Here is a 144,179-nt window from a genome sequence, read left to right on the forward strand (position 1 = left end):
TAAGCCCCGGCAGCCCTGTATGGCACAGCACTCCTTGTGAGCACCAGCACTGCATGTGGGCCAGCTCACCACATGAGTCAGGAAGCCCTGGGTTTCAACCCTGGACCTCCCATGTGGTAGGCTGATGCTCTATCCATTGAGCCAAATCTGTTTCCCTTATGTATTTACCTTATTTAATTTTCACAGGCACTTCTGAGAGAGATTTTTAGTCATATTTTACAGATGAAGAAAGTGAAACCCAGAGAGGTCTAAAAATGCCTGTATCACACAGTCATAGAGCTAGTATTATTATTTGCTCTGATTTCAAAGAGTGGCTTTTTCTACCCCAGCAAGAATGGGGTAAAGTGGAGAGTGAAAAATAACTGGGAGACTTGATTGGGGCCAGGGTGCTGGACTCCACTGGCAGGCCAGACCAGTGAGGCAGAGTGATGCCTAAGATCAGCCAGACAGGAGGACACAGCAAGCATCACTGTGTCTCTGCTTGTACAGTGAAAGAAGTGTCATCCAGTAAGAGTCAGACTATTTGTTTCAAAATAAAATTCAAATTTATTTATTTATTTATTTATTTATTTTTTAAATATTTATTTTTATTTATTTAATTCCCCTCCCCTCCCCCGGTTGTCTGTTTTCTGTGTCTTTTTGCTGCGTCTTGTTTCTTTGTCCGCTTCTGTTGTCGTCAGCGGCGTGGGAAGTGTGGGCAGCGCCATTCCTGGGCAGGCTGCTCCCTCCTTCGCGCTGGGCGTCTCTCCTTGCACGTGGGGCTCCCCTACGCGGGGGACACCCCTAGTGGCAGGGCACTCCTTGCGCGCATCAGCACTGCGCATGGCCAGCTCCACATGGGCCAAGGAGGCCCGGGGCTTGAACCGCGGACCTCCCATGTGGTAGACGGACGCCCTAACCATTGGGCCAAAGTCCATTTCCCTCAAATTTATTTTTATTTTTTTATTTTTTAATGTTTATTTTATTTATTTCTCTTCCCTTCCCCCCGTTGTCTGTTCTCTCTGTTCACTGTGTGTTCTTCTGTGTCCGCTTGCATTATCAGGCAGAACTGGGAATCTGCATCTCTTTTTTTGTTGCATCATCGTGCTGTGTCAGCTCTGTGTGTGCTGTGCCACTCCTGGGTGCACTGCACTTTTTTCACATGGGGTGGCTCTCTTTGTAGGGCACACACCTTGCATGTGGGGCACCCCTACGTGGGGGCGCCCCTGTGTGGCATGGTACTCCTTGTGCGCAGCGGGTGGGCCAGCTTACCACACGAGTCAGGAGGCCCTGGGGATTGAACCCAGGACCCTCCATATGGTAGACAGTCGCTCTATCAGTTGAGCCACATCTGCTTCCCCAAATTTATTTTAAATTCTAAAATAAGAGAGATTACAAAAGTTCTATTATCCTGTGTTATGGCAGGTGTAGAGACATGCTTATCTACTGTTGAGGTGCAAATTGGGGGTGCCATTTTTAAAAGATAGTTTTGATGATTTCTTTTACAACTTAAGTATTCATAATTTTTGACCCTATTGAAACATTTCAACATATTTACAAACATGTAAGAGAATGTTTATCACCATATTACTTCATTCCGTAAATACTTATTCAGAATCTCTTATGGGTCTGGCACCCTTCTGGGAACTGGGAACACAGCAATGAAACAAAGTTTTTGCTTTCATCAAACTTGAGGCTATGGTGGAGACAGACAATACATAAGTAAATAAATTGCAATCAATGTTAAGTAGTGATAAATGCTATGGGAAAAAAAAGCAGATTAAAGGATCAGGAAGTGGTAGAGGGTTGGAGGGAAGTGTGTTTTAAATAGTGTGATTAAAGAAGGCTTTTCAGGAAGCGGACTTGGCCCAGTGGTTAGGGTGTCCGTCTACCACATGGGAGGTCCGCGGTTCAAACCCCGGGCGTGCTTGACCCGTGTGGAGCTGGTCCATGTGCAGTGCTGATGCGTGCAAGGAGTGTCCTGCCACGCAGGGGTGTCCCCCGCATAGGGCAGCCCCACGCACAAGGAGTGTGCCCCATGAGGAGAGCTGCCCAGCGCGAAAGAAAATGCAGCCTGCTCAGGAATGGCGCCACACATGCGGAGAGCTGACACAACAAGATGGCGCAATGAAAAGAAACATAGATTCCCGTGCCGCTGACAACAACTGAGGCAGACACAGCAAAGAGACATAGAGAACAGACAACGGGGTAGGGAGAAGGGGAGAGAAATAAATAAATCATAAAAAAAAAAAAAGGGAAGGCTTTTCTCAGGAGGTGACCTTTGAACAGGAATCTGAGTGAAGAGGGAATCAGCCAATGGAGATCTGGGGGAAATCTCTTCTATTTTTGTTTAGGAGACCCAAAATTGGAAACCACACAAATGTCCATCAAATACTAAGTAACTACAGTTTGCAAAACAGTGGGCTAGAGCTATATGTACAGAATGAAACTGTACATGAAAAAATTAATGAAAACAAGTTGAAAAACTATAATTCCATTTTTAAAAAAAAGAAAACCTAAAGCAAACACATTCACCACAGGGAAAATATGTAGAGAACACCCAAAATTGTCAAAAACCAATTTCTTTTTTTTTTTTAAAGATTTATTTATTTAGTTCCCCCCCCTCCCCTGGTTGTCTGTTCTTGGTGTCTATTTGCTGCGTCTTGTTTCTTTGTCCGCTTCTGCTGTCGTCAGCGGCACAGAAGTGTGGGCGGCGCCATTCCTGGGCAGGCTGCACTTTCTTTTCACGCTGGGTGGCTTTCCTCATGGGCGCACTCCTTGCGCGTGGGGCTTCCCCACGCGGGGGACACCCTTGCGTGGCACGGCACTCCTTGCGCACATCAGCACTGCGCATGGCCAGCTCCACACGGGTCAAGGAGGCCCGGGGTTTGAACCGTGGACCTCCCATATGGTAGACGAACGCCCTAACCACTGGGCCAAAGTCCGTTTCCCTCAAAAACCAATTTCTGAGGGTGATTGTATGGACTGAATGAGAGAATAACTTGAATTTGTACCTACTAAAGAGAAAGCCGGGGAAAGTCCTTGTCACTGTCTCTAAAACAGGATGGAGCAGACAAAATTGTGACAGGAGTCCTAAAGATTCATAGCCTTGCTTTTCCGACTTACTTGCAGTTCTTTATTTTTAGGTCACTTATGCCTGAACCTTTATTCCCTCTCCTGGCTTCCTCTCATCTCTACTCCTTTAGCCTTTTTTTTTTTTTTAAGATTATTTATTTATTTCCCCCTCCTTACCTCCTCTCCCTCCCTCTACCTCTCTGCCCCCCTCCCCCTGCCCCACTGTTTTTGCTGTCTGTATCCATTCACTGTGTGATCTTCTGTATCTATTTCTTTTTTTGGTCTCATTTTTTCTCCTCTAGGATTCACTGGGATTCGAATCTGAAGACCTCTGATGTGGAGAGAGGTTCCCTTTCAGCTGTGCCACTGCAGTTCCTGGTTTCTGCTGCGTTCACCTTGACTCTCCCCTTCATCTCTCTTTTATTGTGTCATCTTGCTGCGTGACTCACTGGTGGGAGCATTGGCTCACCGTGCAAACACTCTCACCGTGCGAGCACTCTTACAGCGTGGGCATTTAGCTTGCCACATGGGCACTGGCTCATTGTGTAAACATGCTTTCTTTTCTTCTTTTTCACTGGGAGGCCCCAGGGATGGAACCTGGGTCCTCCCATATGGTAGGGGGAAGCCCTATCCCTTGAGCCACATCCGCTTCCCTTTTAGCTTTGCTCTTGGGAAAGGGGTCAGTGCTTATGTTTTCTTAGCCTGTTTGTTTCTTCACTGAGACTAGCCTTCCCTCCAGTCTCAGATAAGCAGCAGACCTAAAGCTCTTTGCTTCTGGCTGCAGTCTATGCAGAGGTGCCAGGAGCTCAGTTTTGGGGTAGGATTTCTCACTTGCACTCCCACCAACATTGATCACATCCTACCTGCTGTCCCATCAAGGCTTCTGAAGCAGCCAAGACCTTAAATGTTTTACACCCAGCCACTACTCCCAAGCTCTGCTGACTTTTGGGACCCTACGTAGACCAGATGTTTGTCAACCAATTGTTAGAAACACTGCAAGAGCACAGAAAAATGGCCAGTATACAATTAATACATGTAAAATAAATATTCAAACAATATTGTTTGCCCTTTGTAGTGTTTCTAACAAGTATTCATTTGATTATTTTGCATTTCTAGATAGACAATCATATATAGAATTGATAATAATTTTCTCCTCTTTCCTACTATTTGTAACTCTTAATTTGTTTTGTTATCAGTTTGCATTAACTAGAACTTCCAGAACAACATAAGTAATAGGAGTGGTGGCATCCTTGTCTTGTCCTTACTTTACTAGGGGCTATTACAAATAATACTGATCGATGATATATGTGTGCATGTTTACATGCACAGGGTTTAAATCAGTATTAAGTTTTCCTTTCCTTTTATCACTCAATATTTATCAGGAATGAATATTAAAGTACATAAATTTTTAGCATTTCTCTTGATTTTCTGCTTTTTCCTCATTTTGCTTATATAAATATATGGTAAATTAGATTAACGGATTTAATGTGTTTATACCACATTTTTCTTCTTGAATTAAACTGTACTTGGTCAAGTTGTTTCCAAAATATACTGCAAAATTATGTTCATATATTTCGTTTAGGTATTTTGCACCTAATTAATGAATGAGTGTGGTCTATAGATTTTCTGTTGTGGAATCTTTATATAATATTTTGGCTTCATGAAAGATTGGGATGTTTTCTTTTTTCTCTATGCTTTGGAATAGCTTTAATAGTATGAGAATGATTTGATTCCCTGGAAGTCTGAAAGAACTTGTTCGTTAAAATATATTTCGGTCCAGTAAGTATTTTTTTGTTTTGTTTTGTTTTTGAGGAATAGCTTTTGAGAGCTTTCTTCCATGATCATTTGTCTGTTTAGGTTTTCTACTTCTTTTTGAGCCCCTATTGATAATTTATATTTCCTTGACTATTACCCTTTTCATTCAGATTTTCAATTATATTAACATAGGATTGGGCAAAGTATTCCCTTGTAAGTCTCAAAATTTCTCTTGTGCTGATCTTTATAACCTAGGGGTTCTTAACCAGGGATCCATGGACACCCATGATCCAGAGGTCTGTGGAAAGATTTCAGGGAGTCAGTGAGCTTGAATTGAAAATTCAGAAAAACATTCTTATGGGGACGTGTTGCTGTGGGTGTGATATATTTATATTTATTAAATAATACACAGTATAGTGTGGACTTAGTATGATTTTTATTTTGATGTAGTGTGTTCTGGGTGCAGTGGATAATTGCCTGCAAAAAGGTTGGTATGGATGGTGGAGATGATTTTATGATGCCATGGGAAAACTTGAATGTCTAAATGTTTGCCTGAAAATGACTGTTTGAACATATGTTGAATTGTGTTAGGTTATCAAGTTTTGAAATTAAGGGAAAGTTGTAAAATGTAATTTTGAATAATCCTAAAATTTAATTTAAATACCCATGGATGTTGTATGTCATAAAACTATCTGCCACTACATTCTGAGAAGGGGTCCATGTTTTTCACCTGACTGGCAAAGGGGTCTGTGGAACAAAAAGGTTAAGAACCCCTGTTATATACCCTTTTTCCTTCCCAATTTTGCATGTTTATGTTTTTTTCTTTTACAAATTATATTGTCTAGTGACTTATCTGTTTATTGTTTGCTTCCCCCAACCCCAAAGAACTAGATCTTAGATTTATCACCAATTATAGTTTTTCTGATTTTTATATAATTCACTTTGCTTTTGTATTAATTTCTTCCTTTTGCTTTCTTTAGATTTTGTTTTGCTGGGACTCTTTTTTCCCTTCTAATTTCCTGCTTTATTAATAAAGTTTACTTTTTTCTTAATCATTAAGAAAAGTGTGTAATACCATGCATGTTCTTCTGAAGACAGCTTTTTTTTTTCTTCTTTTTTTTAGGATTTTTCATCTTTATTCTTTGGAGAAATTGGACTGTCATTTAAAATTTTTATTTTTATTTTTTTATTATTATCTTTTTTTAATGACAAATAGATCATACAAAATGTTACATTAAAAAATACAAGATGGGAAGCGGACTTGGTCCAATGGATAGGGCATCTACCTACCACATGGGAGGTCTGTGGTTCAAACCCTGGGCCTCCTTGACGGATGTGGAGCTGGCCCATGTGCAGTGCTGATGCGTGCAAGGAGTGCTATGCCATGCACGGGGTGTCCCCCATCGTAAGGGAGCCCCACGCGCAAGGAGTGTGCCCCATAAGGACAGCCGCCCAGTGCGAAAGAAAGTGCAGTCTGCCCAGGAATGGCGCTGCACACACGGAGAGCTGACTTAGGAAGATGACACAACAAAAAGAAACACAGATTCCCGGTGCTGCTGATAAGTATAGAAGCGGTCACAGAAGAACACACAGCGAATGGACACAGAGAGCAGACAATGGGGGGGGGGGGTTGGGGAGGGAAGGGGAGAGAAATAAATAAAAAAACATATCTTTGAAAAAAAATATATAAAAGGTTCCCATATACTCCCACTTCCCAAGCTTTATTAAATAGTCCATAATTCAGATTTTAAACATTTTATTGCAGTGTAATATACATTCAGAAAAACAAACATAAAAAAAGCATACAGTTTGGTGAATAATCACAAATTCAACATCCACATTAAGAACAGAACAGTGCCAATCCCCAGAACCAGCTACGTAATTTGCAGGGCCCAGTGTAAAAGAAAATGTACAGTCCCTTGTTCAAATTTTATTGAGAATTTTAGGATAGTGAGAGCAGAACATTAAACAAGCCCAGAGTTTTTCTAAGTGCAGGACTTTGTGTGACTGCAAGAAGCTGGTCCCTCCAACTCCCAAGAAGCCCCCTTTGCACTCTTCCAGTTCCACCCTCACACCCTTCCACCAAGGGTAACCACTATCCCAATTTCAAATAGCAGAGAAAAAGTTTATCCCTACTTTTATGTGTGTTGAAGATCACACATTCTCATTACTATAAAAAATAGTCTGTAACTCAGTTTTGGTTTTGTCACTGATTGAAGAATTGTTTAGGAGAACTTTAAAAAATTTCCCTGTGGTTGAGTACAGTAGACTGACTAAGGACTAATTTCTTTTTTATTTTTCATGTTTTAAAAAAAAATTATTTATTTTTGTCTTTATTCATTTTTTTAATATTACATTAAAAAAATATGAGGTCCCCATATACCCCCCACCCCCCTCATCCCACTACTCCCCCCATAGCAACATTCTCCTCCATCATCATGAGACATTCATTGCATTTGGTGAATACATCTCTGAACATCGCTGCACCTCTTGGTCAATGGTCCCCATCATAGCCCACACTCTCCCACATTCCATCCAGTGGGCCATGGGAGGACCTACAATGTCTGATAATTGTCCCTACAGCACCACCCAGGACAACTCCAAGTCCCGAAAACACCTCCACATCTCATCTCTTCCATTCCCCCACCCAGCAGCCACCATGGCACTTTTTCCACACCAATGCCACATTTTCTTCGATTACTAATCACAATAGTTCATGAATAGAGTATCAGTAAATCCACTCTAATCCATATTCTATTCCTCCATCCTTTGGACCTTGGATTGGTTGTGTCCATTCCACATCTATGTCAAGAGGGGGCTTAGATTCCACATGGATGCTGGATGCAATCCTCCTGCTTTCAGTTGTAGGCACTCTTGCCTCCATGGTGTGGTGGTTGACATTCTTCAGCTCCATGTTAGCCGAGTGAAGGACTAATTTCTTAATTCCAGAGGTATTGCAAGAAGCAGGCTCTTTTTCCTCTGAATGAATGGGGTCTTTACTCAGGGAGCATATAGTATGAGTAAGAAACAAGCTTCATTATTTCCTGTTGTTCTTCTGATATCTGATGAGAAGGAGAAAGGAAGAAAGCTAGCCAAAGAGTGTAGTTGAAGGTAATGGGTTTTTTTGTTTTTTATTTTTTGTTTTTACCTCTCCAGGCAAGAAGTAGTAGCATACACTAACTGTAGTCAAAGAAGCTGAAATAGTTTTGTCAGCCTGTGAGTTCCCAAGGAAACTGGGAAGAAATTGGGTGCTTCTTTGTCATGACAAGGGAGGCAGAGTCCATCCATCAGTGGACCTTAACAGAGGCAAGTGTTTGTGCTTGTCCATTACCTCAGGTTGTCCTGAGGAGTGGTCAGCCAGTGGTTTCTAAGTCTGGGGGCCTTTGGGTGCTGTCTTGACAGTGAAAACAACCGGGCAGCCAGAATAAGTAGCCTCCCAATCCTTCAAGAAAATATAGCTAAAAACCGATTAGACTTTTATTTTTCAAACCTAACGTTCAAACTACTTTATTATAATCACTTTGCACCAACTAGCTTTATACTTAAGATCTATAGCTTAATAACTTTGGAGGAAGTTTAAAAGTCTTTTTATAATGTGCTATTTGTTTGAGGTAAAAGGTCTGTCAATGAGATTCTGTAAACAATTTTATTTATTTTAAAATAGATAATAAAAACTCACAATACAAAATTCAACTGGCACAAAAAGTTATATAGTAAAAAGTAGGTCTCCATTTCATCTAGCTTCCAGTATAGTCACCAAAGTTACTCATTCCTTGTATATCCTTTCAGAAATAGTCTATGCAAATATATGTAATCTTTTAATTATTTTCATAAGAAATCATAGCTAACCGTGCATACTGTTCTGCACCTTGCTTTTTCGCTTAATATTTCTTGGAGATTGTTTCATATTAACGCATAGAGAACTGCCTCATTGTTTTAAAAGGCTGCTTAATAGCCCATTGGCTGCATGAACCCTAGTGTTTAGATGTTTCTTTTCCTTTTTTTCCTCTCTGAGATGGCTCCCTTATCTATTTGCTCATTGTTTGTGCTCATTGTCTGCTTGTTTTTTGTTTATTGTCTGCTCATTGTCTGTTTTTCTTTTAGGAGGCACAGGGAACCAAACCTGGGGCCTTCCATGCTTGAGCCACATCCACTCCCTGCATGTGTTGTTTTGCTTGTTGTCAACTTGTTGTTTGATCATGTCTTGCTCACTGTTGTTGTTTTTTGCTCGTTGTCTGCTCATTGTTTTTTCTCTTCTTGTTTTTTTGCTCATTGTCTGCTTGTTTTTGCTCAATGTCTGCTCATTGTTTGCTCCTTGTCTTGCTCTTTTTTTGCTTGTCTGCTTGTTGTTTTTTGCTTATTGTCTGATTTTTGTTTTTTCTCATCTGCTCGTTGTTTTTGATCATTGTCTGCTTGTTGATTTTGGTCAGTGTCTGCTTGTTGTTCATGTCTTTAGGAGGCACTGGGAATGAAACCTGTGAACCTCCCATGCGGAGGCAGGCACTCAACTGCTTGAGCCACATCTGCTCTTCTTTTTTTAAACAGCTTTATTGAAGTAAATTTATGAACCATAAAATTCTCCTATTGTGAGTAAATAGCTCGAAGATTTTCAGTGAGTTTATAGATCTATGCCAGCATCACCACATTTGGTTTTAAAATATTTCCATCCCCCCAAAATTTTCCTTATGCTGATGATTTATTCTTAAATTACTTATTAAACTTTGTTTTTCCTTTTCAATAATTTGTTTTCCCATTTACTAGGGTTGTGATCCTTTGTTTTACAGGATTGGATAGGATTTGGAATGGTGGAGAGGTTTCAGGGAGCATTTCAAACCTTATATAGTGTTTATATATATAAGACCTACTGTGAAGTTGGAGAGTGAGTTGCAGGACATCCTGAACATTTTGCCAGTGAGCTGCTTTCTTTCCCTCCTTCTTTCTTTCTTCATATTATAGTGACCATAATAAGTAAAGTATTAAAAAGTAGGTGGGTTGGAGAAGATGGGTAAACATTTGCTCCCTCCCTCCATAAGTCAGAAGGTCACGATAAACAGTAGCTCAGCTAAGATGCTACAGACTGGCCTGGAAGAAGCATACAGGAGGTCCTAACTTACTATCTTGGGTCACGTACTACCTTCATTTAGCAGTTCTAATCAGAGGCTGTTCAGAAAGTATGTGTGTGTCTCATCCTACCCATTGCAGATAACAAGCATACATACCTACAGTGGAATAAACGGCAGCTGCATCACATGGTCCAGAATGTGAAACTATTATAGGAGATCTATTGCTGTGGTTTTGCATTTTTCTGAATCTTCTCTCAGTTCTATCCACTACTCTTTTGCCTCAGAAAATAATGGGAAATACCACACTGAAATATACTGTGTAAATAAAAATTATTTTCTCTGATTCTTCCGAAAGTTAGATACTATTATTTTGTTTTTCTCATGCCTTTTTCCTCCTTGGTTTTATTTTTTTGTTAGTTTTATATAGTTCCTGCTTGGTCTTAAATTATGAGTTATATACCTATCTGTAACTGTTATTTTATTATTATTATTTTTTAAAGATTTATTTATTTATTTAATTTCCCCCCCTCCTCTGGTTGTCTGTTCTTGGTGTCTGTTCGCTGCGTCTTGTTTCTTTGTCCGCTTCTGTTGTCGTCAGCGGCACGGGAAGTGTGGGCGGCGCCATTCCTGGGCAGGCTGCTCTTTCTTTTCACGCTGGGCGGCTTTCCTCACGGGCGCACTCCTTGCACATGGGGCTCCCCCACGCGGGGGACACCCTTGCGTGGCACGGCACTCCTTGCGCGCATCAGCACTGCGCATGGCCAGCTCCACACGGGTCAAGGAGGCCTGGGGTTTGAACCGCGGACCTCCCATATGGTAGACGGACGCCCTAACCACTGGGCCAAAGTCCGTTTCCCTCTGTAACTGTTATTATACAGCCTCACATGTATCTTTTTTTGGAAAAAAAAATTTTTTAAAGAAGCGTTAGGTTACTTAAATATTACATTAAAAATTAGGGAAAATTTTAAAAATTAAAAAATAAAAATAGAGGGTATTCCCATTCACTCTACCCTATATTTTTATTTTCAATATCAATATATTTTCCAATCAAAAGATCGGTAGGTGGATTCTTTTCTCTTCCATTTCCAATAGCGAAGAGAGGAGAGCAGATACATAGAATGGTCAAAATAGGCTCAGAAGATGTAGAGCCCTAGAGAGGAGAGAAGACTTTTATGCCTTCCCCACTGTGCTGGTTCCTAGTGGTTGTGTCATATACTCTCCAGTTATCAAGGGCAAAAGTACATTAACAGGAAAAAGTTACCACCTGGTCATCCTCAGAGTGCTCCCAAAGAGGGTGCTCTCCTTCCTGGGAAGGTCCTTGCAGAGAGAGGATGACCCGCCAGCCAGCACATCCCCATACTCGAGAAATTTGAACTGAGTCAGAAAGATGAGGAGCCTGCCTTCTTTGAAAAAGTAGAAATGCCAATGGGCCACTTGCTACAGATCCCCTGGTGAGAGTTTTGGGAAAGGAGGTTAAACTCCAGTGCCAGTGAATGGATGGGGGTGTGGAGACAAGGACGGGCTGGATTTCTCCTTCAGAGGGCACTTCCTTCAGAAGCCCTCCCTGGTCCATGGACCAGACTGGGCTAGATCTGTAGCTCTGAGCTCTCAAGGGTGAGAGGCCCTGTGCATTCTTTTCCTATTGCTGCTGTAACAAATTAACACTAATTTAATAGTTTAAAACAACACAGGATTATTCTCTTACAGTGTTGGAGGTCAGAAATTGGTAATCAGTTTCACTGGGCTGAAGTCAAGGTATCAGCAGGGCTAATTCTTTCTGGATTCTCTGAGGACAATCCATTTCCCTGCCTTTTACCTCTTCTAGTGGCTGCCCACATTCCTTGGCTTATGTTCCTTCCTCCATCTTCAAGGTGCATCATCCCACTTCTGCTTCTGTCATCATGATTCTGATTTCTACATCTGTCCTCTTAAGAAAGACCATTGTGATTGTATCACATACACCTGCATAATCCAGGGTACTCTTCCTACCTCAAGATTCTTAATCACTTCTGCAAGGTCCCTTTTGCGGTATAAGGTAATATTCACAGCTTCTAGTGATTAGGACGTGGACATATTTGGGAAGCCATTATTCAACCTACTGTTGGGTCCTCCATTGGGCTACATGTGTGGATATCTTTAGAATACATTATTGGAAGTATAATTGCTCCATCAGAGGATATGTGCACTTTCAACACATTTCTGTACACAAATGGTTCTTTACCTTTTTTGTTCCATGGACCCCTTTGCCAGTCGGATGAAAACCACAGATCCCTTACTTACAGACCCACACTATACTGTGTATTATTTAATATTTTATATATTACATTCACACCAACATGTCCCCACAAGAATAATGTTATTTTGAATTTCAATTCAAGCCCCTGTTAAGAACTGCAGCCCTACACCCTTGCCAACATTATAAACATTTTTTAGTCAGATTGTCACTTTATTAAGAGAGCAGTATTAAACACAGATATCAGTGAACAACTGCATTGCAAAAACCCCTGCTAGCAACAGACATTTATGTGTGGTCAGTGATGCAGGGATATCTTTTTTTATAAATGATTTTATATAACAGTTCTTAGAAGCAGTGTGCAAAATTACCACAAAATGACACAAGAATTAATACATATTTACATTCTTAAAAATAGTTACTCTTGAGGTTGACAGAACTGTCACTTTCCTCAATACTTAGTACACAACAAAGTACACCCTTGCCAACCTTATCAAATTTTTTGATATTTATCATTTGATAGGTGAAAAATAGATTCTCAGTATATGTTTTCTTTTTAAAAAAATTCTTTTAAAGATTTATTTATTCCCCGCCCCCCTCCCCTCCCACCCTGCCATTTTTGCTGTCTGTGTTGTCTTCTCATTTTCTCCCCTCCAGGCTCAACCGGGATTCAATCCTGGAGACTTCTGATTGGGAGAGAGGTTCCCTGTCAATTGCACCACCTGGTTTCTGCTATACTTCACCTTGACTCTCCCCTTGTCTCTCTTTTGATGTGTCATAATCTTGCTGTGTGACTCATTTACACGGGCACTGGCTCACCATGCGGACACTTTCACGAGCACTGGTTCACCACGTGGGCACTCTTATGGGCACTGGCTCGCCATGTGGGCATGCTTTCTCTTCTTTTACACCAGGAGGGCCCAGAGATCAAACCTGGGTCCTCTCATATGGTAGACAGAAGCTCTATTACTTGAGCCACATCTGCTTCTCTAAAATATTTTAAAATAACTTTTGCATGGTTTTAATATTTGTTTCACTTATTATAAATGATGTTGTGCATCTTTTCCTACAAAATTTAAAGAGACATTTCCTCTGATTTGTTGGTCTCTTATGCAAAACACTATCTGAAGGCATAGATAACAGTGGCAATCAGGCAAAAAAGAGGTGTCAAAGGATTAAAAAGGAAAAAAGTACCCACTGGAGAGTGATGATTGGGATGAACAATCCAGGCCAGAAGCAAAGAAAGAGGTGGATCTATGGGAATAAGACCTCTGCTAACAGGCTATGTGTCAAGAGCAAGAAAAGTGCCTTGGAATTCTGCCAGGGTAATCAGAGCCACAGTGTAGCAAATCTGGGGTCCAGAAGAAGTGACCAAGGCAGATTACATCCTCAGAAGGAAGGCCAGAGCCCACTTACTAAACTTGGGTCCAAGGGCAGGTAAGCAAAGGGGCCTTTATCTCAATAATTCACGTCCAAGAACATGGAACTCTGATGCCTCTGGCCATGGTTGACACTGGGACTCTGGCCTGGGCTTTGTCTGTAGCTAAGCAAGTTACTCTCACTGCTGAGGTGGTGGAAGTGGTCCTACAGAGCTTCCCCCGAGACAGGAGAGTGCCAGGAAGAATGTCAAGTACTGTCAGTATCCTGCCCATCTATTAGGACTGGCCTTTGGATTCTGTAGACCTGACAGATTTGCCCTGTACATGCTTGTGTGAGGATGATATTTAGTCCTCGGCATCTTGTAATCAAAAGGATTGCAACTGGCATCTTAGACTGAATCTAAGACACCCTTGGAAGTAATTTGTTTGGTTAACACTGGTTATCAAGCCAAAAGTGGCAGCCAGATTGGCAACTAGTCTCCCAGTCCTGGCGTGGGCATCTCCTTGTCAGTGCCATCCCAGCGACCTGAGGAGTCACCCTGTTTTGTTTTCTCATCACATGAAATGGCATCCTGCAAGGTTAGAGGAAAGACTGGCCTGGTCTTGGCACAACTGGTTGATTTGTCCCAGGAGTGGGTGTTGAAGCAAGCCATGCGGCTGTGACTTGCTCCCTGAACCTCCATAGTGCCTCCTGCTGGTTACTGGTCCAAAGGCCCACCATAGTGCTTTTCATTCATTAACCATTTCCCCCTCTTTTTTTTTTTTTGGCTTTGAAATATTTACAAGGCTTTACCAATTTCACAATAGTGAAGTCATTTTGTCAAAAAAAAATAGTCCTCAAGTCCTGCTTTCCTGTTAGCCTGTGGTAGCTGAGGTGATAAAGATCTCTGGTGTGTCAGGAGAGTTCCTCGTGCTTTTTGTGCTGGTTTCCTGGTTTTGAGGATGTGTTTGTATCCTGTGTGAACGGTGGCTGCAGGTCAGAATTAAATGAAGGCCTTATCAGATTTACCTGCAATCCCAGGTTTATGAATATATATCTTAGAACCGGCTGTCTTGTAACTGGAGGCCTACTGGATTTCTTTGAGTTCCTTTATTTATAACTTCTTGTGGCATCAAGACTGAAGAACTCCCATAGGTTATTTTCATTGAAAATTCAGTCACTTTTGAACCTGTGACTTTAGATATCATAGGACACATCCAAATATCATGCTATGTTCAAAGAAATTTTCATTTACCTGTGTGAAAAAAAATGAAAGGAAATAATAGCCATGCATCTAAACAGCCACTAAGCAAACAAAACAAAACAAAACAAAAAAAACCTCAATGGTCATCTCAAATGGCAAACAGTAAAATGGGGATCTATCCAGGGGTGTCATTTTGGAATATTTACTTCCCTTTTGGACCACATATATTTTTATCCCTTCCTCTTAAATTCTGGAATGATGTTATAAATTCTGGACAGTGAGGCAAGTTTACAAACCCTGATACTGTGGCAGCCTGAGGATTGTAGTGCCTCTAAGAAATTAGACTAATACCTGTGGACAATATATTTTACTGCTTAAAAATGTTCTTTTTAAATGAATAACTAGATTTGTTGCCCACATTTATGAATTCTGTGTGGAAAAAATAAGTGTCTTCAACTCTGTAATGAAGACATTTAAAAATATGGTTTTATATGTCTTAAAACACACAAAACATGAAGCAATTTCAGGATGTTAAAAAAGTCCTAACTGAGGCAATGGGGAGTTGCTTGCCTGCTCAGTTTTATCTGACTAAAAGATCCGGTCCAAGTGGGACCTACTGCCTTCCCAGAAAACCCGTATCAGTATAGAAGCTCTGTCACTGGCTGGGAGCAAATGTTTCCTTTCATAGGTTTTGATAAAAAGTATAATGGCCTGTATCCATCATTGTAATATCATGTAGAACAATTCCAATGCTCTAAAAATGCCCTGTGTTCCACCTAGTCATCCCTCTCCCTCCCCTTAGAACCTCTGGTAATCACTATCTTCACATAGACTGCAATTAGTAGCAATGCTTCAATATTTGTTCATCAGTTGTAGCACATGTACCATACTAATGTAAGATGTTATGAACAGGGGGGAATGTGAGGGGTGAGAGGGGGTGGTATATGGGAATCAATCCCCTATTATTTTTTATGTAATTTTTCTGTAATCTAAAACTTCTTTAAAAATAATGTTGAAAAAGTTTCCCTTTTAAAAAAGTAAAGCAACCCCCCGAAGGCAGCAGAGATTTTACCTCATTGTTTTTCCCACAAAATCTGCAGAATTTGTCTGGAGGGCACTGAGAATTGGACCGCAACCTAGATGAGAGTTGTTTCCCACATCCCTTTCCCAGGCTGGCGCCCTTGGGGTAGGATTGGTGGAGAAGCTGGGAGTGTGGACGATTTGGATGCTGTGTCCTGTGTGTCATAGGGAAACCCTGCAAAGGTGAGGCAAACTAGGGGACTTTTAGGGTTGATATTAGAGAAGCACTCCCATTTTCTTTTACCTGAGCGCAGAAAAGTAAGCAGATAAAGCTTGTGCCAGACAATTTTCATTTTAACCATCAGTGCATTTATCCTGAATTTTGAGTGTTCTTCATACTTGGCTTTCTGTTTTTCCATTTTTAGCTGTGCCCTGGAAGCAAAATGAAACTCCTGCATTGAGAATTGAGACATCTCTCTGTACATCTCAAGCCAGGTGAGTTTAGAGCTGGAACAAACAGCTAGAGGAGACCTGCATGGCTGATCTATGTGGCCTCCAGGAATTACAGGAAGTTTGAATTCTGTAGTCTTAAGTGTATAAAAGGAGAAACAGATAATATATTTCCAAAACACAAATCATAGCTCTACAGAGAAAAGAGAAGGCCTAATAGAAGAGCTTCCTCAACAGGAGCTATGTAATCTGTGGGGCTCAGTGCAAAATGAAAATGCAGACACCCTTGAAAAAGTACCATTAAGGGCACACATAAGCGTTACCCCCTCCCTGAGTTGGCTCCCTCATCTGTCAAAGGTTGTGTCCACTTGTTGTCTGCTCATCTTCTTTAGGAAAGACTGGGAAGCAAACTTGGGACCTCCTGTGTGGGAGGCAGGTGCCCAACCACTCGAGCCACACCTGCTTCCTGCTCGTTACGTCAACTTATTCAATCTGCTTGTTGCATCAGCTCATTGCCTCTGCTTATCTTCTTTAGGAGGCATTGGAAACCGAACCCAGGACCTCCCATGTGGGAGGCGGGCCCCTAACTGCTTGAGCCACATCTGCTCCCACACATAAGCTTTTTTCCAGTCTCTCTCATTTTTTCATGGTGTTTTTATTTTGCTATTCAATATCATTCTAAGAAAATAAAAATAAAAAATTTCTAATTATTAGCATGAATTTTACCATTCATTTTTAACTTACACAATGCCAATTTTATTATTTTTTTATTTTTTTCCAAATTATACTCAATTTATTCATTTTTTAAAAAATATTACATTCAAAAAATATGAGGTCCCCATTCACCCCCACCGCCCCGACTCCACCACTCCCCCCACAGTAACACTGTCCCCCATCATCATGACACATCCATTGCATCTGGTGAGTACATCTCTGGGCATCGCTGTACCCCATGGCCTGTGGTCCACACCATAGCCCACACTCTCCCACGTTCCATCCAGTGCACAATGCCGATTTTAAATGCAAATGTCAAAGTATTTAACTCATGTCATCACCAAAATTACACAATTAGAATGTTGTGGCTCATCCTGTGAACTGGCCAGAAGAGGCAAACACAAGTCAGACACAGAGCAGACACAGTGAATGCAAACACTGGCGGTGGGGGTGGGGGTGAGGGAGTAATAAATAAAATAAATCTTGGGGGAAAAAAAATAAAAGCAAGAGTTAAATTTTATCAAAATATGCATAGGCAAATGTTAGAATGTACAACTACCTATGAAAAGCATTTGACAAATTTTTGTAAGATGCCAAGCTCTCTATTCAGACTGCAATAGATTCTCTAAAAGCTAAAACTTCTTTAATAATAAAAATGATAAAACCAGTACCTAAAACAAATCTCAGTGCTGGGGACATGCTCAGCACAGGGATGGCCAAAAGGTTCACCCATGCCAGGATACAACTAAGGCCAGCTGTCCACCAGACACTGTGGTGCTGCCAGCCAGGGATAGGGCAGGCTGCCACCATGCCCTGCCCCAAGATGCCCTAGGGTGCATGGATCTGAAACTGACCCTCCCTGCTCTGGCACCCAGGCTCCTGGCAAAGGCAGAGAGAAGCAGCATTCAACAGTGAGGGTAAGAAGGTGGGAAGCCAGGTGGGCTGGGACTCCATGGAGCAGAGGAGTGGCAGCAAGAACCCATCCCAGGGAAGCAGCAGGTGGCGGAACTGTGCTTGAGCTGAGGCCCCAAGCCCCCACTGCATGCTCCATTTTCCCATTGGACTAATTTATACAATACAAATTCAAAGATAAAATTATTAATACCCTCCAGACTACAGCCACAGTGCCCTAGCCCCAAGCCCAGGGCCCTTCTGAGTATTCCTCAAGCAAAAGAAAGAAAGGTATCTGGCTAGAGTATGCTTTGAAAGATGTCCCCAAATAACACTTAGTATAGAAAGTACTTACAAGTACCAGCTGATGACATAACTAGAAAATGACCTTGAATAAAAGGTTCAACTCGGACCAGCAGAATATCCCTGTCTACGTATAATAACAGGAGCTAAAAATGCTTTTTGACCTAAATTAAGGGGGAAATGGAAAGGACAAATGAGTTTATATGGCTATGAGTCTCTAAAAAAGAGTCTGGAGGTTGTCAGAAGGATTGCCCTTATGCACACCTGAGCAGAGTCTCAGAGACAGATAAAGTAGATACAACCCCAGGTATTGGTTCTTCTGAGGGCTAAAGAGACCCAGAGGTTTTATGGTCATGGCAGATGGAGTTCACTGCCATGTCAGTTGGCCCTTCTTTGGAGTTGGTGTTTCTGTGTGATGGAGCTGGACTCAGATGTGATCTCTTTCCACAAGCCTTTCCTGTTACTTTACCGGAATTGTAGTTGGTGCTGGGGTTTAAGATATATCTAGGGGATCTGAACCTCTGGACTGCCAATGATAGCCAGGTCCTGAGCCTTAACAGACTTCAGCTCTTACACTCTGGTTTATTGGACTTACCCCACTCTGCTAACATGGAGTTGAAGAATGTCATCCACCACACCATGGAGCCAAGAGTGCCTACAACTGAAAGCAGGAGGACTGCAGCCAGTATCCATGTGGAATCTAAGCCCCCTCTTGATATAGATGTGGAATGGACACAATCAATCCAAGGTCCACAGGAAGGAGGAATACAGTAAGGATTAGAGTGGACTTACTGATATTCTATTCATGAACTCCTGTAATCGAGAAAATATGGCATTGGTGTGGAAAAAGTGGCCATGGTGTCTGCTGGGTGTGGGGAATGGGAGGAAGAGATGAGATGGCGAGGCATTTTTGGGACTTGGAGTTGTCCGGGGTGGTGCTGCAGGGACAGTTACCGGGCATTGTATATCCTCCCATGGCCCACTGGATGGAACATGGGAGAGTGTGGGCTATGATGGGGACCATGAGGTGCAGCGATGCCCAGAGATGTACTCACCAAATGCAATGGATGTGTCATGATGATGGGGGAGAGTGTTGCTGTGGGGGGAGTGATGGAGTGGGGGCAGTGGGGGTGAATGGGGACCTCATATTTTTTGAATGTAATATTTTTTAAAAATGAATTTAAAAAAATTAATAAAAAAAAAGAAAGTACTTACAGTGGAGGAGACTGAGGTAGCCTTTCTCACTTCCCATCTGCTTCCTTCTCCTTGGCAACAAAACTTCAGCTGTGCCCGTTTCCCTTTCACCTTCCCTCTCAATTCACTCTTGGGATTTGCCCATAGTAGACCAATCTGCAATCTTATCTGAGCCAAGAAATATTGGACTCTATGTTCCTTGGGATGGTAAGTGGAGTCCAGTCTGTCTCCATGCTCAGTGCATAGTTTCCCTTTACCTGTCAAGCCCCAGGGATGCCTTATGGGAAGGCAGCATGTGAACCTGTCCAAAGTTTGCCCATGATGACCTGGGGTGTGTGGGGGGTTCGGCCCTCTGGGCAGCTGCGCCCTGTAGAGGATTAAGGAAGCCAAGTCCTTCTGTTTCCCAAGTTCTTGTAAGGAGCACAGATTGTAGGCAATCTATTTTTTTTTTTTTTTTTTCAATTCTTTTAGCATGGCCTCAAGTTGTGCCTGGGTTCCTGGGATAGAGTGGGGGTGTTTTCCTTAGACTGAAAGGTTTGTTTGAGCATTGGAACATATTGCAGAGGATAATGCAGCTGGCTCCATTTGCTAAAGTGTACTTTTGTTTCAAGTGTATTTTTGGGACTTGCCCTCATTGGAGGGCTTCTTTCCATCCTGCACTATGGAGGAATTCCTAAACATTGTCAGCACATCAGGTGGGGTTTTCTTTTTGGGGAAGTATGCCACCTAGGCTCCTGTGGCCCCGTTCCCAGGAAAACAGGTAGAGAACAACCTGCAACACCCCTGTGCTCTCTTCTCTGGGTGCCAGTAGGAAGGCATTTTCTCCTGAGCTGAGGGATTAGGCCCACCAGAACAGTTCAGCTCAGCCCAGCTCAACCCGGCCTGCAAAGGGGGTCGGGGTTAGGGATAAATACTCTGGAATCGGAGAAAACACAGATAGATGTAAGGGGCGACAGGAGGCTGATAGCTTGGGTTTTGGTCTTGGCGAGCAGAGTAAGCCTGTTTCAGCCCAGGGGAGGCGCTCCATCAGCAGCCAGCACAAGGCTAGGTCAGATTCTGTTCTTCCTCTTTTCTACCTTGCCAGCCCCTTTCTGACCACCAGCAAGCCTTAAATGAGAGTTCTGTGTGTAAATTGCTATCAAGAATGAAAACTAGGAAAGCAGATGTGGCTGAAGTAGTTGGGCACCTGCCTACCACACGGGAGGTCCTGGATTCGGTTCCCAGTGCCTCCTAAAGAAGACAAGAGAGTGAGCTGACATGACAGGCTGGTATGGTAAGCTGACACAACAAGATGATGCCACCAGATGAGACGAGGAAACTCAATGAGAGACACAACAAGCAAGGAGCAGAGGCATGGCTCAAGCAATTAGGTGCCTCCCTCCCACATGGGAGGTCCCAGGTTGGGTTCCTGGTGCCTCCCAAAAAGCAGATGAGCAGACACAGAGAGTACACAATGAACAGACAGCAAGTGCAAACAACAAGGGGGGGGGGGGTGAAAATTAAATAAATTAATTAAAAAAAAGAAAACTAGATCTGTAGGTGACTAAGACCTTTTATGATGTTAGTTATCTCTGAAGGGCTTTTAAGGGAAAGCAACCGATTCCCTGCTCAAATCCTGAAAGTTTTCACATTTCAAATTACTATGTCATGCCCCATTTTAGAAAGACTTCAAAGCACCTGAACAAAGATAACATTTATGTTAAATAAAACCACACAAGATTTTTTCCTTTTTACTATACATCTTGAAATGAAAAACAGGCTTATTTCAGTAGTTTAGGTAAACAAAGCATGGTGAACAACAGCACAGAGAGGGGCTACTGAAGGAGAGCACCTCATTCCCACCCCTTTTTTTTTAGCTTGGTGGACCCTATGCTGAACTGATAATCTCTGTTACAATTATCATTTGAGGAGGCATCTGTGATGCAGTGAAAAAACACACTGGACGTGGAGTCAGAGAGTTTGGGTTCTCAAGTCTTTGCCTGCATTTTCGTAGCTGTTAAGGCCCAGGTAAGACACTAACCTCTTTAGACCCTCAGTTTCCCCATGTACAAAATGGGGATAGTAAATCCTTTATAGCTTATAAAATTGTTGTGAGGATTACATAAAAATGTATGTAAAAGGCCTATTCTGTGCCTAATATACACTATATGCTCAATATGTGTATGTTGGGTTATAATCTATTACATTTGTATTTTCTGCAACCCTCCTCCCAACGCCAATTTAATAAAACAAATATAAAGGTAACATTTTAAAAATTGCTGTATTCAAAATTAATAAACTTTTGGGTAAATAATCTTTAAAACAAAAGTACATAAGCAAAAATAAATAATTTATACCAACCCACTAACTTAATTTAAGAGTAAAGCCATTTCCCATTATAGCACTGTTATGCTGGGCACCAGCCTGTGGTCAAATTTGGATAGTTCATTATTTTTAAAAACAGTAACAAAAAAAGTTGAACACCAAGTAAAATCTTTAACAAAACCAAAGCACTGGATTTAACTTTTTAATTTTAAGTAACCAAACCTTTCAATTTTATACATAATCTGTTGTAATGCTAATATAATTAGCATTTCAGCTTTAAGAGTTGGTCTTTAAAAGGGATGGGAAACTATAAATGAATAGTTTCCAAACCATAAGCTACAAATAAAAATGGACAAGTACACAGTAGAATAAAAACTGTAGACACTCTACTAACTAAGGGAAATGTTTGAAGGCTTTATATCTTCTATCCATGATGGCTTTTGGAATTATGATTGTTTGGCGTTTAGAACCTTTGACATTTTAGACACCACCTTTCTATTTTTTTTTCTTCACAGTTAAGTTAAAAATCCATCATAACACTCCATAAGACTTTACTGGTTTTGCATGTAGACTCCAGGAGTTTGTGATCTGATAAAAGAGTAAAATAAAAATTTACTCTATTGCCCTAATTTCATACTTCCTGTACACAATGAATCAGAGTTTGGGAATCTATTCCAAGGATTATATACACAAAAGTGTCAGGAATAAAATGTTCTCCACTCTTGCATAAAAATGTGTACAGTGTATCAGGGAATGGAAAACTTAATTTTCCTAGGCTGGGCTTCATGGATTCTGCTGCCAGAAAATGAAAGGCTCCTTCTGTTTTATTGCTGTATTGTTCTAAGGATTAATCATCCAATCCTGGTGTTTCTCCTTGTTGGATCCTGGATGCTATTCTGATGGCTTCTTCCAGAGATGGCTGTTCTCCAAGCTGAAACAGGAACACACATTAAACACAATTCAAAAGCCACAGTCAAGATAGTGCCAAGGAAATATTATATGCTGTATGCAGAAGTAAAATTTCTCTCCTGTAATTCTGACACAGGTTAAGATACTTCTGCTGATCGAATCATTAAGGGCATAAAACCAAATCCCTGCAAGGGAGAACAATGCAGTTTCTTTATTTAAGATTTTGATGAACACTTGGCAGGCAGGGGACATTACTCATTTTGACCTATGGAGATAGATATTTGGAGAGTTTTCTGAGCCTTTTATCTTCTATACCCATAAATAAAACCAATAGCTGGCATTTTCCTGACTATATTCTAACCTTTATTCAAATAAACACATGAAAAAAACAACTCTCCCTAAGGAGAGGTAATCTTGAATAGGTTATCTTCTGCACCTAGCATCTAGGATTCTAGATTCTCTGCTTGAATCCAGTGACCCTTCCCAAAGACTGGCTCCTTGTAGGGGCCTGACATACCTCAACGTAAAATGGGGCTATGAAATGATTCTCAGAGGACTAATCTAGAGTCTATATTTACATTAGGTTTATCTCCAAGGAGATAGCTCTAAAGTGCTTTGTAGAATTCTGCCATCATTAGACTTTTATTTTAAGACTTTAAGATTGCTGATTGGGTGCACACAAGGATACTGCCTGAAGTTGTTTTCTTTTTTTCTTTTTTGCTACACATTCCCCTAGAATAGGTAAAGATACCAGAATGCAAAGTGTTGGTCTCTTTGAGTCCACCCTCAAATACACAATTTCCTCAAAGCAGGCTAAAGGATATAGATCATTACGTGCCCTGCCTCCTATAAAGATTGTGTATAAAAGCATGGTATACAATGTTGAGAGATATGAGCGGCACTGCTGTTGACTAAGGACAGCTTGCCCCTGCACTCACCTGTACTGCAATCTGGGTGCCATTGGATGTTGCCACTAAGGTCAGAGGTCGGGTTTCTGTGGTTACTAAGTGATGGCTATGCTGCTGATGCCCCATTTCTGATGAAGCAGTATGGAATGCTGCCAAGTCCTGAGCCACAATTGCAACCTTAAGCAAAATAAAATGCAAAAACACATGCAGAATTAAGCCTACAATTTAAATACATTAAAGCCATTTAATGCAAGGGACTGTCTTCAAATTGAAAGGGAAAAATTATTTTTGACCATAGACTTGCAAAAGCCCAAAGCTGGAAGAAACCTTACATTGTATCTGTTCTCGAATTCTCTTTTTTATTTGAGGAAATTGAGGCTCAGAGAGGAGAGACTAATCTAAGGTGATAAAGTGAGCCAATGGAAAAACAGGGTAGAGGACACAGAAATAGATCTGCTACACCATGCTCCATTATCCAGGGGAGACATGGCTGTACCTAGGTTCTATTACTCCTAAGGGGCTGCTTGGGCAGTTACATAAGTGGATTAAATCATATATATTTCAAATGTCTATTTATTCCCAAGTCTGACTTAGTGGTAGATAATATACTATTTTATCCTGTGTAAACTTGTAGCAGTTAAGATTACATTTCTATTTAACTAGGAAAGCTGAAAGAATCAGTAATGTTATTGACAAACAGCAACATCTCTTATAAAACTGAAATCTCCCATTTTTAGATTCCATGGAATCTTTCCATATTCTCCCTGATGCATCTAGACAAAGTGGTAAAAGGCACTTTTGTGGCTCTTAAACTACAAAACTTGCTTTTTCTACGCAAATAACATAAAAAAAGTAACACCAATTACTTCTGTTTTATGATATCCTAAGATTTTATGACAACTCAGAGAAAGGGTTGGTTAAAAACTAAAGTTGTTGTTTTTTTTCTTCTAAAGTTGTTTTACTTGGACATTAATCTAAAAACACTGGATTTTTAGGCCAATAGATATTTAATTTGGATCAATCCCAGTTATGTTTCATAATCTACTAAAAAAAAAAATCCAACAGATTTCAGTTCAGCAATGGCAGAGTAGCTTATTTTGGACTAACTTTCCTGCAGATAGCAATTATAAACTCTGGACAAAAATATGAAAAGCAATTCTTGGAGCACTGGAGAGGCACCAACAGCAGGCAGAATGTGGAGGGCATTCTTTTTTTTTTTTTTTTTTTTAAAGATTTTTATTTCTCTCTCCTTCCTGGTCCCAGGTCCCAGCCCCCCAAACCCCCCACTTGTCTGCTTGGAGGGCATTCTTGAAAGAAGGAAAGTACACTGGGTTACATCTATGTTTAAATAGTTTTTCCACTGAGGGTACTCCTCATTCTGAGCAGCACAGGGCACTTAAGATGACAGATAATGGAACTGAGAAATGGTAGAATGACTGTAAATTGAAAGGGATATCCCAGAAAGGAGAGAACCAGAGAGGCGGAAATAAGTTTGTATCTATCCTCAAATCCTTAAGACCCCTGAACTTCAAATGGGAGAGGGGTGAAGGTGGCAGAAAGCAAGAGTTTTCACATGGAACTGCAGGGGTCCCCAGATAGCCAAAATCATCTTGAAAAAGAAAAATAACGTTGGAGGACTCACAATCCCCGATTTCAAAAGTTATTACAAGGGGAGTGGATGTGGCCCAAGTGGTTGAGCGACTGCTTCCCATACAGGAGGTCCCAGGTTTGGTTCCCAGTGCCTCCTAAAAAAAAAAAAGCAACAAGGAGACAAACTAAAAAACCAACTCAGGGGAGCTCATGTGGCTCAGTGGTTGAGCACAGCTTTCCCACGTACAAGGTCTTGGGTTCAATCCCCAGGCCTGGTACCTTGAAAAAATAAAAAATAAAATAAAATAAATTTATTACAAAGCCACAGTAATCAAAACAGTGTGGTACTGGCACAGCTATATAGACCAATGGCATAGAATTGACAGTTCAGAAAACACATCCACGGCCAGTTAACTTTATTATTATTTTTTTAAGGCTTTGCCCACATTACCACCCTCTCATAGTAATAGAATTTTTAAAAAAAATTGTAATAAATTTTATTGAAACATATTCATAAGCCCTACAATCCATTCAAATTGTACAATTGATGGGATATGGTATAATCACAGAGTTGTGCATTCATCATTGCGCTGATAATAGAGCATTTTCATTACTTCAAGAAGAAAATCCCTCTACTCCTCAGCAGTCACCTTTCAATCCCTCTATCCTTCACCTGCCATGCATAACTGCTACTCTATTTCTGTCTCTATAAATTTATTTGTATTTACATTTTGTATTGATGGGGTCAAACAAAAGATAGTATACTTTGTATATGGCTTCTTTCACTTAGCATATTTCCATTTTTTTTAAACCACTTATGGAAGAATATTAGTATAACTTAATCCATAGTTTGCTTTGGTTGTAGTTTTTCTCAAATATCACCCTTTTTTTTTTTTTTTTAGGAGGTACCAGGGATTGAACCTAGGACCTCATACCTGGCAAGCAGGCACTCAACTACTGAGCTACATCTGCTCACCAATGACAGTTGATTTTTTGTTTGTTTTAGGAGGTACCAGGGATTGAACCTGGGAACCTTGTACATAGGAAGCAGGCGCTCAACCACTTAAGCTACATCTGCTCCCCTCACCCTATTAACATCTTGTACCATGAATTTGTTCTGTTTAATTTTTTATCTTTCCTTCTAGTGATATACACAACCTTAGACTTAATTGATATCATATCCATGTATTAGTGCTGTCAATTACAAACACTATAATATGCATTCAGCATTTCTATCCATTTCCAAACAACCTTTACCAATTCTGCTTTCCAATCTCTATCCTCATTCTATCTTCTGGTGACCTCTAGGTCTAGCTATTAACTCCATGAGTTTGCTCATTATATTTAGTACAAATAGTGAAATCATGTAGTATTTGTCCTTTTGTGTATGGCTTGCTTCCCTCAACTTAACATACTCAAGGTTCATCCATGTTGTCATATGCTTCATGACTACATTTCTTCTTGGAGCTGAATAATATTCCATTGTATGTATACACTACAATTTGTTTATCCATTCATTGGCTGATGGCCATCTTGGTTATTTCCATCTTTTGGCAATTGTGAATAATGCAACTATGAATACTGGTGTGCAGATGTCTGTTTGCATACCAGGAATAAAAATCACTGATAGAATTTTTTAATATGCTGTTGGATTCAATTTACAAGTATTTTGTTGAGAATTTTTGCATCTATATTCATTAGAAAGATTGGTCTGTAATTTTCTAGTCTGGTATATCTTTATCAGGCTTTGGTATTAGGGTAATGTTGGCTTCATAAAAAGAGTTAGGTAATTTTTCCTCTTCAATTTTTTGAAGAGTTTCAGCAGGATCGGTATTAATTCTTTTTGAAATGTTTGGTAGAATAGATGTGTGAATCCATCTGGACGTGCAGTTTACCGGAAGATTTTTGATGAGTGATTCAATCGTCTTACTTCTGATTGGTTTGTTGAGGTCTTGTATTCTATAGCCAGTGTAGGTTGTTTGAGAGATTCTAGTAATTTATCCATTTCATCTAGGTTGTCTAACTTTTGGGCATACAGTTTCATAAAATCTGTCCTGCTTCGTCTTTTGTGGACCCCAGAAAATTATGTCCTTAAGCTAACCCATTCCTGTTTCTGTAATTGCAGTGTAGAATCTTTTTTATTAGATTCAGTTAAGGGACCTTTAATTATATGGTTTTTGATTAGATTATTTTTAGGTCATGTCTCCACCCTCTTGCTGGGTCTTACATAAACTAAAACACAGAGAAGGACAGCTGCCATTTTGACCTTGTCGTGTGAGAGAAAGGACTTCAGGAACAGCAGAGATTGGCTGCCATCTTGCCTTGACACATGACAAGATTTCGGGATCTGCTAGCAGATGATCTTTGGCTTTATAAAAGCCAGTACATTTCTGGTATATTGCATTGGCAGCCTTTGGCAAACTGAGACAATATCCTCTATGATCCTTTTTATTTCTTGCCAACTGATACTTGATAAGACTGCTCAATGGGGATAACTAGTCTTTTTAAAAAATGGAACTGGGAATACTGTATAGCCACATGAAAAAGAATAAAAGTGGACTCCTACCTCATACCATATACAAAAATTAACTCAAAATGGATCAAAGACCTAAATATAAGAGCTAAAACCATGAAATTAAAAAAAAAACATAGGGAAATATCTTTAGGACCTTGTATTGGGCAATGAATTCTTAGACTTTACACCAAAAGATGAAAAACAAAAGAAAAAGATAAATGGGATGTCATCAAGGTTAAAAAAAATTTGTTCATCAGAGCAAGGAAGTAAAAAAGACAATTAACAGAATGGAAGAAAATATTTGGAAACTATATATCTGATAAGTGTTTAATATTCAGAATATAAAAAGAAATCCTATAACTCAACAACAAAAAGGCAAACAACCCGATTAAAAATTGGGCCAACAACTTGGACAGATATTTCTCCAAAGAAGATATACAAATATCATCATGAGCCATTAGGAAAATGCAAATCGAAGCCACAATGAAATACTACCTCACACCCACCAGAATGGCTATTAAAAAGAGGAAAAATAACAAGGGCTGGTGAGGATGTACTGTAGTTTAGTGGTTCCTTAAAGAGTTAAGCATAGAGAGACTTCAGGGACGACTGAGGATTACACAGATGGAGGGACTTTTCTTGGAAAAAATAGCTAGAGGTCAGGTAAAGACGGTCTGGAGGGCTGCTCTGGGGCTCAGGACACCAGGGAAAGGTGAAACACCATCCAGAAAAGAGAGGGGTGAAAGAAAGGCATCTCAGCTGGCTGAAAAATCCCAGTAGCAGAACTGCAAAAACAGCAGCAGGTGCCCTTCCCCCTACTTACAAAGCAAATAGCAGTTGGTAGACTGCAGCTGCTGTGGACTGCAGTGACTGCAGACTGAGAGAGTTACAGGACTTCTCTCCCCCAAGAAAGAGGAGAAGGAGGGACACAGCCTATAGCAAATTCAGATTTGGCCAGGAAATTTGGTCTGCTGCACTGCAGGAGTCACATACTTGTAGGCAGGGTGGGGCCACAACATTGTCTGCACTGACAGCCAGCCTTTGCCTTCTCAAACACCCTCCCTACTGCTCTGGGCTGGCTGCTGAAGAGGCAGAGGGAGGGAGGCAGGGAGGCTGTGGCTGGCCAAAGGTGGAGAACAGCCTCTGGGAAAGTTTATTTGTGAGGCTTGGCCAATCCCAAGAGCACTGCTTCTGCACCATCCACCAAGGAATAACACTGAATTAATTCCCACCTAGCACATGGGGTCTGAGGTGAGAGGTCTGCCAAAGAGCACCATCTGCTGGCCAGACCAGAAAAGTACATGAAAAATGAAAAATAATAACTAAAAACAGCAATCAGGTACCTTTACTGCCACTGTTTCCAAGGCCCTTGGAAACTGGCTTGTACCCCATTACTGGATCCTTAGCCCTAGTTTGAGCAGTTAAACAGGGACAATCCTAAATATCTAGAACAAGTTGAACCAAGGGTCAAAGAACAGTGGTAGCACATAGCAACTTAAAAGTAAATCAGGGAAGTGGATTTGGCTCAACTGATAAAGCATCCGTCTACCATATAGGAGGTCCAGGGTTCAAACCCAGGGCCTCCTGACCCTGTGGTGAGCTGGTCCACGTGCAGTGCCGATGCATGCAAGGAGGGCTGTGCTATGCAGGGGTGTCCCCCGCATAGGGGAGTCCCACGCACAAGGAGTGCGCCCCGCAAGGAAAGCTGCCCCACGCGAAAAAAAGCGCAGCCTGCCCAGAAGTGGCACTGCACACATGGAGAGCTGACGCAGCAAGATGGTGCAACAAAAAAGGACACAGATTCCTGGTGCTGCTGACAAGAATGAAAGCGGAAACAAAAGAACACACAGCAAATGGACAGAGAGAGCAGCAACGAGAGGAGGGTGGGGATACATAAAATAAATCTTAAAAAAAGAGATGACATTGAGTAGAGCACAAAGAAAAATGTGAAATCTTGGATAGAAAGATAACAGCTTATGAGAATGGGAATGAGAGACACAAAAGTGAAATGGAAGATATAAAAGAGGAACACTACAGCAGATTTGAAATCATAGAAGAAAGAATCAGTTCCATAAAGGAAACAACAACTGAAATGAAGAGAAAGAAGAACAGAGAGTGAAAAGAATGGAAAAAATTGAGTAGGGGCTAGAGAGTTGAATGATAGCATGACGCACACCAACATAGGTGCTATGGGAATTCCAGAAAAAGACAAGAAGGGAAAGGAACAGAAAGAGTATTTGAGGAAATAATGTTCAAAAATTTCCCAGTTCTCATGAAAGACAAAAATATGTTTCCAGGAAACAGCATACTCCAATTAGAATAAACCTTAACAGACCTACTCCAAGACACATAATATGCAGAATGCCAACAGTAAAGAGAAAATTCTGAAAGCATCAAGGGAGAAGTGAAATATCACATACAAGTGATGTCCAATAAGGCTTAGTGTGGATTTCTCTTCAGATACCATGGAAGCAGGAAGGGAGTGGTATGGTATAGCTATGGTACTGAAAGAGAAAAACTGCCAGGCAAGAATTCTTTATCCAGTAAAACTGTCCTTCAAATATGACATTGAACTTAAAATATTCACAAATAAACAGAAACTAAGAGAGTTCTTAAACAAGAATGAAACTTTTTAGGAAACATTAAAGGGAGTTCTGAGTCAGAAAAGGCAATAAAGCAAGGAAGGCTTGGAGGAGAGTGTAGAAGTGAAGACTATTAGAATGGGTAACCAAAAAGGTTAAAAGGACAAAAATAAGATATGACACATGAAAGCCAAAGGATAAAATGGCTGAAATAATGCTTTTACAGCATTAAAACTGAACATTAATGGATTAAATTCCCCAATCAAAAGACACAGGCTGACAGAATGGGTAAGAAAATGTGAGCCATCCATATGCTGTCTGCAGGACATTCCCTTAGACCCAAGGATGCAAGCAGTCTGAAAGTGAAAAGTTGGAAAAATGTATTTCATGTAAATAGTAACCAAAAGTGAGCTGGATTAGCTATACTGGTGTCAGACAAAAAAAGACTTCAAATGCAAAAAAAAGTGATAAGGGATGCAGAAGGCCATTATATATTAACAATCCACTAGGAAGGAATAACAGTCATGAGTATTTATGTACCTAACCAGGGTGCTCCCCCCCAAAAAACATGAGGCAAACTCTGGTAAAACTGAAAGGAGAAATAGACATCTCTACAATAATACTTGGAAACTTCAACATGCCACTCACATCAATAGATAGAACACCTAGACAGAAAATCAACAAGGAAATAAAGAATGTGAACAATATGATAAACAAGCTGAACCTGACAGACATATGCAGAACACTGCACCCCAAATCACCAGGTTATACATTCTTCTCAAGTGCTCATGGATCTTTCCCCAGGAAAGACCACATTTTGGGCCATAATAGAACTCTCAATAAAATCAAGAATACTGAAATTATACAAAGCACCTTCTCTGATCATTAACGGAATGAAGCTGGAAATCAATAATAGGTGGGAAATGGGAAAATTTGCAAATACTAATGGAGAATAAATAACATGATCAGTGGGTCAAAGAAGAAACTGCAAGATGAATTAGTAGATACCTCGAGACGAATGAAAATGAAAACATAACATATCAAAACGAATGGGATCTCAGGAAACAGCTGTGGCCCAATCAGTTGGGCTCCCGTCTACCATGGGAGGCCCTGGGTTCGCATCCTGGGGCCTCCTTGTGAAGGCAGGCTTGCCCGCATGCCATGGGGTGCCGCCTGGTGCGCAAGCGCCATGGAGAGTTGACTCAGCAAGGTGACACAACAAAAAGGGAGACATATAAAAAAACACAGAAGAGCACGCAGTGAATGGACACAGAGAGCAGACAAAAAGCAAGCTGCAAGGGGGAGGGGGAATAAATAAAAATAAAATACAGACACAGAAGAATGCACAGTGAATGGACACAGAGAGCAGAGAGCAAGCAAGCAAGCAAGCAGCAAGAGGGGTGGTGGGAATAAAAAACAAAACAAAACAAAAAACAACTAATGGGATCTCAGCAGTCTGAGAAATTTATAGCCCTGAATGTCTATATTTAAAAAGAAGAGCTAAAATCAAAGAACTAACTGAACAACTAGTGAAACTAGAAAAAGAACATCAAACCAATCCCAAAGCAAGCAGAAAGAAATAGCAAAGATTAGAGCAGAAACAAATGAAATTGAGAAGAACAACAACAACAACAACAACAACAAAGAGAAAATCAACAAAACCAAAAGCTGGTTCTTAGAGAAGATCAATAAAATAGACAAAACCTCAGCAAGACTAACAAAGGAAAAAAGAAGATGCAAATAAATAAAATCAGGAATGAAAGGGGGGATTAGGACTTACCCCACAGAATAAAAAGAAACTTAAGAGGATATGAAGGAAGTGGACTTGGCCCAATGGATAGGGCATCCGCCTACCACATGGCAGGTCCGCGGTTCAAACCCTGAGCCTCCTTGACCCATGTGGAGCTGGCCCATGCGCAGTGCTGATGCGCGCAAGGAGTGCCCTGCCACGCAGGGGTGTCCCCCGCATAGGGGAGCCCCACGCGCAAGGAGTGCGCCCTGTAAGGATAGCCACCCAGCATGAAGGAAAATGCAGCCTGCCCAAGAATGGCACCGCACACATGGAGAACTGACACAACAAGATGACGCAACAAAAAGAAACACAGATTCCCGGTGCCGCTGATAAGGATAGAAGCGGTCATAGAAGAACATACAGAGAATGGACAAAGAGAACAGACAACCTTGGGTGTGGGGCGGGAAGGGGAAAGAAATAAATAAAAAATAAATCTTAAAAAAAAAAAAAAAGGATATGAGAAACTGTATGCCAACAAACTAAACCTAGATGAAATGGACAAATTCCTAGAAATACATGAACAACCTACATCAACTCTACAAGAAATACAAGAACTCAACAAACCAATCACAAGTAAAGAGATTGAATCCGTCATCAAAAATTTTCCAAGAATGAAAAGTTCAGGACTAGATGGCTACACAGGTGAATTCTACCAAGCATTCTGAGAAGAATTAATACCAATTCAGTTTAAACTCTTCAAAAAAATTGAAAAGAAGGAAAAATTATCCAACATGTTTCATGAAGCCAACATCACCCTAATACCAAAGCCAGATAAAGATACAAGAAAAGAAAATTACAGATCAATATCTCTAAAGAACACAGATGCAAAAATTCTCAGAAAAATATTTGCAAATTGAATCCAACAGCATATAAAAATAATTATACATCATGGTCAAGTAGGTTCTGTTCCTGGTATGCAAGGGTGGTTTCACACAAGAAAATCAATTAACATAATACACCACATTAACAGATCGAAGGAAAAAAGCACATGACCCCAAAAACCCAAAAACATCCTAAAAAAGAAAAGTGAAGTCAGAGGATTCACGCTTCCTGATCTTGAAGTATACTAAAAAGCTACAGTCAAAACAGCATGGTAAAAAACAAAATCAAACAAAACCAAACAAAAAAAGAGTATGGTATTGGCATAAAGAATAGACACATTGATCAATGGACTCAAATTGAGAGATATAAATCTACCATGTGACCCGGCAGTACCTCTACCAGGTATGTGCCCAGAAGAACTGAGAGCAGTGACACAAACATCTGCACACCAATGTTTATAGCGACATTATTCACAATTGTTAAAAGATGGAAACAACTCAGGTGTCCATTAAATGATGAATGGATTGACAAACTGTGGTATATATCTTTAATGTAATATTTTTCAGCTATAAGAGGAAATGAAGTTGCGAAGCATATGACATTGTGTGGATGAACCTGGAGTCTCTTATGTTGAGTGAAACAAGCCAGGCACAAAAGACAAATATTGGGAAGCGGACTTGGCCCAGTGGTTAGGGTGTCCGTCTGCTACATGAGAGGTCCACGGTTCAAACCCCGGGCCTCCTTAACCCGTGTGGACCTGGCCCATGCGCAGTGCTGATGTGCACAAGGAGTGCCGTGCCGTGTAGGGGTGTCCCCCGCGTAGGGGAGCCCTACGAGCAAGGAGTATGCCCCGTAAGGAGAGCCGCCCAGTGCAAAAGAAAGTGCAGCCTGCCCAGGAATGGCGCCACACACAAAGAAAGCTGACACACAAGATGACGCAACAAAAAGAAACACAGATTCCCGTGCCACTGACAACAACAGAAGCGGACAAAGAAGACGCAGCGAATAGACACAGAACAGACAACTGGGGTGGGAAGGGGGAAGGGGAGAGAAATAAATAAAAATAAAAATAAATTATTAAAAAAAAAGGACAGGGAAACGGACTTTGGCCCAGTGGTTAGGGCGTCCGTCTACCATATGGGAGGTCCACAGTTCAAACCCCGGGCCTCCTTGACCTGTGTGGAGCTGGCCATGCGCAGTGCTGATGCGCTCAAGGAGTGCCGTGCCACGCAAGGGTGTCCCCCGCGTGGGGGAGCCCCACGCGCAAGGAGTGCGCCCGTGAGGAAAAGCCGCCCAGCGTGAAAAGAAAGAGCAGCCTGCCCAGGAATGGCGCCGCCCACACTTCCCGTGCCGCTGACGACAACAGAAGCGGACAAAGAAACAAGACGCAGCAAATAGACACCAAGAACAGACAACCAGGGGAGGGGGGGGAATTAAATAAATAAATAAATCTTTAAAAAAAAAAAAGGACAAATATTGTATGACTTCACTATTATGAACTAAATATAATGAGCACACTCATGGAGTTAATAGAATATAAGTTACCAGAGGAAAGAATGGTTAGAGAATGGTAAGCTGAGGTTTAATCTATGCAGAATTGGTAAAAAGTTGTTTGGAAATGTTTGGAAAGGAATAGAAATGGTGAAAGCACATCATAGGATTTGTAATTAGTAGTGCTAAAATATGGGTATGATAATGGTTTGTTTTTTGTTATCTTTTGTGGGTTTTTTTTGAGTAATAAATGAAAGTGCTCTAATATTGATTGAAATGATGACTGCACAACTCGGTGATTATACCAAATGCCATTGATTGTACACTTTAGATAAACTGTATGGTTTATGAACAACAACAAAATAATAGGGAGTTGGGGGAAAATACACCAAATGTAAGATATAGACAATAGTAGTAATATCTTGATGATGCTCTTTTTTCATTTGTTACAAATGTTTCACAACAATGCAAGATATTTGTGGTGGGTGATATATGGGAGCCCTATACAATACTATGAATGTTTGTTTTGTGAGTTCACAACTTTTACTATACCTTTACTGTTTATGTAGCTCATGTATGAATGACATACTTCAATAAATTATTTTTAAAATGAAAAAAAAAAAAAAAGTTAAAACACAGAACTACCACATGACTTGGCAATCACATTTCTAGTGGCTTGAACAGATATTTGTGTACTAATATTCATAGCAGTATTTACAATAGCCAAAAGATGTTAGCAACCTAAGTTGATGGTTTGAAGCTATATGGACCCCAGAAAATCATGTTCTTAAAGCTACTCCATTCTTTGTGGTGTGTGAAACTAAGCAGGGCCTTTTGATTAAGTTATTTCAGCAGGCATGGCCCAGGGTAGGTCTCAATCCTCTTACTGGAGTCCTTTATAAGAGAATGAAATTCAGCAAAGAGTAGGAGAAAGCCACAGGAGCCAGAAGCTGAAAGCAACAAAACCTGGAAGAAAAGGGAGAGACCAGCAGACACCTCCATGTGCTTTGTCATGTGACAGAGGAGTTCAAGATTGCCAGTAGCCAATCTTCTGGGAGAAAGTATTGCCTGATGACACAATTTGGACATTTTCATGGCCTCAGAACGGTAAGCTTGTAAGCTAATATAAAAGCCAACCCATTTATGGTATATTGCATTTTGGCAACCTAGCAGACTAAAACACGAAGCATCCAACTGATGAATGGATAACAAAGTGTGATATATATATAAAATGGAATATCATTCAGCCTTAAAAAGAAATAAAGTCCTGATATATGCTACAACATGGATGGACCTTGAAGATATAATGTTAAGTAAAGTAAGCCAGACACAAAAGGACAAACAGTGTATGATCTCAGTTATATGAAGTAACCAAAATATGCAAATTCAAAGATATATAAAGTAGATTATTGGTTACCAGGGACAGGGATATAGGGAAGGGAAATGCAGAGTTAATGCTTAATGGATACAGAGTTTCTGTTTGGGGTGATGGAAAAGTTTTGGTAATTTATGTTGGTAATGATAGCAAAATATTGACTAACTGATCACAGTGAATTGTATATGAAAACAGTTAAAATGGGAAAAGTTGAGTTGTACAGTTATGCCTTCCACATTGTGACTTTGCCCATAAGGGTTTTGGTATATTGCAGGTCGACATAAGAAATTAAATGGGAATATTTTGGATGTTCTGCGGAAGCTGCAGAGAACATGTGAAGGCCAGCAGACAACACAGAAAAAGTTAAGAAACTCAGAAATTCATAAAATATAGGTATAGTATTGTATAATATCAACATATTTTTACTTAACATTGACCTACATATAGCCTATCACCAAATACTTAACTGAAATTTTACAATAAGGTACTGTAAACACTTCATAAGAGAAAAAGAAAAGATTCAGTCTTCTCTGCTATGATGGGAGGGCCAAAAAATTTTACACAGATTTTCCAGATTCCAGGGGTGCTGTGTTGCACCCCTAATCTCTGTGAAATGGAAGGGACTACTGTATATATGTTACTAAAATAAAAGTAGTAATAACTTAAAAAAAAAAATGGAAGGGGAAGAGGAAATCTCTCAAACACTGCAAATGAGAATGTAGATTCACACAACCCCAGAAGGGAGAATTGACATTTATGGAAATTACAAATGCTTATACTTTTTTTCCCAGCAATCCTACACTAAGGATTTGTCTTTCAGATATACTTACATATGTAAAATCACATGTTCCCAAGGTTATACATTTGAAACAATTTGAAAAAGATTGTTTAAATAGATTATGGACATCCATACAATGGAATATGATACAACTTTTTTAAAAAATGAGAAAGATCTCTATATATTGAAATAGAAATATTTTCTAAACATATTATTAAGGTAAAAAAAACAAGAGCAAGGTCCAGAACAGAATTTACTACCACTTTTTAAAAAAAAGGAGGGAGGAAGACAAATATATATTAGTATTTGTTTATATATGCTTTAACGAATCACTGGAAGAACATACGAGAAACTAATGAAAGTGGATTATCTTTGAGGGCAAGAACTAGATTGATGGAGGCAGTGTTGGAAGGAAGACTTCACAGCACACCTGTGAATTTTAAAAATTTTGAACCATGTGAATATTACATATTCAAAATTCAAAATTTAAATTAATTTTGCAAATGAATTGATCTCTTAAGTATTTGATGATGATGATGATGATGATGATGATGATGATGATGATGATAGGAGCAGCTACCATTAAACACTTAAGACATACCTGGACTGGGTACTTTATAAGCATTATCTCATTCAATATTTTTATCAACTTTATTGGGGTAGATACAAATATCACTCCTATTTTATAGATAAGGAAAAACTGAGGCTCAGAGGGTTAAATATATCTATTTAAATATAAAGTTGCAAAGCTCAAATTCAATCTTAATTTCTTAATCAATATACCACACCAGACATCTGTGTAACAGTTTTGATATTCATGTATGTATTGATTCATATAGCAGAAGAAAGTAATTACCTGCTGCCCTTCTGTACCCTCTGCAGTAACCATGGCAACAGAGTGTGTTCCTGCTGAGGAGATTACTGCATCATGCGCAGGGACTGTGATAGGTGTGCCATCCTGCGTTACCATTGTGATGGTATTACCAATAGCTTGCATGTCAGCTTGAGATATGTTGACCTGTAATATGCATTTTACAAATCAATAAGTGTTACTTGTTATATTTGTCAATCTTTACTAAGGATTAGTTCTATCCTTATATAAGTTTATTCTGTGGAAACAAAATAAGCCCTTTATAATGGCATAAACTCTTTCAGGTCATCAGAAAAACTGAAATATATCCTAAATGCATCTCCTCTTCTCCATCTCTTCTACTCCTCTGGGCTGTCATAGTATTTTATATATCGTCTATTACACAGCCTTCCTAATAAGGAATTATTCATTTTAGAAATATCTATCTTGTAGTAAACTGTGAGGTCCACCTTTTTATCTCCCCACAGACTTATCTTCCAGATGCCTAGGATAGGATAGATGCCCAATAAATATTTGTTGGTTTAAATGACTAAATGAATTGACTGAAAACCTAATTCCTGAAGGAAATGGAACAATTAAGTCTAGAAAAACAACAACATTGAGATGGGGAAGATAGCCATTTTGGAATACATGAAGGATTAGACTCATTTTTTGTAGTCAGAAGAGTCAAAAGTGGATGATATAGGGGTGGATCCCAGTTTGATAAACACTGGAATTATCCAGCAATGGAATACACTTCCTCTCAAGATAGAAACTGCCTCTTCACTTGGGGGTATTTCAGCAAAGGCTGTTTCCCTGCTGCAGAAAGGAAACTCCTCCTGCACAGGGAGGGAGGTTAGATCAAATGGCCTCCAGAGGCCCTCTGTCTGTGATGTTCTAATTCAAGAAATAGGCTGATGCCAAATTAAAATTGGGTTTGTACAGCAATACTGAAATATTCTTGCATCAATGCCAAAGATGTACTGTGTTAATAATAGGGGGGTATAGAAAAAATATGCCAAATGTACGTTATGGACCAAGGTTGGTGGTAACAGGCTGATATTATCTCATAATGTGTAACAAATAGTCCACGATGATGGGGTGTATTGGTGAAGGGGTGTTGTATAGGAATTCTACACATGTGCATGATTATTTTGTAAGTTCACAACTTCTGTAATAAAAAAAAATATATATATATATATATATATATATAAAACAATAATAGGGTAGGGGGAAAAATACACCAAATGTAAGATATGGACTATAGTTAGTAGTAATATTTTGATGACAGTCTTTCATAATTTGTAACAAATATTTCACAACAATGCAAGGTGTTGGTGGTGGGATGATGTAGGGATCCCTGTATGATGTCATGCACACTTACTTTAAAAGTTCACAACTTTTACTATACACTTATTGTTTATGTATATTCATGTAGAAAATGATCAAGAAAATAAAAAATTTTAAAATGGGTTAGTAAATGTGTTTATTTTTGCATTCCAATCAGCGAACGAAGAGTACCACGTAGAATTAGTGATGTCAAAAGTGAGGTAGGGAGGGGGCAGGGATAAATAGACTGATAAATACACTGGTTCAACTTCGTATTTTCCAATCCGGAATATGTTCTGCCTCCTAGATAACATCAGCTTGTTAAGAGTTATCAAAACAAAGGACAGATTAATCACAGATGGTTAAACTCTGAGAGAGGCAGATGGGAGAGAGTTCTCTGTGGCACATCATATCCCAGGTACCAATTTCCATCAGGTACTTAGAGAACTTTGGCAAGAGCTTAAAAACGAGATCAAATCTGAATTACTTTAGGCTAGTAGTATCTAGAACAAGTTTGACATCAGAGGAAAAACATATAATGCAGTTTTCCTGAGGAAATCAAGATACCTATTCCATCAACTCTGTGAAGCCAGCTGTGTGAACATTCATGATTCCTGATAGGAGTCCCCTTTTGGAAATTTTACAGGCTTGCCTATCGCTGACTTCCCAGGATCTTTTAATGATACTATTCTATCCTTGCCACGTAAGCCAAAACTGTTGATTTCTCAATCTCATCTCCTGGATCTAATCAGTCATCAAATTCTATCCCTTTTCTGAGTAGTGTTTCACATGGATCCATTACTTTCCAAGCCTTCAATCTCACTGTGGTTCTGACCTTTATCACCTTATACTTGACTTAGACCAATAACATCATCTGACTTCTACAGAGTCATATACATTCTTCTCTAATTTCCCTGCCTGTGGTCTCTTGCAGCACACTACTGAAAATCCTATAGGCAATCTGCCATTGCCTGCAAGCTGAAGTCCAAATTTCATGCCTTGATATTCTCGGGCACGCATTTCTCAAACTGGGACCCAACCTGCCTTTCAAGCCTTCATTCAGAAAAGTATCATTTAATTTGGTTGGCTTTTGGTAGATACTTACATGCTGAGTTCCATCCTGGGATATGAGTGTAACCTGTTGACTCAACCCAGACTGGGTTACTGTGGCTACTTGTGCAGATACAACATCTTCCCCTTCTACACCTGTAACATATGTGATCTGGGGCCCTTTAAGGACATCTTCATTTTGACCTTTTTAAACAAATAAACCAATTATTTATTTGATCAACCAACAAGGTATTTAGCAATAGGACATTTAAATATTAAAATGAAAAACATACAAATTAAAATGCATATGTATTATATTCTAAATTATGAAAATGGTTCCCAGTACCTCCTTCCAATGCCTCCATTTCCACTTTTGCAAAGACAAGCCAAATCAAAACTTTCCACAATCAAATTTAAGTATTCTAGTTTTGGAGGCATTCTTCTGTTCTCTTGGTTGAGTGACTGTGCTGTGCATATGTGTTGGGGCTGGAGGGGAGGAACTACACAGGATGAATGACTGGCAAATAACTCTTCCAAAAAGACAGGTATGCGGGAACCTCTTATATTTTTTATTGTAACATTTTGTGTGATTTATGAATCTTAAAAAAAAAAAAGATAAAAAAAAACAACTACATTAAAAAAAAACCAGACAGGTATGTGCAAGTTCTTGCATTTATTTAAGAAAACTTTAAAAGCCATAAGACAATCTTCATAAACATTAACCACAAAACCTGGATGGTTTGTAAACACAGCCTACTGACAGTAAAATACTTAGTCTTTGCAAATCATCAGTGTACAGTGACACAACTGTGTAAAGACAAAGTAATGGCATAGTATCTAGACTAAGGTTAATCATTTAATAGCAAAAGAACGAAGCTTATTGGACCCTCTCTTCTTCCATCACTTTCTACATTCCATGAAGCCAGAAAGGGGTAAATATGTTCTGTTCCACAGCTATTTTTTTTTTAAAGATTTATTATTTTATTTATTTCTCTCCCCTTCCTCCCCCCCCCCAGTTGTCTGCTCTGTGTGTCCATTCGCTATGTGTTCTTCTGTGACCACGTCTATCCTTATCAGTGGCACCGGGAATCTGTGTTTCTTTTTGTTGCATCATCTTGCTGTGTCTGCTCTCCATGTGTGTGGTGCCATTCTTGGGCAGGCTGCACTATCTTTTACGCTGAGCGGCTCTCCTTACATGGTGCACTCCTTTCGCGTGGGGCTCCCCTACGTGGGGTACATCCCTGCGTGGCACAGCACTCCTTGTGCCTATCAGCACTGTGCATGGGCCAGCTCCACACGGGTCAAGGAGGCCCTGGGTTTGAACTGTGGACCTCCCATGTGGTAGGCAGACACCCTATCCATTGGGCCAAGTCTGCTTCCCTCCACAGCTATTTATGTATCATTATTCTAATGGGTTACAAAAGCAAGGGAATCATGAGAAAAAAAAAGAACATGAATCATACCTATTCTTTGAAAACAATCTTAGTTTAGTTTTTTTTTTAAATAAAATGCTTATATTGTATACTATTTTCTAAAATATAAGAAATTCTGACGATATCATAAATCAACATTTAAGGAAGAGGATGAGAAAGCTGAAAAAAGGAAGAGTCTTATAACCTGAGTTTGCCATCATTAAAGCGTGCTTTCTGAGTTTCTGAAAGGATTCGGCAATTGTTGTAATACCTAACCATGTGCAAGTCTAGGGTTTTGCCTCAAGAATAATATAGCACCCAAGACTGAAAGAATTTTTGTTTTTTTATTATTGCATGACATATACCTGAAAACACAAATTAGGACTATAGGGAATCATTTCAGCAGAGAGTGATTTTTTCTTTCCCTTCTTTAACCACCTTTTTTTCACCTAACCAGGAAGGAAGGGTGAATGATGAATCAGCTGCAAAGGGCAGCAGGATAAAGACTACAGAACTAAGGCTCTTAGTTTCTAAAGGAGCCACCCAAAAAAGAAAAAAACACCGTTACTGAAAGCATCAGTTAAAGAGACAAAACATTGGTAAGAATAAACTTTATCACTTGAGAAAATACTCTGAATCATAAACTACATTCCCAACCATTGATTTCTCAAGCAGAGAAATGAAACCCTCACCTGGGGGAGGCTCAAAAAAGGCTTCCTGCTCCTCCTCAATAGGCTCAGTGTCGTTGTGTGCTGTCCGCTTGTGCATGGCCAGCGTGGAGATCTGCTTATATGTCTTCCCACAGTGGTTACAGTTGTATGGTTTGGAGTGAGTGTGAACGACGTGGTGTTTGTACAAACTGGAATATTCTGTAAACCGTTTGTCACAGCCAGGGACTGTACAAACATATGGCTTTTCCCCTAATAAAAGTACACACACACAAAAACAAACAAAAAAGCCACAAAATGAACTTTTATATATTTAGGCCATAATCATTTCATACTTCCCCAGGGGAAAATAAAAGACTTTAATGGCAAAAATAGCTAGTTACCAAATCCTTTCCCACCTTGCTATGAGGCTGAATGTAAGAAAAGACTTCCAAAATATAGCTTTGAATTGGTGCAAAAGGTGGTCTGCATCCTGAGTGCAGTCCCCATGCATCAAAGTTATCACTTTTCCCTTAATTTCAGGGGATAAGAAAAGGATGGAAATGTTGGCCAGTTTAAGTCTAAGCTTTGATGAAACTATAATTTTCTGTTTCCTGTAATTTCTAGATTATAGAAATATCATTAACATTATACTAACAAAAATAATGAATGTAATTATTACTATAACTAATGAAGCTTATCCTAAGGGTTTTCAAAGGATAGTAAAAAAGGGTTTTCTAAGAAGTTTATTTGATATAGTCGGGCACTTCAATATATCTAAAAGCACATACGTGTTTCACATTAACTTAGCTTGACTTCTTATGTCCAATTAAAAGCAACCGGGAAAAAAGCAACTGAGTATCCACTAAAAGCAACTAGGTAATACAAAGAAATAAAAACTATAATTCTTGTTCCATGAAACACCCTGAGAACAAACAGTGTAGACAATATGTACATTTTAAGAACTTTTTATCCAGAAAATTTCAAACATACACAAAAATATAGAGAAAGAGTGTAATAAACCCCCACGTACCAATCACCCAGCTTCAACAATTATCAATTAATGGCCAGTCTTGTTTAATTTATTCACTATACATTTTCCCCCTTCCTTCTACCCTGGAATATTCTGAAACAGCTCCAAATAGCATTTCATCTGTAAATATTGCAGATTGTATATCTGAAAGATGTTTTTTTTTTCCTAAACAGAATGCAAACAAAATTAACAATAATTACTTAATATCATAAAATATCTAGACGTGTGTTAACATGTATTTGAGGGGGACCTAAAACAGAAAGCAAACTGGAACAAATGAATCTAATTGTAGTTTTAATGACTACCATTAACTGGAAGGCATGGAAGGTGGGATAAGAAAGAATAAATGAATCCATGTAACTCCTACACATAGTATTCGATTAATGTCCTCAGTCTTGGGTGAGTCTGGGGAGACTGCTTCATGTTCTCTCCCAGTCCCCATTATCAGAGCAGGACAGATCAAAGTTCTTATCTTGGAGGATGGTTGTGGGGTAGTTGTGGTGAGGGCAAGGTAGGCAGAGAAATGGTAGGCAATTCCAACATGGAAAACAGACTCTACTGATAGTTAGGCTGGAGCGCACAAAACTGCCACCGGGTGGCACCAAACCACAGCCAAGATGTGAATGGAGTTCGATTTCTCTACTGAACTCCTTACTGGCTAGTTGCATAGCCTTACCAGGATCTTTCGATTAACCTCACAAGACTGGACTGCATTTTACACAACTGAATCTCTGGATATCACATACAGCAATAAAGTGGACAATTGGTTAATGATCATCAAGTAGATGATACAGTAATCTTTTCTTCCAGCTCAGATTTACCTCTTGGTTCAGACCAAAATTTACAACTATCTACTGGCTCTCTCTACATCTTCTCAAACATGTCCGCATATGAAAGATCTGGAGAGCTCTTGTAAATACTGATGCCCAGGCATTTCCCCAGTCAGAATCTTTCCAGATAGGATCTGGGGAATTAGTCTCTCTTAAAAAGGTGACTCCAATGTGCATTCTCATTTGAGAGCAATCTACCTGAATGCCCCACAGGCATCAGATTGGCCAAAATTAACGTAGGCATTTCTCTTATTGGAATCTAACTGGACCATAAAGCATGTTAAATTGTAAGCTTTCAGATAATGAGTCTATATGTTGTTACTTTAAATGGGAAAAGTAACATTTTCCTAGCCCATCCAAAAACCTAGCCAATTTCTCCAAATATCATGAAAAGGCTCTTAAACCCTGCATAATAATTCACCAAGAATGTCTGCATAAGATGAAGCATTTAGAAAACCAATTAACTAATCAATTATTTAACATTCAATGAATTCAGTAGTAGGTTATGTTTGTGTGTAATCACAATGATAACTGTGTAGTATCAGATAGAAATGTTTTCCTTCTACACTGCAAAGTACTATAATTTAAAAATTAGGCCTTTTAAAAATAAATCTATGGTTTCCAATAAACAACTTAAAAAAAAATAGTCTTAAAGGACAGAAAACAATATTTGTAAATAAACGGTTCCAACCTTTTAAAAATAAATCAACTGATGAATGCAGAACTATGTAATTATACTAAATAGCACTGATTGTACACTTTAGATAGATTGTATGCTTTATTAATATGTTATCGATAAAATATTTAAAAAATAAAAATAAATTTATGGTTTCCAATAAACAAAGAAATATCATAAAGACACAAAATGAATGCAAATTATATTACCAAAATATAATTCTTCTTCTAATCTATGGCCTTTTCTAGGCCTCTTAAGCTTTCACAGACTTTTTTACTTTCTTAGAAGACTCCTTAACAATATTGGGAAGATAACAATAATGTGTAATACACAATGTAAGCATGAGATATGATCGTATCAGAACTATGACATTAAAGAAGTCTATGTCCTCTCAGACTCAAGCACAACTTACAATTATTTCCTTGCATGGAAAAAATGCATGCACATGTAGCTTCATTATAGTGGGTTTTCAATTTGGATTATAAATTTTTAGTAAAAATTTTCCAAATCATTATAACAAAGATACAGATGATAAAATGTTCAGATGGTAAGGGATACCCAGATATTTGTATGTTCCAAATTGACACCATTATCTTCCCTTTCCAACCTGCTCTTAGCATTGTCATCTAACCTGCCCTTCAAACCAGAATCTTTTTCTTTTCTTCTTCTTCTTATTTTCTTTTAAATGTTACATTAAAAAAATATGAGGTCCCCATATACCCCCCACCCCACCCCTCTCTTTAATCCCCACTACTAACTTGGCCACCAATTCCTTGGTCAATACCTCCTGAGTGTCTTTCATTTATGTGCTTCTCTACCTTACTCACCTTGAATATTCTAATAGCTCTTAGCTAGCGTCCTTACTTTGGCCTTTGCCTCACTTTAGCTTTTCTATACTATTGCCTGAGTGATTTTTTTTCCGAAAAAAGCAAATTTGCTTTACCTCCTCTTAAAGCTTCCCCTCTGCCTACTGCAGATCTCAAATTTGTGAAGGTACAGTTTCCAAATGAAAGGATTTATTATAGATCCCTGAAAATATTTTCAAAGATCCCCAGGGTCTGTGGAATTCAGCCTGAGAAATAATGACTTAAGCAACTGAAGTTCCATTCTGTGAAAAAATGTCATTTAATTATAAATTATCACAAGACCAGTTTATTTTTAATATAATAAAAATATTAAAAATTTTCTTATGAAAATAATGCACATCTTGCCTTACCCTTTCATTCCCCTTTCCACTCCCACCCATCAAGAATACATCCATAGGGAAGCAGATGTGACTCAACCAGTCAGGCGTTATCTACCACATGGGAGGTCCCGGGTTTGGGTCCCAGTGCCTCCTAAAAGAAGATAAGCAGATGCCACCCATGCCACAAAAGCTAGACATCAGCCCCACTGCAACGAGCAGATGCCACAAGCCAGCAGACACTGCAGCCCGCAGGGAGCAGATGTGGCTCAGGCCACCGGGCACTCGCCTCCCATGTGAGAGATCCTGGGCTTGGTTCCTGGTGCCTCCTGGAGAAGGCAAGCAAACAAGGAACAAAAAGACAAGAGAACCATCTGGGGGAGGGGGTTATAAATAAAGAAAAATAAAGTAAATAAATAAATCTTAAAAAAAAAAAAAAGAATGTATCCACAAACCAGAACATCAAAATTAAGAACTTTTGTGCTGCAAACAGTACCATGAAGAAGTGAAAAGACAACTCATAGAATAGAAGAAAATATTTTCAAATATATCTCTGATAAAAGACTTGTATTCAGAATATATAAATAACTCAACAATAAAAACACAAAGTATTTGAATAGACAGTTCTCCAAAGATGATACACAAAAGGCCAATAAGCACATAAAAAGATTCTCTATCATTGACCATCAAGGAAACATAAATCAAAGTCACTTCATAACCACTAGGGTGATTATAATAATAAAAAAACAACAACAGATAACTCTTTAGCTTGGGTGTGGAAAAATTAAAACCCTCATATATTGCTGATGGGAATACAAAATAACGCAGCTGCTTTGAAAACAGTTCAGCAGTTCTTCAAAAGTTTAAACATATTTACCATATGATCCAGCAATTCCACAATCCTAGGTATATATACCCAAGAGAAATGAAAACTTATGTCTACACAAAAACTTGCATGTGAATCTTCCCAGTAGCATTATTCGTAATAGCCAAAAGATAAAATAGGAAGTGACAGTTAATGGGTATGGGATTTCTTTTAAGACAGATGAAAATATTGTAAAATTGGATTGTGGTGATGGTTGCACAAACCTGTGAATATATTAAAAACACTGACTCATATACCTTAAATGGGTGAACTGTATGGTATATAAATTATATTTCAATAAAGCTGTTAAAAAAAGAATACATCCACAGACCACCCATCCCCCTGCCCACTGAGACCAATTGAGAAAACACTCTGTATGACAGCATGACACACAAGGCCCCTGCCTACCCCTCTGACGTCATTTCATATCACTGTTATATATGTGCTCTACGTTGTAGTCACATGGAAGTACCCAACATTCACTCTCCAAATAAGTCACACTTTTTCATACCTTTGTGCCTCTATCAGTGACATTTCCCCTGCCAGGAATATCCTTTCCTCTACCCAGTAAACTTCAGGGCTTGGTCTAAAAATCAAATTCTCCTGCAGAGCCTTCCCTGAATGCTTCCCCATTCCTATAGAAGTGACTGTTCCCACAGAATTTTGTTCAAATAATGGGAGACACTCTACAGCAACTTGACTGCCTTGACTATGTCTTGTCTGTCTCATTATCTCTGATACTTGGCAGGAAAGCATGCAGTAGATGCTCAATAGCTGTTGAATATATGAATGCTAAGGTAAAATGTTTTTAAGTTGCTTAATTCCTCTCTTCCATGCCAAATGGTAGAAAAGAGGGAAGAGATTAGCTGAAAAGGTTTCTGGAAAAGGCAAAAAAGTTAAACCAAAACTTGTAAGATAGGAGACCAACACCAGAAATTAGAGACTTACCTGTGTGTATCCTCACGTGGTTTTTATAATTGGTTGCACTGGCAAATGCCCTCCCACATCCTGGTTCTGTGCAGTAATAAGGTCTTTCTCCTGTATGTGTCCTAATATGTACTTTTCTGATATTTGATGTTGTAAAAGACCGACCACAGCCTTCGAAGGGACATTTAAAGGGCCTTTCTCCTGAAAACACAAAGGGGAATAAATAAAATGTACAAAAATATATGGAAAAATTGAATTGACTTATACTTCAATTCTGCCTAAGATCATGCTTAAGACGCTAGCCTTGTGTTGAGCTTCCTTTCCAGGTAATTTTTTCCCCCTCCTGTAAATATTCTACTTTAAACTTAAATTTCCATAGGATCAACACTCATCATTGATTTAATGAAGCTTCAAGAATGAATCACCCAGATGGGTATATAAAAATGAGCTAAGACAAAGTAAGAGTTTTTATGGCTAAGAGATTTCAAAGTGAGTCAGGAGGCCATTCTGAAGGTGGTTACCTTTATGCAGGTCTCAGGAATATTTCACTACTACATTAAACAAAACCTTAAACGAAAGTGCTCATGAGGGGGAAACGGACTTTGGCCCAGTGGTTAGGGCGTCCGTCTACCATATGGGAGGTCCGCGGTTCAAACCCCGGGCCTCCATGTGGAGCTGGCCATGTGCAGTGCTGATGCGCGCAAGGAGTGCCGTGCCACACAAGGGTGTCCCCCGCGTGGGGGAGCCCCATGCGCAAAGGAGTGCACCCATAAGGAGAGCCGCCCAGCGTGAAAAGAAAAGAGCAGCCTGCCCAGGAATGGCGCCGCCCACACTTCCCGTGCCGCTGACGACAACAGAAGCGGACAAAGACATAAGACGCAGCAAATAGACACCAAGAACAGACAACCAGGGGAGGGGGGGGAATTAAATAAATAAATAAATCTTTAAAAAAAAAAAAAAAAAGAAAGTGCTCACGAGGGCTCTAGGGGCACCTGTACACTATAGGCAAAGCACACAGCTTCTCTAAAAATAAAGTCTATGATGATTTAAAAAAAAAAAGGGTAGAAAATCAGAGAAAGAAATATAGGAAATATAAAAAGAAAAATAGTAAAGGGAAAGGATTAAGTTAGAATAATCCCAGTATTCTCCAAAAGGCTTACTTCCTATTCTATAAATCAAAGCAAAATAATCTTGTCTTTTAAAAAATCTAGTGTCTAGCACAAAATATACATAAAAAATAGTTGCTGAATATATTACCAATCTCAAAGCCTAAGCTTATGAAATCATCTACTCTGCCTATTATATTCCTTTCCTTCATTTTTGCTTCACATAACCTCAGAACCCAAAAAGCTGTTAATCTGCCAAAAAGGAAGTAGCCTTTGTTTTTGATACTCATGTACCCTTTTCTAGAATGGGCTCAAATTAAGCAGACAACTTCTTGGGGAGAAAAAAAATCTCGAGATAGATTTACAGATTATATCTATAGATATAATTTTAAGTTTGTTTTTTTTTTTTGTCAAATGAAATAATTATTTCCATTTATGGAAAACATTTCACAAGATTTCTGTCCTCAAGAATGTAATCATTAAAGAAGGAGCAGGAATCTTTGATCTTTTCCTTAGTGCGAGTTTTGTTAAATATGTCAACCTAAGAGAACAAGGAGTTTTATCTTGGGCAAGTCCCTTCTCCTCTTCAGATCTTCGTAACCACTAAATTCTTCTCATAATAAGGAATCAACAGTTCTAACAATTTTCATCATACTCTCTCTCTATAGTACTCCTGTCTCTGTAGCACCTAGTTTTTTTCTGCCCTGAAATCACCTGCAGTTATAATAGGAGTCCCCCTAGAAACTCCTTACTCAATCCAACATTATACCAGTGAAAATACTAGTGATTTTAGAACTGGTATATGAACATGTGGTTGCCAAATGAGTACTACCAAAGGAACTGTAATTCTGATGTTTCTGAGAAATATTAATGGTACTGGATTATTAGTTTTATATACGTTTTATATAAAAAGTTGGCTTTACATAGCAGATCCAAATAGAATTTGCAGGAGTTAGAAACACATGCCTCTGATAAAAATGGATAAAAACAAGTACATAAATGGAATGGACACAGAGATCTACGGCTCTGTTCCTGAACACTGCAAAGCCAAGCCAATTTGGGATATTTTATTTTTAATTTTTTAATTTTTAATTTTTATTTACTTCTCTCCCCTCCCCCAGCCCCAGTTGTCTGCTCTCTGTGTCTATTTGCTGTGTTGTCTTCTTTGTCCACTTCTGTTGTCAGCGGCATGGGAATCTGTGTTTCTCTTTGTTGCGTCATCTTGTTGTGTCAGCCCTCTGTGTGTGTGGCGCCATTCCTGGGCAGGCTGCACTTTCTTTTGTGCTGGGCGCCTCTCCTTATGGGGCACACTCCTTACGCGTGGGGCTCCCCTACGCGGGGGACACCCCTGCGTGGCACGATACTCCTTGTGTGCATCAGCACTGCGCATGGGCCAGCTCCACACGTGTCAAGAAGGCCTGGGGTTTAAACCGTGGACCTCCCATGTGGTAGACAGATGCCCTAACCACTGGGCCAAGTCCACTTCCCTGGGATATTTTAAACTAAAGGTTAAACCTTAATGACTGGAAGAATCCTCCATGGAAATCTGCTAAATTATTTCAGAATACTTAGCAGAAGTACAAAAATCACAGCATTTGGGGCAGTTATCACATCATATTTAAAACATCTGTTTTAAACTAAATTATGCCATATTATTTAACAGGTTATAATAGCATCTCTTATCAACAGTTTCTGAAATTCTTACAGTTCTGATCAAAGCAAGTAATTACTTTATAATAAATTAACAAAATATCAAGTACAGGGAGGTGAGAAGAGATAAGAATAAAGTAGCATTTAGGTAAAGGAGAGAAAAATTTAAAAGGTTAAAAGGAAGGAGAGAAAATCATAAGAAAGTAACAAGTATTTTTGTGGGGCTGTTAGGAGGTCAGATACATTCTTAAGCAGTAGCTTGATGCAGGAGAAGCACTACTAAATTGAGAGGGAATTTGTTACCTTTGGTTCTGGTCTTAGTTCAGCTCCTAATTAGATGGGCAATCTTTGGTAAATAACCATTATGCCCCTGTAATTCCTAAAAACTGAGAGGGTTGTTAATAGAGAGCTGTTGCTCCTCACTTTTGGGACATGGACCCCTTTGAGAATCTAACAATGCTATAAGCCCTCATTCTGGAAAGAAGCATACATGAACATAGAACAAACTGTATGAAATTTCAGAATTTTAAGTGAAGCCCCTGACACGGACTCCCTGAAACTTTCTGTAATTTAAAAAGAACTCCTGATCTAGAAAGAATACTCAGTTCACACCAGTACCTGTATGAGTTCTGATATGCTTCTGTAGATCTCCTGAAGTTTTGAAAGATTTAGTACAATTATCTTCGGAACACCTATATGGCTTTTCTCCCGTATGAGTTCTGACATGACTTTTTAATCCATAACCTTTAAAGAAATTTTAAAAGATGCTTAATTACATAATACCCTCTAAACATGCTAATTGAGATGAAGATATTGAAAAATAAACACCAAACATATAATTCTAGGCAAATACAAGAAAATAACTATTAAAATGTACAAGAATATGGACATCTCAGGACTCTTCATGCTGAAAATCTCATATCCCAATTTTATCAGATGTTCACTACTCATACACCAAAAGTTTAAAGTGGAATTAAGATATGGAATGAGGAACAGAGTTGATATCAGAGACCTGGTACCAGTCATGGCCCCGCTGGATGTGTCCCATTGCTAAGTCCCAGTTTCCCATGGTTCCCTAAAGTCTTTCTTATTATCAAATTGTCAGCTTTTAAAGCTCAACTTATTTTACCTGCCAAAAGAAAGCAAAGTGTGAAAAGCAGTGAACACAGAAGGCAGAAATAGTTCCAAGGAGAAAAATGAGAAGAGAGTGAGAGGGCTAGAACAAGAAGAACAAGAGACAATTAAGGGAGAGAAAAACAAACAAAACAAACTGGTCATGTGCTTCTGCTGTTCAAAAGGCAAGGAGTCATTCCTGCCTCTGCCCTTTCTCCACTCAACCCATAAGTGGAACCAAGAAACAGAGAGAATTCCTGTTTTTACCTGTTGCAAATGCTTTCCCACAGCCAGGATGCTCACACTGGTAAGGCCGGTCCCCTGTATGTGACCTCTCATGGACCTGTTAGGAAAGCTCAGTCAGGATTCCGTTTCTTCAGGCATTCCTTGGTTAGATGGTTTCAACTAGACCTATTTTTTTCTCCCACTGCTGAATTATTTATTTTGCCATTTGTATGCTTTTTAAAACAAAAGATAACTTCTCTTTTCTCAAAACCACAGCTCAATAATCCTCAATATAGATCTATATGTTATATATTAAGAAATACCTATTTTAAGTAAGGACCAGGTATATTTGAGGTTTGAATTTTTCTAGAGTGGTCAAAGTGTATATATAAACATGTACATGATGACAGATAGCAGAATACAGGAAGAGGGTATATAATGAGGTTAAGAATATATAGATAGGGGAACAAGTATAGCTCAGTGGATGAGCACCTAATTCCCATGTATGAGGTCCTAGATTCAATCCCCAACCTCTAAAAAAAAAAAAGAATGTAGAGACTGCTGTTAGAGGGGACTGACGAGCTCACCAGTGACTAGTGGTATGGCCACAGGCACTCGCCATTTCTAAACTTCACAGTCTTCTCTGTAAAGTCTGGATGTAATAGTATCTACCTTAGAGGGTTGTGAGAAATGAATAATGATGTGACAATGGCCAACATTTACTGAATCTTTAACATATAAAAGACCACTCATTAGTACTTTATATATACAGTATTAACTTTTTAAATCCTCATAACAACCCTATGAGGGAGGTACTTTTATCATCCAATTTTATAGATGAGCCATGAGGTATCATGAAGTCAAGTAACCTGTGAGAGTCATAGACTAAAAGGACTCTAGGGTCACTATTCCAAATATGTTAAATGTACACTTCCTGACACATTGTAAATTATTCAACAAATGTTAGCTATTATTATTATGAGTCATGGTATGCTGTGTTTAGCTGTATTTAAAATCAAAATACTTATGCCAAATATTTGAAAGACAGGACGAATAGATACCAGCTTTTGTCAGATTCTAACAAATCATTGTTAGAATGACTTCTCACACATTTCTCATATAATTATATAAATTTCACATCTGACAAAATGTATTCAAATATACAGAGTTCCATGTGCCAGGTGGCATGTGAAATACTGGAGATACAGGGATGAAGAAAACATAGTCCATGCTCTCTAAGAGTTGACAGTTTGTAAAGTCTGTATAGGCTTTTGTGACTATGTGTGACTGAGAACAAGTGACTGTATCTTGATAAGGGGGAAAAAACAGATCATTTAAAATTTTTAGTTATGGAGATTTTGCAGTAGAGACTGAATGCTACAAGTATGCCAGGTTAACATTAAATGGCCTAGGTACTGCTATAACTACATACAGCTCTTCTTTTATATATACCTTAAGATGATGAGCTGTTGTGTATAATTTTCCGCATCCATCATATTCACATCGAAATGCCTTCTCTCCACTCTGTTGAGACTTAGCAGTTACTCTTGTTGTGTGCCCTTGTAAGACAATCTAGATGAAACAAAAAGTACTATTTGGAATTATTTGTATAAAAATAAAATAGATGAAATCACTATTTCAGAATAAAAAAACCATAACATGGTTTTTTAGTCTAGGTCCATCATTTCACTAAGAGTCTATCTCTTTGAGCCAATTAGGTTAATTCTGTTCCATAGCTGAAGACAGGGGCTCCAGAAGTGGTCAAAAGGAAATCCAGGAGCATGTGCACAGCTGGAGCCCTCAGATCTATTTCCATTCTAGAAAAATTAACCCATGTAGCATTTCCATTGTATAAAGTTACCCTTTGACATACTCAAAGGATATAATTTAGGACATGTGTTCTAAAAACAATGTCAAAAGCATTTTTCCCATTAAGCAAAATCATTTGCTTTTGTTTATCAGCATTTGCCTAATGGCGAAAAAGGGGATTAGGTCATTTGAGTCACCTGAAAGAGACATTACACTCCATATAATCCTAGTCTATATTTATATTCAGTAGATCATTTTTCTGGCACCCAGTACCACAAACATTCAAACAATAGCACTGATTTTAAAGGCTTTTTGAAGATGACCACCTGCATATTTTTAGAAATTAAGATACCATGAAAATTGAAGTATGACTTTCTACTTTGTGGGCCATGTGGTAATAGTGTTGCAACATCCTATCTGTGCAGATTGTCACAAAAATGATTGTTAGAGGTTTTTTAAATATTCTAAAAATTTCAAAATAATCAAAGATAATCATGACTGAGAAGATTCTACAAGCTGAAAGAGAAATCTGAAAATAAAAAGGCATAACAAAATTAAGCAGATGACCTTGATGGCTCTTTCTCAAAGGGCTGCTGTTACAATCTCTTTGGCTTCTGTTAAAAAGAAATCTCTTAGTTCTATAAAAGATCCTGCTATGCTCCCACCACTTGCAGATCAATACAGATTTTTTGGTAAATAAAATTTTCATGAATATATTTTAATTGGCTGATGCTTTCTCCCCTCATTTTTTAAAAAAGATTTATTATTTCTCTCCCCTCCCCCTCACCCCAATTGTCTGTTCTCTGTGTCTATTTGCTGCCTCTTCTTTGTCCGCTTCTGTTGTTGTCAGCGGCACGGGAATCTGTGTCTTTTTGTTGCGTCATCTTGTTGTGTCAGTTCTCCGTGTGTGTGGTGTGATTCTTGGGCAGGCTGCACTTTCTTTCGAGCTGGGCGGCTCTCCTTAACGGGGTGCACTCCTTGTGCATGGGCTCCCCTACGCAGGGACACACCGGCATGGCATGGCACTCCTTGCGCGCATCAGCACTGCACATGGGCCAGCTCCACACGGGTCAAGGAGGCCCGGGGTTTGAACCGCGGACCTCCCATGTGGTAGACGGACGCCCTAACCAGTGAGCCAAGTCCGCCGCCCTCCCCTCATTTTTAAAGGAATGAATATGCTTTACAGAATCTGATTTCTGATGTGAGAACTTATAAACAAAAATTTTTATTTATGTTACTTAACATTTAGGTTTTGAAATGATGTGTTTCTCTTACTTTCAGATAAACCCAGATATTTTCAATTTGTACAAGATTATGACAATACATTTAATTTACATGATATTTTTATATTAACTAAAATGTTTTCTAGGGTAGAAACACTTAAAAACTTGTTTATTTCTTGCTGTGCTGTATGTGATAAACTATCTTTTTAAAAATCATTCTGCTCTTTTGGAATAAAGCTATCTAAACTCTCAGAATGGGTCAGGTCCTCACCATTCTGAGTAATTATGTACTACAGTGATATACATGTTTAAACTGTAAGGGAAGAAAGGAGAAGCTAGAATGAGGGATGGGTGGAATTGGGAGGGACCTGACACTAGATAAGTATATACTGAAGATAACAGTAGTTCAGCTTGCCCAACATGGACACTACCAGTTATAAAGAATCTGCCTTAGCCTTTTCCATCTAATTGTCAAAATAAAATAGAAAACAATCAGTAGGTCTCAATGCCATAGCTAAATTACAAGCTATTAATTTAGCCATGCCCATGTACTCAGGTGGTCTGCAACAAGTGATGGGGACCACAGTTTTCTGAATAAAGGTAGACATATGTTAATAAAACATTTCAATGGGGAAGCAGATGTGGCTCAGGTGCCTGGGCTCCTGCCTATCACAAAGGAGGTCACTGGTTCAGATCCTGGTGCCTGCTAAAGAAGACAATGATCTGGTGTGACGGGCAGGTACGGCAAGTTAATGTAACAAGAGATGTGGGGAGGAAAAACAGAATAAGAGACAAAATAAAGCAGGGAGCGGAGGTGACTCGAGCAATTAGACACCTCCCTCACTTCAGAGGTCCCAGGTTCGGCTCCCGGTGCCTCCTAAAGAAACAAGAAGGATGAACAGATACAGCAAGTGAAAAACAACAAGGGGGGGGGGACAGAAATAAATAAAATACATCTTAACCTCCCCCCCCCAAAAAAACACATTTAAATGAAAAAAAAAACAAACAGAAACCAAAAAACACTACACATTAAATTTTAAAAAGCCTGCACAATTCCCGAGGGGCTTAATGGAAATTCTTATAGACTAAGAAGTATCTATACAAAGAACGATATCCCATTTACCTACCTCCATAAGGGCTATTCTCATCATTCCAAACAAAGAAGATTCTTTAATTACTCAACATCCCAGTAATATTTAGCTTATATCACTGGGATGGCACTTGAGCCAACTATCTTATTTTAAAGCTATGTGTTTATTTCCTTTTATAATATAATAGTCTAATATCTCCTTGAAGTCAAGGACTGTCTTATATGCCTTTATGCCTCACAGTGCTAGATACATACCAGAAATGCCACAAGATTTACAAAAGGATTCATTCATATCATTAAAAATATATGAAAAGAATTAAAAGGAAATTAAAGTCTTTTGGAGGTGTGGAGAAGTTCTAAAATTAGATTGTGGTGATGGATGCACAATTCTGTGAATATCTAAAAAACAATGAACTTGTATGTACACCTTAAATGGGTGATATTTATGGCATGTGAACTATATTTTAATAAAGCTATAAAATGGAAATAGAAGATTATTAGAATAAGAGAACCAAAAGAGCCTCTAAGAATCCTTTAAGAATGACCTATTATTAATTTTTCTAATTATAAAAGTAATACATGTACAGTGGAGGAACCTGGATATCATAGCAAAGAACAAAGAGAAACAGTTAAAGTCAGATGTAACTTCACAATAGAAATCTTTTAAAACCTATTGTTGTTTCATAACACACAAGAATCTATCCAAAATCTGTAACAAAATCTATTGTTAAATTTAATCCACAAAGAAAACTATGTTAACATCTTGGTGTGTTTCCATTCCGTATTTTTAAAACATGCATTTACTATTGCGTAGATTTTTTTTTTAGCAAAATTGTTTTTTTGTGTTTTTTTAGTATTATCAGAATTGGAATTAAGCTTTATAAACTCTCCTAAAGAAAGATTTTAATTGAAAACGAGACTCCAAATCAAAAGAAAAGAGTTCCTCTTGCTATTTCCTTCTCCTTCTAATAGCACAATGGAAGTGGGTGTATTTATCACCTCCGTAGAGCTCACACCTTCAGATCAGATAGTGGCAAAGCAAATTATCCCTGAGAGTCCACGCTTGAATCAAACCCTCTTGCCAGAAGAAATCTTATACAGCACTCTATTGCATAAAATAAATAAAGGTCTTGCTGCTGCTGGCCCAGGCAGATTTGGGTGACTTACAGTCCTATCAGTCCCTGTGGGACCTCTGAGAAACCTGAGAACTCCAAAAACCAGAGTTTGAAAATCACTAAGTTCTGTTTGGCTTTAAAATTCTAGGATTCTAAGGAGGTGCAAATCCAATACAGGTCTGGGTCTAAAATGGAATTCCAAAGTAAACTCAAAAGAAAGAAGTTAGCCATTTACTGAGGACTAGCATTTATAATATGTGCTGTGGTGGGTGTTTTGCCTGTGCTATCTAGTTGGTCTTCATAGCTATGCAATGCACTAAATATTATCTGCAATTTACAAATAAGAAAAATGAGGCACAAAGTGGTTAAGAAATGTAACTCTTTCATGGTCAAATAGCTGGGAAGTGGAATTTGAATGAGCTTGGCTCTAGAGCTCAGGTTATTATCCTACCAATCTTCAGGATGTGGTGACCCAATGTTAACTAACTGGCAAAGCTTCTGTAGTCATTGAGTCAGAGATTTGGTAGGGTTGAAGATGACTACTGACTTTTACTACCTGGTTCAGAACTTAAATTCCACTTACTATAATGATCTGATAGTCATGCCAGATAAGATTTTTTGTTACTTGATGTGTGTACACTTGTATATTATGATGTAACTAATTTATACTTTTGGGGAAGGAGAAAAGGAAAGCAACTTGAAGGATTTCTAAAATATGTTTTCTTTGAAGAAAGGAATTAATCATAGAAGTATAGTACCAGAAAATGTTTCAGAAACCATGTGTTATATCAGTATTGCCAGGAAGATTTTAAAAAGTGACATATTTCTAACGATTTACAATTGGGAAGTAGGTCCTTCACTTTTTATTTTTACCAATCATACCTTTGGGATTTTATAAACATAGACATGTTATCTGTATAGTAAGATTATGAGCCACTTGAGATTTTCTTCTTTGTACTTCTATGAATTAAAATATTAATAAAAATATTATTTTACAACAACATTAATAACTCTGGGCTCCAGCCCAGACCTGCCACATCAGAATCTCTGGAAGTAGGTCTCAGTCATGGATTACTTTTTAAAAGCTCTACAGGTTAATCTCATATTTGCCGCTGATTAACAAACACCGACCCTTCTTTTAAAAAGAAAAAAAGAAGACAGGAAAGCAAGGTTCACTTGCTCAAAATTATGTAGCTAAAGGAAAGTACAGAAAATAAACATAAAATAAGAATCACATTAAAACTTCCTATATTAAACAAATTTTGGGGTCATTATCCAACCCACATTTTTAAGGAATTTGCTGCATCCTTCATAGATCCTACTGACCAGGGAGACGGTACATTTACAGTTTCATCAGTGATCTACGACTAATATGGCCTGGTTTAAAAAGTCAAACTAAGTCTATAAATTCTCTTTCCCTGAACTTTGACCTAAGAAATAAAAGGAAATCTTGAGTTGGTCATGGGGTGATGAATCTGAAAAAGCATGGCTGTGATGAGTCATGTGAAAATTCAGTGAAGATGCAGGGAAAAGAAGGGAGCGGTGTAAAGAAGGGAGCAAAGATACCAAGCTTAGATGCACTGAGATTCCTTAGGAGTGGGGTGGGGGCTAGGGGAAGGAAAAGGAGATCAGCTTCCACTCCTGATTCTTCTGCAATTCTAGTTGCTGTGAAGCCCAGCTGTTTAGCACTTCCTATTCTTGGGTTTCTGCAAGCATTGTCGCATCCTTACAATCTCTTTTTTTCTTGAGCTTAGCTTGACTAGTTTTCTGTGCTTTCCAACTACTAGGGCCCTGACCAAATCACTGCCAAACCAAAGAACTTGGATCTCCCATGTAAATAAAACTGGTTTTGAATGAAGTCAAGTCTTCAAAAACTATGAAAAAAGATCTAAAACATCAGCAATGACTAACACTGGTATAGTGCTTACAAATTTACAAATTATATTCTCATGTATTATCTAAATATTACATCAAAAGCAAATCTCATTCGGGTTTCATAACCCCATAAGATGGGTAATGCAGAGTTTATTTTTCTTCTCATTTAACAGATGAGAAATCTCAGATCTAGAGAAGTTAGGTAACTTACTGTATTAAGTCAGCCAAAGGGGTGCTGATGCAAAATACCAGAAATTGATATTTTTATAAAGGGTATTTATTTGGGGTAGGAGCTTACAGATACCAGGCCATAAAGCATAAGTTATTTCCCTCATCAAAGTCTATTTGGAGCAAGATGGCTGCCGTCATCTGTGAGGGTTCAGGCTTCCTGGGTTCCTACGTTCCTGGGGCTTGCTTTACTCTGGTTTCAAGGTTCCTTGCTTCCTGGGGCTGGCTCCTCTTTCCTCCGTGTGCTGACTTTCCAGGGCTCCAGTTTAAATCTTAGGCATCAAACTCCATAATCAAAACTCCAACATTAAAAGACCCAACTCTGTTCTTTGCCATGCCTTGGTGGGTGGGGACTCAATGCCCTAATCATAACTCAATCATGCCCAGGTAGAGAACAGATTACAAGCATAATCCAATATTTCTTTCTGGAATTCAATTATATCAAATTTCTACACTCCACCCTCTGAATTCCAAAAATTGCAATGCAAGTACTAAATCATATCATAATCAATGTAAAGAAATACAGTTTGTCCTGGGGCAAAGTCCTGTCTGTTATAGACCTCTGAAACTTACAAAACAATTTATCTGTTTCCAATACACAAATGGACAAAGGATAAACATTTTCATTACAATAAGGAGAAACTGGGAGGGAAACATCAGTCGGATCCTTTACAGTTCAGTAAACCTGCAGAGCATCCTCCATGCAATTTCAATCTGAGAGTCAATCTTAAGAAGATGGTTTCTTCTTCTTGGGGCCGTATGGGAACCCACCCTTCCCACAGTCTTGCCCAATGGCCATTTTCTTGGTTCCACCATCATCAACATCTGGGTGTCCACCAAGCTCCGCTCCAGACCTCTCCCTCCAAGAGTGTTGGGTGATTGCCACACCTCATCCAAACTTTGGGTTAGAGTCTTTTTTTTTTTTTTTAAAGATTTATTTATTTATTTAATTTCCCCCCCTCCCCTGGTTGTCTGTTCTTGGTGTCTACTTGCTGCGTCTTGTTTCTTTGTCTGCTTTTGTTTCTTTGTCTGCTTCTGTTGTCGTCAGCGGCACAGGAAGTGTGGGTGGCGCCATTCCTGGGCAGGCTGCACTTTCTTTTCACGCTGGGCGGCTTTCCTCACGGGCGCACTCCTTGCGCGCATCAGCACTGCGCATGGCCAGCTCCACACGGGTCAAGGAGGCCCGGGGCTTGAACCGCGGACCTCCCATATGGTAGACGGACACCCTAACCACTGGGCCAAAGTCCGTTTCCCTGGGTTAGAGTCTTAACCCGCCTAGAACACTGATGTGAAGACAACATTCCCCCTAACCTTTGGCATACAGGCTCAACCCTCTCAGAGTAATGAGTTGACCACCTGGCCTTTCCTAACCTTTCCTAACCTTTGGAGGACAGGTCCACCCCTCTCAGACCTGTGGGGTGTTGACCTTAATTGCCCTAATCCTCGGGAAATGTTCTCCATCCACTCTGTACCGTGGGGTGGCAAAATTCTCCCAGAACATGGGGTGGGAACATCCACCCTCTTCAACTGCTGGGGCAAACTCACCCTCTCTGTACACATGGGTGAGGTTCCTATCTTGGCCCAAGGTGAAGTCTTAATTCCAGATCTCGGCTCCCATGGTTTTCCTCTTAAAGCTCTTTCTCTTTCAATCTCTCCTTTCCATGTCCCTTTTATTCCAGGCTGACAGTGGTTTTTTTTTCATACAGCTCTCTCAAAAAGTCTGTTGGTTTAGCATGCAGGGAGCAGGGGTCCAAGCCATCTGACAGTAAGACTTTCCACAAGTCTTTCCGACATAACTGCATCTTCCATCCTGATTTACAAGTTCCAGGTTTAGTTAAGTCCTCCAAAGGGGCACTTTCATCTGGAAGCTTGATGTCCAGAGGCTTGGAATTTCCAGAATCAGTTTCTGTTTTCTTTGTGCCTGACAGTTCCATCCTCAGCATATCTCTCTCGTCTAACATTTTGCTATAAGCTGCAAGCAGAAGCCAAGATGCATTCTCTAGGTTTACTTTGGAAATTTCTTCAGCTAAATGCCCAGGCTCGCCATTTTCAAATTCTGCCTTCCATAAAACACCAGGAGTTAATCTTGCTAAGTTCTCTGTAACTTTAAAACATGGATCTCCTTTCCTCCAGTTTCCAATAAGAGTTTAATCATTTACTTTTTTTTTTTTTTAATATGGAAAGCTTCACGAATTTGCATGTCATCCTTGTGCAGGGGCCATGCTAATCTTCTCTGTATTGTTCCAACTTTAGTACATATACTGCCAAAGCGAGCAGTCATCATTTACTTCTAAGGCATCATAAAAAGTCTCTTTAGCATCCATATTGCTATCAGCAGTCTCTTCAAAGCACTGTAAGTCTTTTCTTCTAAGCATCTCACAATTCCTCCAAAAAGTACCCCTTCCCCATTTATAAAACCGCTCCAGCATTTCGGTAATTGTGAAAGCACTACCCCACGCTCGGTACCAAATTCTGTATTAGTCAGCCAAAGGGGTGCTGATGCAAAATACCAGAAATTGATTGGTTTATATAAAGAGTATTTACTTGGGGTAGGAGCTTACAGATACTAGGCCTTAAAGCATAAGTTACTTCCCTCACCAAAGTCTATTTGGAGCAAGATGGCTGCTGTCATCTGTGAAGGTTCAGGCTTCCTGGGTTCCTACGTTCCTGGGGCTTGCTTTACTCTGGTTTCAAGGTTCCTTGCTTCCTGGGGCTGGTTTCTCTTTCCTCTGCGTGCTGATTTCCCAGGGCTCCAGTTTCAGTCTTCAGTATCAAACTCCAAAATCAAAACTCCAACATTAAAAGCCCCCAACTCTGTTCTTTGCCATGTTTTCACCCCTTGCTGGGTGGGGACTCAATGCCCTAATCATAACTCAGTCATGCCCAGGTACAGATCAGATTACAAGCATAATCCAATATTTCTTTTTGGAATTCATCAATTATATCAAACTGCTACACTTACCCAAATTCACATAGCTACTAGAGAGCAGAAGGAAGACACAACTCAGATCTTTTGATTACAAGGTATATATTACTTCGATACCATGCTGTTTTCTATTTTACTAAGGGTGGTATAGCAACAGGGTAATAACAACAGCCATAGCCTCCCCCAAACACACACATATACCATCATCCTTATCCTTCTTACAACTGAACACAAAGGCATTCTTAAATAGATTACATAATAATAGTAATAAAAAAACATAGATTGGAGTTTCTTGAGTTCAGCACTACTAACATTTTGAACCACGTAATTCTTTGTTGCAGGGAGATTTCTCGTGCACTACAGGATGTTAAAGAGCATTCCTGGCGCTCTATTCACTAGATGCCAGCAGTATCCCCCCAGCTGTGAATGCCTTCAGACACTGCCAAATGTCCCTTGAGGGGCTAAATCATCCCCAATTGAGAACCACTGCTTTAGATACTCCAGGTCTTTCTTGTCCTGTGAAATGTGATTTCATGTAGATCAGCTCAGCAGCAAAACTAATATGTTTATGTTACAGATGAAAGAAAAAGCTCTAAATTATAAACATCACAATGAAAAAAATCTAGAGCTTTAACACGAAACTATTTAGGGATAAAAACAAAACAAAACAAAACTACAGCATTGGTTATAGATCTCTTTAAAGTGCAGCCAGGGGGAAGCAGACTTGGCCCAATGGATAGGGCGTCTGCCTATCACATGAGGGGTCCAAGGTTCAAACCCCGGGCCTCCTGACCTGTGTGACGAGCTGGCCCATGCGCTGTGCTGATGGGCGCAAGGAGTGCCGTGCCACGCAGGGGTGTCCCCTGCGTAGGGGAGCCCCACGTGCAAGGAGTGCACCCCATAAGGAGAGCTGCCCAGTGCGAAAGAAAGTGCAGCCTGCCCAAGAATGGTGCCGCACACACGGAGAGCAGACACAGCAAGATGATGCAACAAAAAGAAAAAGAAACACAGATTCCCAGTGCTGCTGATAAGGATAGAAGCAGTCACAGAAGAACACACAGCGAATGGACACTGTGAGCAGACAACTGGGGGGGGGGGGGGGGGGGGAGGGAAGGGAAGGGGAGAGAAATAAATGAAAAATAAATCTTAAAAAAAATAAAGTGCAGCCAGGCATGGATTTCAACTTCATTACCAACTCCTGCCAGAAGTAGAACGAACACCAAAAGTTAGATTCTGCAGGTTCTGCTTATTTGCAATGTTTCTTCTGTGATATTCTGGCCTTTTAATACCACACACTAGGCCCTCAACCTCCAATATGGTACTCAGTTGTTTTACAGGAAAGAGGCTTCATAAAGTTTTGTTATAGCACTACTGAAGAGAAATATGAGTCACAAATAGAAGCCACATACGTAATTAAAATTTTTCTAGTAGCTACATTAAAAAAGTAAAAAGAAACAGGTGAAATTAATTATAATAATGTATTTTATTTAACCCAATATGTCCAAAATATTATACTATCATTTCAACATGTAATAAAAAAATATTGAGTTATTTTACATTCTTTTTTTTTTTTTACTAAATCTTCAAAATCCAGTGTGAATTTTACACTTATAGCACATTTCAATTCATACTAGCCACAATTCAAGTGCTCAGTAATCACATGTGGCTAGTGGCTACCATATTGGACAGCGCAGATCTAGTCTGTAAAGGAAAGGTACAAAGAGCAAAGGAGTAAAAGCTAGTCAAAAAAAAGAATCCTACTCAACTGTCTCCTATTTCTTTGTCTACTGATACCAACACCAAATGGTTACATGTCTGCAGGCAAAAAAAACAATGGGGTATTTCATGACATTCTGCCAAGGCAATACAGAATATCTAGTTATGTTTTAGGGTTCGGAAATTAATTCTTGCATGTTATGATAACAGCACAGTGTAATGTTGTGTAGCCCAGTGGTAAATTCACTCTTTTTTATAAGACCCATTCTATATTAGTTTATTAGAATTGTAATTTTAACTGCCTTTCTTCAAGAACATCCTATTATTTTAAAAAGTCACTATTTGTCACTAATAAGAAAAAAACTGATTAGCCTGCTCCAAGTCACTGACCTAATCTCTTACATATATTTACATTGTGTTTACATTTTATTAGAGTTTAACTTAGATGGATTTGACATAGGACAGTATAAGAAAAAATTAATGTCTCAGTTTATTCAAAAAATGTCAAGTAATGTACAATCAAAGACTTGAAAATTTTGAAATTTTGCCAAGGATCACACAGTTTCAAAGCTCATGGGCTTAGTGAATTTTAAATTGTGTCTACAATGTTGCCACTTCAGCTGGTATACAGAAATACTGGCTATTCAGCAATGTTTAGAAAGCATCAAACTTAAACTTATACCAGTGATTTTGGTGATTCCTGTTATTTTATAATGTACTATTATCATCGATGTAAAATCTTCTTGTTCACCCCTAATAGTATCACCTAATGTCATTAAGTGGTGATGCTAATGCTCAGGCTGAAAAATGTGACCCCCGAAGCAATAACTTTAGAATGGGAGTTAAATATGATAAAACTCTCTGAAGAATGCACAACAAAACAAAACAAAAACTGCTATGAGAGCAGTCAGCAAAATATTAAAGATAAGTGCTCAGAAAATAAAGAGCAGCATTAAAGTAAGAATATGCTACAATAACTATATAAGCTCTAACACTGCCCCTGCCTCCACAAACCACTTAAGTCTTGAATTATGCAAGTTTTGAATTTTTGAATTGTGAGAGACCTCCAAGAATGTGCTTGTGATTTCTTTGTACTTACTGTAAAACTTTTAGAAGTTCCACTGCTCTAGGCTATTAACTGGGCAAGGAGTGGCCAATAACTGGACGCAGGGTGAGTATATGAATTAAAGGCAGCCAATCAGTAGGCTATCTTTAGCCCAGGAAGCAGCCTGGTACTAAAGGTACAAAAAGCTTTGCCCAGTAGGATCAATGATAAATTGCTAGCCTGGAGCTTCCCTCCAAAATTTGAGCAGAAAAATATGGAAGAAATCAAAGCAGAAGGAACGAAGAGATATAAAAAGCAAAGTAGCAAAGGACGGGTTAGAAAATCACCATAATGACAGAACTCCAGGAAAAGGTTCCACAATGTTCTTGGATCCTAGAACCAAAACTGTGCCTAGATTTCTGTAATATTTCTATTTCCTTTAGTGCCACTTTGCATCCATATAATGAACCCTCATGTGACCTGAGGCAGTTGGAGAAAGCTGTTGCCTAACACATTGACTGTTTTTCTGAATTGGTAGGATTTTCCTAGAGAGGCAGTGATTTCCCTCTTTTTGTTTTCTTCCTCAGAAGGGCCTAAAAATGCCAAGAGGAAGGGACTATTATATTAAAAAGTAGCTTTATATACCTGCATTTTTTTCTCTTGTTCATTTTCTCCTATCATTCCAGTCCCTGTTACACTTTCACTTCCATCAATGGATACCTAGAAATAAAGGAATGAGATAAAGTTTTAATAAGTTTTACATGTTGATTATTTTTAAAGCTGGGTGATGAGTACATGGGGATTCATCGTTATTTATTTTTGTGTATGTTTGAAATATTCCATAATAAAAGTAGTAACAAAACAACCAAAAATCTTTTAAATTATTTGATATATGTTCAATACAGCAAAAAATAAGCCCTTTTGATGTACAACTTGAGACTTTCCTTTACCTTTTCTAATATCTAATTTCTACTTCTTAATTCCATAAGCAGGCCCATCTACACTTTATTATTCCTTTTCTAGCATTCATTCTTCAATATCTCTTTTTGTGAGTTATCTGCCACTCATTTCTTTACTATAAGACCTTACCCCATTCCCTTATTTTTCTTCCAATATTTCTTTGTACACTTTACTTCCTTTAACAGAAATGCTGATCTCCCTTCATGTTGTCTGATTTTAAATAACTAGTTCCTTATTTCATAAAATGTGGTTTTTGTTTTGTTTTTGTTTTCATTTCTTTTAATGACAAATAAAGAAGGTGTATATTTGGAATGTTGTTGACATTGTAAAATACCATACCTTTGCTGCATACTGTTCCAAAGCACTGATCGTATCAGGGTCAATTGTGGCATCTCCAGTGTGCAGACCTGCCACTGTCCCATCAGCTTGAATTGCCAAGATGGTGTCAGATTGTGGGACTTGCACTGCATGGTGGATGTAAGCTGTCGTGCCATCTTCCAGCTGAACTGCCTGTAATGCACTCTGGTCATAACTATCTGAAGGAGCGGAAGAGAATGGAGTTAAATTAAAGGTAAAGTCTAATGATTGGTTACATTTTTAAAGGAAGAGGAGAACAAACTTTTATTGAATGCTTACTTTGAGCATTAGACCATGTGCTTTACATATGTTATCTCATTTAATCTGTAAAACAATTCAATGAGGTGGGTAAATTTACTACCTATTGTACAAAATAGCCAAACTGAGACTTGTAGAAATAAAAGTCATTTTCCTTAGGAAAGAGGAAATTAAAAACAAATTAACAAACTCTAACAAGTCAAAATCAGCATATAAAGAAACCAAGATTTGAACTCAGAGAGCACTTTCGCAACTAAAGACAGGTCTTATTTCTCCATACCCCCACTTCTCCTTTATTTTATTCCTATCTCCAAAGCTACTTTACCTTTGGAGGTATGATGAATAAATGCTGTAGTTCCATCTTCTAACTGCACTGCTTGACCATCCTCTAGACGCAAACTGTCCCCTGCTCAAGAACAATGCTTACATTTAGATCTCAGGTTTTCTAAACATGTCCCAGCTAACTAACTTAGCAACAACAGAGTCAATAAACCATTGAACACATTATAACAACCTATACTTGCTTTAAGGGTCCTTGAACATTTAAATAATTTCAGTAAAGTTGTTCTGAGAAAGGCATAAAATGAAAGTTAGAATATTTATTTTAGAAATATTTACTAGGGAGTAAGGAAAGTTGAAAGAAAAAAAGGAAAAACATGTGAGAAAGGTAGGATTCAGCTCAAATAACAGAAAAATTCACTTGGGACTATTGCTCACTTATCTCCAAAATACAATCTGGTAACTCCCATTATCTTTGAGAGAAAGTCTCAATTAAGTTAAAATAGTCTTTTGTATCTCTCTTTGACATCTACTCATCTCTCCTTTCAGGAGGCCTACAGATCATGTCTAAGTTCAGATAGTAAGAGGGAGGTAGAGGCAGCAAATAATGAAGTATGAGAATCAGGATGGTCTCTTGTACTGTGTCTTTTTTTAAAAGATTTATTTTATTTATTTACTTATTCTCCCATCCCCTGCTGTTTGTGCTTGCTGTCTGCTCTGTGTCTGCTTGTCTCCCATTTTTTGTTGTTGTTGTGTCATCTTGCTGCGCCATCTCTCCGAGGGTGCAGGCCACCAGCTCTGTGTGGGTGCAGCTGCGGGCCGTCAGCTCTCAGCAGGCACAGGCCAGCTTGCTTTCACCAGGAGGCACCAGGAATCGAACCCAGGGCCTCCCATATGGTAGACAGAAGCCCAATCACTTAAGCCATATCCACTTCCCCTCTGCTGTATCTTAAATACTTACTACTTTTAGGTAATGGTACATGTTGAACATAAGCAGCAGAGCCATCCTCCAACTGAATGACTTGGCCATCTATGAGTTTTCCATCTGAAACACAAGATTCAAGCCAATAAATTAACAAAAACAGAAATTTTTAACTTTACACAATTTCAAAATGATATCAACTATAAAAACATACACTACTTAAGATCATGTTCATCTTGATTCTTCCCTCAATGTTCTGAGGCAATTCAATAACACATCCAGTGATCCTACAGAAAGCAGAAAATCCTCCCTCAGCCATCCTTCCTCCCCTCCAAGAGAACTCAGACAGATTCAAGAGGAAGAGTGGCTCACCAAAGCAAGCTCCATGAGTGGAACCTCTATATAATTTTCAGAGCCACTCAGGAATAGTGACGCTGACCATGGGGAAGCTGAAGCTGGGAAGGTAGACAAATATATCAGTGTATGTGAGGCCAGTTGTCACTCTCACTTCTGGGGACTTAAGACTCTGTTCAGGTATACATGTGTTTAGTAAATTTCCATAAAATACAAGGAATCTGAGGACTGGGCTATTTCCTGGAGCAAAGAAGTAAACACGGATTCACAGACAATGTTAAAAAAACAAAACAAAAGGCCTTTACTCTTACATATATTTTGTAAAATAATAATAAAATAATAATAAAATTAAATAATAAATAACCTGAAGTTAAAAAGTTAAGAATGGTCTTTTAGAAATAGGTTGGGAACATATCTTTGCCTATCCACCACCTACTGGCTAATTCTGATACCCGGAAGTATACTGAAAATATCTCTAAATTATCAAAACAAAATTTGAGTTAAACTGAAATTATTTAAAATTAATATATGCTATAAAGTCTTTTCAGGAGGGACAGGGAGGGAGTAATAGTAATAGTTGTGAGGTGCTCCAACTCTGAGGTTAGGAATCACTAGTATTAACCAATCAGCTGTATGCAAGGCACATACCTTTAGAATTGTGTTGTATATAAGCGGTAGAACCATCTGCAAGTGTTACGGCTTGTAAGCTTACACCTTCCATATTTTCTAAATTGTCACCATCTATTTAAAAAAATATTTCATTTAGATAACCATCATATGTGCATGCTGATTACTTTAAAAAAAATGTAATTAGGCATAAAGACAGGGAGCCTAACAGAGTCAAATGGGATTTCTTTTAGCATTTAAAAAAATATTTCCCCACCCTTCTGGATCCAGCATCCACACTAAGCATACACAAATACTCATTGAAAGGCTTAGGTTTGTGTCATTGTTAAGCTAAATGAAGAACAGGGGGTTAAGCATAGTATTGTATGTTTTCATTTTCCCTTAAGGTAAATGATATTTCCAAACCCATATAATCCCTTCAAAAAAGACTACTCACCTGCCACAGTTACAGCCTCTGTCAAACATAGGGTAACATGTTGTGCCTCCATTCCTCCTCCAGGAAACTCTGTCATTCCCTGAGAATCTCGATTTATTTGGGCTAACAACATTTTCTACCTTGAAGAAAAGGAGAAGCACTTGAGAACAAAGAATGATACATATGAAATAAAATTTATAAAGATTATTTTTATGAACTACAAATAATTGCTACGTAAGTAGTATTTGATATAAGCTGAAGTTTCACTTAATATGCAAAGTAAGAATATTAACCCAAAGTCCAAGGCATGCTTTTCATAATTCAGTAGTAAGCTATTGAACACACTGATAAATCTTGCCCATCAGTTTCGTACATGCCTCAAACCTCCTACCTCACTTCAGTCTCCCTCCCCCATGTAACGTCCCACAAGTGAATCAGCCCCCTATGCCACAGAGAATATAGAAATCATCAGAGAGGAACTCCCTGTCAATAAGCCTATCACTTAACTGCATTTCCTTGTATTACTTCTTCCTTCTCTACCATATTAAAGGAAATACTGTTCCTATAAGGTAAGACTAATCCCTCCAACCTGTTCTTGGATTTCATGTCTTTTTCCTTAGGGAGCTCAATCAAGGACCTCTTCTCTCTCTCTCTCTGTTCTTTCTCATCAATAACTTAAAAACACAAAAATAAAATCAAATAAACAAAACCTCACCTCTGATTCAGCTATTAGTCTCTCTTTCCTTCTTTTCATAGATAGACTTTAGAGTTGTTGCTAAGAATAATTCCGATTTCCCACTAGCATCTGGTTTCTGTCCTAACACTACTGAAACTGCTCTAGCTGGTCACTAATCTCTACTTTAATCTAAAACTCAATAGGTATTCCTAGGTATCTGTCCAAGAGAAATGAAAACATATGTCCACAAAAAGACTTATACACAAATACTCACAGCAGTTATATTCATAGTAGTCCTAAACTGGAAATAACCCAAATGTCCATCAATAAAGAATGAATAAACAAATTGTGATATATCCATAATGGAATATTATGCAGCAATAAATAGAAGAAGGAACTACTATTACATGCAGTAATACTGATGAATCTCAAAAAAATTATGCTAAGGGAAGGAAAACAGGCATAAAATAATAACATCACACTGACAGAACTTTCAACAGGCAAAATTAATCTATGGTGGTAGAAGTCAGAACAGAATGTGGGGAATGTGTGTTCAGTGGTTGAGCGCCTGCTGCACATGTATGAGGTCCTGGGATCAATCCCAGGTACCTCCTTTAAAAAAAAAGAAAAGAATGTGGTTCTGGGGTTAGGGAATTGACTGGAAAGGAGCACAACGTAATTTTCTATAGTGATGAAAATGTTCTATGCTCTTTTTTGAGGGCTGGTTACTTACATATATATAACTTATAAAACTCATCAAACTGTACACTGAAAAATTTATGCATTTTACTGTATGTTGCATATATCTCAATTTTTTAAAAAGTTTAAAAATGACCAAACACTGACAATAGTTAAACATCTAAACAATGAATACTCCTCAGTCTAGTCTACTTTGATACTACTGATTTTTATCTCCTTAGAATACTCTTGTCTTGGCTTTTGTGACATCCACACTCTCCTGGTTTTCTCTAAATTCCTAGCCAATCACTCTCAGTTTTTCCTAAGGATTACTAAATATTGAGGGATCTCAAGGTTCGATCGATCTTAGCTCCACCTTCCCCCATCTATGTACTTTTCCTCTTGGGCAATCTCATCCATTCTGATAGCTTCAAAAATCTTCTGAATTGGTAAGTTCTCTAAAATCTGTCTAGTACTTTCTCTTAAGGGCTCTTGGCCTATATATCCATCTGCTTACTGGCCTTAAGCACCTTCATGGTCCAGACACCTTCAACCAATACAGTTCAAAATCCTCTTTCTGTATTTCCTACCTATAAATGCAATCACTGGCCCAGTGACCCAAATCTCTCTAATTCTCCAATCAACCACTAAGAACTACCAACTGTACTTGTAAATGTCTGCTGAATTCATTCACTTCTCTCATCAGACTGTCCTAGTTCAGGCCACCATCATCCATTTGATTATATCAGCCTCCAAAAATCCACTACTACTCTTCTCCAACCTCCAATCATAGCATGTCTCTGTTTCAGAACCTTTAGTAGTTTCCCATTTCTCTAGTATAGCTGAATTTTCACAATCAAGTACTTGTCTCTGTTTTATTAACTATTTTCTCCTACTACTGTAAAGGGTACTGCCAGAGGAAAAATGAACACAAAATCAGGCTTTGGAGATGTGTTATTCAAGAGGAACTCTCCTCTTGCTTACTATTTAAAAAAATAGATATTTAGTGAAATATAACTCACATGCAATAAAATTTAAAGTATACAAAAGTCAAGGGTTTTAGTATATTCAGAAATGTGGACTTTTCATTACAATCTAAATTTAAATTTTTTAAATCACTCTCTAAAAGAAATGTCCATTTCCCTCTACCTCCAGCCCTAAACATCTGCCAATCTACTTTCTGTCTTATAGATTTGCTTGTACTGAACAGTGCACATAAATATAATCATAATGTGTGAACTTTTGTGACTGGATTCTTTCACTTCGCACAATGTTTTTAAGGTTGATCCACATTGTAGCATGCATCAGTACTTCTTTTTATTGCTAAATAATATTCCATTATATGGTATAGTAGTTTGAGATTATTTATGAATTCCAAAAAGAGGTATTTTTAAAATTTTTTGTAAACTGGTCTGTTCCTCTAGGCATGATACCCTTTGATTGATTTAAATTCAAAGGCTTTATGTTAATTAGATCAAGATTAGGACTTTGATTCGACCACATCATTAGGGCATGCAGGGTTGAGTCCTGCCCCCTAGGTGAGCTATACAAATGGAACACAGAAAAGATACACAGAGGAGGGAAGCAGATTTGGCTCAACTGATAGAGCGTCCATCTCCCATATGAGAGGTCCAGGGTTCAAGCCCTGGGCCTCCTGACTCGTATGGTGAGCTGGCCCACGCGCAGTGCTGATGTGCGCAAGGAGTGCCATGCCACGCAGGGGTGTCCCCTGCATAGGGGAGCCCCATGCGCAAGGATTACGCCCCTCAGGGAGAGCCACCCCACGCAAAAGTAGCACAGCCTGCTCAGGGGCGCCGAACACATGGAGAGCTGACTCAGCAAGATGACACAACCAAAAAAGAGACACAGATTCCTGGTGCTGCTGACAAGAACACAGAGGAAAAGACACAGCTCCATAGACATGGCAGAGGCCCCAGGAAGAGAGATGAGCCATTTGCCTGATAGTTTACAGCTGACCTTGTGGAAAGAACAGAGCAGCTGAGCCCGTAAAGAAACAAGCCAGGGAAGCAGACTTGGCCCAATGGATAGGGCTTCTGCCTACTACATGGAGGTCCAAGGTTCAAACCCAAGACCTCCTGACCTGTGTGATGAACTGGCCCATGCACAGTGCTGATGTGCACAAGGAGTGCCATGCCACGCAGGGGTGTCCCCCACGTAGGGGAGCCCCAAGTGCAAGGAGTGCGCCCCATAAGAGCCACCCAGCGCGAAAAAAGTGCAACCTGCCCAGGAATGGCGCCGCACACACAGAGAGCTGACGCAGCAAGATGACGCAACAAAAAACAACACACAGATTCCGGGTGCTGCTGATAAGAATATAAGTGGGCACAGAAGAACACACAGCAAATGGACAGAGAAAGTAGAAAATGGGGGTGGGTGGGAGGTGGGAAGAGAAATAATTTTTTTTAAAAATCTAAAAAAAAAAAAGAAACCAGCCTTATTCCAGCCTACAGCTGAGATTGGAAGAAGTTGGACCCACGGCCTTAAGAAGGAAAAGGAAGACTGAACCCTCGAAAACATTGCCTGCCATCTTGCTTCAACATGTGGCAACAGAGTTTGGTAAGGAAGCAACCCTGAGTTGAACTCTTCAGGGCCTTGTAACTGTAAGCTTTTTTTTTTTTTTAAAGATTTATTTATTTATTTACTCCCCCCCCCCCCCCGCCCGTTGTCTGTTCTCTGTGCTCTGTGTCTATTTGCTGCATCTTGTTTCTTTTTTTTTTTTTGAGATTTGTTTATTGAATTCCCTCCCTCCCCCGTTGTCTGTTCTCTGTGTCTATTTGCTGCGTCTTGTTTCTTTGTCCACTTCTGTTGTCATCAGCGGCACGGAAGTGTGGGTGGTGCCATTCCTGGGCAGGCTGCACTTTCTTTCGCGCTGGGCAGCTCTCCTTACGGGGCACACTCCTTGCGCGTGGGGCTCCCCTACGCGGGGACACCCCTGCGTGGGGGGGCACTCCTTGCGTGCATCAGCACTGCACATGAGCCAGCTCCACACGGGTCAAGGAGGCCCGGGGTTTGAACCGCAGACCTCCCATGTGGTAGACGGACGCCCTAACCACTGGGCCAAGTCCGTTTCCCACTGTAAGCTTTAATCTCTAAAAATATCCTTTATAAAAGCCAACAGATTTGTGGTATTATGCATCAGCACTCCTTTGGCTGACTATTACATAGGGATTTATATACTTTACGTATCCATTCATCAGCTGACAGACATTTGGGTTGTTTCCACCTTTTGTACTTCACCCCAGTTGGCTAGTTACACTGAAAATCTATTTTAGCATTCATTCATTCATTCATTCATTCATTCATTCTCTATTGTTTATCAGGGGAGAGTGTGAACACAGTCCCCCACTACCACAAATTATGCAGTCGAGTTTCCCACATTTGGGGAAATCGCAGGGGTCAGCACACACGGAGTGCAATGCATAATCCTCGCCCTGGGAAAACCAGCTTCGTGATCATGGTACCTCCCCTGCCAGGTATTAGCATTCTTTTATTAACGTCTGTAAAAAATAAGATACCAAGTTGAGGAAACCAAGGGTTTATTTTCACAGGAGACAATTATGTACCTACTTCAGTTTCTTTTGTTTAAATGGAATTTAAACCAAAAAGGCAAAGAAAAAAAATAAGAAAAAAAAACCCCAGCAACCACCATCACAAACTTTCTTTAAAACTATAAATCCAAATACATTTTGTATGCAAAGGATTGTTTATAAAATTTTCATTACAGATGCATAAAAAAGATAAAATAAAAATTTACATTTCTTTTTGAAGGCTTTTGTAGCAGTTTGATATTATTGATGAATTCCAAAAAGAAATATTGGATTATGTCTGTAAACTGGTCTTTTCCTCTGGGCATATTACATTGCCCAGATTGCCTACTACGTGCCAGTAGGGTGTTGAGTCCCCCACCCCATGGTGGATGTGGACTCACAAATAAAAGACATGGCAAAGAACAGAGTTGAATGTTGTTTTTTTTTTAAGATTTATTTATTTACTTTATTCCCCTGCCCCGTCCCCTTGTCTGCTCTCTGTGTCTATTTGCTGCGTGTTCTTTGTCCGCTTCTGTTGTTATAAGAGGCATGGGAATCTGTGTTTCTTTTTGTTGCGTCATCTTGTTGCGTCAGCTCTCCATGTGTGTGGCCCCATTCCTGGGCAGGCTGAACTTTTTTTCACGCTGGGTGGCTCTCCTTACAGGGCGCGCTCCTTGTGCGTGGAGCTCCCCTACATTGCGTGCATCAGCACTGTGGGTGGGCCAGCTACACACGGGTCGAGGAGACCTGGGGTTTGAACCACGGACCTCCCATGTGGTAGACGGACGCTCTAACCACTGGGCCAAGTCCACGTCCCGAGTTGAAGGTTTTTAATGTTGGAGTTTTGATGCTGGAGTTTGATGCTCAAGTCTTAAGCTGGAGCCCCAGGAAGTAAGCACACAGAAGAAAGAGAAGCAAGCCCTGGGAAGAAAGGAATCTAGGAAGCCTGAGCCCTGACAGACATTGGTAGCCATCTTGCTCTAATACGTGGAAATAGACTTTGGTGAGGGAAGTAACTTATGCTTTATGGCATGGTATCTGTAAGCTCCTACCCCAAATAAATGCCCTTTATAAAAGCCAATGGATTTCTGGTATTTTGCATCAGCACCCCTTTGGCTGACTAATACAGCTTTTTCCTCCAAAGGAAGACTAAAATATTACTAAAGATGATTTTAAACAACAGCAGAGTTTTAACCACAGACATACATTTCCTAGTATATTTTCTTTTAATATTATTTTTCATGGGGTTTCCAGCTAAGCATGTCCATTTACAAAGTTCTCCAGTGAGTGTGATGAGCAACCTTGATTAAAAAGCATAGATATCTATATCAACTAATAACATTTACATATATTCCTATGTCTCCTGTCAAACTGCCCCAACTAAAGTCTGCAAATGATTCTTATTTCCCTTAGCCATAGAGAGTAAGGATAAATGTTGCAGAAAAAAGAAAAACTCCAGCTTCTATCATGTATCTCATCTTCTTGAAATCCCAGATAGACCCTTTACTCAACAGGTAGATAAGTCTCCTGGGAGATGTTGTGTTTGATTCCATTTATGTCAAAATACATCCTATTTCTCTCTGAATAAACACAATACATTCCGTATACACAATTTGGCTTGCTAATTAATCTTTCCAATCTAATCGGTTTGCCATCTAAACTTGCTTATTTCTGCCAAATCCAGACACCAGAAAAAAAATCTTTATCATCCTTAACTAAACCTTCATTCATATATTCAACTCCATGATATCCTAAAAATAAACTCCCAAGATTAAGATTATTGGATCAAATATATGTATTTTTTTTTTTAAAGAAGTACCAGAGATTAAACCTAAAACCTTGAACATCTGAAGCAAGCATTCAACCAATGAGCTAAATACTACTTCCCCAAAATAAAAGCATTTTTAGGGTTATCACAATTTGCTGCCAAAATTATTTTCTAAAAAAACCAGGGCAATTTCACTGCCATCAGTAACACAATGAGTATACTAGATTTATTTTATGTTTACTGGTAATGGGTATTACTCTAGAAGCCCTGCCTGATACAAAATAGGTGGATGATTTGTTTTAAAGGAAAAAAAAAAAAAAAGGAGATTAAAGAAGGGAATCATTAAAGTAACATGTACATTAAATATTTTATTTTAATTTAAATCTATAAACATACTTTCATTCACCAATCTTTGATAGAAGGTTAAGGCCTTTTCTCTAAAACCGGATTTGTGGATTAAGTTGGGCATAGCCTTTTTGCAAAAATCACTAGCATGAAGCATGCCAGTTTGGGTCACATTAAAGAGCGAGATACTTACAAAGGAATTTTAGGATAGAAACTTCTGGATTTGAAATTTTTTTCCTCTCTGATCTTGTACAGTTTCCTGTTTTTATAGGACAAAATCCAATTATTTAATCTGGCATTCGAGCTACTCTCCAATCTGGTCCCTACCTATTTTTCTAATTTCATCTCCTGTTATCCCCTTTACTATAGTTGAGTTACTCTGCTGGGTAACTATCCAGCAAACATTTATACCAGGCAATGTGTATACTATTAGGGATACATAGGGGTAAAAAAGAAGACAACTGTGCTCTTAAGAAACTTATTTCATGGTGGGAAACAAGGGAAAACAGGTACTTAAAACAAAATATGGGGAAATGTATGTGGCTCAAGTGACTGTCTCCCGTCTACCATATGGGAGGTCCAGGGTTCGATTCCTAGGGCTTTCTGGTGAACGGCAAGCTGGCCCATGCAGTGAGCTGGCCTTAGTGGAGAGTTGGCCCACACGGTGTGCTGGCCCTCCCAGGAGTACTTGCCCGCATGGAGTGCTGGCTTGCGCACAGAGCTAGCACAGCAAAATAACACAACAAAAAGGAAACACAAAGGAGATACAATAAGAGATGCAGCAGACCAGGGAGCTGAGGTGGCACAAGAAATTGAGTGCCTTTCTCTCACTCCAGAAGGTCCCATGATTAGTTCCCAGTGCCGCCTAAAAAGACGACAAGCAGAAACAGAAGAACACAGAGAGCAGACAGAGTACAAAACAGCAAGGAGGGGAGATAAACAAATCTTTTAAAAATATATATTAAGAAAAAAACAGAAATAACAAAAAAGAAAAGAACACCAAAATATTGGGGGGAAAGTTTGGCTTTCCTCAAAAAGCTAAACTCAGAATTACTATATGAACCATAATACCATTCCTAAGTATATATCCAAAATAAATGAATACAGGGACTCAAACAGGTACTTATATGACAATGTTCATAGCAGCATATTCACGACAGCCAAAAGGTGAAAAAAAAACACATCACACAAAAGTTTCCATCAACAGTTGAATGGATAAACAGAACGTGGTACAATCACACAGTGGATTATTATTCAGCCATAAAAAAGAAAAGAAGTACTGTTTTGTGTTACAGCAAGGATGGACCTTAAAAAACATTATGCTAAGTCAAATATGTCAGATACATAAGGACAAATATTGTATGATTCCTGTGATGGTTAGGATAATGTGTCAACTCAGCCAGGTAATTGTGCCCAGTTGTTTAGTCAAGCAAGCACTGGGCTAACTGTAATACGAGGTATTTATGGACTTGAATCACCATTGACTTTATTGCAGTGGTAAATCATAGACAGCTGATTATAATTACATCAATCAAGGAGACTGCCATCAGTAATGAGTGATACTTTATCCAATCAGTTGAATGCCTTAAAAAGGGAAGTGATTCCAGCACTTAGAATTTCCCAGCTTGTGCTTGGAGAGCCAAAGTCTCCCAGAACTCAACAAGAACATTCACTGGACTTTCATTGGAGACCCTGGTTGCAGCCTGCCTGCGGAACCTGGACTTGTACATCCCACCGTCACGTGAGAGACTCTTAGAGACAGAAAGTATATAACAAGTTATCAGTGGCTAAGAGAGGGAAATGGAGAGTTATTGCTTAACAGGTTCGAAACTTCTGTTTGGGATGATCAAATGTTTTAGAAATAGTGGTGATGGTTGCACAACACTGTGGATATACTTAATGCCATTAAATTGTACACTTTAAAATGACTATTATGGTAAACTTTAAGTCATGTGTAATTTTTTTTTTTTTTTTTAAGGTACCTGGGGCTGGGGATTGAACCCAGAATCTTGTATGTGGGAAGATGCCACTGAGCCACTGAGCCACACTGGCTTCCCTGAGTTGGTTTTAATGTTTGTTTTGCTTGCTGTTTTTGTTTGTTTTTCCGGAGGCGCCAGGAACTGAATGTGGGACCTCCCATACGGGAGGTGGGCACTCAACTGCTTGAGCACATTTGTTCCCAAGTCATGTGTATTTACCACAATAAAAAAAAAATGGAAAAAAGAAAAAAAAAACTGAACAATCTGATTAGGAAAATTTGGCACTATCAAAATTTTAATGCAACCAAGCAATTACTCTTGAAATTTATTTTAAAAAGACACAAAAGTGTGCAAAGTTGACTAGAACAGTTTTTATAATAGCAAAAAGCAGTCAGTGATCTAAAAGTCCATTAATAAGGACAGGTTAAATAAATTAAAGGACATCCATAAATGGAACATGCAGACACTAAAAAGAATGAGATAGGTCTACATGAAATGGTGTGAAATATATCCAATATATATCTTAAGTGGGGAAAAGTTGCAAAACAGTATAAATGGTATGATCCCATTTGTGTTTTTAAAAATGTATATAAATAGCTGCATATGCTTGAATATATCCTTAAAATTTTAGAAGAATATCCAAATGGTTACCTCTCAGAAATGGTGGGGTAGGAAAGGGATTTCTGATTTTCACCATTTACATTCACTAAGTAAAAAAATGTTTTTTTCTATGTATTATTTTATAGCTTTCTCTGGGGGGAGAAAAAAAGGTAGTTACAAAGCAAGTATTAATAGAGTAAGGAGCACCTAACTTTGTCTCAGGGATGTGAGGCAGGTGACATGTTCATCTGGGCCTAAAAAGTAAACATTTCTTAGGGCCCAAAGGGCAGGAAGGAAATAGGAAACAGCCTTTAATCCAAGTGCTACTGACTCTTCCATAGTACCTCTCCCTTCATCTGAATCCTATAGCATTGCTGTTATATGGCTTGTAGCCCAGCACACTTTGAATTTGATAATGAAAAAGAAATAATTTTCATTATCATAGCTTTCTTCTATACACTGTTTTATAAATTGCTGGAGTGTTATGCATTTGAATCCTGCTAAGTTCCTGGTCAATTTTACCTGCTGAATTTCAGTTCCTCTTTTGGAAATATGGGAGAAAACCTACTTGACAGACTGTTTTGTAAGGATAAAATGAATTAATATATGTAAAGCCTCTAAAACACAGGAGGTACTAAAATATGACTTTTCTTTTTACATAGGAGAAAAATGAGGCTTATAAGGACATTTCTGGATGAACATCTTCTGACTCCTAAAATCCAGTGGTCTTCTTTCTTCTAACAAGTCCTTAAAAACCTACATTTAGTCTGCCCAATTATAAACCTGTAGTCTAGGGTAGGTATTGGTCTTAGCGTCTTTATTTTTTTTTTTTTTTAATTAGAAAATTTGTAGGTTTACAGAAAGATCATGCAGAAAATACAGAAAACATATTCATGCCTATTTTTAACATTTTTGCATTAGTGTGGTACGTTTGTCACAATTGATGAGAGAATATTTATTCTAAGTGTACGAATAACTATGTCCATAGTTTACAATAGGGTTCACTGTGTTGTATAGTCCTACGTGTCTTTAGGATTTTGACACCTATGACTGTGTGTTCAATAAATACCTAACAAGTTTAATATAACTCATGTTTGCAGTGTGCTTTACAATTGCCTCCTCCATTATAAATACCCAGCCATGCTGACTTCTTAGTTCCTAGAACATACCTAACTATTCCTGCCTCAAGGCTTTTGCATACAGTGTTCTTTTTGCCCAAAACACTATTTCCCACTCTTCCAGAGAGTCAGGTGTCATCACCTATCTAAAATAGGTCATGTTCCATTCTACCACCATCCCCTTATTCTCTATCCAAGCACTCTTTATCTCCTTCAGGGACCCCGACTGTCATCACCATTAAATTTCCAATGTCTGCCAGAGTGTCCCCCACATAATAGATGCTTACTGAGTATTTGAACAAATGAATACAAAGTAAGCAACATGCACAAGGTCAAGGCTAGTTAATCACCTGAGGCTGCATTAAAGATTAGGTTTTTTTACACCAATGCTCTTTTCTCAGTGCCTCATTTTTAATAATATGCTGCTGTATGCCTGTATACATAGTGTATACGGTGCCATTATTTGATACCAATTCTTTTTTTAAATAAAAGATTTATTTATTTATTTAATTCCCTTCCCCCTTCCCTCTCCCCCTTCCCCCCTCCCCCAGTTGTCTGTTCTCTGTGTCTGTTTGCTGCATCTTGTTTCTTTGTCTGCTTCTATTGTCCTCAGCGGCAGGGGAAGTGTGGGCGGTGCCATTCCTGGGCAGGCTGCACTTTCTTTCGCGCTGGGCGGCTCTCCTTACGGGGTCACTTCTTGTGCGTGGGGCTCCCCTACGCGGGGGACACCCCTGCGTGGCAGGGCACTCCTTGCGCACATCCGCACTGTGCATGGGCCAGCTCCACACGGGTCAAGGAGGCCCGGGGTTTGAACTGCGGACCTCCCATGTGGTAGACGGACGCCCTAACCACTGGGCCAAGTCCGTTTCCCTTGATACCAATTCTTGTGACCATTAACTCCATATTATAAAAATCTCTGCATTTTCAATCCAGGGCTAAATGCATTATTTAACTTAAACATGTGTGTAAATAACACAATTACATGCTATTACATTTCATGTGCAGTACTCAACAAAACACTGTATCTTTTTAGGAACCACAGACATCTTACTTATTCAAAGTTAAAGAGGAGGGTACTTGGTAGGTTGTTGAATATCTCAGGTGTTCAAGACCCAGCTCTGCCAAATAATAGCTGGAGAAATAACTCAAGTTTAGAGTTTAAAGTTTAAGTTTAAAGTTGACTCACCTGCAAAAAATGGATTAACAATGGCACTTCCTTAGGTTAGTCCTGAGGATTACCAGTTTCTGTATGTATACAAAGCACTCAACAAATCACTTACTTCTGTGCTAGCCAGAGTTAAGTGCTGAGTAAATGGGAGTGATACTTTAAATAGAAAAATTGTAGTATGGAGTTAAATGTTTGTATCTACACGTTAATGGACAATTATTACACACCATACAAAGTTCCCACTGCAGCACAGTTGTTGTCTTTTTAACTTTTTATTGTAGTAGCATACATACAACTCAAAATTTCCCATGTTTACCATTTTCAAGTGTATAATTCAGCAGTATTAATTACTTCAAAATATTGTGTTATATTACTAATATCCATTACCCCAATGCAGCACAATTTTAAGATGGGATTAGCCTTATTCAAAAGAATGGAGAAAAGTGTATTCTTTTTTAAGATTATTTTTTGTTTGCTTTTTTCTATGAGGAAGATGGGGTTTCCCAGTCTAAATCCACCTAAAAACAAAATAATCTGGATAGACAACACAATAAATAATAAAACATTATCTTACAAAGGCCCTCCCTTAAAATGCAAATTAGGAAGAGGAGACAAGTGTCTCAAAAATCACTATGTTTTGAAATAACACCAAGAGCTCAAAGAGTCAGAAAAAGATAATTAAGATTAAAATATACACACATAAAGTAGATAAAAACCTCAAAAGGAATGATGAACCCCTCAGGACTCACAAAAATTCTCCTCAAATGATCATAAACTGCATATACATTATAAGTAGTTAATAACAGCTAAAGTAATAGTAGAGGGAAGTGGACTTGGCCCAGTGGTTAGGGCATCCGTCTACCACATGGGAGGTCTGCGGTTCAAACCCTGGGCCTCCTTGACCCGTGTGGAGCTGGCCCACGCGCAGTGCTGACGCGTGCAAGGAGTGCCGTGCGACTGGAGACCCGCGTAGGGGAGCTCCAAGCGCAAAGGAGTGCGCCCCATAAGGAGAGCCACCCAGCGCGAAAGAAAGTGCAGCCTGCCTAAGGATGGTGCTGCCCACAAGGAGAGCTGACACAAGATGATGCAACAAAAGGAAACAGATTCCCGCTGCCCCTGATAAGGATAGAAGCTAAGGATAGAAGCGGTCACAGAAGAACACACAGCAAATGGACAGGGAGCAGACAACTGGGGGGTGGGGGGGGAGGGGAGAGAAATAAATAAAAAATAAATCTTAAAAAAAAAAATAAAGTAATAGTAAAAGCACAATTGCCAATCCAGGTAGGTAATCTTTACCTGAAGAACATGATTAGCCCTTACTGCACAGCAGTATCCCAGTGTGAGGATGGCTATAGACATTTTGTGAATCATATATCTGATAAGGGAATTGTATCTAGAATATTTAGGACTCTTAAAATTAAATAATAAAAAGAAAATATAATTTTTAAATTGGCAAAAGATATGAACAGAATTTCTTCAGAGAAAGTATACAAAGACCAACAAGCACATGAAAACATTCTCAACATCATTAACCATCAGAGAAATACAAATCAAAACCACAAAAGATACTTCACAAACACCAGGGTAGCTTGATAAAAAAGTCTGATAATATTAAGTGTTGACAAGGATGTGGAGAAATTAGAACCCTTATACACTGCTGATGGGAATATAAAATGGTGCAGCCATTTTGGAAAACAGTGTGGCAGTTTCTCAAAAAGTTGAAGTTACCATACGACCTAGCAATTCTGCTCTTAGGTATATATCTAAGAGAAATGAAACCTGCCACACAAAAACTAATACATCAATATTCAAAGCATTATTCTTATTAGCTAAAAGATGGAAGCAATCCATTAAGTCCATCCACAAAAGAATAAAATATGGTATTTCCATACAATAAAATATTATTTGGCAATAAAAATACTGACACACGTTACAACATAAAAGAACCTTAAAACATTATGCTAAGTGAAAGAAGCCTGACACAAAAAGTCACATATATGACTCCATTTATATGTGAAATGTCCAGAACAGGCAAATCCATAGAGACAGAAAGATAAGTGGTTACCTAGGACTGGTGGATGCCCGTTCAGCTGAAATGTGGAATGACCTGCTCATGGTTTCTTTTGGGGATGATGAAAACATTCTAAAATTGATTGTGGTGATTGTTGTACAACTCTATGAAATGGAAGGTAGGTCAAATTTGACTCGAGCCCTGTGATCCTGAAAATAGGCTGCTTCTTTTCTTCTCTATAAAAGAAAAAACCATTTTGCTTAACTCTTGAGATGCTTGCAGACCTTATGATAAGAGAGTTCTTTATTGCAATAGCCCCTTCATCTCTTTGCAAAAACTATTCTTGAATAAAGCCCTTACCAAGACCGAATTTGACATACATGTGATTATAATTAGGCATATTAGGGGAGTTTTGGGTGCTCTCTGTATCACATACTCTCTTCCTAAACACCAACGAACTTAAAACTACACACTCAGCAAGAATAATAAATATTGCAAAGGTTCTTTGTTAACTACAACCAAACACATGTATCTTCTAGTAAGACTGTGGACATAGCCGAGACTATAACCTCGAACCTACGATTTCTTACCACATCCCCAACTGATCCTATCAGCTGGTTAAACACTCAAAGCAAAAGCTTAAGTTGATTTTAAACGATGCACGTAGCCTCTTTCCTATTCTTTTGGCTTAACTTCGTTAATGTGGAAAATATATTAGAAGGCAACCATTAAGATTCGTTCACTTTTTAGCCAAAATTGGTAAAGGATAATGATAAAATTGCCAATTTTTAATATTCGACGTTAGGCGTCAACGCCTAAAAAAATTTTTTTTACAGGCATGCCAAGGAAATAATAAATCTGTGCACGATCAGGGTGGGAGGAAATTCCGGGTGCGCTGTGCAAACCCGGCACCGAACGGGCCCTTGGCCAGTCTTGCCGCCGGCGCACCAGCTGAGGCCTAGAGCGGACCATGGGTCCGGCGTCCCCGCCGAGGGAGCTGTGCCTCGGAGGACGCCTGGCGCCTAGGGACTTGCTCCGCGCGTTGGTCAAGCCGAGAAGCACCACCGAGCTCCACCCTCTCCTCCCCTCCCCTCAGCGGTCCCCTGAGGGAAACAGGCGGGACTCAAAGCAAAGAAACGCGGGGGGAGGGGAGTTGCGTCCTCAACCAGAAAGGCTCCGCCGCCCCAGAGTGGCGGCCCCGGGTTATTAATAAACTCCGCTTCTGCCCAAACGCCTCTACACCGGCCCGCTGTAGGATCAGCGGGGCCTGCGGGGAGGCCGAGCAGCCGGAGCCAGAGCCCGGGCCCAACCGGGCCCGCGCCGCCACGCTGAGGGCGGCGGCCGGGCGGAGAATAATGCACACTGGGTAAAAACACATTTATATACGAACCTCCGAGAAAATTTTCCAACAATTCCTTCGTCCGACCACCATGCACCAGGACAGGAAACAGCCGCCCGGCCCCCGGGCCCCGCAACCCGCATAGAGTGTCTGAGGCCCACCCCCAGCCTCCATTGGGCTGTCTTTACGTCACTCACCGACACCTCCTGTTTGCCATTGGTCCAAATTTAGCAGGCGCGAGAGGCGACTGTCCTGGCCACGCCCCTCTCGTGACGTCATCTTTGCCTAGCCTTATCGCCTGCGCCTAAGTGGCTCCCGGAAAGTGCAGCATCAACCCACCTGTGTCTGACTGGCTGACAAAGCTGCTTTTCCCGGACCGACAGCGCCTCGCTAGCGAGTGAAGTATGCCTATTCAGGGGCCCCAGCGGGAGGCGCCATTTTGTAGCAAGGGAGGGAGGTTGGTCCTGTGATTACCCGAGAGGGAGTAGGCGTGACAGAAGCCATTTTCCCCACAGGGGCGAAGAGGCGGCTTTGACCCTCCCGGTGGGCTACCCCGAGCGCGATCTGGAGACCGGATGGGTCTTGCCTAGCGATTGCCGTGTGTCCCGTTTGGAGGGAGGATTAGGACAGAATGGGAGGTCTAATGGTCCCCTGGGGCCTCTCGGAACAAGCTGAGAGGCCCTTGGTCTTGGCCAAGGTGGGCTCTGCTCTTCTGAGAGAAGCTGTGTGCAGGTCGCTGCCTACTAAGCCCGCCTGCGCTTCTCCAGAAGATCCCGGGGGCCTTGGCGCCGGGTGGTAGTCTTGAACTCTGCTAGGAGCCGCTGCAGATGATTAGTGTAGTTTCGGTTTGAAGTTGTCTGAAATGCTCTCCCCACGTTCTTTGACTCTTGGAAAGTCTCCCTTTTGTATGTTGCGAATTAAAGTCAGAGTGGTTGGAAAAGCATTGAATCGGGCTCTCCTAATCCATTAAGAACGGGTAAAAATTGCTTATGAAGGTTTCGGTAATGCTTTTCCTAAATCATTAGACATACTAGCCATTCTCAGGAGAAATTCAGTACATACTCATTTTCTTTGGCAATCAGGGTGAATAAAGATGAGATAAGATGTGGAGACCCAAGATTTGTTAAATCGGGCATTCAAGGTACAGAATTCAGTTACCAAGAGAATGAGGAGAGTGGCCTGCTCTAGTAAATTTGTGTCCTTAAAAAAAAACAGGAGATTTTAGGGCAAGAGCTGGATGATGTTTGATTTAGTGTTTTTTTTTGCCTTTCAGTTGATTATGGAATGTCCAAGGGGATAAATCATAAAAGGACTTTGAAAATAGCCATTCCCCTAAGGATAATTAAAATATTTTTATTAACAACTGAGTGTAGTTTGCAACGCTCTTTGTTTTCTGGGGGTTGGGGGTGGTGAGAGGTAGATTGCTGGCGCTAACCAAGGTTTGGTTTCATAATTGGTGCCCAAAAGCTATTTGAAGGAAAAGAATCTTTATTTGAACTTTTTTTTTTTTTTTTTTTTTGAGTTAGGCCAGTAATTTATTCAGGTAGGGAGGGAAGAGAAATGGGAGAAAACAACAGAAAATAACAGAGCAGGGGTCCCAGGTAGTGAGGAAGGGGATGAAAAGGAATGAAGAGGGATAGTTTATAAGCTGCAATTCCCCATTATAGATTATAAGTCCCCAGGGTTACTTGCGTGGCCACATGGCATAGGAAAAATGGCGACAGCAGCGCACAGAGAACAGGACAGGTCCACAGGCAAGAGTAAGGTGAGAGAGAGCTATCTGAACTTGTTTTGAGGGCATACATTATTTTAGAAGTGTTTAAAAAGTTTATTTTTAGGCCCTTATAAAAACGGAAAATGTGAAATGAAATTGAATTAGATTACTTAAAACTTGGAGATTTATTTAGCTCATTTAAGTCTCCTATCCTATGGATGGATTACTTTTATCAGAGAAATAGAGCCGAGATGAAAAACAAGGTCATTTTATATATACCTTTTTGTGCCTACCAGATGTACCTGTACTTAAAATCAGAAACATTAAAAGGATCAGAATATTTTTATGCAATTTGGCCGTTCATTACTAACTCCCATGCCTTTAGTCTACTCATTAAAACGCTCTAATGCAAAACCACGAAAATTTAAAAATCATCTTGTAATTGTAGATTGCAGTTACAGGACATTTTTGTATCCCCAGAACCTCTGAGAAAGATTGGCATATACTGGGTGGCTGTAAAAGTTGAATGGTGATGGTCGATGGGGTGCAGTAATTCAGCTGTCTGATTCAGGGAGGAACCGTAAATCTGATTTTGTCAAGGTAATAGAGCCTTATGTTAAACAGTATTTGCCAGTGACTTTAGTACAGAGTTCAAATACAGGGTTATCCATAGTAGACTACCCATTCCTTTATTTATTATTATTTTTTTTATTTAAAAATTAAAAAAAAATTTTTTTTGTCTTTATTTTTTTAATGTTACATTCAAAAAATACAAGATCCCCATATACCCCCTACCCCCCTCATCCCACTCCTCCCCCATAACAACATCCTCCTCCATCATTATGAGACATTCACTGCACTCCTTATTTTTTAAATCGTTGGCTTGAAAATAATTTCACTGCCAGTCTATCCTAATTCAGGCTCTTATGTACATTTTCACAACTACCTAATTAGGCTAATTTATTTCTAGCCTTTTTCAAAAACTGTTAACCACCATGTTTTCTGAAGCATTTCTTTCAGTAACTTAAAACTGCCGGAGAAGTGATTGATTGTGGCATATTTGTAAGTAACATACAACCATTCTAGTATAGAAAAAAACAAATTATGCATTAAGTTCTTAAAAGTGAATCTCTTTGAGAGCAGGGATTATAGGTAACTTTAGCTTATTAAATTGTAATATATTTGATTTTCTTTTTTTTTTTACAGTGTACTTGTAGGTTTTGTAAACACCTGAAGCATTTGAAACCAAATCAGTGGCTTGTTCTCTTATTTAACAATGTGATTGATCCGGGAGGATATGTGAAAAGTAAATTAACAAATAGCACAGTACTTGTCAGAGATTAGTGCTGTTTGTGTTCAGCGTACTTAAATGTTAGCCAATCCACCCTGTTCACTTTTTATGATTTATAACAATGGTTCTAAGCACTTTCTTACCTCCTTTGAGATTCTGATGAAAGCTAGGAAAAATGTACAAAGAAAAATTTGCAGTTTCATAGGATTTAAGGACCTGCAGTTAAGAGCCCTTGGCCTGTCACTCAACTCAGTTAAACTATCTAATCTCCTGACTCAAAACAGCCTCTGAATGCAGTTGTTTTGTTTTTCCCATTTTACCAACTCTATCCTTTTAACACTTGTTAAACTCACTTATTTAATCTTGGAAAATATCACTTAACTTGCCTCTCCATAGAGGGCTACCAAGGCTAATCAGTTGTGATTAATGTGTATTATTGAGGTTAGTTAGTGGTAAACTAAGATAGAAATTCACTCTTAATTTACTAAATGTTAAAAATCCCTAAAGCCCCTGAAGTTTTTCAGAAGTCACTTTGAAACTATTTCTGTAAGCTTCTAGATATCATTTCAGCTTCTTTTTTTTTGTTAAAGGTTTATTTATTTTATTTCCCCTGCCCCCCTCATTTTTGCGCTCGCCCTCTGCTCTCTGTGCGTTCTTCTGTGTCTGTTTGTCTTCCCTTTAGGTGGCATGGGGAACTGATCCTGGGACCTTCCAGAGTAGGAGAGAAGCTTTCAATCTCTTGTGCCACCTCAGCTTCCTGATTTGCTTTGTCTCTTACTGGCTCTCCTCTGTGTTTCTTTTTGTTGCATCATCTTGCTGTGCCATCTCTTTGCAAGGGCCAGCTTACCATTCAGGTCAGCTTACCACTCAGGCCAGCTTGCTTTCACCAGGAGGCCCTGGAAATTGAACCCTGGACCTCCTATATCGTAGGCAGGAGCCTAATTGCTTCAGCCACATCCACTTCCCCATTTTGGCTTCTACTTTTGCTTAAATTCAAAGAAGAACATTACAGACAAAAGGAAAACCAATAGTTTCATCAATATATAGTAAATCTGCACTATTTCAGCAGTCTGGTTATGTAGTGGCCAGTCTAGGAAAAATAGTTTTTAATACCATTTTCTTTTTGTGGAAAACAGCTGAGACAGTGAGAACATAGCCAGTGTTTTTGTATGCTTGTTTTTCTTTTTAAGGCAAAGCTCATGTCCTTAAGTAATATAATTGATGTCATTTTATAGAAAAAGATTCAAGTGCTGTAAGATTTGGGGAGAATAAATTTGGCTCATACTTAAATTTCTAATACTGCGTATTAAATTGAAAGGCACCATACAGATTCAACATTTACAGAAAAAAAGAATTTTCAGAAATAGCCAGAAATAGCAGCTATGTTCAGCAGGGGAAACAGAGCTTGAGGGGTGAAGAAACTTCTTGTTTTTTATTTATTATTAGTAGTAGTATTGAAATAATGAAAATGTACTATTAATGATTGAAGTGATGAATGCACAACTATGTGATTATACCAAATACCATTGATTGTACTCTTTGGATGAATTATTAATATGTATCAATAAAATCAGTTTGGGGGGAAAAAAGAATTTTAAGGTTTTCTTCCCCTAAATTTGGCACTGACCAGGGTTTGTCTGATAGGATGATGAAATTTTAAAAACAAATTCATATGTCATAAAATTCAACATTTTAAAGTGTACACTTCAGCGGTTTTTTCATGTATTCACAAGGTTGTACGACAATCATCACATTTAACCCAGAACGTTTTCATCATCCCCAACCTAAACCCCATACCAATTAGTAGTCACTCCCCATTCTACCCTCCTCCAGCCCCTGGCAACCATTAATCTGCTTTCTGTCACTATGGATATGCCTATTTTGGGCAATTCATATAAAAGTATAAAATATGTGGTCTTTTGTGTCTGACTTTTTTTTAACTTAGCATGTTTTCAAGGTTCATTGATCTAGCATATAAAAGTAATTAAGTACTTTTATATGCTAGTATAATATCCAAATAATATTCCAGTGTATGGATATACATTTTATTTATACTTTCACCAGCTAATAGACATTTGGGCTATTTGCACTTGCTAGCTAGTCTGATTAAGTGGCTATGAATATCTGTGTACAAGTGTTTTGTGAACTTGTTTTCATTTCTCTTTTGTATATATATACCTAGACTTACTTAGATCATATAAGACCTCTATGTTCAATATTTTGAGGAACTGTCGAACTGCTTTCCAAACAGTTGCACCGTTTTACATTCTTACCAGCAGTGTATGAAGGTTCCAAATCTCCACATTTTCACTAACATTTGTTATTATCCATCTTATTGATCAAAGCCATTCTAGTAGCTTTTTACTAATTTTAATTACTAATTTTTAGCATCATTTCATGTAATACTGGCTATTCGTATATCTTCTCTGGAGACTTGTCTCTTCAGATCCTTTGACCAGTTTTTAAAATTAGGTTGTCTTTTTATTGAGTTGTAAGAATTCTTTATATATTCTAAATACTAGTCCCTTATTAGATATGTAATTTGCAAATATTTTCTCTCTATGGGTTGGCTTTTCACTTTCGTGATAGTGTTCTTAGAAACACAGCTTCCCCCCCCCTTTTTAAAATGAAGTCCTATTTGTTTTTTCTCTTGTTGCTAACTAAGAAACCACTGCCTAGTCCAAAGTCATGAAGATTTATGCCTGTTCTAAGTTTTATAGTTTGAAGTCTTACATTTTGGTCTTTGATCTATTTCAAGTTAATTTTTGTATTTGGTGTGAGGGAATGTTCCAACTTGCATGTAGATATCCTGCTGTACCAGCACCATTTGTTGAAAAGTCTATTCTTTCTCACATTGTCTTTCACCCTTGTTGAAAATCAATTGGCCATAAATGTTAAGGTTTATTTGAAGAATCTCAATCCATGCCAGTACCACATTGTTTTGATTACTCTAGCTTTGTAGTTAAATTTTGAAATTGTCAAGTGTTTTTCAAGATTTGCTTTGGCTATTCTGGGTTCCCTGCAATTCCATATGAATTTTAGGATCATCTTGTTAATTCATGCATAAGGGAATGTATTGAATTTGTAGATCAATTTGGGGAATAGTGCCATCTTTATGATAGTATTTTCCAATCCATAAACATAGGTAGTATGTTTTTCCATTTATTTAGATCATTTTTCTACCAACATTATTTTGTACATTTCAGTTGAAATAATGTACTTTTGTTTTACTCTTAAGTATTTCATTCATTTTTATGGTATTGTAAATGAACTTTCTTAATTTCATTGTTTCATCATTGCTACTGTATAGAATATAACTGATTTTTATATTTTGGTCTTGTTGCTCTACAACCTTGTTTTATTAGATCAAAGTTTTTTTGTGGATTGCCTAGGATTTTCTATATACAAGATCATAACATCTAGGGAGTTTTACTTCTTTCTTTCCAGTAGAGGCGCCATTTGTTTTTCTTACCTAGGTCCTTACTAGAACCTAGAGTACAGTAATGACTTAATGGCAAAAAGTGTCTTACTGCTGATCTTAGGGAGAAAGGTTTTAGTCTTTCACTATTATATTAAGTATGGGTTTGGGGTAAGTGCCCTTCATCAGGTTGAGGACGTTTCCTCTATTTCTAATTTGTGGACTGTTATTAAAGGGATTGCAAAAGAATCTAAAAGAAAATGTAGGGAAACAGCTTCAAGATCTTGTGATGGGTGGTTGTTTTTTAAAACCTTAAGCCCAAAGCAAAAAAACAACTAAAGAAAAAGTAGATAGGGAAACGGACTTGGCCCAGTGGTTAGGGCGTCCGTCTACCACATGGGAGGCCCGCGGTTCAAACCCCGGGCCTCCTTGACCCGTGTGGAGCTGGCCCATGCGCAGTGCTGATGCGCACAAGGAGTGCCCTGCCACGCAGGGGTGTCCCCCACGTAGGGGAGCCCCACGTGCAAGGAGTGCGCCCGTAAGGAGAGCCGCCCAGCCCCGCCCAGCGCGAAAGAAAGAGCAGCCTGCCCAGGAATGGCGCCGTCCACACTTCCTGTGCCGCTGATGACAACAAAAGTGGACAAAGAAACAAGACGCAGCAAATTGACACAGAGAACAGACAACCGAGGGAGAGGGGGGAATTAAATATAAATAAATAAATCTTTAAAAAAATAAAAGATAAAAAATAAAAAAATAGAAAAAGTGGATAAATGGGACCTCCTCAAAATTAAACCCTTTTGTTCTTCAAAAGACATTGTCAAGAAAAAAGGCAGCCTGCTTAATGGGAGAAACCACTTATCCAATAAGGGCTTCATTTCAAAATATAAAATATATAAATATATAGAGATTATACAACTCAATGATAAAAAGACAAGCAACCCAATTTTTAAATGGGCCAAAGAGTTGATATTTTTCCAAAGAGGAAACACAAATGGCCAAAAAGCACAAGAAAAAAATGTTCAACCTGACTAGCCATTAGGGAAATGGAAATCAAAACTACAATGAGGTATCATATTACTGTTAATGGGGATGTAGAATGGTGGTTCCTCAGTAAGCTAAACATGATCTGGCAATCCCCCTACTAGGAAAATATCCAAAACCAGAAATGGGGATATCTGTACACTGATGTTCTTAGTGGTATTATTCACAGTTGCCAAAAGATAACAACTAAAATGTCCATCATATGATGAATGAATAAACAAAATTTGGTATACATGCAATGGAATACTACTTAGCTGTAAGATATAATCGGGATGTGTGTAACAAAAATCATGGATGAACCTTGAGGATGTTCGTCAAGTAAGCCAGACACAAAAGGACAAATATTATATGATCTCACTAATATTAACTAAATACAATGAGTAAACTCATGGAGGTAAACTCTATATACGTTACTAGGAGATAGAATGTGGGTTGAAAATGGGAGCTGGTGCTTAATATATATAGTATTCTTAGTAAAGTTTATTGTAAAAGTGTGGAAATGAATTAAGTTGATGTTAACAGATTATAGTGAATGTAACATGGCTGATATGTAAGAATGTTCCTTTACAGTGTTAAGAATACAACTAATGGACATAGTTAATGGTAATATTGTAATAATTTTACAGCAATAGCAAAGAAAAAGTATCACTTATAAGGGACAATAGAGGGATATAAAGGGGTTTGGGAGTTCCTTTTGGAGTAATGAAGATGTTCTAAAATTGAGGTGATGACAGCATAACTTTGGTGAAAATGAGGGCCACCGAGTATACATTATGAATGGATTGTACAAGGCATGGGACTGAATAACAATAAGTCATATGGTGGAAGATATGGTTAACAGGATATGAAAACATTCTCCCATGAATTACAACATATATATATATATATATACAGGATGTTAATAACTAGGTGGGTTGGGGGGAAAATATGTTGGGACTATAGTAGTAGTATTTCAACAATGCTCTTTCATAGTTTGTAACAATGCAAGGTGTTGGTGGTGGGGTGATGTATGGGAAACCTGTATGACGATATGCATGTTTGTTTTGTAATTTCACATCTTTTTTACTATACATTATGTATATACTTCTTTGTTTTGTAATTTCACATCTTTTTTACTATACATTATGTATATACTTCTTTGTTTTGTAATTTCACATCTTTTTTACTATACATTATGTATATACTTCAATAAAAATTTGATAAAAAAAGGCTCTGAGGAAGCATTTCTTTCCTTTGTAAGAACCAGTGAACAGCTGTTTTTTTGGAGGTACCAGGAATTGAACCCAGGACTTCATACATGGGAAGCAGGTGCTCAACCACTGATACCTCTGTTCCCCAATGACAGTTGGTTTTTGTTTATAGGAGGTACTGATGACTGAACCTGGGGTTTCGTATGTGGGAAGCAAGTGCTCAACCACTTGAGATTTATCCACTCCCCTGAATAGCTTCTTTTGAAGATAGGCTTGGTCACATGAGTTAAGTTCTGTTGATGTGGGAGTAATATGTGCAACTTGCTGTACTAGTAATCAAGGGGCAGAGGCATGCCTCTTACTGCTGCTTATTTCAATGTCTCCTTGGTGGTGAGCTGCTTTGCTCCATGTAAAGCACAACACATAAGGGACGAGGGGCCTAGGGTAAGCTGGATCACTTTTGGGTAGCAGTAACAGCCTTTGGTGAAGCATACTTTTTAAGGTACTATCAATTTTTGGCTTGGGGAAGCAGATGTGGCTCAACTGATAGAGCATCTGCCCACCATATGGGAGGTCCAGAGTTTGAACCCAGGGCCTCCTGGCCCGTGTGGTGAGCTGGCCCATACGCAGTGCTGATGTGTGCAAGGAGTGCCCTGCCATGCAGGGGTGTCCCCCACACAGGGAGCCCCATGTGCAAGGAGTGCACCCCATAAGGAGAGCTGCCCCGTGTGAAAAAAATGCAATCTGCCCAGGAGTGACACTGCACACACAGACAGTTGATGCAGCAAGATGACACAACAAAGACAGATTCCTGGTGCCATGGAGAATGCAAGCAGATACAGAACACACAGCAAATGGACACGAGAGCAGACAATGGGTGGGGAGGGGGAGGGGATAGAAATAAATCTTTAAAAAAAAAAAAAGAAAATTTTGTTGTTCTCTCCAGGTGAATGTAAATCCTAATTATAGCCAGAATGAAAAGCAATAAACAGTCTCAGGGCCCTTGGGAGTCTGGATTTATTTAGATAATTCTTCCCATTCCTCCAATACAGAGTAAGAATCCAGAACTAAGTCCAAGAGCACTTGCAAAATGCTGCCGTGGTAACCCCCTTCCCCCAATCCCCAGGAGGTGGGAGAAGGGACACAGAACTTTATGATATTTAAGTGATATGCAACCTGTCTTAAGTGTGAAGTATTATTGCAAAGATGGCCAGCCTGATACAGGTAAGAGCTAAAATTCAGAAGGACACCAATAAATGGCCACAAAACTTAAATTATTAAATAGAACAAATGAGTTTTACAACTGATGTTTTAATGTAATTTTAGGTCATTCATTTTTACAAACACTTATGCCTACTATGCTTAAGGCATTATGCTAGAGCTTCCCAAAGACATGGCTTAACTTAGTCATAGTAACACAATTATTACTTTTTTTTTTTCATGCTTCATGGGCTACATCTAGGACTGAATTGCAGCATATAACCCTAGGGCTGTGGTTTGGCCCTCCCTGATCTTGCTCTGGGTCTCTGCCAGAGGTGAGCATAGCAGTCACTATCTTGATAAGATGTATAAATCAGCAGTCAACATTGTATCACCTGCAGAGAAAAAGATTAATATCCTTTATTTAATACTGATAAATGGATAGGGTTTTTTTTTTTAATGGATGGCTTATGTTTACAAAAAGTGAAAAAGTTTTATACTCATGTTGGCCACAAAGAAATCTTGAAGCCCACACAAAATCTGAATTAACCTCTATAAATTAAAAAATAAGTTACAGGTTAGTAAAACTGTTGCTTCAAACTGTGGGAAAGGCTATATATATATAAAAAAAAAAATTACAAAATCTACATACAACTAATTACAAGGTTGTAAATAATCCCAAGTTTCCAAAAGTCCTGCAACCTTATCTAGAAACACTGACACAACAAATTAAGAATCATGATCTACAAGAAACTAATTTCATGTTAAATTTAAGGAAATACTTTTGATGCAATAGAAACTACCATTTGAATTCTAATACTAAATAGAATTTAGTTATAAGGCTTAATTTGAAATTAGAATCAATAAATTAAAATCAGCCAAAGCATATTAAATCCTAATCCCTGGAAAATAGGGTTCTAAAATGTATTCTAGGAGAGTAGGTCAGATTGTATGACATAAGAGACAATAAAATTTATTCTCAAAGACATGCCAATACAATTTCTTTAACAAAACCTCAGCAAACAAGAATTTTCATACTGTGCATGGGGAGTAACTAAAACCTTTATTATGTATGGTTTTCAAATAACAAGGTGAAAATTGAATTGGAATTATCAATTCAAAGAGCAGTAAAGTGTGAAATTTTAAAAAGTAGACTAGCTATTAGCTAGAGGATAAAAGATAAAGGAAGACAACTGTTTCTTCTATACTACTATTCAAATATCTTCCCTCTGTACATGATGTTGCATATATACAACTACTCCATTTTTATGTTATTTATATAATAGTGAAATCCTGTTAAGCAACCTTGGGTATACAGATGGTGTCTACCTTGGGGGAAAGTAGAAACACTTGATTAAGAGTTTTCACCCACACACTTTAGCTTTTTTTTTTTTTTGGCCAAGATTTTAGTATTAAATTCATAAAGATAGGAAAGACTTTCACTCCACTCCTACAATGTTAAAAGAAAACCAGAGTGCCAATACAAGTGGCTTAATTAATGATATACAAGAAAAACACAACACCAATGGGTTTTCTTAATTTTGCATTTTAAATATCAATATGTGCATGTTTCATTTTTACAATTATAAATTTTCTGGTCTGCTTTAGACAACAGCATTTAATAGTTTTGAATCCATTAAGAGATGTTGCTTTCAATTTGAAACATTGAGTGTGTATGTATATAAAAAATAACCCAATGTATGACTGATCTGATAGATGTTTAAAGCTTATTTTTGAACATGCAGGTAGTAGAGACGGAAGCAAGCCAACCTCTCTACACTGTCTTGCTGTTGGCTTGTTTTTGTAGTGGTATCAATAGTGGTTTTTGGAGGGAACGCATGTGCCTTCAGCCTCTCTTTAAGATCAGATACCACAAGCAACTTAAAGGGTAGGGAACATGGGGAGTGAGCAAGTGTTGAATGTCAAATTTTAAGTGTGTACCCTTTCTAGGTACAAGATAAAAACAGGCCAATGAGGAAAATTTAATGATTAGGGGAAACCCTGCAATCAAATCATAAGACATTTTAGCCGAATTAAGCTCTTTTAATAGATTGCATATATAGATGTTAGCCACACTCTTCAGTCTACTCTTTAAAGAGTAGAACTTTATATCCAATTTACATGCTTCAGATAAGATAGCCTTTCTTATTTGTTACAGTATGGTCTTATAGCCAAATTTCCACTTGTACACTGAAAATTTTAAGAAAAAACATAGGACACAGAGGGAGTTGCCATTTTTTTTTTTAGCAGCAATGAAATATCATTAACCCCTTTTTACATACCGAATTCAAGTCACTATCAGAGGTGAGTAAACAACAAAGTCACCAGGTACAAAATTGCTAGTTCATTTTTAAATTAACTTGAAATTTCCCTTGACCCCCACCCTATTACATCCCTTCTTTTTATAAACAGCAAACATTTTGCTATTTTATACATAGGCTAGCAGGCTTGTTTCAATATGAAAGTGCTAATTCATTTACAGATTTTTAATCAGTTATGTAGTGCTACAGTAAATGTTCAATCTACATAGGAACAATCTTTGATGAATGAAAATGATGAAGTTTGAATAAGGCTATCAGATTACCTTATCTTATTTACATATAAAGTATAGATACCCAATGGTGAGGAAGAGACAGAAATTGGACAAATACTCACAGGTGTAAAAATTACATCTACCTTTGAGCTTATACTGTAAATGAGACATTTTAAATAGTCCTGTAGCCCATGCCTATTTTTTTCCTCAGAAAAAGAAAAGCTGCCTTCATGACATCTCCTCTTGTTTGTAGGTTTCCACAGTGTCATTTGAAGCTTCAGAGTCGGGATCTTACTTTCTTCAAAAAATAAAGAAAATACCCCCCAAGTTACCCTCCCCCCACCCCTAATCCCTCTGGGTTTTTTTCCAGTGCCAGGTTGCATGATCAGGTCCCACCTCCTGGGGTTTTTTGTCCAATCTATTGATCAATTAGTTTAGAGTAGATAACATGAACCAGTTCTGGAACCACTACTAGGAGGAACACAAGCTCTTTACTACAATCACACAGCAGGAAAGAAAATGATAATTCAATTCATCCCTGGCGCTGGGCCTCCAAAATTGAAAGAACTTGGCACAACTGGAGCATTGAATTTGTATCCTCCATGCTTCTCAATCATTTTGGATTCTAGAAAACAAGCAAATAAATGAATTAAGTGACATTTTATCATCTTACTATTTTGAGGGAAAGAAGAAATTTTCCTGAACGAGCCTAATAGTTAACCACTAATAGAAGCCAGTAATTTCAAGTCAGCTGCTGTTCTTCCAAATGTAAAGGGAATGTATAATATGTAAAGATAACAAACTCTCCTGTTATATAATACAGAAGTTGTAGCTTTCACCTTCCCATCATTGAAAAGAAAAAAACTTTAATGAAGGTAAATTCTAATATAAATGTGAGCCTTATTTATGAAGCCCCTTCTTTGAATATAACTTAGCTAATAGTATAAAGATCTATAAAGCTGCCTTGTTATACCTGCAGATGATTACATAGTAAAAGATTATAGTAATCTCTGCACACACATCTATCTTCTTGTCTACAAACAGAAAGAAAAACAACAACAAAAAAGAAAACAAGCTAAATTATACAACAAATACAATTCAGATGCTCTATAGGACATCTCAAATTAATGGCATGAAGAATAAAACGAAAGGGAACAAATCTAGATTAAGACTTTTAGAGGTATAATTAGGAAAACTTTTGTGTTTACTAACAAACCAAGTATAAAATGGCATAGCTTAAATATGCACTGTTCAGGACAGTAGCCACTAGCCACAAGAAAGCACTTGAAAAGTGGCTAGTCCAAATGGAAATGGTCTTTAAGTACAAAAATATACACCAGATTTCAAAGGTATAGTACCAAAAAAAGGTAAAATATCTCAGCAACAATTTTATATTCATAAAATTTAGACATATTGAATTAAATAAAATATATAAAAATTAACTTTGCCTGCTTTTAAAAATAAATCAATTTTACTGATACATATTCATAAAGCATATAATTCATCCAAAGTATACAATCTATGGTATTTGTTATAATCATATAGTTGTGGATTTATTACTTCAATTATTATTAGAACATTTTCATTATTTCAACAAAACCAAACACCAGACAAACAAGAAAATTCTTTACCTCTCAATCTCTCTACCCAGAAATAGCTATGTACACCAAAGGAAGCGTAGAGAGACCGTCTGTTTCTTTTCACTGGTTTTAATGGGGCTACAAGGAATTTTAAATTATATATATGGTTTGCATTTTAGTTCTATTGGACAGCCCTGTTTTATGCATGGTAATATGAATGTGGACTGGCTACTAGATGATACTGGAAATATTATTAAATTTGCTATTATCTGTAGAAATCTATTAGGCTGTAATTATCTGTCTTTTTTTGAAATGCATAAATGAAATGTTTAGGGATGAAAATATATGCCTAGAATTTTCTTTGGGGAAAAAAACCACTCTCTTTAACAGTTTACAGCGGGAAGTGGACATGGCTCAACCAGATGGGCACCTGCCTATCACATGTGAGGTCCTGGGTTCCATCCTGGTGCCTCCTAAAGAAGACAAGCTAGACACTGCATCCTGCTGCAAGGAGCTAGACTGCGGCACCCTGCAGCAACCAGCGAGATGCCGTGCACTGCCCCAACGAGCTAGAAAGCCATACCCCGCTGCAGCAAGCAGATGCAACAGCCTGGGGGGAGTAGATAAAGCTCGAGCCGTTCTGTTAGGCACTCGCCTCCCACATGGGAGGTCCCAGGTTCTGTTCCTGGTACCTCCTGGGAAGGAGAGTAAACAATGAGCAGAAAGAGGAGCGAACTATCTGGGGGTGGGGGGAGTAAAGGAAAAAAAAAGTTTATGGCTTACTAAAATCTTCTACTCTCAAGTCATCACCATGTACTTAAGTACTCCAAATAAAGCTATTACACTTAAGTCTTCAATTGCACTTAAAGACCAAATAAACAAGGACAAAAACAATAAACTGTAGCCAAAAACAAAATTCAGACCCTATAGTAACAATTATAGCTTTTATATAATTTTAAAACTACTAAGTCATTAAATAGTTTAAAGTCACTTAACATACCATGGGCTGCTCTTCTTTGATCTGCCAGAGTTGCTATATCCTGTAACTGTTTCCTTTGTTCTTCATTAAGACCATGAGTCAGAGCCTGATACCATACAGGATTACGATTTTGAATAGCTATCACAAAGAAGAAAAAGAAAGAAATAAATGAAACAGTGGGGGGGGGGGGGGGGGAGAGGATGGCAATAGTAAGAGTGTCCTGGATAGTCCTTTCTATTCCGTTCCCCTTACTCCACCAGAATTCCAGCACTTGAAATTCTTACCTATTTTATATTCTCTGATAATTTTAAAAAATTTAATGCCATGTTTAATTCAATGTATCAAAATAGCATCTTTTCCCATTGATCGATATAATATCATTTATGAGATATTTTACATTCCCTTTTTTTCACATTAAGTCTTTGAAATCAGATATATATTATATATTTGTAGCACTTCCTATTTGGACGTTAACATTTTAGTCAGAAGTACTTGTCCTTGATCTATATTAATGTTTCATGAAATTTATAATTGTTAAAGGAGAGTTACATATCCATGTTGTATAAACATTTTCCAAGAACTGAATAGACCAAAGTCTCATTTCCTTTACTTTTTGAATCCTCATCAACAAAAGTGGTTCACTTTTCTAGGGGAATTGATTTGACTTTGAAGCACAAGCTTATCAGTTTTAAAACCATTATGTTTGCCCAAATTATTTAAATTCACTAACTCTTTGTCACATCATTATTATGAACACTCAACTCAAAAGTTACTACAGTACGGAAATGAAGCTCTAAATCTATCCTCATCAACAACTCTTTTATTTTTTGCAGCCAATTTACAAAATCCTGTCTGCTTGGCTTGAATACCCCATATGCAGTGCGGTATTAATGAGAAAATATTCATCATGGTGCCATTGTTCTTTTATTCAATTACTGAAAATATCTATTGCTATATTCAAAGACCTAAGTTTTGGTTTCTTTTTCTTTCATTTATCTCACCTCTAACCTTTAGCAATCCTTCCTTCTCCTAACAAAAAAACAAACAAAAACATTTATCACCACATACAATGCACAACACTGTGATGATACTAAAAGCCACTGATTATATACTTTGGATTGATAATGTGGTATGTAAATATATCTCAGCGAAACTGTACAACCATGTGATTATACCAAATACCACTGACTGTACACTTTGGATGAACTGTATGCTTTATTAATATGTATCAATAAAATTAGTAAAAAAAAAGGTATTACCTCTCCATCTCTCTATGCTTCCCCTGTAGTCCACAGCTGCTATTGTCTGTCTCTCTAGTTTATCTGTATTTACATTTTGTAAAAACAGTAATATATGCCATACCACCCCTAAAATTTTTAATTTACTTTGTTCTTTCCTTGATAGTCAACTTAAATCTATTGTGAAATTAAAGTCTAGAGGAAAATAAATTCAAGTTTAGCTTTATGACCTTAAAAAAAAAAAAATCTAATGGTAATTCATATATGTATAAAGGATTTTGCCACTAAATCAGTTTTATATAAGTCACAAATGCTGACTCCTAATAGACTCACAAAATGTTTTAACTGGGAGACTTTAAGGCTAATATGGTTAGATTTCTCAAATCCCTAAATTTAAAAAAAAAAATCAAAACATTAAGTAGGGAGCAGATACAGCTCAAGCAATTGAGCGCCTGCTTCCCACATGGGAGGTCCTGGGTTCGATCTCGCTGGGGCCTCCTAAGAACAAACCAAGCAAACAAATGAAAAGCCAATTCAGGGAGCTGATGTGGCCCGGTGCATGAGCACCGGCTTCCCACATAAGAGGTCCCAGGTTCAATCCCTGGCCCTGGTACCTAAAAAATCTAAATGAACCAAAAAAAACCAACCAACCAACTCTCATTGGGTGGCGGATATAACTCAGTGGTTTGAGCGCTTGCTTTCCATGTATGAGGCCCTGGGTTCAATTGGAGAACAAGCAAACCAAAGAAACAGATAGATAAAAAATGCAGAAAAAGCAGTGAATGGCAATGTAAATGCCCTGCTTTCTTTAAAAGTTCCTTAATATATAATTTCTTTTCAAAGAAAGGTAGTTTTCAAAATAGTCACATTATTTTTATATTATGGCTAAAATAACAGTGAACCTGAAGGTGAAGAAATGGAAAACGAATTTTCTCCAAGTCACTCAAACCTTGCAATATTCCATAAAAGTGCCTTATAATAATTGATACATAACCCCACACAGTAATTCCAATAATGTAAACTCTGATTTCCTTGTGTACTTGCTATCAGGGAGTATGGGCAAAAACTATCACATATGATTTTCTATTTCTACTTTATTGTATTTATTGTACCTGGCACCTCCATTTAAACCGTCCTTTAGGAATTGATACATGTTTCTAAAACACAAAGGCAAAGGCAGAACATGTCTGTAGTTCTGATAATCTCAGTAATTTTGTATTGCCACAGAGCTCTGAAGACATTCCCTCATGTTTCCAAAACCTGGCATCAAAATTACTTTGTCATGGGCTTAAGAGACTAAAAGCCTTGGTTATCAGAATTTGTTGTTTTAAATCTAAGTTCCTGATGCATAGGAATGATTTATAGTTAGGACAATGGTTAACTATTGATGGGGTATTCTAATACAGTAATTTTAATGTCTTAGATGGTAGAACACAGATGTCATATTATTTGTTTAAATAAGAAATCCAAGTAAATAATGGTAAAACACAAATATAAAAAACATACAACTAAACGATACACATGTAAGAATGGCTGCTTGTGGGGAAAGCTAGGGGACTGGGAATCAGAAGTGGGAAGGTAGAATTGCCATCATATAACCTTTTGGAACTCTACTGCTTTATTATATGCATACTTAAAAGAAATTTTTTTTACAGTATCCAGGCTGGGGGTCAAATCCAGGGCCTTATATGTGGGAAGACACTGGTCAATCACTGAGCTATACTGACTCCCCCATATTTCAAAATTATAAACTAAAAAAAAGGTAAAATTAAGAGGAGGCAAGAATAATCTGAAATTCTATAGCAAAAGTAGAAGTAATTTTGGTTGTTTTGCCTATTAATCCTAAACCACTTTCTAGTTTGGATTTGATATCTCATGCCCTCTTCTTTAGAAGGTATACATAAGTAAGAACAGATTGGTCAAGTAAACCAATGGATCAAATGGAGCTATTTAAATTACAAATAACAAACTGACTTACTTTGAAATATAGCTTTAAATATCTGGTACTCATCAACAGGGTTATCTTCATCATCGATGATTGTAGAATAGCCTTCTAGAGCAGTCTCCTCAGCATCATCTTCTTCCCAATCTTCATCATCTCCATCCTCACCTGCTTGTTTAGCTAGAATCTCCAAATATTCTTGTCCATCTTCATCAATATCATCTTCATCACTCCCTAGTTCTTCTGCCAAGTGCAAAATAGTATTTTTGTTAAAATTAAAACATTTGCCACTCGACAAAAAGACAATGATTATAGGCTCTGAGCCTTATTTCCTAGTCAAGTAATAATTTAAGTTACAACCTCGATATACTTTTTGTTAGATTTTTAAAAAGGTAGGCTAAGCTTGTAAAAAAAGAGACATTTGACCTTATTTTGGAAATATTACAATATTTTCTTTTAACCAACAACGATTCATTACCCAACATTCAATTGATTTATATTCTTGTTAGTCGAAAGTGTTTCACAAGTCAAATGTATGAGCCAATATTTAATCAATTTATAACTTTCCATTCTCTCCTGCCACAATTTCTATACTACGTATTTCATATGAGACAAATCATTCAATATTTGTCCTTTTGGGACTGGCTAATTTCATCATGTCTTAATGAACAATGGTATACAAATATCTCTCAAGAGTTTCAGTTCTTTGGAGTATATGCATAGGAATGGACATGCTAGACTATATGGTAAATCTGTTTAACATTCTGAGGAATTCCTAAACTGTTTCCTATGGTAGCTGCACCATTTTACGTTCCAACCAAAAATGTATGAGGGTTGAAGAACATTCCTGTATTTATATTAACCACAATCATCTAATCATCTACTTCCAAAATCATTGTCATACATTCCCAATAGTACCCTCGAGCTGCCCTCCAAGAATCAACTTCCTAGACTACTTGTTTCAGCCACAAACACATCCATACACCAGGAGTGTTAGTGGAATTAGATAAAAGTACCTGAAAAAGTCTTTTAGAAGTAGTGTTTGCATAACTTGTTCGAGCTGCCTTTTATTTTTGAGAATTTGAAAATTAAAAAAAAATTTTTTTTCCAAATGAAAAAAATTACATGAGGGTTCCTATTTCTCTGTATTCTAGTGAGTATGAACTGGTATCTTATTGTACTTTTAACTTCCATTTCTCTAACGGCTAATAATGTTGGGCATCTTTTCATAAACATTGGCTATTTCAGTATCTTTTGTTGATCCCTTTCAAATTAATTTTTTTATATGATGTTAGGTAGGGGTGCACAGTCATTCCAGTTGAACCAGCACCATTTGTTGGAAAGATTATTTCATCGCTGAGTGGACTTGTCACACTTGTCAAAAATCAAGTAGCCAGAGATGTGTGGATATACTTTATTCCATTGGTCTATGTCTATTATGCCAGACCACTCTATTTTAAAAACTGTAGCTTTGAAGTACATTTCAAATTCAGGACTTGAGTCCTCCACTCTCATTTTTCTACAAGGTCTATTCATGGGCCCTTGCAATTCCATACAAATTTAATGAATGGCTTTTACATTTCAGCGCAAAAGGTTACTTGAAGTAGTGATTGCACTGAATTTGTACATTGCTTTAGGCAGTATTGACATTTTAACAATATTTAAGTTCTAATTTATGAAAATGGGATGTATTTGCATTTATTTAGGCTTTTAATTTATTCCAGCTGTGTTTTATAGTTTTCAGTGCACAGGACTTTTCACCTCCTGGGTTCAATTTATTCCTAGGTATTTTATTCTTACAGATGGCTATTGTAAATGGAATTGTTTTCTTGATTTCCTTTTTAGATTGTTCATTACTGGTATATCTGGCATGTTTATCTTGTATCCTGCAACTCTGCTAAATTTATTAGTTCTAGTATTTTTTTTTCATATTTTTTCAATCAATTTTATTGATACATATCAATAAAGCATATAATTCATCTAAAGTGTACAATCAATGGTATTTGATATAATCACAGTTACGTATTAATCACCTCCATCATCATTAGCGTGTTTTCATGATTTCAATAATAATAATAAAAAACAAACTAAGAAAATTCTTCACCCTTTGATCTCTCTATGCTTCCCAGGCTGTACACAGCTGCTATTTCTGGCTGTTTTTGCACTATTATTTACTTATATATAAAGCAATTTTATTGAGATATTTTCATATACCATACAATTTATCCAAAGTGTATAATCAATGACTTTTCATATAATCACAATATTAAGCATTCATCACCACAAAAATTTTTAGAACTATTCCATTACTCCAAAAAACAGCTTTCTTGATGATTCTTTAGAAAGTTCTATATATCAGCACATCATCTGCAAAATAGGGATAATGACTCCTTTTTTTTTTTCTTTACCAACTTAGACACCTTTTGTTTTGTTCTCTTGCCTGACTGAAGTCCTTCTAATTTTGGGTTTAGTTTCACTTCTTATTCTAGTTTCTTTAACATGTAAAGTGCGGTTATTGACTTGTGAACTTCTTTTTAATGTAGGCACTTAAGAGCTAGGTATTTACCTCTGAGTACTGCCCTTGCTGCTTGCTATAAGCTTTGGAATGTTTTCTTTTCATTTTCATTTGTCTCATAGTATTTCCCTGCACTCATATCTTTGACTCATTGGTTGTATAAGAGTATGTTGTTAAATATCCTCTTATTTGTAAATTTTCCATTTTTCCTTCTGTTGATTTTTAGCTTTATTTCACTGGGATCCAAGAAGGTATTTTTTATGATTGATTATAATTTCTTAAATTTACTAAGATTCAATTTGTAGCCTACCACATGGCCCATCCTAGAAAATGTTCCATATGCACTTGAGAATAATGTGTATTCTGCTGCTGTTGGGGAGTGTTCTATACATGTTCATGAGGTGTAATTGATTACTATTGCTCAAGTCCTCTATTTCATTATTAGTTTTCTCTTTAGATATCAATTATTGAAAGTGGTATATTGAGGTCTCCAACTATAATTGTCGACTATTTCTCCCTTCAATTTTTGCTTCATTTACTTTGGGGCTCTGTGGTAAGGGTGCAAACATATTTATAATGATATTTTCTTGCTATATTGAACCTTTTAACAGTAAAGAATATCCTTCTTTGTCTCTTAAGTTTTTTATACTTTAACTCTATTTTAGCATACAAGTCATCCAAAGTGTACAAACAACGTTATTTAGTATAGTCACATAGTTGTGCATTCATCACTTCAATAATTATTAGCGCATTTTCATTATTTCAATAATAAACAACAAACAAGACGACAAGAAAATTCTTTACCTCTCAATCTCTGCAAAAAAATTATTTGCTTTTTGGTAATATATCCTTCTAATTTCCCCTCTTGTATAATTTTTTAGTTGTTTTCTTAGTGGTTACCTTTGTAATTACAACATCCTAAATGAGTAACAACCTAGTCCAACTGGTATTAACCTAGTTTTAGTAGTATACAAACATCCCTACCTCTTTTATTGTTGGCTCATATAACATCTTTATACACTGCATGCCCACTAACACAAATATTTTAAAGGTTATTTCATACATTTTCCTGTTACAGTCATATAGGGAAGAAAGAAGTTATAAACCAAATGTACAAAAATATAGGAATTTCTAATGACCTCTGGTAACTTTTACCAATGTTCTTTATTTCTTATGGCTTTGAATTATTGTCTTGTGTCCTTTTACTTCAGTCTAAAGGATTCTCTTTAGTATTTGTTGTAGGGTGCGTCTTCTGGTAAAGTTGTAAATGTCTTCACTTCCCCCTTTTCTGAAATTTTATTTTACCAGATATGAAATATTTTGTTGAATTTTTTTCCTTTAAGAACTTTATATATGCTATCCCAAGGTCTTCAAGCCCTCACAGTTTCTGATGAGAAATCAATGTTAACCTTATCAGGGATCCCTCGTTTGTGACATATTCCTTCTCTCTTGCTTTCAAAATCCTGTCTTTGGATTTTGACAGTTTCACTCTTAATATGTTCATTTATTTCATCTGATTTGGGAAGTTTTCAGCATTATTTCTTCAAATACTTCTTCTGCCCTTTCTTGTCCTTCTGATGCCAATGATATATATGATGGTACTTATGATGTATCCCATAGGCCTGACAGGCTCTGTTAATTTTTTCCTTTCTGTTTCTCACACTGGATAATTGCAATTCTCTTCTTCAAATTCACTGATCTTTTCTTTTTCCTGTTCAAATACGTATTCTAAGATTTGTCCAATTTTTTTTTTTAATAACTTCTACTTTGTACAGATATTTTCCTGGTTTCCTTTACTTCTTTGTATAGGGATGTCTTTAACTCATTGAATATATTAAGGCAGTTGTTTTTAATAGTTCCTGCTTCTTCAGGGATGGTTTTTGACCTGTAATTTGTCCATATTTTCCTGTTTCTTTGTGTATTTTGTAACTTTTTGTTGAGAACTGGGCATTCTAAGTATTACGCTGATATTACTGTAGAAATTTAGTTCTCCCACTCCTCTGGGAAATCCCTTACCTGTTTCATCATCATCTTCAGCTTCATCATCATCATCGCTGTCATTTTCATGTTCTGCGTGGCAGGCATATGCTCTTTTTAATCCATTAAATAAAAGGATAAAAGCTGGCAAAATTTGTCCAGAAACCTGATTTAAAACTTGTGGTATTTGTTCCATATCAATTAGAGCACAGAGGCCCAGAACGCACATCTTTCTGTCATGAAGCCTTAAAAAAAAAAGATCAAGAAGAATGTAATTATTTCTACTTTCTTTTTTTAATAAGCTGAACTCAAGTTAAATAACTGAAGGTCCAGTTTGTCACTTACCCCAAGAAACAATCAACATCATTAAGCCACTGTGTAATAAAATGATTTGTAACTGGTTCAACATTATTAGGGAAGCGAAGATTTTCTAAAGTATTGAGCAATAGATGTGGATTATAATACAAAGCTGCAATGGCAACCTGCAGGCACATTGTTCGAAGTTCACTCGTCTTAACTTCTCTTGTCAGTCTCTCTAAAGCTGCTTCCACGAATAAGGGAATACACTGTAAAGAAATATCATAAAATATTCCAAAACTGCGATTAACAGCATTCTAACTAGCATACACATATAAATTATACCTAATCCTTTAACCTCACATTCAATGATTGTATAGCTTTTATCTTAGTCTCAAGGAGGTATTTCATCGGGAAATCTCATTTTGGAGAAAGTGAAGTTCTTTAGTGAGATATTAGAGCTTCACCTCAAAATGAATCATAGAATAAAAAATGTCCTCTTAAAATTGACCACAGAACACAGATGCAAGAGAATCCTGTGAGCTAGAGCAGATGTACATCACTATTACAGGGTGGTGGGAATGTGGAGAATCATGAGAAAAATACAATTGGGGTGACCTACAGACTACGTTATCAGCAATACTGTAATATACTTGGGTGGGGGGAGGGTTATGGAAAAAGTGCCAAATGTATGCTATGGCCGATGGTTGGTGGTAATAGTCTGATGATATTATCTCATAATCTGTAATAAATAGTCTACCACAGTGTGGCGTGATGGTGAAGGGGTATTGGTATGGGAATTCTACACACCTCAACTATTGTTTTTAAGTTTGCAATCTTTGTAATAAAAATGTATTTAAAAAAATAATAAGGTGGGTTGGGGGGAAAATACACCAAATATAAGATACAGAATATAGTTACTAGTAATATTTTGACGATGCTCTTGCGTAGCTTCTAACGAATGTGTCACACAATGCAAACAAGGTGTTGGTGGAGGTGATGTATGGGACCCCTGTATGATGTTATGCATGTTTATTTTCTAAGTTCACAACTTTTACTACACTTACTGGTTATATATGTACATGTATGAATGATATACTTCAATTAAAAAAATTTTTTTAATTGACCATGGAAATTTAATATTCAAAGCTAACTTACTGCTAAATAATGTGGCAAGCAATACTATCTTGCAACATACTACAAAAAAATCCTATAATATGCGTGATTGTATTGCAAACTATAACTTCAGCCAAAGCTTACCTTGCGCAATAACAAAATAGCCATAAAACGTACCATATTTCCATACATATTGAACACATGATCATCACTGTATTTTAGTTAAATTTTAAATCAGAATCTTAGTTCTCTAATAAATAATGACATACAGAATATATAACCAATGCCCCTCTCCTCACATCCTCAAAAAACAGTGAAGGGCAAGGATTCCTTCTTGAATCCTCAAATACAAATCAAATCATTACTACTTAGGCCTTACTGACCTGATCAATGCCACGCCCTTTGCACTGTAGAATGATGACCTCTAACAATTTTGCTGCATGACATTCTGCATCTTCTCCTGCAACTCCAGTAAGAACCTGATGATCATAGAACATAAAAATGTAATGAAGCTTCGCAAAACCTTTAATCCAGAGACACACATTACTTTCCCTTGAGTATAGGGTCAGAATATTTTGTAAAATATACTAATCCACACTAATGCTTACATTTTCCATTATACAGATTAGTCTAAAACTCCTGTGACCTATATAATGTTTACCACAAAGTGGTTTCAAATACCATATATATTTTCACAATTTCATTTTTAGAGCAGAAACATCATATAATATTTTCTGATATTATCTAAGGATGACCTACCTTTTTGCACATACTGTATATCATTTCAAGATACTTGGTATCAGACAGAAGCGTGTCTGTATCAACTGTTACATAATTATGAAGCAGAGGCATCATATCTGTATTAATAAAAAGCATCAGTCACACAGCTATACTAATATAAAAGCTTTATTTTCACTCCTGAAATATTTCCAGACAAAATCATATCTTTGACATAATTTTTTCCTTAATGTTCACTTTTAATTATTCACTTATAACCAAATGCAGTAACAAACACCTATCATTACAATGAATTATAGTAAACACCAAGATTATATAAACATATATATCTATGTTTATATAATATACACATATCTACTATATATAATTATGTTATATATATTTATATATGCATTATATATGTAATTATATATGATTATGGAGAGAGACACTGATTGACTAGGAGTGGGGAGAATGTGGGGGGGGGAGTGAAAAACTAAAAATACATAATGGAAATCTATGCCATGAGTTGTCCTTTAACATTACTACTGATAATTAATCCAAATGATGTAGTTGGATCAAAATAGTATACATGTTCAAATGATGTTAACAAAAAATTAATCAAAATGGAAAAATCCATTTCACATTTTTACTTACCTGTAAAGTAATCAAAGCCATCTTGCTGAAAGACCTCAAATACAAGGGGTAGGAGCTGCCACATCTGTGGAGATACTTGTTGACATGTCAAACTATGTGCTAAAGAGAAGATCTCTTCATAGAATTCTAAAAGAGAATGCACTAGTCATTAGTACAAGGCTTGCTGATGTGAAATAGCAAAAAATTCTTAGCACAACCAGAGGTATATACCTAATACATGCTGTTGTAAAACAGTACCAATGACCTGTAAGCAGATCCCCTCAAGTTGCTGGGTTATCTAAAAGAGAAGAAAAAAACCATATAGAATTGAAGTACGAAAATACTAAAATAATACAATCCACTGCATTTAAATATGAAGTCAGTATTGTTAAACTGATAAAATGTAATGAAATACTAATAAAATAATACACACATAATAATCTGCTTTGTTACCTAAAAGGGAAGGGAAAAAGTTTCTGGAAAAACGCAAACAATTATAAAAATAAAGGAACCACAACCACTCTGAAAACAGCCTTTAGATATTTTGTTTGGAAATTGCAATTAATTCAGTCTGGACATAATTGAAAAGTTACTATTTCCCAAAGAAAAAGTGATTGAAAAAAAAATTGCAAGTCAGAAGAAGATCAATTTCAAGGACACAGAACTTAATATATTCACAGCTACTCAACTACTAGAAAAATACAGTACACTACTCATTTGTTTGCCATGGGTATAGTTAAGAATACAAAAACACCTTCCTGCAAAGACAAGTTACAATCTGAAAATATGAACAACATATGATTTATGGATAACACATTTATTATCATTATGAACACCTTATTCAGGACAATGGTTACTTCTGGGAAGGGAGGGAAGAAGGGAAATGAGATTAGGAAGTGGTGACAAAGAGGGCTTCAATTATATTGCAAAACAGTGCAAGGTAAATAAAGTGCTGGTGGTTAAAAGGTAATGGTTATAGCTTCATTTACTTTTTAAATTAGGATTAAATCAGGATGAAATTTAATATTCATTTTTAAAAATCCATGACTGCAAGCTTACCTTTCTAAAAGATAAGATGAAAAGAAGGAAAAAAACTAGGAAGAATATATATTCCTAGGTCTTGCTACACTTCAGAATTTGAGAAGGGAAACCTGAGAGAGACCCAAAATTATGAGTTCCAAAGTAAAGAATGTTAACAAAGTCCTTCTTTCTTTCTTTTTTTAAAGATTTCTTTTTTATTTATTCTCCTCCCCCTACCCGGTTGTCTGCTCTCTGTGTCCATTTGCTGTGTGTTCTTCTGTGACTGCTTCTATCCTTTATCAGTGGCACCGGGAATCTGTGTTTCTGTTCGTTGCGTCATCTTGTTGTATCAGCTCTCCGTGTGTGTAGTGCCATTCTTGGGCAGGCTGCACTTCCTTCATGCTGGGCGGCTCTCCTTATGGGGCGCACTCCTTGTGTGTGGGGCTCCCCTACGTGGGGTACACCTCTGCGTGGCACGGCACTCCTTGCGCGCATCAGCACTGCGCATGGGCCAGCTCCACACGGACCAAGGAGGCCCGGGGTTTGAATTGTGGACCTCCCATGTGGTAAGGGGACACCCTATCCACTGGGCCAAGTCTGCTTCCCCATAGTCCTTCTTTCTATTCCTTCTACTAATACTCTGGACGCTACAATGTTTATGAGATTATCGATCTTATCTTTTCAAAGGTGAACTTATATGACAAAATCAAAGTAACCAGAGTTATATAACTCAGAACCCACCTAAAACCTGGACAACACTGGATCAGTCTTACCTCTTTATGATCTTCAACTACACTAAGAAGTGTGTCAATCGTATTTAGAATTCCCATAGCAGTAACTGCTTTGTCATCGCTTCCTTCTTCATCTGGCCCAGTCTGGATTACTTGGTTAAATGTCATTGCCTAGATTCAAGGGAAAATATCTCAGGCTTGACATTAAAGAAGTATAAATGTGTTTCAGTTTAAAACTTAAAATTTAAAAGTTCTCATTAGGATTACAATAACAAATAGTTTCTCCAAATGGATTAATAATAATTAAAAAGATTAGACTGTATAATCAAATGATCCTGGCTCTGTCACTATGGGTAAATTTTAACAAGTTACTTGAGTTGTTTCCTGATGTCATTTGGGGACTTCACAGAGCTATTTTGAGAATTAAATGAGGGTAGAAACAAATAATGCTTAATATTATGAATATTCTCATTAATATTACTGACTAGTTTTTGATAATGCCCAAATCAGTTAGTCATCAAGTTGGTTGATTTGTCTTTGGAAAATTAAACTGATTTGTTTTGAAACAAATTTCTGAGGTGTCATAACCAATATTATCTTAATGTATTATAAATGCACTATATATACTTAATAGATGCTACTGTATTTAAAGGTATTTATCCACTTCAATGCCCACCCCAAGAAACAGAGAGTGTCTGCACTGACAGTTCCATCCACCTGCCCAATGGGACTTACGCTCCCTTTCAATTAGAAAGAGTGGGCATCACAATCTCAAAATCCTCAAGACTGGGGAATGAACAATGGACTAAAATAGACTTGTTATTATTCTATTATAGACTTGTTATTCTGGCAATGGAAGAACTTTTATCACTGATATAAAGGCTGTGGCGACCAGAGGTTCTCAGGGGAGGAAGAGGGAAGAGTAGGTGTAATAATATGGGGGCATTTTGGGACACTGGAATTGTCTTGCATGACATTGCAATGATGGATAAAGGCCATTATATATTTTGTCATAGCCTACAAAATTGTGCAGGATAGTGTAAACTATAATGTAAACTACAGTCCATGGTTAGTAGCAATGCTTTAATGTGTTCACCAATTTTAGTAAATGTACCACACTAATGAAGGTTGTTGTTGATATGGTAAAGTATGGGAGGGAAAAGAGAGGAGGTATGTAACATTTATGTAATCTAAACCATCTTTAAAAATAAAATAAAATTTAAAAAGACTACTTCAATTTTTAAGTAGAGCCTTATTAATCCAGGAAACTAAAAAAACAGACAACAGCAATGCAGTGTGAGATATATGTTAAGAACATGTTATCATAGAGGCCAACAGCAGAGTTATAAATCCCAAGCCCACAAATTACTTTCACTGGCAAGTTACCGAACCATTCTATACCTCATAGAATAATGAGGCATAGGGATAATAATCACATAGAACTGTATGAGGACTGAGTTAAATGACAAGGCTTTAGAATAGTACTTGCTATACAGTAAGTTCTGTGAAAAGATTTGCAGTAAGTATGGCAAGGAGTAGCTTGTGAAAATACTTGAATAAATCATTGGTTCAAATTAACATACCAAATGTTGTGTCATTTCTACTGCAATAGGAGTAACTTCTTCACTATACTCGCAGATCATTTTCTGAATTACATTGGTAAGATCATCATTTTCTGTTTCTCTTATAATATGAAGAAGGGCTTGCATTACAGGTCTAATAAATGGTGTGATATATTCCTTAGCTGTTAGAGAAAAATACAAAAAAATAGCTGAACAGCTAAAAAGGCCAAAACAGCAAAATCTTAAAACCCCGAGGTAAGGTACAACAAAACATAAAAAAGAAATAATTCCACATACAAAAGAAGACAAGGTAACAGGTGATAAGAATTGTCTTACATAATTAAGTGCAAAGACATTCCACTAATTTGATGTACAAATCCTTTACCTTTTTCTTGATTGCTGATCAACACCTGAAGTGCAATGGCAGCTTCCACTTTCACAGGCATTTCCCTGTCATCAATCAGACATCTTCTTGTAAGTTCTAAGGCTGTTTGTAGGTTCTGGTCACTTTTGAACTTCACTTCACAAAAATAGTGAAGGACCCAGCAAGCCTTTTTAAAGATATGCAGTAATTTACTATAGATATCTCACATTAAATTACCCCAGGTTACAACTCTATTCCCAAAGCTCTGTGTATGGGAATTTGGAGGCTGGCCAGTGGTGGAAGTGTCCAAAGAGACAATACTAGACCAGTACTATGACCCCAAGTTACTCTCTGGCTGCATGGCATTGTGTGGATAGCAAGCTCTGAATGCAAAACACAGACAGACATTGCTACCAGACATAGATGAAACTATGCACACATTACAGCAGCCATTAAAAAATTTACATGAAAAAGAGGTCTAAAATGAAATATGACTTTTAAAGTGAACATGAAAGTTTCCATATAAATGTCCACATAAACAAATCATTCATTACAAGACTGAAAAAACAAAAACAAATACAATTTTAAAACATACCCTTGCTCTCATGTAGCCTAGTTCACTGCTAAAGAGAGGGAAAACATGATTCTGCAGCATGTATTCCATCTGATCTTTGTATATCTTCTTCTGTGAACATAAATGTTAGAAATATAAATGCAATTATTTCAAATTCTAAACATGAACAAATTCCAAACAAATGAACACAAACAATGCTACTGATATCACAACATACATTTATTCTGAATCTCTAACCCCAGGATATACAACCAATTTTCTTATTCCTGAACTTTATCATCAAAAAAACACTGTGTAAACAAACACGCACACAAAAAAAACATTGTGATGTATGGGAGCCCTATATGATGTTATGCATGTTCGTTTTTTAAGTTCACAAGTTTTACGATATACTTACTTGTTTATATATGTTCATGAATTTTTTTAAAAAACAAAATTTTTTTATACTTTTTTACACCGTGTGATTAGAAAGCAATTATGTCAAATCTTAATAGCAATGAATTTGTGTAATGGAAGTGTTTCCCCCACCACCACATACAATTTTTTATAATGAAAAATCCTATCTGTAAAGTTAGTATCTGAACATAAGAAAAATACTACTTCCAAGGAAATAAACAGGATATCTAAAAAGATATTCAGGGAAGCAGAAGAGACTCCAGTGAATGACTTCCTGCCTACCACATGGGAGATCCCAGATTTGGTTCCCAATGCCTCCTAAAGAAGACAAGCAAGACAGTGAGCTGACACATCAAGAGACACAAGGAGGAAAACATAATGCGATACAAAAAGTCAGGGAGTGGAGGTGGCTCAAGCGATTAGGTGCCTCCCTTCTACATGGGAGGTCCCAGGCTTGGTTCCCAGTGCCTACATAAAAAAGGAAGATAAACACACAACAAACAGACACAGCAAGGGGGTGGGGAGAAATAAATAAAATAAATCTTTAAAAAAATAAGAGACATTCAGAAACAAAATGGGGAGCAGATGTGGCTCAAGAAGTTGAGCTCCTACTTCCCACATAGGAGGTCCCACGTTTGGTTCCCAGTGCTATCTAAAAAACCAAAAACAAACAACAAGCAAAACAAACAAAAAAACTAACTCAAGAGGAGCTAATGTGGCTCAGTGGTTGAATGCCAGCTTTCCAAATACAAGGTCCTAGGTTCAATTCCTGATCTCTGGTATGCCAAGGAAAAAAAAAAAGAAGATATTCTGAAAATAGAGTATTTCCTCAATGATAACATGATGCTTTGATAAGGGGCTCCTTGAGTTGCACATTCTGTCAACAATAAAAACAGATAATTGGGGAAGCGATGTGGCTCAAGTGATTGGACTCCTGCTTACCACACGGGAGGTCCATGATTTGGTTCCCAAAGCCTCCTAAGGAGGACAGAGCTGGCACGATGGGCAGGTATGGCCAGCTGACACAACCAGAGACACAAGAAGAAAAATGAGAGACACAACAAAGCAGGGAGCAGAAACTCCTGGTTATTCCTAAAGAAGATGAGCAGGTCAGCAAGCTGGCGCAATGGGCAGGCATGGTGAGCTGATGAGGCAACAAGAGACACAAGAGCAAAAGCATAATGAGAGACACAACAAAGCAGGGAATGGAGGTGGCTTAAGCAGTTAGGAGCCTCACTCCCACATCAGAGGTCCCAGGTTCAGTTTCTGGTGCCTCCTAAAGAAACACAGAGGGAAGCGAACTTGGCCAAATGGATAGGGCGTCCGCCCACCACATGGGAGGTCCGTGGTTCAAACCCCGGGCCTCCTTGACCCTTGTGGAGCTGGCCCATGAGCAGTGCTGATGTGCGCAAGGAGTGCCCTGCCACGCAGGGGTGTACCCCGTGTGAGAAGTGCGCCCAGTAAGGAGAGCCGCCCAGCGCGAAAGAAAGTGCAGCCTGCCCAGGAATGGCGCTGCACACACGGAGAGCTGACACAGCAAGATGACGCAACAAAAAGAAACACAGATTCCTGGTGCTGCTGCTAAGGATAGAAGCAGTCACAGAACAGCACACAGTGAATGGACACAGAGAGCAGACAACTGGGGAGAAAATAAATAAATCCATAAATCTTTTAAAAATAAATAAATACATAAAGATTCTCATTGTCATTAGCCATGAAGAACGCATATCACAGCTACAATGAAAAACCACTTCACATCAAGTAGGATGACTATCATAAAAAAAAAAGCACAACACTGATTATACTAAAAGCCACTGATTATACACTTTAGATGGACTGTATGACATGTGAATATATCGCAATAGAAAAGCTTAATAAATAAATAATTGTGCAAGAATAGCCAGAAATAGAACCTATGAACAGCAGGGGAAACAGTGAGATTGAAGAGTGAAGTTTGTTTATTATTATTATTATTATTATTACTATTGATATAATGAACATGCACTACTAATGACTGAAGTGTGATGAATGCACAACTATGTGATTATACCAAATACCATTGGCTGTACTCTTTGGATGAATTGCATGATTTATTAATAAGTATCAAAAACATTGATTTGGAAAAAGAAGAAAAAAGAAGGAAAAAAACCCTCACAAAAATGTATGTCCAGTTGTTTCTCCAGTGTTCAGAAAGATAAATTAATGAGCATAGACTGGTTAAATGACAACTGAGTTTGTTTTTAGGATTAAATAAGAAATGTACCACACACAAAAAAAGGTACACAAATGGGCTAAGAATTATTCGTAATAGACAAAAGGAAAAAACCTACAAATCAATGGATAAATACAATATGGTATATCCATACAATTAAATATTATTCATCAATAAAAGAGAATGAAGTATTGATACATATTGCATAGACGTATCTTGAAAACATCATGTTAAATTTAAGAAGCCAGTCACAAAGGACAACATATTGGATGACTCCATTAATATGAAATATTAAGAACAGGCAAATTTATAGGCAAAAGTAGATTAGTTACTACCTGCTGTAGGGGAATTATTGGGAAATGGGGAGTGACTACTAATGGTTTGAGGGCTACTTTTGGTTAATGAAAAGGTTTTAGAAACAGCGGCGATGGTTGCACAGCTTTGTGATTATACTAAAAACCAATGAGAAGAACAGGTATAGCTCAGTGATAGGGTGCCTGCTTCAGATGTACGAGGTCCTGGGTTCCACCCCCAGTGCCTCCTAAAAAAGAAAACACATCGAATTGTATACTTTTAAAATGGAGGCATTGTATGGTATGTTAATTATATCTTAATATAATTTAAAAAAAAATCCTACCCACAAACACACATAAATGTACATGCAAGAAATACCTTCAGAAGTATTTCAGCTAAAGACCCAATCATATGCAGGGCTCCATCTTTTTTTCGAGGATCAGCATTTGCTTCTGTAAGAATCTGGTAGCAAAATCCCATAGTCTTTTGTAGTACCTAGGTTAAAGAGAGAAAAGTAATACTTTATTGGGAACCACAACAATTCATAAAGAAAAAATATTAATAACAAAATGACTTACACAACTAACGCTAAAATCTAAGTGTAGGGAAGTGGACATGGCTCAACTGACAGAGCATCCATCTACCATATGGAACGTCCAGGGTTCGATCCCCAGACCTCCTGACCCATGTGTTAAACTGGCCCACTCACAGTGCTGCTGCATGCAAGGAGTGCAGTGCCATGGAGGGGCCACCCCCGCATAGGGGTGTCCCTTGTGCAAGGAGTGTGCCCTGTGTGAAATAAGTGTAGCCTGCCCAGGAATGTCGCTGCACACACGGAGAGCTGACTCAGCAAGATGATGGAACAAAAAGAGACACAGTTTCCCAGTGCCGCTGGATAATGCAAGCAGACGCAGAAGAACACACAGCAAATGGACACAAAGAGCAGACAACGGTGGGGTGGGGGTGGGGGGGATAAATAAAATAAATCTTAAAAAAATATATTAAGAAAAACTGAGTGTACATATATTTGCAAATTTTAAATAATTACAAAAGTTATATTCAAGTTAATCTACAAAAGTCAGCATACATCAAATAACTTACCTCTTTCCTCTTACTACAGGCTGTAAACAAAAGTGTCTGGGCAGCAGTGGTAGGAGAAATAAAATCTTCAAACACATCTACAGAACAAATTCAAAATAAAGGTAGAAAACAATTTTAACGTTCCAAAACACCAACATTATATAATTTTTAAATGACACTACATAAAAAGATGTATAGGTTTTTACTAAATCTTTATCTAATTATGAAAATGAACCCAGACCCCCATCTTGCAAAAGCTTAATTCCATCTCTTTTCTGCATATAGTAACTTAAGCCAAATTACAATTCTTAAATTCCTTCCAGGGATGCCAAGTGATTACAGCTTCTAGCATGCACCTTCATAATTCCCATATATATGAAGACCAACATGGGATCCAAATATATAGTTTAGACAATTAGTGTTAGGTATAATGATGAATTTCTAACAATTTTAGTACGTGCCAGGAGCATAATCTTAATTTAGTAAGACTAATGTATTTGTGTCTGCTAAAAATAAAGGTCATTGTAAATTTCCTAAGAAATAGGCCCAAAAAGGTTTAAACAAGGGATAATATGCATTAAGAGAAAGAAGTTTTCAGTACCAAACCTCCGTCAGGTCTTAATGTCCCCTGGACTTGCCATAACAACCACTCTAAATCTAAAACATGACATATTGGGAAGTGGATTTGGCCCAAAGGATAGTCTGGGCCTATTTACAGGGTGTCCGCCTACCACATGGGAAGTCCGCGGTTCAAACCCTGGGCCTCCTTGACCTGTGTGGAGCTGATCCACGCGCAGTGCTGATGCACGCAAGGAGTGCCCTGCCATGCAAAGGTATCCCCCACTAGGAGCGCAAGGAGTGTGCCCCATAAGGAGAGCCGCCCAGCACAAAAAAAGTGCAGTCTGCCCAGGAATGGCGCTGCACACATGGAGAGCTGACGCGGCAAGATGATGAAACAAAAAAAGAGACACTGATTCCGGGTGCCACTGACAAGAATACAAGCGGACACAGAAGAATACACAGTGTATAGACACAGAGAGCAGACAATTGGCGGGGGGAGGGGGGGTAGGGGACAGGGAAGGGAAGAGAAATAAATAAATTTTAAAAAACCATATTATGTTTTTAGAAAGAAAAAATTACTTACCAAGGCACAAGGCAAACTAGGTGGTTATAAAAAATAACAAGGAATGCACACTTTGGATGGATTTATGCTTTAATATTATGTATCTATATGCATTAATAAAATCGATGTGCAAAACGTTTTTTAAAAATCTTTAAAAAATTTCCTTACCAAATTTCATTCTTATATATTCATAGGGGTCTTCTTGCCAAAGTTCTTCATCAGCATCTGTATAGCACATCAATGGAAAAATAACATCTTGGATAATGCCCTGCAATTTAAAAGTTAAAAAAATAACAACTTTAAGTCACTATTCAATAAAGTATTACTAATGGTTTAACATCTTAAAATTCAAAACAAAAGTAAGACTAAACTTCCATATTTTTAAGCTTATTTATGGAAACTTTAATAAAGCATTGTTTCCATATTATGAGATCAAAGATTAAACTAGGGAAATGGACGTGGCTCAACTGACAGAGCGTCCACTGACCAAATGGGAGGTCCAGGGTTCGAACCCAGGGCCTCAGCCCATGTGGTGAGCTGGCCCACGCACAGTGCTGCCGCGCATAAGGACTGCCATGCCACACAGGGGTATCCCCCGCATAGGGGTGACCCCATGTGCAAGGAGTGCGCCCCACATTGAGCCATTTCTTGTGAAAAAAGCACAGCCTGCCCAGGACTGGCACTGCACACATAGAGAGCTGATGTGGCAAGATGACACAACAGAAAAAGACAGATACCCAGTGCCGCTGAAAATGGAAGCAGACAGAGAAAAACACACAGAGAATGGACACACAGAGCAGACAATGGGGGAAGGGAGAAAAATAAATAAAATCTTAGGGAAAAAAAAAGATTAAACAAAATATTCTGCAGCTAGTAATTATTACATGGATGCATATAAACCTAAGTAGCAGTTAAGTATTCTAAGGCAATAATATTAAATTTATTCCATCAAATCCTACAGCTCTAAATAAAACAAATTACTTGTAGAAAGAGTATCCAATTACCCTGGAAAACAATCTGGTAAAATAAACTCCTTTGCTTACTACAAACTACATGACTAAGATGTGCAATTAATTATAACCCAAGAATAAGAATTTAAAGCAAGTGCTACAGTAACAGTTTTAAAGTAATATACATTCACAAAACATCTTTCAGAACTTTAAGCTAAGGTATTTATAACACCAACACCTCAGTTTTTCTGCTATACTCTCAAAACTACTGCCAGAAAAAGACTAACACAACTCAACAAAGAATGCAAATTTTCATCATTTTGAAACGTAATGTTTCCATTAATTTTGTTAGAAAAACATTATTTCAAATTGAAAATTATTACCTGTATGTGAGGCTTTAGATTCTTCCAGGTGAGAGCATGGGAAACTCCTTGATTAATATAATTTAATGTCTGTTGTAAAACTCGAGGAGCCATGTATTGCTTCTCCTTGTACTGATACAAAACCTTCAATAAAACCTTTGAAAGAAAATTTCAAGCAAAACCCAAAGTTTAAATAGAAATTTTAATAATTTTAATACATATATACAAGCCACCAAAACCACCTGACACTTAACCTTTTATAAAAGTAATTTTTAAAATACTTATTTCCAAAACACTTAAATAAACAAATTGTAGCAATATTATGTGTCAATGCATTAGTTTCAGATTATGCATACAAAGGAGAGAAAACAATTTATTTCCTATTGAACATACAGCCCTGACTTACAAAAATCATCTTCTATGAAATTTTTACCCAAACCATTTAAACCATTCACCTACCTAATTAATGAGTCTGTTAAAAGTTCTAATTCTACTTGTTCTTTCAGAATAGCAATTCTCACTGTTGTCCACAGACCTCTGATAATGCTAAGTAAGACAAAATTATCTGCCTTTTCACTGTGTTGATACTTGCATGGTACAAAACCAACAGTGGTAAAAACTTCTAAATTGTACTAGCAGTCACCAAGCTCTTTAGAGCCACATCTTAACGAATTAGTTGTACTTAACAATGTCCTTAATGAACCAGAAAAAATCAATAACTGAGAAGTATACTTATGCACATATGTTGCTTGCCAATGTACCAAGTTTTGCAAGATAAGCAAGACAAGTAACTATTTGCAAATAGTTACTTTTTCCATGAAACTATTATATACTTGAAAGATCAACTGATAAATCATAATGGCAGATTTTTTCAAAAGTGAACAAAGTGAACATGGTACTTCATTTGTTACTGACGTTAAAAATGGAATCTTCATACCAAAATTAAAATTCTGCAAAATTTGGATCCACTACAATGACAAAGCTTTCCAATAATTAATGATCTTCCTGATGAGATTAAGGGTGATATTAATGAATGTAATTTTTAAAAAAATGAACCGCTAATAACTTAATTGGTAACATTTAGTACACATAGTATGTGTGCACTCAAACAGCAACAGCCACATAGGTATATTATACACATTTTAAAGGTCATGTATTTTACCAGAAGCCTTATTCCAATGTTACCCATTTGTATTTTTCTGTACCCACTCCATGGATCCAAACTCCACTGATTTAAAACCCTGTCTCCTGTCCATCTACTCACAGTAATTAAAAAAAAAAAAAACCTGTATAATGAATAACATTTAGAAGACTGCAATTAACTCAATGAGTCAACATTTTCAAAATCAGCAATGCATGTTACAAAATCATGTATGAATAAAAGAACAATCAAGGAACAATGGAGATCAATGAGTTTTGTGTTTCAAACTCCATGTTGCAAACTCCATGTTGCAGTTAACGTTTAAGAGACTGCCATTTGTCAAATTTTAGAGTGATACTAAGGAATGTCCACAATTATCTGTAAAGTCTTTGAAACACTCCTTTTTCTACCTTCTGTCTTTTGAAATACTTGTTTTTCTATCGTCATTTCTTCATTTACATTAACCAAAACAAATTGCAACAGACTGAATACAGAAGCATGAAAGTATGGAGCTGCCTTCTACTAAGTCAGACATTAAATAGATTATAAAAATTTATGTAACAAAACACTCATATTACTAAAAATTTCATTTAAGAAAATAGTTTTCATAAAAATTAACGTTTTCTATGTAATGTGTAATGGTCTATTTTTAAATGAATTGATAAAATCTTTTATTCTCTAATATGGAAAATACCACTAGCTATAACCCATATAAATGAAATTCCATTAGGGTCCATAATAATTTGAAAGTGTAAAGAAGTCCTGAGACCAATAAAGTTTGAGAATTTTTGTAGGGTTCAAATGTACAATCTTTAGATATCAACGAAATTAGAAACAAGATAGAAATAATGACATATTTCTGTTTTTTTGTTTTTTTTTTTTAAGAAAAAGACTTACTTGCTGGACACCAACAGCAAATGCCTTCAGAAATACTTCAGCAAATTCATTATACTCCTTGGAAACATTGCCAGGGCTTCCATATCTAAAAGAAAACAAAAATGCCCACTGATTCCTTATAACGCTTCATAAAAGAACTACTAAAGCAAAAGCTTAAAAAAATTAATGTAAATCCTTATAGATGGGGAGGAGCTTACCTTTCAAAAAGTCTTGCTAAGATATGTAAAGCCCACTTCTTACATTTCCACCATGGTAACTCAGGTCTGTCATCTTCTTCGACTTGAAGTGTTTCCTAAATTTAAAGAGATTTATTTAAAACTAGTAAGGGATGTTATTTGGCATTGTTGCAGTCCAGGAGGAACAAACAGCATGAGTGAGAACAGATGAACAAAAATGTGAACGCTCCTCCAATGTCAACCTTTCACAATAACAGGTTAGACATGGGAAAGTAGTAATCCTTATTTAAATTTAAGACGTACCCCCATTGCTTGATTAACAAACCAATATGCCTTTAAAAATTCTTATAGACTTAAACTGAAACATTATTGGTCAAATCTATACATTCTTTCAATCAAATCCAAATAATATAAAGGCTTTGACTATGATAGCTTAGTCAAAACCAGCACAGTTTGTATTGGATGGGCATTAAAAACTCCATTTAGGGAATCCGGTCTAAGAAATATTAGTATGAATGCACAAAAATGTTACGTATGGAATATTCATTAATAAGGGAATGGTTAAATTATGGAATATCCGTAACAGATAACTGTAAGACCATTGAAAGAATGAGTTGGAACATATATATTAATCTAAGACATCCATGACTTTATTTAAAGTAGGACAAGGAAGCTAACAAGAATATGGAGCAACTGAAACTCTTATATATTGGTGGTGAGAGAGCAATGGCACAACCACTTTGGAAATCCTTTTGGAAATTACTTATAAAGTTAAATGCATACCTCCCCCTAAGACCCAATTCCACATTCACATGTATAAAGTCATATATATTACTAGAAGGAAAGCTAAAAAAATGTAACATGGGAGTGTATAACATGGTGAAACCTCATGTAAAATACAAAAATGGGTGATACTGCATATGTAAGACTGTTTTTACAAAATATAAATACAGGGAAGTGGATTTGGCTCAACGGATAGAGGGTCCACCTACCACATGGGAGGTCTAGGGTTCAAACCGAGGGCCTCCTGACCCATGTGATGAGCTGGCCCACATGCAGTGCTGATGTGCATAAGGACTGCCGTACCATGCAGGGGTGCCCCAGCTAGGGAGCCCCACGCACAAGGAGTGCACCCCATAAGGAGAGCCACCCAGCATGAAGAAAGTGCAGCCTGCCCAGGTGTGGCACCACACACACGGAGAGCTGACACAGCAAGATGATACAACGAAAAGAGACAGATTCCCGGTGCCATTAACAAGAATACAAGTGGACACGGAAGTACACACAAGGAACGGACACAGAGAGTAGACAACTGGGGGGAGGGAGGGCCGGGAAGGGGAGAGAAATAAATTTAAAAAATTAAAAATCTTAAAAAAACAACAATAACAAATAAACTAAAGAAACAGAAACAGAATAGCAGGTATGTATGGCAAGGGAAGCATACAGAGATCGAAAGGTGATGAGTTTTTTTTATGTTTATTATTATTGGAATAATGGAAATGCTCGAAAAATGACTGAAGTGATGAATGCACCACTATGTGATTATGTAGAATACCACTGACTGTATACTTTGGGTGGACTTATGCTTTATTATTTGTATCAGTAAAATAGATTTGTTTAAAAAATGGTGATATGATGAAAAGTAAATCATCCAGGGATCCATGTATAAATTGCTAAGTAAAAAATCTTGTTTTCATATGGTACCAGAAAAAAAATCCACCTCTGGGCTCTTAGTAAGAAGAAACCAAATAAGTACGATTGGACAGATACATATAAACAATTAAATAATATATGAAACAATCCAACACAATTTCTTATTTAGTATATGCACATATGCAAACAATGAAATGGTATCTCTGAATCTAGATAAATATGCACCACTAATTATAAATTTATAAAAAAAACTTATAGAAGTTATAATTTCCAAAAGACATTATTTTAAATATTTTTAACAATATAAGAGAGTGTATGAAAACTTACATTAGGTACATCCCTGTTCACAACAGTCTTCAAAATCTCTATCCATTCTGTCAGGTTCTGTTGGTTTATCAGTTCCAGCGGTAGCGTATACTAAATTAAAATCCAGAATCAGTGTTTTAAAATCCTTACCAAAAAAAATTCTACTTCCTATAGAAGATTTTAGATAGTTATCTCCAATGATCAGTAGTGGCAATGACCAGGGGCATCCTTGTCTTACTCCCACATTTTTAGGAATATATCTTATTTTCACCTTAAGGTGTGATATTTATTGTTAATTTCTAGTGAATACCTCTCAATTAAGTTTCTATTCCAGGATCTTAGAATTTTAAAAGCAGGAATAGTTGTTCAATTTTATCAAATGCTTTATCTGGCACCTATGAAGATGTTAAAGGTCTCTCCTTCAATGTGATATATGAATTAATGACAAAAGTTGATTTCCTACTATTGATCCATTCTTAACATTTCTGGGATAAATCTTATCAGTATCCTATTTAGGATTTTCAGATACTTATTTTCACAAGTAAGACAGGAATCTATGAATTGAGAAGGATGTACATTTTATTTTGTCCTTTACCTACAACAGTTTATGAAAGAATTATTTTAAACTAATTTAATTCCTACTATTTAGGAAAAATATGAAAAACTACAGATACTGGGTGGCATTAAAGTGCCCTTAGAGTAAGACTGAGAGAAAATTAAAATAGAGTGCCTTTAAAAAGCTGTAACAAAGACACACAAAACCCAACCAAACAATGAAGTCAGCTACAATCTTAGAGGAGGTGAAGTCAAAGATCACAGTAGAGGAGATCAATCTTTATATGGCTAAATGGCACATAAAAAAACCCAGAATTTGAATTCTGATCAAATTCTGTCAATTGCTAAGCAATTACATTCCACTGAAAGGGTAGATTAGAATAATTTCCTTAATAGATACCATTTATCCCCAGGAAGTTTACAATATAAAGAAATGGAGTGTAAACCAAGTCCACATTATCACTATTTCTGTGTTAATTTTAGGAATAGCTTTTGTAATTATTAGAACAATATGTATTTGGTACATCAAACTATGCATTAGATTTAAACTATAATCAAGCAACTGATTTTCAGACTAATCAATGCTTAAAGTAAAAGAATAAGAAAATTTTACTAACACTACAGTGTTGGCTGATTTGAGAGAACTTGAAATTAACCAATTAGTTTAAAACTTACTAGACTTGTTTATGTATTTAGGAAAAGTTGTAATTGTTTGTTTAGACTTTTGAAATACTTATAAATTTGGAAATTTATATTTTCCTAGAAAATTATTCACATAATATAAATTTTGGAACATAATCGTTATTTAAATGCTAAAATTATTTTAACTTTTGATGTGGCAAATGACAGACTAACTTTTTATATATAAAAATTACCTGAACAAGAGCATAGAAGATCTTGAATATTTGTTTCTGGATGAGGACAGATTGATCAGACTGATCAGAAAGAAGCTGAATAAAACGATCCTTCAGAACTGGCAGGAAATGCTGCATTGCTGCTACTAATGGACTCCGTTCCTCTGGTTTCTTGTACCTTTAGGTAGGAATACAAACTAATTCTGTAAGAATTTATGCCGCAATTATATATTTATTTAAAACTACCCCTCCTTGGTTCACAGAAATATAAGTAAATATTTCCAAACCAACTTTGTATTTATAAAAACAAAAACAAAAACTACTAGGGAACAAAACCACAAACAAAAGTAATTTGAGAAAAACCTCAAGCAATAAAAAAAAATGTTATCTAATATTTGCCAAGCAATTATTATGAGCTCAATATTTTTCAAGATATCTATTAGTCTCCAGACTTATAAAAGTCTGAAGAAATTGTGGCACAGAGAAGTAAAATATCTTTCCCAATATTATAATATTATACATCTAGGTACGACTATATACATAGGAAATCAGGCTCTACATTCTGCCCTCTTAAGGACAATATTATGCAGTATCTAACTGTGAATTCTGATACAAATAAGGAGCTACAATTCCTTGATTTAATAGCAACTGATGAATAAAATTCATTGTATATTACTATCCTTACATAATTTATATACCACCAACATGTAAAGCAGAAAATAGTCTCTTTTTCTCATTTATCCATTTGGGGTCAATAGTTGCATATTTTATAGCAAATATAATAATGTGTTTGACCAGGGGGTACTGCTACATGTTTCAGTGGAATATTACATATCATGTAATACATAAACCTTATTACCTTTCTAAAATTAAAAAACAAAACAAAACAGCTTAACTATATTTTGCTCCAAGGACTATGGATAAAGTTTCACTGAGCTGAGACAGTTCTGCTTAAAGATTTCTTAGCATTTTAACTCCTAAAGAATAATATTGATAAGAGGACTTGATTTTTAAAAATAATTAAATTTATAGTTAGAATTATGGAAAAATGACTCCAGCTTCCATTATTGAGGACCCAATAGGCCGAATAGTTTTGTACAGCACAGACTATCAGTTGGAGTCATTCTAAAAGCCAGAGTTTATCTTTTCAGAATAGATGATTATCTAAACTACTTCAAATTCTTACTTTCCTTACCAGGTATTAATTTTATCTTTTGGTAGAGTCCTTCGAGGGGGGGAAATATAGTTAAGAATTGAGTATCTGAGCACATTTTAAAAAGGCATAGACTCTCAAGAAGCTAGATACCTTCCCTACTGTGCAAAATGGGAAAACTACATCACCAAAAATGAAGATGACCAAGAGAAAGGTTCATACTAATAATGACTGTTACGACTATTAACACAATTAATTGACAGGTATTTTAAATATTTTAATGTGCTGAGAAATTATACGTAACATAGTTAAAGTTATCTGTACCTATGAGTCAACAATAACAATTTATAAATAGAGTATATTTCTACTCTACAGTCTGATTATAGTACAGTGTGCTTCCTTATTATTGGCCTCTGCTGCTATAATACTAAGACTTAGGTTAGTTGAATTATGAACCAAATCCTATTAGTTGTTACTTTAAGCTAATGTGTATGAAAGTAATTTATGGTACCAAACCAATTACTACCCCCTAAGATATAAAAGCTCCTGAAATCATGAAAATGTGATACTTATTTTAAAAATCTACTATTTATCTGGTAAGTTATATAAATCCTACAACTCAACAACTCAACAAGAAAAAGACTACCCAAATTAAAGATGGGCAAAAGACTCAAACAAACATTTCTCCAAAGAGGAAATACAAATGGCTAAAAAGCACATAAGAAGACATTTAAACACCACTAGCTATTAGGGAAATACAAATCAAAATCTTGATATCATTTCATACCTACTAGAATGGCCACTATAAAAAAAAAAGAAGAAATTATAAGTGTTGGATAGGATATGGAGAAATAAGAACACTCATTCATTGTTGGTCAGAATGTAAAATGGTGCAGCTGCTACGGAAGATAGTTTGGCAGTTCTTCAGGAAACTAAGTACAGAAATTATCACATAATCTGGCAATCCTACTACCAGGTATATACCTATAAGAAGTCAAAGCATAGAATCGAACAGATAAACAGAATTATTTTAAATAAGCTCTCATCAACTACAAAAAGGTAGTAACTTAAAAAAATTTTTTTTTAAGTGCTATCATCAACAGTAACAAATATTCTAAACCAATGCAGTATGTTGGTGGTGGGATGGTATATGGGCATCCTGTATTTCATGCATGATTGTTTTGTAAACTCACAATTTCTCTAATAAAATTAAAACAAAATCTACTACCATAAGGATACAATGTGCCAAACAGGTGAACCATGTTCAAAGGTAATCCTTACATACTAGTTCATTGCTTTTCTATTAAAAACAAAAAAACACAAAACAAAACGAAACAAAACCCTTCAATGGTTCTTCAGTGTCTAAAAAATCAAATCCAAATTCCCAATCACAGCATTAAAACTCTCTGTAATGTGGTTCCAAATTATCAGTCCAAAATTGTCCCAACTCTGCCACAGAAATTATCCATACCATTGAGTGGTCTCCTTTCTACCCATTAAAGAGGGTTTCCATTCCACCGCTGTACCTTTCTGTCTTTGTTCACACTATTCTGTATGTGTCCTTAATGTGACATACTTTCCTCTTCAAATCTTTCTGTGCTCCTTCAACTGAGAAGCATTACCTGAGGATCTCTGCTTCTGAAGGCCAACACAACTTCCAATTTCTCCATGAATTTTTATAAAAATGCTTCAGTGCACATTGATCCCTTGTGAACACCTTGTGCTCCACTATCAAGCAATGACTGAAAATGAACTAGAAATCCAATAGTGTAGCAGCCTTCTGTATTTCCCATTTAAAAATCCCTGTCACATTCTCTCCTGCTAGGATTACAGAACAGAAGAGACTTGAACCTCCGCAATGACAATGACAGCTTATTATTGTTAATCTCTCTAATTTTAGTCACTCACTTACCAGAACTACAACAACTGGCACTCTGACAGAGGTTGGAGCAACAGCTGGAACATTCCTTAGCAGGAAGATGGGTAGCTGGTGGGAACACAAGAAAACACCAGTACCAATACTGTAAATGGTATTATTTCTCTCCTGCTCAGAACAAAAGCATCACCTACTCTGAGGAGGGACCCCAAAAGGGTATCAGAGGCTAACTGCCAGCCCCAGAATTAGAGGGCTCACAAAGGCATCTATCTGTTTAGCTGTCAGGTCTGGAAATAAAGTCACCATCATGGTGTAAGTCTTCCTTATGCCTTCCTTCATAATTTTCCTGCATCAAAACTTTTGACTACCTACCTATTTCATTATTCTCACCACATGCCTAAGAGAAAATCCCCTGAACATTTTGGTTTACCACCCTTAGTACTATACCTCAACTTCCAAGATTAGATTTTTCTGATCCCTAAATCCATATCTAAAATGACTCTTTGGCCTAAAATCTGTCTTGATACTAATTACTTACCTAACTATAATATACTCAAATATGCAAACACTAAAAACAGTGAGTGTAAATTAAAAAGTAGATTAAATTATATGTAATTTCAACATATTTTTTTAAGACTTAGAGGTAAATTCTTGATGCTTATCAAGAACCAAAATTAAGGTAAAAATTCACAGAAGGAAAGCAAGAAGAACTCTAATGTGCTCTGATCACCTTCACCTTTTTAAAAAGTTTATCTAAAGGCCTTCAATCAGTACATACTGAGGAGCTCTACCTTAAAATAACTTGGTTTATAAGAAGGTAAAGTGACAATGATTAAAAAAAAAGGGCACAAAGAGTTTCTAAGTTGACTCAATAGAAGAATTAGAGTAAGAATGCTAATCCAAAAAGAAAATATAAATTAAATCCAATAAGTAATTCACTAATTTAAACTATATGCCAGGTGTAATTTCAGATGTTCAAACAAGTTAGTTTAAACCTTCATAGTCTCAAAAAAAAAAAAAAAAAAAAAAAAAAAAAGAAATCTCTATAGGACACGGGAGAGAGACTTACTCATAATTTTTCACAAGTTGATATAGACAAAGAAGAATTCCTAGCCAACAAGCACTGTTATCAGACTGAAGATAAAAGCCAATTTTGTCCACAATGGCAGTCCAGCGGCTTGGATAATCATGTTTGATGATATGATGAATGCATGTAGTAAGCTGTACTCTAAAAGTAAAAAATAAACAAGAAGAAATGCACCTAGATAAAAATTTGATAACTCACACACAGAAAAAGGCTGCTGAGACTAAAATGAACTTCAAATAACTCATCTGATATTTAGATATACACAGAATGCAGTAACTAAAAATCAAGCCATTCTGCAAAACCCAAATGTTACAAATTCAAGTGTTCTCATTTTTCTTATTTTCCATTTTTGAGTATCAACTGACTAGCGTCATTTAAGAACATTACATTTTGTCTCATTTAAAATTCTGAAAAATCTCATAAAAATAAGTGCTTTTAAATAGAGATACTACATAAAATAAAGGATATAATAGCATTCTATAGTTTTCTTCAATCCATTTCATCTAATCACAATGTTTTAAATGGAAGTTTTGTATGGAATTTTAAAAGTTTTATAAATGCAATAATTGCTAAGTTAAAAAAATACATATACATACCTGATGAGCTCAGGAGAGTGGATAATGGCTTCTACAATATTTTCTCGAATACAATGTCGATCTTCTTCTGGAATAGTATAAGGAGATATATCCCCTGGTGCTGTTTCCCGATCAGGCCAATACTGTGTTATCATATTTTTCAAATAGATAACACCTAAAATATAGATCAGTTTGACAAATGAATGGTTACTGTGAAAGCACCATAAATGTTCCTTTTAAGTGTTTATACCTCAATTATTTCTTTCAGACAAACCCATGTTAATAAAACTATAGTCCTTTTATAAACAAAAGAACTCATTTTATTATTTTAATAGCTGATAATTAAAACAGAATTTAACACTCTGGCTACAGCAATCACTCAAAGTTATTATTAAACACATAGCCTAAAAGAAAACCAAAAAACAAAATCCACATAGCCAAACAGAATCCTGCAAATAAGTACATTACAAATAAAACTTATTAGATATCTCACTTATTCATAACACTCTGTTCCTTTCTTTAGGAAAGTTATTTAGATTTTAACAAATCAGTTTTCTAAATGAAGCCTATTAAAGACAAAACCATAGTTTCTACAATGAAAAAGGTTGCTATTTGTTATTGTAGAAAAATCACAGTATATAAATCTAACTATTTTAATCTCATGTATTATTTCAAATTTGTTATTTTATAGGGGAATTTGCTGTTCAAAAGAAATCACAGATTATTATTTTCTATGTCAGCAATCAGGATGCTATAATTATATACCGCTATTTAACAATACTTAAAGCAAACTGATACAGGACAATCTAGATGAATTCTTTTCACCCTGCCCCCCCAAAGAGACAAAAATTAAAAGAAAAAAAATTCTCAGTCATAATGTACAGGAAAGTTATTCAAACTTAATTAATTTCTAAATTCTGAAAAACACTCTTCTCTGATTAGCAATTAACTCTTACATAGAGTCCCAACACTTACTTAAAAAAATATAACAGATATGTTATCCATTTATATGGATTTATATACCCCGTTTTGCTTTATCTTAGGAACTAAAGTAATACCCCATCTTACGTTATTTCAAAAAAGATATACTGTGGGAGCAGGTGTGGCTCAGTCGTAAGTGCCTGCTTCCCATGTATGAGGTCTTGGGTTCAATTTCCAGTACCTCCTAAAACTAAATAAATAGTGCACTCATTTAAAAAATAAATAAATAAAAGGGAAGCAGATGTAGCTCAAATGGATGAGTGCCTGTTTTCCTATGTGCAAGGTCCCAGGTTTGATTTCTGGTGCCTCCTAAAAAACAACAAACAAATGAAAAAACCAATTCAGGGGAGCTGATGTGGCTCAGTGGTTCAGCACCAGCTTTCCAAATGTAAGGTCTAGGGTTTAATACCCGGCCCAAGTACGTCAAAAATAAATAAATAAAAACCTTATAGTCATCTCTTCCAGAAAAATAGCAAAAAAGCAGAAACAGTCTCGGAAAAAAAATGTTCTACAGTTTGTTACATCAAGGGGAAGCTGGACACCACCCAGAAGAGACAGAGATTCAGGAAAAAAATCCTGACAGATAGACCCTGAGTAGAAGGTGCAACTGGAGCCACTGGCTCCGTTCCCCCACCTTATAAGCAGACAATTTTGAATTCTCTGGCCTATGGCCAGTGACTACAGACTGAGGGGACTGTAGGGATCCACCTCCCCAAGAAATGGAAGACAGGGACACACAGCCTAAGGCTGACTCAGCTTTTGGCCAACAAACTTGGTCTGCTGTGTCCAAGCAGCCCTTCTCTGCCAGAAGGGCCAAGCGATTGTTTGCCACGGGAGCCAGCACACAACTAAAGAGATCCGACCCTCTCAATCACCCTCCCTTACTGACTGGGACTGGTTGCTGAGGACATAGAGGGGAATGGAATTATTTCCTAACTGGAAAAACGGGAAGGAGTTGCCTGCAAAGGCTGAGAACAGACTCTGAGAAAGTCTGAATTGGGAGGCTCTGAATAGCCTCCAAGTAGGATCTTCTGCCACACTGTTGCTGTCCATGCTGCAGAAAACACACACTGACCAGACTTTCAACTGACAGGGCTACAAAAGTGTGCCATATGCTGGCAGACCAAGGAATTGCATGTGAAGAAATTAAGAGGCTTTTCCCGACCTTTACAGCCTTCCTCCCAAAGGCCTTTGGAAGCAGGTCTGCAACCCATTACTGGGTCTGTGGCCCATTTTGAGCAACTAAAAGGGACAATCATAAAAACCTAGAACAGGATGAACCAAGAATCATAGAACAGCAGTAACACACAGCTTCCCACCACTAAATCCCTATGAAAGAGAGAAATTGAGCATCAGAGGATAAAGTACTACATGCTATATAATTTCATTTATTTAATATGTAAATATAAATCAATATATAAAGATAAATTTTTTAAAAACCACACTAGAGGCCTACAATAGCTCACTTGAAATGATAGAAGAATGAATAAGTGATACAGAAGACACAATAGCTGAAACTGAAGAGAGAAAAGAATGGGAAAAATTGAGGAGGGGCTCAGGAAATTGAATGATAAATGAAGTGCAACATATGTGTCCTGGGAGTCTCCGAAGCAAAGAAGGGAAAAGGGGTAGAAAGAGTATTTGAGGAAATAAGGGCTGAAAATTCCCCAATCTCATGAAAGAAATGAACTTACATGTCCAAAAAGCATAGCACACCACCTTCATAATACATTCGAAAAGATCTACACCAAAGACACATATCACTCAGAATGTCCAATGTCAAAGATAAAGAGAAATTTCTGAGAGCAGCAAGGTAGAAGCAAACCATCACATACAAGGGACACCCAGTAAGACTTAGTGCAGATTTCTCATCAGAAACCATGAGGCAAGAAGACAGTGGTACAATCAGGATACTGAAAGAGAAAAATTGCCAGCCAAGAATTCTTTATCCAACAAAACTGTCCGTCAAATATGAAGGTGAGTTTAAAATTTTCATAAATGGAAACTAAGAGATTTTATAAAAAAAGAAGCCATCGTTGCAGAAGTATTAAAGGGAGCCTTATATTCTGAAAGAAAAAGGAGAGGCTTGGGTAAGAGTGTAGAAGATAACAGAAGGAGGACAACCAAAAGAGTAAAAAGACAAAAATTAGATATAATGTATGAAAACCAAAGAATAAAATGGTGGAAGTAAACAATGCATTTATATAATATCACTGAATGGAATAAACTTCCCAATCAAAAGATATAGGTCGACAAATGGATAAAAAAATGACGAGTGGTCACAAAGCAGAGTACTAACCATTATGCAATTGCATGTGCCACAAATCTGCATCATACTCAATGGGGAAAGGTTGAAAGCTTTCCCTCTAAGATCAGCAACAAAAGAAGGATCCCCACTGTCACCAATATTGTGCTAGAAGTTCTAACTAGAGCAATTAAACAAGGGGGGAAAAAAGGAAAAGGCAAAAACACATCCAAATAGGAAAAGAAGAAGTAAAACTATTTGTGGACATGATCCTCTATTTAGAAAATTCTGGGTTATCTATGTTAAAGTTACTTGAGTTAATAAATGGCAGGGAAAGTGGTAGGAAACAAGATCAACATGCAAAAATCAGTTGTTTCTGACCACTAGTATCAAATAATCTGAGGAAGAAATCAGGAAAATAATTCCATTTACAATAACAACAGACTCAACTACCAAGGAATCAATTTAACCATTCATTATTTGATACTGATTCAAGAATGATTAGCATTTTGTTGAACATGACTAAGTAAGACTTTTTAAATGGCAAAAAAGAAAACCAAAAATAAAACAAGCAAAATAAAAATAAAAGCCAAAAGTTATAAGGAATAACTGTATAGAGATAAAGAGACTTGAGTCTTAGAACCACCTGCATGGGAAGGAAACTGAGAATACATATAACCATAAATTTCACTTTCCAGATTCTCTTTAAATTCAACTAAATATCACATTATTCCTTTAAATTCTGCCACCAAATATTGACGCTTAACTGTTTGTAGTAAAAATTAATTCCTCAGAGAAGGAAATCACTGAAAGACCATCCCAAATTACCTGTGCTGTTCAACTATGAACTCTTTAAACAAAATATTTATATATACTCAAGAAAAAAATTCAGGAAACTTGCCTGCCTGTCTCACAGGTAAATCCAGTTGTTCCGACATAGTAATCTGAAGCAGTGTTGAAACAAAATTCAGAGACTTGTGTGCCTACAAACAAAGAAATACATTTTAAATTTCTGCAAATAAATATATTTTAAAATACTAGATCCAAGGAACTTCAATTCTCTCTGCCACTGCTTGGCTGACAAGGCTCTCCACAAGTTTGTTCCAGCCTTATTTCCCATCATTCTTCTATATCAAGCTAAACTGACAACCCATCTCCTAAAACATTTTGCATTTGCCTGAAAACATATGTACCCAACTAGCATTCTTAACCTATATTAGTGGCAGCAGCTCAAAAACAATACCCTCTGTGAAACCTATTTCCCCAATTCAGAAACAGAATCTCCATAGAGATGTTCTGCTAAATCACTGGACACAAACTAAATCAGAAAAATTCTTTAACTGGGGTTGGTTTCCAAGGTACTAGGAATGTTTTGTTTCTTGGTATATCACCTTTTTGTATGGATATATTTCAATAAAAAGTTAAAAGCTAAGAGCTGTCAACATACAATATAAAAGCACACAAAAGCAGAATATAAACTATATAATCTAAACATATTTATATGAATATTCAATGCAATGTATATAAAACAATGAAGATAAATACACCAAAGATGCTTATTACAGTTATCTCAGGAATGGTAAAGATTACAGAGTATCTATTCTTTATACATTTCCTATTTTCCAAATGTTACACTATGGTCTTTGCTTACTTTCATTAACAGTACAAAAAAGTCATGTAAAGATTCCTAAATTTGTCATATTTGCTTCTGACTTTTTAAAAGAACTGAAGCATTCAAGTTAAACCTTTCTTGTATGTTTTCCCAGTTTCATTTCCCTCTCTCTTGATGTAACTACCACCATATAATGTAGTCTCCTTCCATTTCAAGTTTTATTATTTGTCTGTAACATGTTCACATGAATACTGTGATCTTAAGTGTTCCCTTTACAGAATTATTTTTCCAAACATTCTAAAAACATGTTCTTACCGAAAAATTAACCTTTGGATATAAAAAATTTCTCCACATTAGGATCTAGTGGAGTCACTCACTCCAAAAACATTTAGGTGTTCTTGGAAGGCACTGTGCTAGGAGCTGAGAATACAGGGGTTGAATAAAACAACTAGGGTCCACAACCTTACAGAAACTTATAGTTTAGTGAAGGAATGTAAGATAATCGAACAGGTAACTGTAATAAAATATAATGGAAAAGTCAAGGGTTACCGTGGAAGAATCGGAGATCACTTAAGCTGCACTGGGGAAAATATGTCAGAGATAGCATCCTAGAATGCTTAAACTTATGATCTGAATAGGAGTTAAGTAGATCAAAGAAAAATACTGATCCTTTCCTTTACTGTGTAACTAGATCATCTCAGTGGCACAGGTAACCACTCTCACTTCCTAAAACACACTTTAATCTGAACCATTAAGTACATCACTTTTTCTGGTCTATCGCCTTTTCATCCAGTTTCTTTTCTGGTTTCTGTTTTAATTTATAAATGCTAAAACTCACCAGGACTCAGTCACAGGCCATCTCTTCTTTACCACATTCCAGCTGATCTCATTCAGTCCCTTGTCTTTAAATGCTATCTGTATGCCAAATATATATTTCCAGTACAGACCATTATATAATAGGCATGCCTATTTAACATGGCTGCTTCATTATCTCACAGGCTTCTCAAGTTTAGATTGGAAACATCTTTTCCTCTAAAACCTGTTACTCTACTCTCCTGTACCACCTCTCCCATCACTATCCTCACAGCTGTCAGAATCCTGAATGTTATCTTTAACACTTACCTCTTCATCCCAATTTAATATATCCACTTTCTCCATTCCATTAACACCACCTGAGTCCAGTGAACATCATCCTTAATTGAACTATTTGCCCCTGCCAAACATTTATCCATTTAGTGGCCAATGATCTTTTAAAATTGTAAAACTGCAAACCTTTTTACAATGTTCTACTGAACTTAAAATAAAATTCCAAATACTTCCTCAAGGCTAAAGGTCCTACCTATTTCTTCACCCTAATTTTAAGGTTCTTTCTCACCCCCTACTCTGACTTTCCCTTAAGATCTTTCTTTCTTTCTTTACTTACTTATGTTTTCCCCCTCCCCTCCTCCCACCCTGCTGTTCTCTCTCCTCTAGGATTCAATGGGATTCAATCCTGGGGACCTCTGATGTGGAGAGAGGTTCCCTGTCAATTTTGTCACCTCGGTTCCTGGTCTCTGCTGTGTTTCACCTTGACTCTCCCCTTGTCTCTCTTTTGTTGCGTCATCATCTTGTAGCATGACTCACTTGCGAGGCACTGGCTCACCATGCTGGCTCCTGCACTCACCATGCAGGCACTCGCACGGGTACTGGCTTGCAGCGCAGGCACACTTTCTTTTCTTTTTCACCAGAAGGCCTCAGGGATCGAACCCGGGCTCTCCCATATGGTAGGCAGAAGCTCTATCACTTGAGCCACATCCACTTCCCACCTTAAGGTCTTTCAACAAAAAAGACCATATTGCATACAGGCTATGACTTTCTGCCTACAACTCCTCTACTGTGCTCTGTCCTATTTAACTGGTTGACAGCTTCACATTCTTCAGGTCTAAGCTTATACACTATTTCCTTAGAGAAGCCTTTCCTGTCTGATCACTTAAGCTAAAGTTTTTTTCCTAACACTTATCACATTATCTGTAATTATATTATTTGTCAATTGGTTTTATGCCTGCCTCTCCCATTAATTAGCCTTTAAGTTCATTGAGAGTAGGGACTGGTATACTGTTTGTATACCAGTTACTCATATGCTGTTTGACACTTAAGATATTCAACTTCTTCATTGAACACTACTATCTATCCTATTAGTATGGCACCTTTGAGGCCTTTTATATCACAGTATATATTTTATGCCCCGCATCAGATTTTGAACTCCTAGAATGAAATGTCCAAGCTGTAACTTAGATTTTGTCACTCTGGAGCCTGCTAACCCTAGCAAGTTGATTGAGCAAATCTAAATCAGATGGCTGTTAAGGAGTAAAAAAAAAAAAAGCATGGAAAATATTTTAGCAAATATCAAGGTATAACAAATGTTATGTTCTTTTATATATCCACATACAGTACAATCTCATTTTTCTCAGGGAGTATGTTCTCAAGTCAGTAAGGCATAACTGAATACAGCCAAGTTACCTTTTAGTTCCTTAAGGCACCCATACAATATAGCATACATGGTTTTGTATAAACATTAGTCTCATGAGTTGTTCCTCCTGAGTTGGAACAGACTGCTTTCTTTGACTGGAACCCTAGATGAAGCTTTTGGTTTACATTCAGGAGTTATGTTAAAACAAAACGACTACAACCACCACTATTTTTATTGGCTGGACATATACATAACTTATATTTGTGTGATTTAAAAGTAAACATAATGTTGTTACTCACTGTATCTTCCTAAAGCATACCACCTACCCCATAAATGTTATATGAATAAAAGATCTTAAATTTATCAACATCTAACTTCTTAAGAGTTAAATATAAAAATAAGTGGAGCAAGTGTAGCTCAGTGGTTGAGTGCACGCTTCACATGTACGAGGTCCTGGGTTCAATCCCTGGTACCCCCTAAAAAGAGAAAAAATATATATAAAAATAAAACTACAGGAGTACTAAAGGAAACAAAGGAAATTATTTTTATTATATTGGAGGGGGACACTAAAGGCTGAAAAACAAAATACTTTTAGGACCAAGTAGATAAAAATAAACTTTTATATGCCCCTCTCAATTAGTATAAAGTTGGGGGGAAAAACAAACCAAACACACGAAAATATCTGCAACGTGACCAACAGTTAACTACCCCAAAAGAAAAACAGTAAAGAATATGTACAAGGAAATTAAGGATTATTAGCACAAGAGAACAAAAGACATCCCACCTCCAAACAACATATATATGATACACTAAAGTGGTGGTGAGGGTGTGAAGCAAATGGAACTCTCATACAGCACTGGAAGGAGTATAAAATCATATACTTTGGAAAACAGACAGTTACTAACATGCTTATTTAACAACTAGCAATTTCATCCAGAGAATGTACCATGAGAAATGAGCGCTTATGTCCATTGACATAATACTGGTCCATCGACAAGTGAATGGATAAACTGTTGTATATTCATACAATGAAATACTATACAATAATTTTTTAAAAAACGTACAGAATTAAGCAACAACACAAATCTCAAAAAACATGTTGAAAAAAAAAAAAGAATCCAGAGACATCTAGGAAGATGGAGAATTAGAGAGGCAGAGGGATCATTTTTCTGCCAGAAAGAATAGCTAGAGGACAGGGAGAGATTGCCTGGAGGGCTGCTCTGGAGCACAGGACACCAGGGCAAGGTTACACACCACTCAGAAGAGAGGGACAAAGGAAACAACTCAGCTGGTTGAAAAATCCCTTGAGGAAAGCTGCAGAAGTAGCAGTTGATACTCACCCCACCCCCACACACACCCCTAGGAGCAAGTCTGCTGACTGCAGTGGCCATGGTAGCGTGGAGGTTGCAGGCTCCCACCTTCCCAAGAGGAGAGGGAGGGACACAGCTACAGCAAATTCAGATTTTGGTTAGCAACTTAGTCTGCTGCTTGGAGGGGGTCACACATTTCCAGGCTGGATGGGGCCTTTTCAAACACCTTTCCTATTGCCCTGAGCTGATTGCTGAGGAAGAAGAGGGAGGAAGGTGCTGCTGGCCAAGGGAGGAGAGCAGCTTCTAAGAAAATTGGCTTGGGTGGCTTGGCCAGCCCTGAGGACACTGCTTCTGCAACTGCCCATAACAGGTGGGGTTACAGTGCATGCACTACCCCCCTTAGGGTTTGGGGCCTGAGCTGAGAGGTTTGCTGAAGAGCACCATTGGATTGTAGACCAGGGAAGTACACACAAAGAAGAGAAAACAAACAAACAAACAAACAAATAAGAGAGGCAATTTCTTGCCTTTACTATCTCTTCTCCAAAGCCCTTGGAAAATGGCCTGTACCCCATTACCGGGTCCTTTGCCCTGGTTTGAGCAGTTAAACAGGGACAATCCTAAATATCTAAAGCAAGTTGAACCGAGAGTCAAAGAACAGTGCTATCATACTACTTAACAGTAAATCCCTAGGCAAGAGAGAGAAACTGAACATTAAACTCAGAATCAGAATCAGATGCCTTAACATCAGCAAAAAATTACAAGTCATACTAAGAAAAAGGAAGATGTCTCAGGCAAAGGAACAAAATTAAAGCTCTAGAAGGGACATAGGACTTGAAATAATCAGTGATGTAGAAGAAAGAACAACAAAGTGAAAAGAGAGAACAGAAAGAGGAATGAATGGAAAAAATTGAGCAGGGGGCTTGGGGAGGTAAATGATAGAATGAAGTGCACCAACATGTGTGTTATGGGAGTTTCAGAAAAAAAGGGAAAGGGGGCAGAATGAGTATTTGAGGAAATAATGGCCCAAAATTTCCCAACTCACACAAAAGACATAAACACACATGTCCAGGAAGCACAGCATACTCAATTAGAATAAATCCAAACAGACCTACCCCAAGACACATAATCTTCAAAAGCAAGATGCCAAGAGAAAGAGAAGTTCTGAAAGCAGCAAGGGGGAAGTAAAGCATCACATACTAGGGAAGTCCTGTAAGATAGTATGGAAACCACAGAGGTGAGAAGGAAGTGGTAAGATAAAATTAAAGTAATGAAAGAGAAAAACTGCCAGCCAAGAATTCTTTATATGGCCAAACTGTCATTTAAATATGAAGGTGAGTTTAAAATATTCACAAATAAACGGAAACACTAAAGGGAGTTCAGAAGCCAGAAAAGAGAAGAGAAGAGAGAGAGGTTTGGAGGAGAGTGCAGAAGTGGAGACTATCAGAAAGGGGAACCAAAAAGGTAAAAAGGCAGGCAAAAATAAGCTAATAAATATGAAAGCAAAAGGATAAAATGGTTGAAGTAATGCCTTTATGTAATAATAATCAATATTAATGGCTTATAAACTCTCTATTGGTTACTATTTGCATGAAATACCTTTTGCCAACTTCTACTTTCAGTCTTTTTGCATCCTTGGGTCTAAAGTGAGTCCCCTGCAGACTGCATATGGACAGCTCAAGTTTTCTTACCCATTCTGTCAGCCAATGCCTTTTGAGTGGGGAGCTAGTCAAAGATCACACATTGTATGATTCTATTTACACAAACAGGGAAGTCTATATAGACAGAAAGTAGACTGGTGGGTACCTAGGGCTAAAGGGGCTGGTAGGAAAAGGAATGACTGCTAATGGATATGGGATTTCTTTTAGGGTAATAAAAATGTTATAAAAATGATTGTGGTAATGATTGCACAGCTATGAATATTACAAAAAGCATTTAACTATACTTTAAATGGGTGAATTGTATGATAATTCTATCGCAATAAAATTATTTAAAAATCAAAATTCATCTATGAAAATAAGTGTTACTTCAATTTTAGTACTTAGTCTAAGTCACTTTCATTGCCTTTCCACAAAAAAAAATACATGCGTATAAACAAAAAATGTGTGACAAAATAATCTCACTTTCAGACAGCTGAGCAAGATTAGGAGTAAGAAACAATATTTCTGTCAGAGGGAATAACATGAACAAAAACCTGGAACATCTACCTACCCCCATACAAATTTCCTCTTAGCTGAAATCCCTAAAACAAGAAGTCTGTACTCTCCCAAAGAAAGTAACAAAGGAACGTAAAGCAATACTAAATCTCAGACATCAGATTCTCAAGAAAATTGATGGACGTTTGGGGTTGGGGTTGGAGTTTAGATTTGGAATTAACTACAACCTAGCATAAGGGACCTTATAGGGAAGACAGAAATGTTCCCAAACTGGACTCTGGTAATGGAAATATAATTTGATAAATAAATTTACTAAAAAAAAAATCATTGATTTTCACTTGAATCATGTGAATTTTTATAATGTAAGTCAGACACAAAAGGACAAATTTGTATGATCTCACTAATATGAACTAAATATAATGAGCAAACCAATGGAGTTAAAATCTAGAATATAAGTTACCAGAAGATAGAATGAGGGTAGAGAATTAGGAAATGATAATTTGTGCAGAATTTTTAATAAGGTTGATTGCAAATGTTAGGAAATAGATATAAGTGATGGTAGCATATTATCATGAGTTTAATTAACAGCACTGAATCATGTGTGTGACTGTGGGTCAATGGGGAAGTTCGGGGTCATGTATGTCAATAGAAGGAAAGCTGATAGAACATGGGACTGTTTAACAGTGAATCCAGTTGTGGACAATGAAAGTGGTTAATAATAGAAATACAAAATGTTTTTCCATGAACTAGAACAAATATGTCACTAGTAATAGGTATACGGGAAAAAAATACACCCAATGCAAACTATGGACTACAGTAAACAGTAATTTTAAATGCTTTTCCATCAATTGTAACAAAAGTACAACACCAACCCTGTCAATAATAAGGGGACATAAGAATGTGGAGTTTTTCTTTTTGGAGCAATGAAATGTTCTAAATTGATTGTTGTGATGAAAGCACAATTCTGTGATTATACAGAAAGCCAATGATGGTGAATTTTGCATGGATTATATGTGTGAATAAAATTGTTTTAAAAAATCTCATTTTCACTTAAATCAGGTGTATTTAAAAATACAAAAATTATACCTCAACAAAGCTGCTTAAAAATGAAAGGAAAAAATACCATTCATCTGTGCAATTTTAAAATACAGATCAAGTAAATAAAGACACATTGGGAAGTGGATGTAGCTCAAGTGGTTGAGTGCTTACTTCCCATGTACCAGGTTCTGGGTTCAATCCCCAGTACCTGATTTACAAAAAAATTTATGACATATTTACTCTTCAAACTAGGAAAAGCCATTCTTTCACGCACTGTATGATCTCTAACTTTCTGGCATTCCTGGGTATAGAAAAACTATCACACATTAAATAGAACGATCTTTAGTATTTAAAAATAAATTTCAAGTAAATATATCACTAGGATCAATCTTCCTCACACACACACACACACATGAACATTAAAATTTGGGTAATTATGGTACCATTCTCAATAATTTGGCAAACACTGATAAAGACCTCAGAAGAAGTTACAATAAATCATTTGTGTCAAAGCACAGGTCTTCTGATGCAGGCACTAATAGGCTTGGTCCCCTCAAGTTCCTGGCTTCTAGCAAACAGGGAACCAGAACCAAGAGGTGGGTCATTACAGTAGGCTTGGTACAACAGTAGGCATTATACTTTTAGCACCTAAGTTTAAAAAGTGCTAACTACAATAACACAAAACCACCTTTTTAGACAACTTACTTTCTCACATCTGTCATCAATTCAACCTAATTCTAACTAAGTTAACATAAAATTTCAAGACTCTGAAAGACGTAAACTCAGAGATAGAGAAAATTATCTTAAATAGGGAAAAATTATGCATTATTTTAAAGTGAACAAAAGAGAATAACAGCAAACAAAATTATGTAAGTTGTCACCATATCAAGATCCAATATCCATAAACGTTAGTATGCCTGTTCTAAAACACAGGCACAAAACCACACTTTAATAAAAATTATCTATCAAAGCTACATGAGTTCAACCATGTGGGATCTAATCCCCCTCTTGATTTAGAGGTTGAGTGGACATCACCGGAATAAAATATGGATTAGAGTGGAGTTACTGGTATTCTACTATAGAACTATTGTGACTAGCAATTGAAGAAACTGTAGCATTGATGTGGAGACAGTGGCCATGGTAGTTGCTGAGGGCAGGGAGAGGGAAGACATGTGATGTGCAGGCATTTCTGGGACTTGGAGTTGTCCTAAATGATATGGCACGGACTGATGCTGGACATTATATATCCTGCCATACTCCACGGAATGTACTGGGCGAGAGTGTAAACTACATTGTAAACTATAATCCACACGGTGCAGCAGTGCTGCAAAATGTATTCACCAAATGCAATGAATGTGCCACAATGATGAAAGAGGTTGTTGATGTGGGAGGAGTGGGGTGGGGCATGGGGTATATGGGAACCTCTTATATATTTTTAATGTAATATTTTTTGTGATCTATGTATCTTTTTTTTTTTAAAAAAGGCAATTAAATTTAAAAAAAAATTTTTAAAGCTACATGGTGTCTGTCAATTTCTATGTATGTCTGAAACATTCCACAACAAAAAGTTGTTTCTGTTCTTCCCCCAAAATAAAAACAAAAAAGATCCAGTTAGTATAGACCTTTTAAAAAGCTTTTATGTAATCAGATTTATGCAGAAGGAAGATAAGATCTTTAAATAGTAAGAGGGATGTAAAATTCAAAGATAAATGACCATACAACATGAGAGGGAAAATTATTTCAACAGGTGGCAAAGGCCTAAAATCCTGCCCCTCCCCTCTACTCCACAATCATCTATCTTATCTACTGCTTATTCCAGCCCCCAAAATAAGTCTAACTTTCCAAAAATGAAAAAAATGAAAAGTTCATGCATCCACATAAACAAATTTCCCGACTCTGCTGCCTTTTTAACCTACAATCTTATTCCTTTCCCGCTTTATCAATACTCCACTCATTTATTTCATAATCGGAAATTGCTTTCCCCAAGATTACCAATACTTAAAAGGCTTTTTCCTCCTTTCCTTTTTACTTAACCTATCTCATTTAAAAATGTCAACACTCCCTTTTTCTAATAACTTTTTACTTATTAGGAAAGCAATTCACGCTCACTGGTAGAAAACGTATACATAGAATTTGGGCAAGAAAAAGAAAACTCAATTACCCACAACCAACCTTCTTTCTTTAAATTCCCTTTTCATGGTATCTCTCCTATTTTTAAGAATTAGTTCTTCAGTCTCCTTTTTCCTATAGGTTTCTCAAAAGTTCCAAATCCAGACATGCCCCAAAACTTAGTCCCCAGTCCTCCCCATACCTCTGGGATCTATATTCCTCTCCTCTCTATAATCACCTGTAGAAGAAAATCACTTTTCCATCACTGCTTTCTCCACTAAGCTTGAGTTCCACATTCCCAACTGTCTGCTAGACATCTCCTCCTT

At 37.6% G+C, this 144,179-nt stretch overlaps 2 protein-coding genes and 3 non-coding genes across 11 annotated transcripts in view; all 5 read right to left on the reverse strand.

The window, feature by feature from the left end:
• Positions 1 to 20,939: 20,939 nt before the first annotated feature.
• Positions 20,940 to 83,773, reverse strand: ZNF143 (zinc finger protein 143). Of its 7 annotated transcripts, none has more exons than XM_058305765.2 (17): positions 83,683 to 83,770; positions 82,347 to 82,528; positions 68,423 to 68,541; positions 68,008 to 68,100; positions 67,045 to 67,128; positions 66,130 to 66,213; positions 65,529 to 65,725; positions 64,875 to 64,949; positions 52,655 to 52,774; positions 51,245 to 51,320; positions 50,483 to 50,608; positions 47,130 to 47,309; positions 41,640 to 41,867; positions 39,591 to 39,739; positions 37,163 to 37,324; positions 23,392 to 23,538; positions 20,940 to 22,475 (listed from the first exon to the last, which is right to left on the reverse strand). In XM_058305765.2, exons 3-17 carry the CDS (start codon positions 68,532 to 68,534, stop codon positions 22,392 to 22,394), a joined length of 1,917 nt encoding a protein of 638 aa, XP_058161748.1. In that variant the 5' UTR covers positions 68,535 to 68,541; positions 82,347 to 82,528; positions 83,683 to 83,770; the 3' UTR covers positions 20,940 to 22,391. The 7 variants fall into 7 exon arrangements, with proteins under 7 accessions (XP_058161748.1, XP_058161751.1, XP_058161745.1 ...); XM_058305768.1 differs by having other exon boundaries at positions 66,130 to 66,210; positions 83,683 to 83,762; XM_058305762.1 differs by lacking the exon at positions 82,347 to 82,528 and having other exon boundaries at positions 68,423 to 68,537; positions 83,683 to 83,773.
• On the reverse strand, positions 60,713 to 60,820 carry LOC111767011 (U6 spliceosomal RNA). The gene has a single exon (XR_002798912.1). It is a non-coding gene; the product is annotated as a U6 spliceosomal RNA (small nuclear RNA).
• Positions 73,094 to 73,259, reverse strand: LOC111767005 (U1 spliceosomal RNA). The gene has a single exon (XR_002798906.1). It is a non-coding gene; the product is annotated as a U1 spliceosomal RNA (small nuclear RNA).
• Positions 83,774 to 93,576: 9,803 nt separating the features above from the next.
• IPO7 (importin 7) overlaps positions 93,577 to 144,179 on the reverse strand; it is a 56,337-nt gene continuing 5,734 nt past the window's right edge. The window contains exons 2-25 of the mRNA XM_004470248.5: positions 134,084 to 134,165; positions 129,978 to 130,131; positions 129,364 to 129,522; positions 125,287 to 125,443; positions 123,878 to 123,967; positions 121,919 to 122,013; positions 121,722 to 121,806; positions 119,705 to 119,839; positions 118,540 to 118,639; positions 117,270 to 117,346; positions 116,547 to 116,663; positions 113,288 to 113,377; positions 112,714 to 112,879; positions 112,350 to 112,510; positions 110,809 to 110,937; positions 109,247 to 109,313; positions 109,037 to 109,162; positions 108,422 to 108,519; positions 108,046 to 108,141; positions 106,595 to 106,815; positions 106,289 to 106,494; positions 101,794 to 102,000; positions 98,599 to 98,715; positions 93,577 to 96,643 (exon numbers count right to left, since the gene is read on the reverse strand). Of these exons, the coding sequence (XP_004470305.1) occupies positions 96,546 to 96,643; positions 98,599 to 98,715; positions 101,794 to 102,000; positions 106,289 to 106,494; positions 106,595 to 106,815; positions 108,046 to 108,141; positions 108,422 to 108,519; positions 109,037 to 109,162; positions 109,247 to 109,313; positions 110,809 to 110,937; positions 112,350 to 112,510; positions 112,714 to 112,879; positions 113,288 to 113,377; positions 116,547 to 116,663; positions 117,270 to 117,346; positions 118,540 to 118,639; positions 119,705 to 119,839; positions 121,722 to 121,806; positions 121,919 to 122,013; positions 123,878 to 123,967; positions 125,287 to 125,443; positions 129,364 to 129,522; positions 129,978 to 130,131; positions 134,084 to 134,165 (3,033 nt within the window). The 3' untranslated portion in view covers positions 93,577 to 96,545. The remainder of the gene's footprint in view (positions 96,644 to 98,598; positions 98,716 to 101,793; positions 102,001 to 106,288; positions 106,495 to 106,594; positions 106,816 to 108,045; positions 108,142 to 108,421; positions 108,520 to 109,036; positions 109,163 to 109,246; positions 109,314 to 110,808; positions 110,938 to 112,349; positions 112,511 to 112,713; positions 112,880 to 113,287; positions 113,378 to 116,546; positions 116,664 to 117,269; positions 117,347 to 118,539; positions 118,640 to 119,704; positions 119,840 to 121,721; positions 121,807 to 121,918; positions 122,014 to 123,877; positions 123,968 to 125,286; positions 125,444 to 129,363; positions 129,523 to 129,977; positions 130,132 to 134,083; positions 134,166 to 144,179) is intronic.
• LOC111767006 (small nucleolar RNA SNORA23) lies at positions 112,958 to 113,139 on the reverse strand. Its single transcript, XR_002798907.1, has one exon. It is a non-coding gene; the product is annotated as a small nucleolar RNA SNORA23 (small nucleolar RNA).

The sequence above is a fragment of the Dasypus novemcinctus genome, chromosome 10 (assembly GCF_030445035.2).
Source record: "Dasypus novemcinctus isolate mDasNov1 chromosome 10, mDasNov1.1.hap2, whole genome shotgun sequence".
In the NCBI taxonomy this organism is placed as follows: domain Eukaryota; kingdom Metazoa; phylum Chordata; class Mammalia; order Cingulata; family Dasypodidae; genus Dasypus; species Dasypus novemcinctus.

Coding starts and splice junctions, on each gene's coding strand:
- ZNF143 (XM_058305762.1), bottom strand. CDS start 83,724: ATGGTGGTCGGACGAAGGAATTGTTGGAAAATTTTCTCGGAG. Junction 64,950..65,528: donor TGGAACAGTATGCAGCAAAG/GTATGGTATTTT, acceptor CTTTATTTCTAG/GTATCCATTGATGGAAGTGA. Junction 37,325..39,590: donor CCCAGGATGGAACTCAGCAT/GTAAGTATCTAC, acceptor TGCATATTACAG/GTCAACATATCTCAAGCTGA.